Source organism: Momordica charantia (genome assembly GCF_013281855.1).
Source record: "Momordica charantia cultivar OHB3-1 chromosome 7 unlocalized genomic scaffold, Mcharantia_2.0 BLBB01000007.1, whole genome shotgun sequence".
Classification (NCBI taxonomy): Eukaryota; Viridiplantae; Streptophyta; class Magnoliopsida; order Cucurbitales; family Cucurbitaceae; genus Momordica; species Momordica charantia.
In genome coordinates this window covers 1,960,135-2,104,239 of record NW_028275165.1, presented here as the reverse complement: position 1 = coordinate 2,104,239, position 144,105 = coordinate 1,960,135, and the positions used below count along the sequence as shown (strand labels likewise).

Sequence of the window (144,105 nt, the reverse complement as noted above, 5' to 3'; positions counted from 1 at the left end):
ATGTTTCTTCAAAAAATGTTTTAAATTAATTGGGGGAGTGATCTATGAACCCCACACGGCTCAAACGGAGGAGGGGTAACTCCATTCAACCACAGGCCCCACCAACTACCGATGGTAAAATCAATTTAGTTTTTAAAAATGTATTTTATTGTTATTAAGCACTTTTAGTCTTTTAAAATAAAATTAAATAAAAGTATATACTAAACACCACACTAAATTAGTAATTCTTCCCAAAAAAAAAAGCAATACTTTTATTTAAAAATTACCTTTTAAAAGCACCCTCGAATTTTTTATTTTTTTTAGTACAAAAGCACACTCGAACTAAAGTATATATTTAGGAAAAAATTATAATTTACTATACATCATATTCTATTAGTTGATAATGGGGCTACAAAACCTCTATACTCTTATACTACAAATGGTAAACTAAATACACATTAATTAATTACTGTAAATTCATTTAATCAATGGATTTTCAAGTAATGTATATCCTTTTTTTTTTTAACTTGTTATTTCATCAAAACAAAAATCAATAGTATGTAGATAGGTGAGTGAAAATATTTCCGAATATTCAAACTTTTGCGAGAACACAAAGTGGTTGTGCAAAATCGCTCTTGTTTGTAACGAAATATTAAAAAAAAACACACGGTATGACGATCTGAATCTCATGAATTGAACAAGAAAATATGAAAATACCTCTGGATGTACAAATAAACATGCATATAAATCACAAATACACAATTTTCTCCCAACAAATGAGGATTTCCAATTCAGAAAAATATGCATTACTTTGGAAATGAACAAAGCTTTCCAAGTCTAACCATCTAATTCTTGCTGAAGTCACTCCGATACTTGTCACGTACATTCCAAAAAACATCATCTGTATAGCAAACTAAAACCGATCGACAATTTAATATGAAGAATGAATAAATAGAAAGTGGAATACCAATGCGGCGTAATCGTGAAATACAAACTATTGGCTTTTAAACATGTAAGTTACAGCTAAGTTCTAGCATCCAGCAGCTTTTAAGAACTTGTCATATGGACTTGAAGGTGGTAATCTTAAAGAATAGCGCCCATATTCATGTGAACAAAGAAGAGGCTGATCCTGTCCTTTGGCTGTCTCCTTGGTACAATACTTAACATCCCCTGGAACGATTTCCATATTCTGAAACGATAATGCCGAAAAAGTGTTAGTAGCGTTTCCTGGTTTGATGATATGATATAAAGAATAGGGACTCGTGCAGTTAGATTCTAAGGCCAGCAGAGTCTATATGGGAGAGCTAATGCTCTCTTTGGAGGTCGGAAAAAATCGATATTACTTACACTGACGGGTAAGGGGGGATATAAAGTTTCAATTTCACTGGAGAGGACTATTGCACTCTCTTCCTGTTCCTGCTTGAAACTATGAAGCACTGACATTTTCTGCTGTTTGCAAGTTACGAGGGCCTCGCATTGACTTTTCATTTGGTCGTAAGGAACGGGTGCAGAAGAGACCGGGAAGCTTGCAACTTGTCGGGCTGTTTCAAGCACCTGTAAATAGTACAGACATATGTTTGGATCCTGATTTGAAGAAAACTAACTCTAAAATTATATTGCAGTATCAAATAGATAAAATGAGCATTTCGAGAGGGTTATCTCTCCCTCACAATACACACTAGACTGATTCCTCAAAATTATGCAAATCTCCTATTATCCTAACTTCCTAGATTTATACATCGCTATGCATTTGAATTACTTCTCCTGAAAGCACTTTATGTTTATGTCTTTTATGGTGTGTTTGGAGCCAAAATCACTTTTACCATTGTCAAAATCACTTCACTTCCATTGATCATATCTGACAAATTAGAAAATTGATTTTAGGAAAACTTAAAATCACTTTAAATTAATTTTTAAGGTATCACTTGATTTTGGAAAATCAATTATACTTAATCTCTTTTTTCAAAATCACTAATTCTACCATCACTCTCAAACACACCCTTAATATTTTCATACTTTTCAAAAGTACTTTTGATAATCTAGCGAAAAGACTACAAAAATTTTAGAAGTGCTTTTAATGGGTTAATAGAAAGCACCTTTTAACCTTCAAAAAGTCATACTTATCCATCCCTCTCTTGTAAATTTTGTTCATCTACACATTTCTTTCTTACCCCAAAAAATGGTGCACTAAGCAAGAGATTTGTGTCTTTTAAATACTTCATATTGAAACTATTTATTTTCAAATTATTAGCACCCAAAGGCCTCTGGTATTGGCATTTCAAAATTTACCATCAACCAAATGAAATATGTCACTTCACAATATCTTTTTTTTTTAAGCACACTCTATAAGAAAGATGGAGATTTAAGCTGAGCGTGAAAGAGAGCTTGCTCAAGGTATTAAAATTATTTGGGCCAAATATTTACAGAAGTTTAAAGAGTTGTTTCCAGATGATAAAGATGTCATCGACAATGTTATTGTTGTTCAAGGTTCCTGAAGCTTCTTTTTGCAGTTCATTTCTTTTGGGAGGCTCTATTCGAAAATTTTTATTTTGGTTATGTCATTTTATCAGGCATCAATTTTGCCTCATGTCTTTTTTCTTTTTTCGCTTCAAGACTCAGCAATCCCTACAATTTTCCAACCTTAATGCCCTGTTTGTTTTGTTTTTGTTTTTTTCTTTTTTATAAGAAACCGAACTTTTCATTGAGACAAATGAAAACATAAAACATATACAAGGACATACAAAAACAAAAGCCTAGAAGGAGGAGCCCTTTCTTTAGGTAGGGCTTTTGATCCAAAATAATAGAACCTAATTGATAATTACAAAACAACTTAGAAACAGAACCCCATAAAGAGACCAATCTAATGAGATCCCAAACGGACTCCCTATCTCTCTCCACTCCCTTAAAGATTCTGTTGTTTCTCTCCAACAAAATCCCCACAAAATCATAAAGAAACAAGCCTGGAGGAAACAAAATCACTTCCTCCACCATAGCCCCCCAATCTCTGTGACAAACCCAATAAATCTCGAAGATCTCAAAGAACCGGCCCAAAATATCCTGGAAAAACTGACAATGCCATAGGTGTGATCGAGATCCTCTGAATCCTACTTGCAAAGAAGACAACATTGCGGCCCCAAACAGGAAGAAGAACGCCTCAGAATTCGATCCAGGGTGTTGACTTTCCCAAGTAAGACCTGCCAAACGAAAAACTTAATCTTCTTTGGAACTTTCACTTTCGAAGGCGTGGCAAACCTTGAGGCAGCGGGGGGAGAATCCGAGCACAAAATCTAAAAAAATGAACTACAAGAGAAACCCCTAGAGAGACTAGGGACCAAACACGAAAATCCTTCCTATCACGAAAGAAATGAGCATCAGAGAGCAGATAGAGCAACTCAGCCGCCTCTCGAGATTCTTTGTCAGGCAATGACCGATTGAGGCCTAAGGAAATAGACAACCGATAAGAATGGCCCTTAGGGTAAAATTAGGGATATTATTAAGTTATTAAAGGTATATTAGTAATTAGGATGGGGGCTTGGTTATAAATACAGTAAGGATGAGGGTAGGCAGTTAGTGAGTATGGTTTAGGCTTGAGTAAGAATACTCAATAGGAGGGAGGGTCAAAGTACCTCGAATTACTTGGTAGTTATTGTAGTTCTTATACCTTTTTATATTTCAATATATTTCTACCCTAGAACCCAGCACCGAGGCGACCGAATGCAACCACCCATCCGATAAGAGAAAAAGACGAGGAAATAAAGAACAAAGACGCTTTTCTCCCACCCAAAGGTCCTCCCAGAAATAAGTGTCATGACCATCCCCAACCACACAAGACAAAAATTGGGAGAAGAAAGGAAAATCTAAGGGAATAGCCTTCTAAGGGTTATTAGTGCCAACCTTAAGCCCTCAATCTGAGACCCAATCAAAGGGATGTGGCCTGTACTTACTCACGATAATCCTCTCCTATACCACAAAGCACTAGGTTCTTGGAAGAACCGCCACAACCATTTAGCCAAAAACGCATCATTTATGTGTCTCAAGTTCCCAATCCCAGACCTCCTGCCTCTAATGGCTTGGAAACAATCTTCCAACTAAGTGAGCTCCACCCCCCTAATCCACCACCTCCCACACCTCCCACAGGAAATCTCTCATTATTTTATCCAAACCCTTACAAATAGCCATAGGGGCTCTAAAAAAGAGAAGTAATAAGTTAGAATCCCACTTAAAGCCATAAAAATAGCCGCGGGGCTTTAAAAAGAGAAGTAATACATTAGAATCCCACTTAGGTAGCTAAAACATTGTTGTGTTGCATCATCTTGGAGTTCCCTGGCTAAAAGTTCTGGTAACTACTACTTTCTATCCGATACCGACACTTGCTTGTTGTATTCTTATTTTCAGATCAGAATATTATAGGAACAATGAATTATGTACTATTGTCACTAAATCTTCAACAAAAGACAAAATAATTGGGGTTAAGAGTAATAATAATACGTCCTACATCTCAGCAAATAAATAAATTACGATAAAATGCATGTTGGCAGTAAGTAGATGTATACTAATTCTCAATCCTGAGAACATTGCAGAACTAGGAAGTAGGCATAATTGGAAATAATAAAGCGTTAACTATGGTCCCAATGCTGTGAAAAATTCCATAATTGCAAATTAGAAAAGTTCAGGCAGTTAGAACTACAACGAAAGAATTAGAAGACTGGAGCACCATGAAATGTCTGTCTTACCGATTCCAAAAGCTGATTAACGCTTAAAATGTCGAGGTTACTGATGGAAAGTGACGTTTTACGATCAGACTGGCTTCCACTAGGCTCAAGGAAGGCTTCATCATCTGTCAAAGCAGTTGGAGGCATATCCTGAAAGAAACACATACCATGGTTCTACTGTTAATTCTTTTAAGGGGTAATGGCAACTAAGAGACAACCTAAACAGGTCTCACCTCATCAAAATCTGGAAATGCCAGCTTAGCAAGCGGAGAACATGGATGTGGCGTGTCCATAAATAATGGAGCTCCTAATGGATATGCCTCATCAGGCAAAAACCCATGTAAGAGCTGCTCATTGATACTTGATAGCTCATCCTAAAGGAAAATAAAGATCGTTAACACAATATTTGAAAAAGTTTAGATTAAAAACCAACATTTTAAAAAAAATAAGAGTGTTGGAGTTTTCCTTGCAAAATCTAGATTTTGATCCTCCAAATGTTGTGACCACCCATATTTAAAGGATCAAGGCAAAAGGGGGAAGCAAGAAATTTTCACATGGAGGGGTAAGATTTACAATCTAACTTTTTGTACACACAATCTTTCGATACTAAAAATTAAAGGAAAACTAGAAAGGGAGATTTTGGGAGACTATTCCGTTGCTTCCTCGTGGAGTGTCTTTCTAAATTTTTTTGGTAAGATCTCTCCAATTTGTCGTCTTAAATCAAAATATATCCGTTCTGGCTTCGATTTTGTGTAACTAAATTCAATTATTAATTTGGATTTGAAAATTTTTCATTTGAGTTCCCTTAAATTCAATTATTAATTTGAATTTGAATTTTTTTTCATTTGAGTTCCCTTAGTTCGGCTGAGATTCCTATCTCCCCTCATATTTTATGTAACTTATATTTATTTAAGGTGCTACCTTGTTTCTTATCTTAAAAAGAATGTACGCTCCTGCTGCTTTCCTAAATCGATTGAGACATGGATGCTTGAGGTATTAAATGGTTGGTCGTCAAAAGGCATAGCGAAGACATTATGGAAGTGTGCTCCAAGAGCCTTCCTTTGGAACATTTAGAAGGGAAGAAACAATAGAGTTTTTGAAGGAGTTTCTTCTACTTTTTGTTCTTTTAGAATTGGTGTACAACTTACTACTTATTTGTGGTGCTTGAAAGACAAGAAATTCTTTTGTAATTACAACTTATCTTGCTCCTTAAAGATTGGAAGGTCTAAACGTTCTGATTTTCCGGGAGGGGTCTTCTTATCCCTGCCCTGTTCTTTTCTTCTTGTGTTGATACATCAATTTCTTATCCCAAAAAAAATATATATATATACTCCTCGACCAAGCACCATCATTACAAGTCTAAAAACTCTGATCAATATTCTGTAGGCTCCATTCATTTTCATAATTATAACTCATAAGATCTTCAACTTAAATCGAAAGAGGCATTTCAGGGTCTCACTTTAGGCTTTGACTCCCACCTCTTTCCGTGATGCCTCTCTTTCTGAATTATTGCTCATGGAGTTCTTTAGTTATTTCGTGAAGTTTTTTGGCCACTCTCCAGTGGCCCCTGTAGAGCTTTGATATTCTTAAGAAAGTTCTGTTTCTCATGGAGAAAAAGAAAGAAAATAAAAATGCATTTGGAAAAGGTAAAATAAGCTCAAGTGCATGAGAATCAGACCTCTGAGAGTTTGGAATATTTAATCATGAAGTGTGAGACCACAGTTCCCTTCAACTGCTGTTCATCTAGTTCAAGTATTGCTAGAAACTTCACAGCAGCAACTTCATCTTCTTCTGACCCGAATGGCACGCTATCCTTTTCGAACTTTACTCGAACAGCCTGCAGCCTGGTATCGTCAACCAACTGAAGGTAAGGATCAACCTGTCAGAATCAGAAGTCCAACGTGATAATTTTAGCACGTATGCTGCAGAAAATAGTATAATCAAAGCACAAGAGAAAGTGGCCTGAATGTATTTGACCGGTTCAAAAGCTAACCATTTTATCAGCTAATGATGTCTTAATGATGGGAATTAATTCTGGCAGATCCCCGGCCCGGGCTGAAAATAGAAGCATAAATGATGCCAGAGAGAAGATTGACCTTCTGCGAGAGGGCAGTAAACCTCCTTCAATTGGCAAACAGAAAGATCTGTTAATACTCTTTTAGCAAGAGGAAACTGCCAGTCTTTCAAATCAACAAATAACTCTGTAAAGATAAAATACTTCCTTCCAATCAGACAAGTCTGTATTACCGATTTAACAATTATATGTGGAAATAGTGGAAAATATGACAAAGCACTTAAAATGTAAAAAGAATTCTTTTCATCAGAAACACTGTGAATTGAATATAATATAGAAATTTTATGGTCTCAAGATTCAAGAGAAAAAGCAGACTATAAACAGTTATCATATTATATTATCAGTGACATAAGTGACGAATTCCTAATGTTCAAATTTAAGAACCTCGCTTAGCTTCAAATTGATTAATATAATCACGTACTGTAGCACACAAATGGAACTGCGAAATTCACAAACATAGGCAGGCACATTAATCTAAAGGCTGCCTTTTTCCCACATAATGCAGAGTTTTCTAATTACAAAATGATCTCAGTTTACCTTCTTGATCCATGGCAATGCTACGAAGGGAGAATGCCAGCTGAAAACACCGTACCAGAGCCATGTGACTTGAAGTCTGTTAATATCACTACAGCTTAGCAATTCTTTTTTTAGATCAGCATTTAAGAGTAAACTCGTAATACTCCAGACAAACTGAATTATCAAATAAATTTACGAAATAATTCACCTTAGACCGGGTAAAGAGCAAAGCAATGCTAAAAGTGTGGGCCATAGCCTCAAAATTTGCAGGAGTATTATCCAAAGATGTAGCTTGAACCCAGATTGATGAGAGCAGGAGACTCACTTGGTGACTGCTTAAACGGAGGGAAGTCAACTCCTGGAAATTTTAAAACAAATGACTTCAGTTTTCAGACCAATTAATACTTTATGAGAAATTGATCGGTAGTGTAATATCGTAGGATACACGTTTAGAACTTCATACTGTTTCTCCCTCGGTGAAACTATGGTTGAAGCTGGAGGATTCCCGTCTAGATGGATGACTCGCAGGTTTTTTGGTAATTAAGTCTGCTGCTTGACTTTCTTCCTCCCTCGGACCATTTATGTGTTCTGATGCATGTTTGTCTTCGTCTTGAAAGGAGAAACCTCCACCATTCAATTTCTGTGTTGCACTGCCAAATGGTAACCATGCAACAGTTTCTGAGGATTCCATCCTAGGAGGACACTTAATGGATGGCATAAGCACTATAGAGAAAATATCATGCGCCCCAACTCGAGTCTCTTGGTCAGGGTGAGCCATGGCTAAAAGCAGCTGGTGAAATAGAGCATCAGGAAAAGCCTGTAAAAGAAAATAATGATATACCTAAGATTTAGGTTTCACAAGATATTGATATCCTAATACAGGATCAAATGCACGTCTCCTCTCCCATCTCAAAAAACGATTAAAAAAATTCATCAGTATGGTTCCATCCAAATGAATGTTCTTGCCTTCTTGTGATATGTAACATTAGGAATTGAAGCCACAGTCATGGCAGTCTGATAAATAGCCGAGATTGTTGCTCGAGCTGAGATATTATTAATCGAAATATTCTCCAGCACCACAGCTAACATATCGAGTATGGGTCCTGCATCTCCTACCTGTTGGTTTCAAATAGATTTAGTGTGCAACAATGCAGCAACAACCATATTCCCTCAAGCATGAAATAAGGAGGAGGACAAGCTATTTCCTACAGTATTTTAGTAACGTTCGAAATTTCTATTGGCAGATTTTACAAATACAAGGAAAGAGGAAAATATTAACAAATAAATACTCAAGTGCGCAACCAGAGCAAATCCAAGAATTGAAAGTAAAACAAAGAAAATAATTTGGTTACCAGACACCATTCAAATTTAGAAAATGGAAGTCATACAGAGAACCAACATTCAAGGGATAACTTATGCCAGATTGTCTCAGGTCTGTAGCCATAAAGCAACTTTCATAAGATTTTGAATTAGATATAAAAACATTGTACTAGGATAGCATATGGCCTGCCAGAAGTTCTGAGACAAAAGGGTAGTTAAGCAATGACCATATGGCGATAAAAATTTGAATAGCAGCTGCTGCCAAAATCAGAATGCAAAAGGGATGTGAAAAATATCCATTATTACGTGAGTGCATAGCAAGAGGGAAAATAATCGTGGTGTTTGATATGCATACAAGTCTTAAATTCCATTGTTATTTTTATATATTCTTATGAAATATCTTACGAATTCATGGTCTAAGATATCTAAAAACATGTTAATTTTAACATACATGTACAGTATATAAGTCAGACAAGAAATGAAAAACCACATATTCATTAGATGGCTGAAGAGACTTGAATGAAAGACCTAACATATAGCTAGACATTTCAGCAGGATCTGCAGGTATTATGCCATAAGTTGACAAATTTTGTGGTTTACTTCATCATTGCCTGCCAAACTTAATCACATCCAATCATCAGAATAAATGCCACAAAGAAAGAAAAATAAACCTTCTGTGCGAGCCGAGAAATGCAGTTTTCCAATGCCAACTGAAGATCAGCATTCAATTTATCGGTGTCTTCAGATGAACATAGAAGGCACTTCCGTAAGTGTTTTATCAAATCAGTGATAGCCCCAATTATAGTAACTGAGGCTTGCAGTTTAGCATTTTGAGCGAGTTGTGTGGTTACGTTGATGATATCTATTTGAATTTGAGGTTTTTTTACGATACTTTTATGATCCAAGTGCTTGACAAGAATCGAAAACAAGAGATGCGAGTTGTCTCCTGGTATCAAGGAAAAAGTTCCACCAAAAAGGAAGAAGAAAAATCAAATAATGTGGAACAATAAAATAATTGCTAGAAGAAACATATATCAGCAATAGAAATCCAAATATAACCTGATTCATCCAAAAGCAATTGCATAAATGTCAATGCAGAGCAGGCAAGTCCTTTTTCTAAGGACCATTGATCTTGAGTATCGAAATGATGAAACAGAGGTTCAAACACACGCCTGACAGTTGTAGCTTCCTTTGCTAATTTAGCCATATTATACAAGCAAACTCTAGACCAATAAGAAGGGCTCCTGGAAACATCCCTGGGAAAATGGTGGTTGATGTAAAAAAGGGGACCAGAGACCATTTCCGAACAAATAATAAATGAACCTATTAAATTAATAAAATTATGAAGAACTTACGTTGAAGCTTGCAAATTGCTAAATTGGTTAAATGAAGAAACCCTTTTCTCAACATCAAACATGGAAGAGCTATGGTTTTCTACTTTATGTTCTCCTTGACCGCACTGCGTCTCTGAACTAGAATATTGTCCATCTGTTGCATAGTTCTCCAAAACCACTGATATAATCTATTTCGAGATAAGTGAGAGAAAATTATATAAGCAATGAATCCAGCTATAGCTTACCAAAAGGAAACCACCTTTGAATTTTACAACAAAAAAAGAGCCAAATACTGTAGGTGCCCTTAGTATTTTCAGGAAGGGAAAAAAAGCAACAAGATTAAGAGACAGCTCACTTCGTCAAAGTCCATTGAGATGTGAGATTGCTCGCCCATGAACAATATCTAGAAAAATTATTTTAAAAAAAGATCATCAGAAAATTATCCAAGTAAATAAATGTATGTAGTAAATTGACAGGGAAGAGAAAAAGAAGGAAAAAAGAATCAAACAGTAAAAAGAAAACAAATTGATACACCAGCGATCTCAATCATCATGTCTCATAAGATAATCAGAATCCAAGAAGATAATAGTTCTAATAAGGTGAACATGTAAGACAAATTGATATATAGACAAGCAATCTATTATCACATCTTCTAAGAGAAACCGAATACGAAGGGAATATTTCTAGAAAGGTGAATGCAAGACAGATTGATATACCAACAATCTCAACCATCACATTTCATAAGACAAGCAGAATCCAAGAAGGGTATATTTCTAAAAAGGTGAAGAACACACCCACACTCTCGTAACAATAAAAGAACAAGGTGATCTGGAGACATTTAGTCTTCTCACCACATTTGACATGAGATGTAGGAAATAAAAATAGTTAAGACAAACTGAAGGGGTAGTACTTTTTCCTTACCAAGTTTACATAACAAGCAACTCCAAATGATGATGTTTTTCATGAGGTCCTTTTCAGCAATAAACTCTTCTATCAATTGGAAGGCGTTTTTGTAACTAGCCTACATGGCCTTTTGTATATTTCATATCATCAATGAAATATAAGTTTCTTACTCAAAAAACTCTTTTATTAATTAATATAGGTATGGATGGTCTTGATAAAGAGGATAAAACACCTCAAAAGGATCTTATTAAAAACAACACCTCAAAAGGAGGAAAGAGCTGACAATTGTAAATAAGAAAAAAAAAGGAGGGGGAAAAAGGACAAAAAATAATCTGAAGACCATACATTCAAAAGCAATAGCCTATCTTAATTTCATAGCCCACATAGCCTCAATGTCTTCAATTTTATTCTAAAAGATTATTTTACTCTTTTTCATACACGAGGCCCGAGACCCAGGGAGTGGGGATTACTCTTGTTCAGAGCCTTGCCACAAAAGATTATACAAAATGCTTTAGAAACTTCACATAGGTTATTGGAATTCCTTATGCAAGTTGGCCATTATAGATCTATACTCAAAAAAGTTGAATTTAATAAACTGCACTCTGTGTAGTTTAAAAATATAATTTCTTTATAAAAGATATTTGCTACCCAAAAACTAGTCCATTATAATTATTTGCATTACGAATTTGATAATCTCAATTTTAATGTTATAATTATAAAATATGTTATCAAATTTTAAAAACATTAAATCATTGAACATTATATTTCTAACAAACAGGGAAGGTGTTTTTTCGGGAGGCAAGGGAGGACAAGGAAAGAGGGAAAAAGATGAGAACGGAGAGGTGAATAAATAACGTTATGAAAACTGAAGGGAGGTGACTTTTCCCAGTTACATCCCGGCAGATCATTGAAATGACAAAGTTTTCAAAAATGTCAAAGGAGGACAGAATTAGCTGAATTTATAGAACAAAAGATCCGGTTAAAACTGACTAAATAATGCGGTGCTTTTTTTTAATATTATTTTCACCCAAAAATATTTTTCTGGTAAAAGTGACTTCTTTGCATGTTTGCAACCCAATTTTTGCTTAATGTTATTAGATAGAAGGGATTTTGAGCAAAAAAAAAAACAAATACAAGATACATGAATTCCTAGAACAATTAAGTATAGGATATCCAACGACAATACACTAAGACGAAACATAAAATAATGTATAAATAGATATTAAAAGAAAACGTATTTGCTAAATGATTGCAAAAGGTTTTTGCAGTGTAACTAGTCAATAATACAGAAGAGGATATCGGCAGTAATATATTGTGACCATTGCAAAGTGTATAACCATGGATGAAGATGGGAAAACAGAAAGATGAAAAGAAAGTAGTACATAAATGCATTTACAATTATCTACAATATTAGCATCAGACCAGGAGAGAGAGAGAGTGAGAATGAGAGTAATACCATAGAAGCTAGAGTTTGGAGCCCAGCTGACCGCAAATGAGGTGCCTCATCATCACTCCCACCTTCTAGAGCCAATTGGCAAAGTTTTGGAATAATGCCCTCTAAGTTGAACATATATGTACTATCTGTCTACTTTATTTGGAAACGTTAGTGTCATATAATCATTAAATGATGGGGCAGAAAATTAAAAGAGACTGTCTTATCTAAAAAGATTTAGAACAGACTTTTTGGATGCAAAAGCCAATCAACATCAGTAAGTTACAAGTAAATACCCTGTTTGCAGAATTTTTTCATACACAGGATGCAAAAAGATCACCCAAATGCATTATTTATTACTTATTAGCAGGCAGAGCATATAATAACAATTTTTATGTAAAATATAATATCAAGATGACCCAAACATTGAAACTTTTAATCTTTATTCTCCATGTACCTGGCTATTTATGAACTCAACAAGAACATTGCAACCAAGAATCTGCATATCATCATGTCGTGTTTGTTCTAAAAGAGTTCTAGAAATCCCAATTAAGCTACTAGCAAATAGTGGCCTGCAAGAGTTGAAGTGTTTAGGTAAATGACATGCATAAAACCTGGTTCCTTGAAAGATCAAAGAACAACATGTTGAATTCAAGCCATGATATGCAACATATCTAATGGTAAATTTTCTTTTGGATCACGGGGAGTCGGAGCTTTGCTCCCCTGTACCCAGGGGCACTCACGCCCGGCCCAAAGACTGAGCTCATAAGACATCAAGGGTTTTTGATATTAAACTCACCGGAAGGTTTCAACTTGAGACCTCTAAGTCAGTATGACCAAGAAACCTCAAGTCCTAACAAACCGGCAATCCCTTGGAGGCAACATATGTAATGGTAAATTGGAAAAGAAAATTATCTGATGCTAACATTTGTTATGGTAAATTGGAAATAAAGTGGAACCCCAAACTGAAAGATTCCAGTTAAATCCCAACAGGATTTAGTAAATCAAACTTACATCTGATCTTTGCACATTACTAGAAGTTTTCTGTATATACACATTACAACTTTCACCGATCCAAAATTCTCATTCCGTAAATATTTGTAACATCGTTGCTCCAGGAGTTCGGTAATCTGCACAGACAAAAAAAAAACAGAGGATCTCAACAAGAGGAGCTAATCCACGTCCTCCAAATAAGAATTGAAAATATAAAGGCTGCATTGGGACAGAACTTATCTGGAACATATAATTAACAAGTTTATGTGTCTGTTGAGTCAGGAGAAAATAAAATTTCCATCACAAAAAGTCCATTAATAAAAATTAAAACACAGGCCAAAAGGCAGGCAACAGAACTTTCTAAAGGAAATAACAAGAATGAACTCCAGCTGTTACGAGTTGGAAACAAAAGACCACCACTAAGAATTTTAGACACGGAAGCTCAAAGGGACATGAAAGTATGCCAAATTCTAAAGTTCCTTTAAAAATGTTGCTATACCCATAAAAATCCTTCTATTCTTTTCTAACCAAACATTCTATAAGACAGCCGAGATATGCACTTGTTATAGAAACCTCTAATTGTTGGGGGAAGAAGAGTAACTTCTACCAGCATAGTGTGCCAAGACTCTAGTAGCATATATCATAACTTAAGGGGCAATCAAATCAATCAAATTGACAGATGATATAATAATTATTCAGTCTTAGTCCAAAACACCAAGATTTTAGCACTAGAGCTGAACTTATAACAATATTACTCGCATCATCAAGTAAAGCAGACTAGAACAGTTTTCCGTATGCGGCTAGCCTATTGCTACAACTGCATGCATGTTTTGTTAGCATACAAGTATTTCATTACCGGAAAACTCATTCAAAGACTCAGAAATTGAAATTGTGATCAACTTATCTAGAAGTTATAATAGCCTTTGCTAGAAGACAGAAGATGTCAAGTATGATAAGAGGTGAAAAAAGAGAAAAAAAATTACTCACCTTGGGAATACGCAATGGGTTCTTTGAAGCATAGTCACAGAGCTTAGAAATTTTTCTATCATTTGGTTCAGCACCCTAGCAGACGTAGTTACTAAATAAATAAGTAGGCGTATAAAAAGTTCAAATGTAGACTATAGCAAAAAAGAAATAAGAAAATCACATGTCTATCTTTTCATAATAACACGTATGTATTTCAAGAAAACACTTGTTATAGCCAAAGTCAATGTCACTGACTCGTTGTTAGCGATAGAGTAAGAGAGCGACGAATAGAATTTACCAGAGTTCCATAAAGCATGGTTATTAACTCATAATTCCAGAACTCCTACCTTAATCCAAATTGTTCTAAAACCGGAAAAACTAACACAAACACTTCAACTTTACACATGGAGACACACTCCAATCGAGCCACATTACAGAAACTCACCTGATTACGAGGAAAGATATCAGCAAGGATCTTCTTGTATCGTTTCACAGGCTGTCTTGACCTTGCCCGCATAGAAGGGCAGAAGAAACAGAGGCTACCACAGGCAGGAACAACCCGCCTGGACATAACCCCCATGTTTGCCCAACGAATTCAAACCTGCTCTGAAAGTCAACACAGACAATTACATAAATCAAACCCAATATATAAAAGCAACACAGTAAAACACAAATAAAGCTATCCAATAACCACGAACAGGTTTGGTTCAAGGCAGCCAAATAAGAAAAAAGTTCAAAAGTCACAGCATACTGTCAGTAGAATTTAGCTCATATCCAAGGCATCATCATGAACTTGCAAACATCCTCAATCTTCTAAATCGAATTCGTCCATAATTCAGAACCCAACAATGAAATGAACAGAATCTAAGGACCAGAGAGAGAGATCTTACCAAACTGAAGCAGAACTCCAACAAGTGAAGGGGTAATCTTCAACAGGAAATCAAACTCTTCTGTTGGGAATTGCGATCAAGCTGCCGCGGCCCTGATCTATAGCAGCCTGAAGAAAAATCTAATAATATTAGAAAAAATTCAAAACCCAGAATTGGTAAATTCACAAAATGGACAACGAGCTCATAGAAATTGAAGAAAAATTAGAAAAAAATTGAATTGCGAATGGAAAAATTACCTGAAAAATAAGCAATGGGGAGGAAGAGAAAGAAATCCAAAATCTTCCCCCCAACCCGGGCGTGTAGTACTATAATCTATCAATTTTCCCTCTTGCCAAACAACAATAATGGCGAGAGAAAAAATTACAAAAAAAAAAGGAAAAATTGAATTAAAATTCGAAGAAAATTAATATGAAAATGACAAAGTCCCAACGGTTCCGGAAATTAAGGGATCGTACTCTCTCTCTACTTCTTTTTACAGAGGATGATTTCTAAACACACCCACGTAAATCTCTCTTCTCACTCACCTACATGCCTTTCTTTTCTTTTATTTTCTTCCTTTTTCTTTTTCCTTTTCTTTTTCCTTCTTTTTTAAACTTTTAAAAAAGAAAAAAGATTTTAAATTCTAGAACTTTGCTACATTTTGTTTTCATTTGCAAACTTTTATTAAATACTTATTTTTAGTAAACATGAATGGTAAAATATTGGTGTCTTCTACCCACAGGAACAACTCAGTGGTATTAGCACCTATTAATAATAATAATAAATAAATATTAGTGTCTTCTTTATAGGTAAGAGGTTCAAATATTTTTTTCTCTAAACGGTAATTGACATATATCTCCAACCAAGAGATCGTGAGTTCGAATCTCCACTCCACATTTCTAACTTAGACAAATCTTTTTTATCGATAACCTCATATCTCAAGATCTCAAACATTGATTAATATGTAATTGATCGAATACTACTTGAAAGTGAAAAAGAAAAGGAAAACTCACTAATCAAAAAATATTGCATTTTTTTAGTGATCTTATTAATTTCAAAATTTAATAGGTGATCGTTGTGAATGTCAAACATTAACTGTAATATTAAATGGTTATGTATATTGCAAACAAAAAAAATAGATCTCTGAGATTAACGTACAAAAGGAACAAATAAACTAGACAATAATATTGATACGAAAACCAATAAAAAAGATAGCAACATAATTAAAGCAGACAAACAACATAAAAAACACAACATACGTCAACGGAAAAATAACAACCAATTTATGTAAACTAGTGCATTACAACTAGCATTTCACGTGCATTAAAATATGATTTTATTTATTATAAAAATAATTTATTTAACTAAATTAGTATGGACTTTAAATTTATAGAAATATTATAGTTACGTTAAATATATTTTATTATTTATAATGAGTGTAAATGAATGGAAGACGCGAAATTACGGTGGTGGGAGGAAACTAAAAAAATTATAAACCTTTTAACATTCCTATTGTACAATTAAATATTGTCATATATAAATATTTAATTATACAATTAATTTATGTAAATAAATACAAAGAATTTAGAACGCTAAGATACAAAGAATTTATGTAAATATTTAATTATACATTCCAAAATCTTGGTATTGTACATTGCATTATCTCATTACAACATTTGTAATGACATTGTTTTTGATATAACAATTAAAAATATATAAATATTTTTATTTTTTAATTTTTGAAAAATAAAATTTACGTAATTTAAGCCTTTTTTTATATATGTTTTCAACCTCACTAAAAGCAGATTTATTTTACTAATTATATTTATAATTATACTAATTATTTGAAAAGTCCATGAGTTCCTAGGAATGAAATAGAAAAAAAAAATTTATTCTAATTTTTTTAGATTGCTTACCTAATGAATTGATTAATTAATTAATTTACTATTTGTAATTAATTAAAAGTTTTGTAAGGTATTGACTTACATGATTGTTTTTTTTTTTCAAAAAAATGAACATAAACTTGTAATTACGATCAATAAGTTCACCAAACATTTAAAATAAAAGAATACACAAATTATAAAAGGAAAAAAAACAATAGCAACAATTAGACTAAGACCTTAGCTATAGACTCATATTACAAAGTAGAATTGTAATGTCACTAACCTAAGATTTGAAATATAGATCCAACATGTAATCTTTCAACTTGAATATACCACCAATATGTTGAGACGTATTTGAAAATCGAAGAGTTCTCCGAGAGCAAGTCTAGGATTCGAGATATAGATCCAACATCTGTTTCCCTTCCAACTTGAGTATATCACCAACATCTTGAGACATATTTGAAAATTGAAGAGCTTTTTGACAACAATGAATTTAGAACGCTAAAAAGAAGAATAAATGGATCTCTAAGTGTTTGTGAACAAAATGGTAGAAGAAAACTCATATTTATAAAGTAATAGATGGTCAAAAGTTACGAAACATTAGAAATTCCATTATAAATTTGAATTAAATGAATTTTTTAAAGTTGTATAAAAGACGTTTTGCATTCCAAACCTTTTATATTCCATATATTTAATATTATTGATATTAATTATTAACTAATTTAATTTTGTAGAAAGGCGTTTTGCATTCCAACTTTTTATATTCCATATAGTAATTATTAACTAATTAATTTACTATATTTAAAAAAGAATAAAATAATTAATTTATTTTTAAAATTAATTAGTAGTGGCATGTCTAATAATTTAAAAATTGAGTGAGGGTCATATTAGTCCGAAAATGTTTTTCAAGGATTGTCCATTTTTAATATAGTATAGATAATTCTCAAACATAGTCTATAAGATCTAGAACAAATGTGTTATCCAACCAAGTAGTAACATGATTGTAAACATCACCTTGAGTAAAATGTAAAATAACCAAAGTTGGACAAGAGACATCTCCACAGATCCTGAAATTACATTTTCTCCAAATATGAGATATAGAAGCGGCCCAAGCAAGTCTCATACTCTACATTTTAACAAACAACCTCTACTAATACAACATATTCATGCTAGTTAGGTATCCCATAAGCAAATACAATTTGAGGAACCTATCGATGCAATCATTCCACCCTAAACAAATTTGATAAACATACAACCTCAAGGAAGATCTGGTTTTGAGTTTAAATCTCATAAGAACAAAGGACATAGGAAATTGGAGTTGAAGAACATCAATAACATATACGTTCGCGAGTTGATAGACGAATTAAATATCCAACCAACTCAAAAAAAGTATGTTTAGGCCAAATCACGTGATGTCAAGACACTTGAGAGCTTAGATCGATGACAAAGGGAACCTGGCACTTGAGGTAGAGAAAGAACAACACCGAGGTCGTAGGAAGTCCAGATACACTATCCTCCATCCCCAGACGATAGGTTACAACTATCCCAAAAACTTGCATCATCTAAAAGATTAATGGAGATATAGGGACACTACCACATACTATCAAGACCTAAGAAATCAAAGACTCGCAACATCATAAAAATAATCATCTCCTCATATCTTTACAATAAGGGATCCAATAGAAGCCAATAACCCAATATGCTGAATAAAACGTCGACATATCTCTCATATGTTCACACTTCAAAAAAACTTCGGCAATGTATTGTCCTAGCAACCCCCAGAGCACGTACAAGAGTATACAAATGAGATTGTAGCAAGTAATAAAAGATTGTCTCCACAGAGATTGACTTAACAAAATCAGGGAAAGTAACCACAAAGATATTTGTTTGCTTTTAACTTAACCTAATATTAATATAAACATATAAATCGAATTAAAGGACAATAATGATAGAAAAGTATCGGAGGAACAAAAGCAAACACAATTCACACTAAAATATTAGGTAATTACAAAGCATGGGAGGTCAACTTCTTTTGCACTACTACTATCCAATGCTTGAGCATGAAAATGTATACATTGCAGCCAAACAGGCTTGGTTTTCTTTCTAAACACCAAAATTTTCTTTCTTACAACTTTCGTTGCTCCAAGAAACAATAAAAGCATACTCAAACGAAAAAAAAGAAACAATAAAAGCAATTTTTAAGTCAGCTCTAAGTAAATCTTATTCCTAAGTATTTATGCTTTAGGATCTAAATCAAAGCAAAGTTAGACATGTATTTCTACATTTTTTCAAAAAATAAAAATTCCAACGACAATAGAGGTTTCAATACTCAACAAATATGTTCACAGCGAATCAACCTCCTAGAAATGGGTTAACTCAAATACATCATAAAATGGTTCAAATAAAAAAAAAGTTATAACCCACAGAGAAAAGATGAGAAATGGAAGAAAACATAATGGGTCCTCGTTTTGAGCCAATGTGTATGACTCCATGCTGCTGCAACATTTTTCCTCCTTCGTCACCACCTCTTTTTGGGTATATTCCCCCTTGTCTTTTCTTTCCCTTAGGGATTGCTGATATGGACCTCATATTTAAGTATTTATACTGCTTCTTAAAATTATGGCAACAAAACGTATGTTGTACAAATATTAGTAAAAATAGTGTAAAATAAGTTACTTTCATGATTCTTCACAGGACATCGAACTTGAGCAATCTATACTGGCTTCGAAAGTTCTTAATGTTCCAGCAATGCTTAAACATTGCTCAAAATGCTTAAAATGAGTGAATTTTGGATACTTCTAAAAATAATAATAATACTAATAGATGGCTCATTTCTCATGATCACAAAAATTAAGCATTGCAGGCATGTGCAAAACTGAGGTAGAGTCCTAAAAAACACAAACAAAATCTTCTAAAATAATATTAAAGTAACTCTAACATGGAGAGTTATCACAAAGACAACATATGGCGACGTTTCTCAAAGTGTCGCCATAGAATGTTTATCCTGACACTTCTATCGATATAAGTCATCTATGCTGACGCTATAGACCTTGATTCGCCAATTTCTACCCACGATATATTGTTTGTATGCTTGTGTAGTGAGTTTTTGCACATCATATCGGTTACTATTTATACAAACAACACGTTTGCCCTTTTTTATGGCTTAATCATATGAACAACAAAATTGAAGGATAATAAGGAGTAGGAGCTGGACCGGATTCATATCGTGTAAAATGTGTCTGGTAACGAATTTTAATAATATGAATACTTCGTATAGTTTATCTCCATCCAAGGACCCAATTAAAACTTTTAAACTCTTAAAAACTAAATTAAAACTAAAAATATATATACATAATGATAAATAAAAAAAAAGTAGTTATTAAACAATAAAAATTTAAAAGCAGGAAGAAAAATAAATGATATCATCCAACTCAACGGTTAATATACCTATTCATTCCTCTTGATGTCGGAAGTTCAAATCTCCACTCCACATTGTACCAAAAAAGACTCCAAAGTAATTCTAATCTAAAGTGTAAAATTGAATTTTACCTTCTAATTTTACAGTTTTGAATGGGGTGATTATGTTTTCAAGTTTACCAAGATGAGGAAGTACCTTTAAATGAAGGGTAGTTTCCATACTTACCCTTCACAACATTGTTAGGTAGAGGGTTATTAATGAACCACCATCCCTTTTGATCGGCTAATTATTGCTTTTTTCCCTATCTTTATTAAACCAACTAAAAATAAATTCTTTAAAAAATGCAATACAAAAAAAATAAATAAATAAAATCATATATGATTAATGGAGTTTCAGGCTAAAATTTGATGACGTTGTATAATTCAATTCGAGTAAAATGTTTATTTAATAGGACCGCATTGGGCTAGGACCAGATTGGGATGCCTTCCCCGTCACAAATTTTAATGGAAATTTCAATAAAAGTAAATAAGTTTGAGTTAAATTTAGAGAAATTTAAAACTCTAAATTATTTGTAATATTTAAACCATTTGATTTCATAAAATTTTAAATATTTCAAATATTGGCACATTGGCATAATAATTTTATTTCAAAATTAATTTAGAAAAATGCATAATCAACGACTAAATCACAATTAAAAACAACCTTAACTTAATTCAACTACATACATCTCCAAACAATAAGTCGTGAGTTTAAATCCTCACTCCCACGTACTTGTACTCGAGAAAAAAAAAGATTAAAAAAGTAGTGTCGTGACTAAATGAAACAATTTTGCAGAATTTAGGGATAACTCATAACTTTTGAAAAATTGTAGACTAAAGTGTGATTTATCCTACTAATTTTAGCATAAAATCGACTTAGACTTTGACAATTTTTGAAGCTATGCTATGTTCTATTTGTAACATTCATCAAATTTAACACTAGATTTACTAATTTCTTATCAACATTAAACTTTCTTTCGAAACTAATCTATTTCCTGAACACTATTAACAAAATGAGTTATTTCCATAAATAATAGAAATTTTTTTTTGAAACATTACAAAAATAGCATAATCAAAATCAAATTCAAATGCAACATATAAAATACATTAAAAAAAAAGTTGGACATATGATATATTTGAAAAAATAAATAAATAATACATATTAAAGTTATACTAGAGAGTGAAATTTCTCCAAAAAAAAATTTAATTTAGGTATGAAAATTAACCTTAGTAAAGTACTAGAATGAAAATTATAATTCAGTAGACTGAAAATGAAATGTACTCGGGAACATATATGAGGGGAAAGTGTGAAGATTAAAATGAAACGTAGAACTGATATATATATATTTTTTAAATACAATAACATGTGAGGGTATGAATGCGAACTCACGATTTTTTGGTTAGAGATAAATGACTTAACCAACTGAGATAAGCTCATGTTTGCGTATAACTAATATGATTGATAGTAAATATATGTACGCCAATTATAATTTAGCATGTCAAAATTTACGATATGGAATAAAATTTCTCGATAAAAAATTAACCGAAGTACGAAGACTAAAATGAAAGGACCGAATGCTTCCAAACGAGATTTTTGTATATGCCATAAATGCAAGGAAGATGTGTGTGGAGGTGAGAGTGAGACATAGGGGTTCCCTCAATTGATGGCTACACACATAGCTGTGTTCCATTTTGGCACCTTCTTCCCCACGCAAGTCTCCAGCCTCTGCCCTTCATTACAAGCCACACTCTTTTATTTTTGTGAATCACTCGAAAAAGAACATGAGTGCAATTATTATTACGGGTGTTAAAAAACTTCGATGACTTCAAAAATTCGATCAACTTAACCTAATTTACATGATTTAAGTTAGATTATAAACTTGTTTGGATTGAGTTTGGTTCAAATAAATGAAAACTCTATTGGATTGGATTTGTTACAGGGGAGCCGAGATGCAGCTGTCACGTGTCGCACCATTAGAACAACGCATCAAAGGGTGATCTAAGGAGGCATTAGTGTAGGGAGGTCGGAAAGTCGAACTCAACTATGCCCAGGAAACCGATCTCTAGTCCACCACTACACGTCTTAATCTGTTCGGCCTGACAACCCCAAGTAGGAAGGTAGTAGACGCTAATGCAATCCCCACGAAATCCTGTGATCTGGGGAGAAATTGACGAGGGGTTGCTGAGTTTCTGATTACGTGGCCGCCTAGAAAGGTAAAGAATACAACCTACTAAGGTATGTGTGAATCTCAACTACAAACCTATACTTCAAAATTCCGACTTGTACTTACTTGATCATCAGAGTGTTTACCCTCTGTCTTGCAGGTTTTGTTGGTTCACAGGGAGATTCATTCAATCGTTTAAAGAGATATTCTATACTCAAACAAGGTTGTTGCAAGAGTTTACCTAACATAAATTTGAGTTGAATTGAACTAACCCTACGTATGAAATATGGATATATTTATTTTAATTTTACATCATTCCATTGTTCTCTATAAATTATTTATTTATTCTCTAACAATTTTTAAATTTTTGGACTGTAGTTTTTTACTGTATAAATTAACATTTACTTTTTTTTGTTATACAATATTTGAATAAGCGACTCAAATAATTAACTTAGACCAACTTAATCAAAATATTTCATGATTGGGTTGGGTTCATTATTTAATAAGAATTTGTTTGAGTTGAATAAATTTACGACCCGAATAAAACATTGCAAAAATAACTTATAAGGTGGATTTGCTCAAAAAGTAGTTCAAGACAGGCGTGTTTTGTTGTTTTTTTTTTCTATCGTGAAAAAATAAAAACATAATTGTTGTTATATAGTTTTATTAACTGATTTTATTATAGTATAGTCATATTTTTAAATAAAAAGCCAATGTGAATCATACACATTGGTGCATATATCATCAAATTCTTTTTTCCATTAATATATGAATTTGACTAACAATTTTCAGCTGATAGAAATATGATTTATTTATATATGCATACGTAGTTTTTAAATTATTTTATTTTTATTTTTATTTTAAAACATTCAACAAGTATTATAATTTTTTAGAATTAATTTAATAATTAATTCATAAATAGATTACGAATAAAAAATATTTGAATTATTTAATGAACATATTGAAGGGTCTTAATTATCGGTACATGTCTTCTCATATAGTGGTGCTGAGTAAAAAGCAGGCGACCGGATCATATTTTTGGACCGGATCACTAAAATAACTTTATTTCCAAAATACCACAAAAAGGCACCTAGATATGTATTCCTTCCCAAATTTTTGTCTCTTCAAACTCTCATCTTTTCATTAAAATGACAAAAAAAAAGTAAGTAAATAAATAAATTAAATAATCCTTGAGAATACTTAATTTGAACAAAATATAAAAATAACCGTTCAAGTAAGGATTGAAAAAAATAGTTAAAATCGCTAATGAAAACTCTTTGATTTAAAAAAAAAAGGAAAAGTATATATATAATTAAAATACTATTTCGGTGATCCTACTTTTAACTTTGGTTCATTTTGATTCTGTACTTTCAAAATGTTCATTTTGGTCTAAAATGATCACTTTTTAAAAGTACAAAGACTAAGATGAACGTTTTGAAAGTACGATGATAAGAATGAACCAAAGTTGGAAGTATAGAGACTAAACGAACTAAAGCTGAAAGTACATGGAAAAAAATGAGACGAAATGAACCAAAGCTGAAAGTATATAGACTAAAATGAACCAAAGGGAGACAGAGTGGCAGGTCATGGTACGATTGCCACGACCCAGGGATGTCCCCTAACCGCCCATCAGAATCTCGCATGACGACAGACCCTGCCCTGCCACGAAGAGAATGTCATCTTTGATCATCCACGAGCACCTATAAAAAGGAAGAACCACCACGACTATAGGGTAAGTGAAAATCTGTCACTAAATTTCTAAGGTGCTCTCTACTACATTTTCCTTCGATTACTAATTTAATTGTCGGAGACCATTAGATGAGACACAACACCGGTGTCAAGGATTGTTAGGCTCATTTATCTTATGATCACTTATCCCGAAGGATACGTGGACCTCTCCAAAACTTGACATCAACCATTGAAATTTGAGGAGAAAAAAAAGATATCTCGTTCTTTAACCTACACATTTGTTTCCATTAAGAAGGCCTTCGTATACTTTTCTGTCAAAATAATCCAAACCATGATTCTATATATAAACTTTTCTGTCAAAATAATCCAAACCATGATTCTATATATAAACTTTTCTGTCAAAATAATCCAAACCAAAATTCTATATATATAAACTTTTCTGTCAAAATAATGGCTCTATATATATCTATATATGTATATGTTTTCTTCTCAGGCAAATAATAAATTTATGATAATGTCTTCCAAAAAAAAATTATGATAATGGAATCTAGACTATTTTTGCAATTATTTTAAATTTTTGACTTTTTATTTCGGTGTAAATATTGTCTAAACAAAACTTCAAATATCGGTGTCAATTAATTCTACGTAAATATATATCGATAACTATTAATATATAGATATTTATGAAAAAATTATAAAAATAAAAAATTCATAATAAATATTAAAACAACAAATAAATACTGATTTTTTGTTAATATTTTTATATTTTGTCTTTTTTTTCGTGATACTATGGAAATGTCTATTCACACCTCATGTCGATATTAAATCCATAGACATATAGAAATATTAATATAAATGAAAATGAAAATTTAGTACCTAAAGTTAGATAGAATTATGAGATATCCTGAGTAATGGTCAAATCAACGGCACGCTAATGAAAAATGACCACAAATTTTATAATTTTTAAAAATGCCCAATGCATATTTTGTGGAAATTATGCAATGGGTAATTTTCCATTTTTACCCTAGCAATATATGCTTTCACGAGGTTCACAGAACTGCCACTCCATCATTTGACAATTTTACCCTACCATATTTCATGAGTCAGTTTGAAACTTAAAATAAATCCTTAAAATCTCTACCCTATATAAATGAGAAATAAAATTCAAACTAATTTAGATTATGGTTCAAAATTAAATCAATTCCTCCCAAGCCCATTACGATTTATTTGTGTCTGTTAAGGATATCAAAAGAAAAAATAATAATAATAATTTGGTGACGGTTGACATAACAGTGGCATTTGGGCCACTTTTACTAGGCCCATTAAAACCAAAGTCAATTTTGACTTAGTAAATCAGTTGGGATTTCATTTGGATTTTGTAAACACTTTTCCTCCTTATGGCCGATCAATTCGTGAACAGTTTTAATGTTAGTGGTGAGTATTTTACCTTTTATTATTTTTGAATAATAATGTGAGAAAAAATGGTTTCCATCCAATATACCCTCCTCTTTTTATTTATTGGACACCATTCTCGATAACATTCTTCTCTCATTTTAATTATCTCTCAATTCCCTTTCCATTTTCTGTTTTCAAGTTTTTCTGAGCTGATTCCAATCTTTTTTTCGGCGAGTGCATGCCTGAATTCGGGTGTTGTGTTAACCTTAGGAAGCAACTGGCAATTAACGATTTAGCATCGTGGTTGTCCTGAATTTTGCTTTCAAGGTAGTGGGTTCCACGACACAACAACATCTTCTTCCTCATATTGCTCTGACAATTTGAAAGCAAATTTTATGGCTTCAGTAAGATCCGGCAAGGTACTTCCCGACCGGTCCAAACTCGAATCATTGGATGGATCAAATTATCATCGCTGGTCTCAAAAGCTGTTTATCTTCTTCGAGCAATTGGAGGTAGACTACGTCCTGACCACCGCAGCCGCCGACGTTGCCGCTGTCGCTGAAGCTGTCGCCGGAAATGTCGCCGGAGCTGTCGCTGGAACTGTAGCCGGAGCCGCCAGAGCTGTTGCCGGAGCTGTCACCGGAGCCACTACCACCACTGCCGTTGCTGCCGCCGATAAATTCAAGAAGGATAATAAGACTATCCACGAGCATCTCCTCAACCATATGAATAACTCGTTATTTGATTTTTTCGTTACTAAAAAATCTGCAAAGATTATGTGGGACACTCTAGAGTCAAGATATGGTGGAGATGATGCTGGGAGAAAGAAGTATGTAGTTGGCAAATGGCTGCAGTTTCAAATGGCGGATGACAAATCAATTATGGATCAAGTTCACGAGTACAAGAATTTGGTAGCTAATGTTTTATCCGAGGGCATGAAAATGTGTGAAATCCTCCAGACAAATTTGCTGCTCGAAAAATTTCCGCCTTTCTGGAGTGATTATCGCAATCATCTGAAACACAAGAAGAAAGATCTGACCTTACAAGAAATGATTAGTCATATGCGCATAGAAAAAGCCAATAAGCAAAATGATAAGCTCTCTTCTCAACTTGTCAATTCAGTTAAAGCTAACCTAATTGAATCTTCTGGTGTAAATAAAGACAGGTTCAAAGGTAAAGGAAAACAGGTTGCCCAGGAACGAGTCCAAAAGAATAAGGGGTTTCAATTCAAGAGTCCCGATGGAAGAATTGAAAAAATCAAAGATAGTATGTTTCGTGTGCGAGAAACCTGGACACAAGTCCTACCAGAGGAAAAGAAAGCCAAAACAAAAGCATGCTCCACAAGCCAACATTGCTGAGACGGACGACATCATTGATGCTGTAGTTGTGGAAGCAAACTTAGTAGAAAACAAGTCTGACTGGGTTTTAGACACTAGAGCTTACCGACACTTCTGCTCAAACCGAAACCCCTTTCACGAGTTTCATGATTCTACTGACGGCGAATTTGTCTTCATGGGTAACTCAGCTACGGTTGAAGTCCTTGGAAAAGGGAAGATTCTTCTAAAACTTACATTTGACAAAACTTTATCTTTAAGTGATGTTTTGTATGTTCCTTCTCTACGTAGGAATTTGATATCTGGAAGTTACTGAATAAGGCGGGACTTAGGATTGTTTTTTAGGCCGACAAGGTTATCATCACAAAGAATGGTGATTTTGTTGGTAAGGGGTATCTGGCTGATGGTTTATTTGTCCTTAACACTATGATTGCTTCTAGTACAATGAATGAAAGTAATTCTCGTTCTGCTTATATCGTTGAATCCATTGATCTGTGACATGGTAGACTAGGTCATGTGAATGTTGCATTGATTAAAAGACTTAAAAGTTTAAATTTAATCAATGCTTCTGAACTGCATGAAACTGGAAAATGTCCTATATGTGTAGAGGCAAAATTTGCTAAAAAATCGTTTAAACCCGTCACTACTAGGAGTACTGAACTGTTAGAATTAATTCATTCAGATCTAGTTGACTTCAAGAGCACCACTACATTTCATTTGTTGATTATTTCTCTAGATACACTCAAATGTATCTTCTAAAATCTAAAGATGAAACAAGCAGCATGTTTTTTAAATTCAAAGTTGAGGTAGAAAACCAAATGGATAGAAAGATAAAAAGGTTAAGATTTGATAGGAGTGGTGAATATAGTGACAACTCTCTTAAAGATTTTTGTGAATTGCATGGTATTGTACATGAAGTTACTGCTCCTTATTCACCTCAACAGAATGGAATAGTTGTACGCAGGAATAGGACTCTAAAAGAAATTATGAATGTTATGCTTTTGAGCTCTGGTTTATCTAATAATATGTGTGGGGAAGCTGGCCTCTCTGCTTGTTTCATTCTTAACAGAGTTCCTCATAAAAGGTTGGATAAGACACCATACGAGCTTTGGAAAGGATATTCACCTAACCTAAGCTACTTAAGAGTATGAGGGTGTCTGGCAAAAGTAGCATATCCATAGTTCAAAAAACCCACGGTAGGATTTAGAACCTTTGATTGTGTAGTTATTAGCTATGCTAAAAATAATTCTGCTTACAGATTCATGAACTTAAATGACTATTCAATTTGTCAATATAGAGATGTTGTATTCTTTGAAAATATATTTCCTGATAAAATCTGTTAGTGAATCTAGTGGAGACTTAGAACTAGTGCCTATGTCTATTCCTTATATCTGTGATTCTATGATAGAACCTATGACTAATGTTGAGAATCCTGAACCTAGGAAAAGTAAAAGGCAGAGAACTAGCAAAAGTTTTGGACCTAACTTTTTAACTATCTTTTTGATTGAAAATTGTGATAAGATAGATGATCATTTTGCTTACATGTTGCTAATAAATGAAGATCCTAAAACCTACCAAGAAGCAATCAATTTAATAGATTCTAGCTTATGTAAGTATGCAATTAATAGTGAGTTAGATTCCATAGCTCTGAATCAAACTTGGGACTTGGTAGATCTACCTATAGGAAATAAACCTATTAGGAGCAAATGGATCTTCCAAAAGAAAATGAGACCAGATGGTTCAATAGACAAATACAAGGCTAGATTAGTGGTTGTAGGTTACACACAAAAATTTGGTATTGATTATTTTGATTCATATTCTCCTGTAACCAAAATAGCCACTATTAGATCTCTAATTGCTTTTGCTGCTATTCATGACCTGTTAATACATCAGATGGATGTAAAAACAGTATTTCTTAATGAAGATTTAGAAGAACAGATCTATATGACTCAATTTGAAGGTCTTATAATAGTTGGTCAAGAAAATAAAGTATGCATGCTTAAAAAATCACTCTATGGTCTAAAACAAGCTCCCAAACAGTGGTATCAAAAGTTTAATAGTACTTTAGTAAACAATGGCTATAAAGTAAATTGTTGTGATACATGTGTTTATTCAAAGAGTTTTGGACCTGAATGTGTGATTATTTGCTTATATGTTGATGACATGCTTATTTTTTGTACAAACTTAGATGTCATTAATAATACCAAGTTATTGTTGTCTTCACATTTTGAAATGAAAGACTTAGGAGAGGCCGATGTAATAATTGGTGTGAAAATAAAGAAAAATGATAAAGGTTTCTATTATGTCAAGCACATTATATTGAGAAAATGCTGAAGAAATTTGACAGCTTTGATAAACCACTTGTTAGAACACCATATGATGCGAGCATAAGTCTTAAGAAAAATAAGGGTGAATTGTATCTCAATCTGAATACGCAAAGATCATAGGTAGTGTTATGTTTTTAATAAACTACACTAGACCTGATATTGCATATGTGGTTAGTAGATTGAGTAGATATACACATGATCCTAATAAAGAACATTGAAATACTCTTCATCGTTTATTAAGGTATTTAAAAGAGACAATGGATTATAGCTTACATTTTAACAAATTTTCTGCTGTGTTAGAAAGATATTGTGATGCAAACTGGGTTACAGACAACGATGAGGTAAGCTCCACTAGTGGATATGTGTTTATTTTAGGTAGAGGAGCTATATCGTGGAAGTCAGTAAAACAGACGTGCATAGCACGTTCCACCATGGAGTCTGAGTTCATAGCGCTCGAACTAGTAGGGCAAGAGGCTGAATGGCTCAGAAGTCTTCTTGGAGACGTGTCATTGTAGGGGGCATCTAGGCCAATGTCCCTACACTATGACTCCCAAGCTGCCATAGGGATTTCCAAAAACAGTGTGTACAATGGCAAGAGGAGGCAGATACGCCTAAGACATGCAGCTGTGAAACTGTTGCTAAAAGACGAAGTAATATCCTTGGAGTATGTAAGGTTCGAAAGGAACTCGGCAAATCGTCTCACAAAAGGCCTAACAAGGAGAGTAATCCTTGAGTCCTCGGCATGTATAGGACTAAAACCCTTGATACATCAATTGTGAGTCCATAGCCCTTGTTAGGTGGTCTATGTGTAGACTTGATGGATTATTGATGAGTAATGTAAACCCATAGCCTAGTCTTTAGGTATTCTATTCATAGATGGATTAGTTACAAAGTCTTCATAGCTCAGTTTTAAATGGTTTATCTTTGATAAACTTTATGAAGCACTAACATGATTGTGAGGGTGAGGTCGCCTTCTATGAAGGAGTTTAAGATCTCTTTCTAGAGCTTTCATGTGACCCAAGGTTCTATGTGCATGGCCATTAAAAGCACTTGTTGTATATCGCGGAATCGAAATGAAGGATTAAAATGTATTATGGGGGTCTCAACCATAATTATTGAAAGTTCAAGAGGTAACTCACTTTCACTACTTAGGTTGTTGTCTCACTTCACTATGCATTAATTCAAATCGTAAGATATTAATGCTTCAGTTTTATTCCTATATTTGCTCATAATTTTATTTTATTTTTCTATTTTCTTCTTTTGTCATCTATGGGGAATTGTTAGGAATATCAAAAGGAAAAAAAATAATAATAGTTTGGTGATTGTTGGCATAGTAGTGGTGTTGGGGCATTCTCTACCTTCAAGAAGTTTAGAGACTTGTGCAAGCGCACACGGTCAAAAGTAATACTCGGAAGTAATCCAATGTTGAATCTTCAGGGACTTCTTCCTTTTCAAAACAACTTGTAAAGAGTGAACGGTTCAAATATACAATTGCGGTTTATGAAGAAAATAGTGATAAAATGTTGTTGTTTGGGGTTTTAACTATTAAGTAATTTAATAAAACTCAACCTCTTTGTTTCCTACCTTAGTTTTGATGCAAAACATGGAAAAGACACTTTGTTGAGAAAGTGCACCAGGGACAATTCTGGCTTTTCTTGTGAAACTGAGTTCTACTCTTTCACTACCGTTTTTGGTTGCTGTAGAAGCTAGGGTAACCTACAATCATATGTCTATGTGTGATTACAATCCTAGAGAATGATTATCAAATCCTAGAGAATAATTATCAACTCATTTGCTTTATGGGTCAGATGGCCTATGTCTAGGACTATATTTTATGCGCTTATGTCTAAGTCGCATCCCATATTAGTTTCCTAATATTTTACATAACTCATCCTTCTCAGGGTTGGGCTTTAGTGTATAAATCAAGTTCCCACTGGCCAAATGGAAAAAAGACGTAAAGAGAAGTTTTTAGGAATCAACCCAAAAAAGTGTCAAGCGCAATTTGGACAAAATCCCGAGCGTGTTGAAAATCAAATCATTTTTACTAAGGCATTTCACAAAGAGGTTGATAACTAATTTAGAACATTTTTAAAGGAAAGAAAATGCACGAAAACTAAAGGAAGTATTTTTTATTGAATTAAAACGAATAAACGAGTCATACAATAAGTTCTAGCTTGACCCTCTTTTCTCTTGAGTATGAGGGGAGTGTAAACTCGCTAAAGAACTTAAGAAGAACAAAATAAATGAAGAACGAAAGATAGAACTTGAATTAAAAGCAATACGGTAAGCAAAAATATGAGAAAATAAGGAAATAACAACTAAAACTTGAATCTAAAGCCTAAGAATGAGTTCTACAACGAAGGAGAAAGTAAATGAAGCTGAAAACGAGCTTGGAATGGATGATTTGCAAGTGGAGGGATGACTTTCTTATATAGGCCCTTGGAGTTGTTGAACTTCCAACCTTTTTAAGTGGAAATGAGTTGAGATACACCTAACCACTCCCATTTGACTTAAACTCGCGGTTATACTTTGATTCAAACACACGGAAAATATCCTCCTTGCCCCTCATTAATCAAAACGCACGTTTTGACAAAATTGTTCTTCAAAACAGTTATTTTCTTCCAACGTTGACCGCATTTTCCTCATATTTTTCCTAAAGTACCATAGTTTGACTTTTATGCAGAAATGTTCTATGCATGTTCTACTTTAAGAATATGTAATTATTTTTTTTTTGCAAATAATGATGGGAAATGAGTCAAAATCGTGGTCAAACAGGACTACTGACACATGTTTCCGCAGAAAAATTCAACCCTAACAAGTGGCATTTGGGCCACTTTGTCTAGGCCCATTAAAACCAAAGTCAAATTTGACTTAGTAAATCAGTTGGGATTTCATTTGGATTTTGTAAACACTTTTCCTCCTTTGGCCGGTCAATTCGTGAACGGTTTTAGTGTTAGTGGTGAGTATTTTACATTTTATTCTTTTTAAATAATAATGTGAGGAAAAATGGTTTCCATCCAAGTCTATATATACCCTCCCTCTTTTCATTTACAAGACACACTATTCTCGATAACATTCTTCTCTCTTTTTAATTATCTCTCAATTCCCTTTCCATTTTCTGTTTTCAAGTTTGTTATGAGCTGATTCCAATCTGTTCGGCGAGTGCACGCCTGAATTCGGGTGTTGTGTTAACCTTGGGAAGCAACTGACAATTCACGATTTAGCATCGTGGTCGTGCCGAATTTTGCTTTCAAGGCAATGGGTTCCACGATACAACAACGTCTCTTCCTCATATTGCTCTGACAATGGCATCCTCATTTATGCAAGAACTCATTATCAAAATTTCCATGGAAAACAATATTGATGCGTAGGTATCCATGGTGTTAAAGGGACCCCCCATAATTCGAGCTTCTGTGCCTGAGGTACCATGCAATAGAAGATTAGCAAGATAGCGCTGGTGATGAAGGTAGTGACGTTAAAAGTGAATATGATGGCAGTGAGTGAGAATGATCGGAGGGAGGATAACATCGGACGTGGATCAATCCTTCCGACCACGATATAACGCCAATGAATAACAGTGTTTGCACCATGTAGAAGACAAAGAGTATGCAAACGCAACTCTACTTTGCATCTTCTTCCTACTGTTGTGGATGTTTTTGGTCGTGAAAATTTAAATTTCATAGGACATTTTAGTAGTGTGGGTCCTATCACTTTTGTCGAATTACATGGTTAGCGACTTTGTGTATACAAACCCTGTAGATAGTTCAGCATATAGAGGAACTAATTAGTTTTAGAGACTAATTAGATATTAAATTACTCGTATTAAATATTTGGTTAAATATATGTTTTAGTTCTTAATCTTCAAAAGTTTTTCAATTTAGTCTCTCACCATTGGTGAATGTTTAAATTAATTGACGATAAACTTACCTGACATAAAACTTAGTGAATTTGTTAACGTTTAGAGATGAAAACAAGATATCAACAGAAGAAATTTTGAATTTTCTACTAATTTTTTAAACTTTTAGAGGATAAATTATAAAATTTTATTTCTGAGATGATATTTCTCGTCATCTAAATTTTTCCAGTTCACTAAATATCATGTTATATAAATTTATCATCGGTTAATTTTAACATTAACCATTAGTGAGGGACTAAATTGAAAAATGTTCAAACATTAGAGGTTAAATTGAAACTTTTTATATAATAGGGACTATATTGAAAAGAAAAAAAAAACTCATATGCTGTGGATTAAAACATATATAGCAAAAATATTTTTTAAATTATACTTCTTGTATATTTAAATAATTTTTGTTTTATATAAAATAATTGAGTTTCTCAAACAAATAAGAGAATAATTTTATAAGGAATTTTGTTGGACAGGAGAACTTCCAAACTCGTTCAAAAATTGAATAATGAAATGACAACTTCAATAAAACTTCTCCCATATTAGACTATATCATGATATATAAGGGATAAAATAGAATTTGCGTTAAATAGGTGTGTGATTTATTTTTTAAGTTGTCATATTTGTAAAATCATAGTCCTACCACGTGGTACACGGATGAGGAGTCTGACTTGAAACCCAATGGACCTGAAATCAGAATACTCGACGTCAGTGCGGTGTCCCGCCTAAAACACTCTGATGATCAAGTTAATAATCGGAATAGAAATAGGAATAAGACACCAGAGGTATTAGTGACAGGTTTTTCACTTATTCGGTGAAGATGAAGGTCCCTCCTTTTATAGCCTCTGGGGCCGACTGGAAAGGACGACGGTTAGAGGTGGCAGGGACACCGCGTGTCACGATCCTAAATTTTTCAACCGTGCGGCTTCATAATCTAACCTTGACCATGGCCAGCCTTACAGGAAACTCTAGCCCCAATCTACTTTCGCGCCCTTTGTGGCTTCGTCGGATCTTAGACGAGGTTCTTTCTTCCTCGACTCAGCTTCATTTCACTTTTTCAACCATCATGGTTCTCGGCCACTCGGTCGTCCCGCTCCAACGATGAGCCAGGACCTTACCGGGATGAGTTCTTACCTATAACGAGATCAGAACGAGCTTAAAACGCCAACCGGGTACAACCGAGAGATTCTTACCGCTTAATTATGTCAAAACTAGCTTATCGGACCCATCGGACGCCTCTAAGACCGTTCCTGCCAAGAAACTAGTCAATAACGGGCTAAACGGTCTTACCGGGTACTGTCAGGATAACTCCTGTCGAGATCCGGACAAGGAATGACTAAACTTGGCAACCGGGATGAGTCTTGCCGCTTATCGGGCCAATACTAGCTTTTTCTCACTTATCGGGTGCCCACCGGTACTGAAGGATGCCACCCCAAGCATCAGGATGTCATTGGACTTCACTGCTCACTTGGACACGCATACCGAGAACCGACCCATGGGCTTGTATTTATGATCGGGTTATTCCGGACTTCCAGCCATCCAAACATTATCGGGGCACGACGACTCTTGCGCCCGTGCCATGCCATTCAAGCATATCGTACCGCATAACGGCCCCTATGTGCAACCTCCAGCCAAGGGTCGAGGCGTAATGCCGGCACACCCGTGCTGTCCGACACTGTCCATGAGATTCTCATTCTCGAAGGAAGACACCCAAGACCTTGATCTTGTAACGCTCTCCCACACCATGACACACGCATGCTCCATGGGGTAGCTCACTCAGGCCACAGGGCCCAGGGGTGGTGGAGGGCTGACACAATGCCTCCCCTTAAGGTACATTCTAAGGCATTCTTGGTCTGGCAGACATATACGTGCAAAGTGACGAGGAGTCACTTGCCAACGTAGAGCACACGTTTGAACTCCGTTCGACACGAAACTTAGCGTATTTACATATATCACTAATATGCATCTAACTCTAAAGCCGCTCGTCCAAACTATCGACGGAACCCTGACTTCTAGGGTCATGGCCCGGAGCCCCACTGACATCGCCTTCGCCTTACATTCTGCATATGCCTTCTCTAGGCATTCTTGAGTACATCCATGGAGTGTGATAGATGATGCACCATCCTCCTTGGTCGCATCACGACACTTCTCTCTCGACCCTCATCATGGTCCGACTGGCAACATATGCATGTGGCCACCATTTGTCCACTACGTAGGTGTCACAACCTACTCTATACTAGTATGGTTGTGACGCTGCGCGCTGTACATTTGGTCAGAGGGGAACGCACTTCCAGCAGGTGTAGGGTGGCACCTGCCACCTACGGCTCTGGGCACGTCGTCCGCGACTGCGGAATGTGTCTGTCGTACCGACAGCATGCATACCCCAGCTACAACTACATAGGGGCGTAACCACCTGTGGTCCCCCATTCCTTCTAGCGCAGACATATGTCCTGCTCGGCAATGCCCGCCTTAGGAAGGTGACGGTCAATGGTCCCTAGCCCGTAGAGGAGCGGACGCGTGTCCTGCTTGGGTTTCATCCATAACAGTCCTAATATGAATTTCCACCCTTGAAATTTTTGGAAAAATCAATGTATAAGATCTCAAACTTCTCTAATGACCTATAAATTTTCATATCATCTCTCTACTTATAATACCTTGATGCTAGTGAGAATGAAAAACACATAACAATCATTTTATACGAGAAACTAAAGTCAATTACCTTTTTAGTTTTCAGTTTACGTCTATCCCACACAGGTACTCAAATTGGATAAATGATTGATTTATAGGTTTTGCCTTAAACCTAATTATTTACTTTTAATTAAGACAATAGTTCAAACCGTACTTAAAAGGTAGAACATTTTCCTAAACACATTTAAAATCCTTATTGACTTTTCGATTTTTCGTGGCAATGGGACCCACTTGTCTAAAGTTGCCCTTTAAAATAAGCTAAAAATTACAACATTATCATAATCTTATAGTCTAATTTGATATAATCGAGAGTGATCAAGAATAAAAATCGAATTGTTTTTTCCCCCTTAAAATGTTATAATATAAATATATAAATAAATTTTCAAAAGCACAATTTGGATTTACGGCTTGTTTGTTGGAAAGTCGAACTTTTTCATATTTAAATCAAATGTATCTAGTGAATACACGTTTTCTAGGGTTTTTGGAAGATTCATTTTTTAAAATTATTTTCGAATTCTATGATCCAAATAGTATAAATTTTGAAAATGTTTTTTATGTTTTCAATATTTTTAGATTTAGAATTTTTAATTTCTAACCTACCAAATACATAAAACTTAGATACATATATTACTTGATAAGCGCTAAGGTTGCTCAAATTTACAAAGCTAGAGATCCTTGCAAACTCTCACAAAAACAACTAACTTACCGAATGATTCCAATCAAGAGTAAGGTTAGAAGATGAATCACTGTAAGATCGGGCTTAGAATCTACGATGGTCACTCCTAGATCCTAAAACGACTCACTCCAGAATTAGCTTGATCGAGACTAATCCAATGAATCGGTTTAACATCAAACCTAAAGCAAAATTTGAAAGAAGCAACACTAAATGTATTAAGGAACAAAAGTTCTTGAATTTCAATATGTTAAATCTGCCAAAACAAACAAGCCTTTACATAGGCCAAAAGGTCATTCAACATAAGAACACCAAAAGTCTTTCAAAATACTACTTAATGCAAATTGAAGAAAATAAGACATGCAAATTAAAACTTGATTGCACATCATTCTAGACACTTAAATGCGGATCAGAATTCGTAGTCACGCTTCAAATGGTCTTATCTATGTGTTATAGGAGGCGCTTCACATTTGGATATGATTTGACAATTTGACTTCACAAACTCCCAAGAGGTGCAATCTGCAAAGACACCTGTTCACGAATCTGCACACTTTTTTTGTCCTCCGTGCCATCTCTCAAAATGGACAACTTTTCCAATGTCATCTTTGGTCAATTCTCTTCTTGACTCATTGAAGTAACATTGTAAATAAATTTGAGATCAAAACTATTCGTTGGTTCTTGTGTATTAATCATCATTTGAAGATGAAGTGTGCAAGCCTCTTGAATCTTCTTTGTCTTTCTTGTAATAATTGTTCATTTCATACATGTAATTGGTCACAAATGAACTTTTTAATATTTAAATCAAATGTATCTACTGAATACACGTTGTCTAGAGTTTTTGGAAGATTCATTTTTTAAAATTATTTTCGAATTCTATGATCCAAATAGTATAAATTTTGAAAATGACTTTTTTATGTTTTCAATATTTTTATAGATTTAGAATTTTAAATTTTTAACCTACCAAATACATAAAACTTACATAAATATATTACTTCATATTATAAATTTATTTTATATTTGTTAAAATTAAAATAGGTAAAATATAATGTAATTCTAAATTATATAATATGGTAAAATAATAATTATACGAAATTCATAAAATAAATATCAATAAATTAGTTAATATTACTTTAGATTAAACTAAATATTTTGTTTTATTTTACGAAAATATTATCATAGCATGCTGTGATTTCGAATCCTGCTAAAAAAATCTCCTGCAAATTGGATATTTAAAAACATTGAAAACAAATTTTCGTTCACATTTCTGTTTTCGTATTAGTAACATATTTATTGAAACAAAGTTGAAACTTGAGAACTGAAGCGACTTGGAAGCCCTAATTTCTTCTTCCGCTCCGCAAATTTCCATGTCGAGAAGCCGGAGGCACCTCCTCCAAGTGGTTGTTTCCTGCCGGAAAATCAGCGCTCAGGTCACAAATCCGGCGAGCTCCTCCATCGTCGCCATGGCCTCATCCTCGGAGCAGGAATTCGTGGCCTACAACCGATCGAAACTCAACCGCTTCCCCCGATCCAACAACTTCTGGGACTCCATGATCGCCTCCCGCGTCGGCGAAAAGCTAGGGCTCCGCCTGACCGAGATCGGCGTCTCCGATGTTCAGATCGACCTCCGGGAAGAGCTCTCGCGCCCTGCTTACTACAGGAAGATGGTGCTGCCGCTGTTCGATTCCGTGCGCCGCTCCGGCGTCGCCATTGACGGAGCTGAGAACCTTGGAACAGGTGCGATCTAACCTAACCTCGATTTTGGATTTGTTTTTTTACTGAATGTCCCAAAACCAGGCACAAATGAAATCTGTCCATGTGAAATTTTGCGAATTCCTTGGTTCTCATGCTCAAATTCTATGGGTTTATCGGGTTCATAAGTGGTTAGGTTTCAGGCGATTTCTTCTCACCTTTCTTACTTTCTTCTTTAATCTCTCCCCCAACAAAAACTTCAACAATTAGATAGAAATCCAATTTTTCTAAAATCACTTTTTTAACCCATTTTTCTCAAACTACATGGTTATATGAATTTCCTTTTCAGATTTTTTTTAGATAAATATTTATAACTTCACCCGCCTAAAATTTATTGAGAAATTGATAGATTCTGACATTTTTTTTTTTTTTGAAACTGATAAAATTCTAGTTTGTAACCAACCTCAGTCGAAAGCCAAAGAATAAAAGTTTTTGAAGTTTTGTTGGGTGAGAGAAGTTAAGAATGGACGAAGAAAGGTGAGAAGGAATGGGGGTAGGAAAGTAATATAAAGTGTACTGTGTCAGGAAAGGCCGGAGGAAAAGGACTCAGAATTCTAAATTGAAAAACTAGAAGGTACAAAAATGTCAATTTCCCAAGTGATTCATTTTGGCTGGGTTTTGGAGCCAAACCGAAGTTGAACATGTTAACATACCATTATTACTGGGTAATCGAATCGAATACCAATCCAAAATCGAGTCGAGCCAAATCGACAAACTATTGGTTTATCGGTTCGGTCTAATGATTTAATCGATTAGAATAGGTCTTTGGGGTTTATGGTAGTCGATGCAAGTCTTCACCACATCGTCGTGCTGTGCTTGGACTGAAAGAGACGAGAAGGAGTGGGAGGGAGAGGGGAAGAGAACGGACGTGGGGACAGCAATGATGAGGGAGGGAGGCGCCATCGACCCACTCATGCCTGCTTGAATTCAAGAAAAGGATGAAGAGTAAGAGGGAAGATAGAGAATAGAAGAGTGGTTGTAGAGAGGGCAATTGCTCCCTGAATAAGGGAGATCTAGAAGAAGATGGTGAAGGGAAAAGAAGGGAAAGAGAACTTGTGAAAATGTGATTCATGGTTGAGTGAGAAGACAGAGAAGAAAAAGGTGAAGGGCAAGACCTTGAAAATTGGAAATTGGGATAAGGGAGGAAGAGATTGAAAAAGGAAAAAAAAAAAAAAAAAAGGAAAATGTCTAAAATCTGTTTTTACTTTTTTTTTTTTTTTTTTTTTTGCTTTTGGGAATCATATGCCTTAGGATCATAAAATTGACAAGGTGAAAGAACTATTATGCCCCTTATTTTAAACTAGCCGTTGGAGATTTTAAATTCACCAAAGTGACGCAAAATGTTTTTGGATTTAGAAAATGGACCTAAAGTTTGAATTTTATTTTTTTTGAACTTAAAAAAACTTTATCTGAAGGTGAATGTTCGATGTTACTCCTATTTTTGATGTAAAATCTGTGCAGAAATAAGGTGATAAAACTCGGGCAAGTATAAAGAAACTTCGCCTGAGTTTAAGCATACTCGCCCTAAACTATTGGTTCATGGGTGATTTTAAGAACTTAAGGTATTACAAACTTGAGCGAGTTAAAAGCAAACCTTGCTTGGGTTTATGTGAACTCGCCCTAAACCTTTTTTTTCAATGGACGAGTTTAATGGTATGTAACCCACAAAACTTGGGGGAGTAATCCATAAACTCACTCAGGTTTTAATAAATTCTACCAACCAATTACTCACCAACTTTTACTTATCAAGTATTAAATTTTTACCAGCCAATATGTGCTTATCAATTATTTTAGAGAAAAAACAAATCCCAAAATTTTGACGTTATCCTCTCAAAATCTCACACCTTCCACGTCATTTTCACCTTTCAAAGCAATCCACGTTTACTTAGAACGTTCATACTTTCAAGGTTGAATAAACTTCGTCACTTTCAACAGTTTGTTTTACACATGAGTTTTGTTTTCGAACTGTGATTTTCTTTCTTTATTTGTGTTATGGACTAAATGAACTCGGGTTAAACTCATAATAAACTCACCCAAGTTTATTTGTTTTAAACAGTTTCATCATTTTTGGTTAAAACTCTAGCGAGTTTCTTATGAGTTTTTTTAGAATTCTTCAAATTATAAGAATCTCGGGTGAGTCTGGTGTAGTTCGTGCCTGAGTTTGACACGTAATATTGCTTCGTTTTCTAAATTATTTTTATCAGGCTTCGTCTATTCTCCATACTAAATGCCTCGCATATTTATGAATTATGGTGGTTAGTGGAATGAGACACAAACCATATACAAATGTGGAGTTTTGGGAGGTAGCATAACATATGACGACTTTTTAAATGATGTATTAGCTTACTTGAATTGATTTCGACCTATTCAACCTTGTGATACAATGTATATATAAATTCAACTTTTAGTACTATGTCCTTTAACTAATTTTTTATGATACAAGTTTAAGATTTTGCAAGTTCCTTGACGTGAACCTTGTGAACTACATAATAGGAAAGACTGGTCTTTAAAGTTAGATGATTCTCTGTGGGCATATAGGACAACATATAAGACTCCTTTTGGCATGTCTCCTTATAGACTGATCTTCATAAAAACTTGTCATTTGCCATTTGAATTAGAGTATAAAGCTTTTTGGACAACAAAGAAACTAAATTTTGACCTTTCTTCTGCAAGTGAGTTAAGGAAGCTCCAACTGATGGAATTTATGGAGCATAGAAATTCTCTTATGAAAATGCGAAAATTTTTCAGGAAGCTAATCGTTTGAAATTATTTTTGGGAAACTAAAGTTCAAGTGGTCTTGGACCTTTTAAAATTTAAAAATTTTCCCTTACTGTGTCATTGAACTTGCGGATTTAAAAGAAAATATTTTTAAAATTAATGGCGAGTTTGTAAAAAAATATTTTGGAGAAAAATTAGATAGGGGAAGCCTCTATTTAGCTTTTAGAAAACTAAGATATTGAGAAAAAATATATTTTTCCCTTGTTTAATTGATATTTTTAAAAGGATTTTGGGTAAATGAGTTAGGATTAGTTTTCTTTTGTTTTCATTTTCAAAATTTTACTTGTAGTTAGATTGTTTAGGCTAAGATAGTATTTTTAGAATGTTAGATGGGTCAAATGAGTTAGGATTGTTTAGAATGTCAGATAAGAAGAACTAGCCTCCATTCTTCTTCCTCCGTGTTTCTTTGATCATCTATGGCTTCTTCTATCCAAAACACTTATTTTCCATCATCATCCTCCATAATGTCAATTCAAATTTACAGCCTCACAATATCCGAAATTTACAGCCTCACAATATCCAAAATTTTCACCCAACAGCAATAGATAGGAGTTTTCGACATTTTTTGCTAATTTGATGTTGCAACAAGCCCTAATGAGTAGGGATGTTCATGGGGAGGGGCGGGGATGGGGACGGGGATGGGGACGGGGAAGGCTTCCTCATCCCCATCCCCACTTCCCATTTAATTTCCCATCCCCGTGAAATTCCCCGCGACGTAATTTCGTGGGGATCGGGATGGGGATTCCCTACGAGGAGTTCATAGGGATCGGGTTCCCCGCGGGGAAATTTTCCCTATTTCTTTTTTTATGTTTTAAATTATTTGATAATAAATATTTTTTTCCTTAAAGAAAATTTATTTAGTTGTTTAATTAATAAAGTCTAATTCTCTCAAATACATGTGTTAGGTAGGTGGGTAGAGAACCGTAAATGTTTTTTTTTACATATATATTTAAAGAGAATAATATAATTATTTGTGTGTATATGTGTATATATAAATATTAAAAAAAATGATGTGGGGTCGAGAATGGGGAATGGGGATGGGGAACGTATTCCTCGTCCCCGTCCTCGTCCCCATTTAGGTGGTGGGGAAAACTTTTCCCCATCCTCGCCCCGTGGGGAATTTAAACAGGGATTCCTCACTCCCATTTAGGCGGGTCCCCACGGGGATGGGACCCATGGAGAAAATTAACATCCCTACCAATGAGTAGTCAATATAGTAGTCATTGGTCCAGCCTCAAAATCCACCTATTTGGGGTACTTTTCAGCGGCATTTGAACCACTTTTCAACCCCTACAGCGGGGTTACTCCAACAAGTATATATCATTCGTATTTTTATCTTATTCGCTTATAGTTCGTACCCTTCAATTACCCGACCTTTCCATTAAGATTCCAACATATTTACACTCAAAATCAGACATTGCCCCTCCAAAATCCTTATGTCCAATCGTAACTTCCAACCCCAAAATCCTTATGTCCAATCGTAACTTCCAACTAATTTGGAGCAAAACTTGTCCATCATTTAGCTATTCTCAAATTCCCTGTCTAAAGGTAGAACTTCTCCCCCATCATCTCAATTTATTTCTAGGAGAGATGGCAACAAATGAACATCATTCAAAGACCAGGTATGCTCAAATTTGTGGTCTTCGAGGGCAATTGAGACCTCTTGTGTCTCCTCAATTGCCCATTACTTCGTCTCCCTCCCCATTGTACGTTTGTGGATTACTCCCTCAATAAGCCTTCTAAAATTAATTAGGAACCACTTCATCATGTCATAAACTAGTAGCACTCGATCACAAATGATGTGCTGATCATGCTCAGTTGGTATGATTTGATTATTTACCACATACAACCAAATAGCCGTTGTTGTAGAAATATCCTCAGGTCTAAGCTTATGGGAGCCAATCATTGAGATGCCCATGTGGAAAATGGCGTCCCGACTATATCCACCACCTTATCAAGTTGCACCTCAGATGGGTCTACTAATATCCAGTTTCCCAAAGGCATTCGATAGTCAATTATAAAATTGATTGATTTGAGCAACATCAAAACAAACGTTCTTTCCTCGTATTGTCACTACGTTCGCATGAGGGTGAACTGTGTTTAAAATTCCTTCACCAAATCGATGGCTACAAAACTCACAGACCCTAACAGCGATAGCCATTCTTTTATTTGGGCCACATCTTTCCACATATTCAAATTACTGCTAGCTCTAAGTCCAATCCTAATTCAATCAATGACTTTCTTGACTTATTCCACAATCGTCGCTTTTTAAGGTTAGTTGGGTTCCATTTAGTTTCAAACTTCCCACTGCCATCATATGGGCGCGGGTTAACAGGCGCAAGAGAAGATGTTAGAACCCGCCTAATCATACCATAGCAGCATTCGCCTTGGCTGCTCGGGCTCTCAGTTCAAATATTATGGGTCCTTGTACCTTCTGCTTCTGCACCCTTTTTCTCAGTGTGGAATTTGGCTTTCTCTGTGCTCCAAAGAGATCTTTGATAGGCGTTCCCACTGTTGTCTCTTGTGTTGGTAGCTCAAATCATCGAAATATACATTGTCGACTTGGTTTGAGAGCTCTTCTCCTTTACTTTTAGCATTAAAATTGATTTTGTTTTGAACTAATGTCTCTAGGAGAGGAAAATGTTTATTTAGGAGCACTAAGGGACATTGGGGAGGGGGAGGGAGACGAAGTAATGGACAATTGAGGAGGCTAAGAGGTCTCAATGGCCCTCCAAGGCGCAAATTTGAGCATACCTTGATCCCGAATGATACTTGTTGGAATCCCTCCTAAAAATATAAATTGAGATGATAGGGTAGAGGTTCTAATTATAGGCGGGAGAATTTGGGGATAGCTAAATGATGACAAACTTTATCCCAAAATAGTTGGAGGTTGCAGTTGGACATAAGGATTTTGGAAGGAAATGACGGCTTTTGAGTGTAAATATTTTGGAATCTTAATGGGAAGGTCGGATAATTGAATGTGTACGAACTATAAGCAGGTAAGGATGGAAAATATGAAGGTATGTACCTGTTGGAGTAACATGGAATTGCTACTGTAAAAGGGTTGAAAAGTGGTTCGAATGCTGCTGGAAAATGCCCCAAATAGGTGAGTTTTAAGACTGGACTAATCACCCATTGTATTGACTACTCATTGAGGCTTATTGCAACGTCAAATTAGTGAAAAATGACCAAAAACCCCCATTTACTACCGTTGAGCGAAAATTCTGGGCATTGTGAGGTAAATTTGAATTTTTGGTATTTGGAAGATTAAAATTTACGGGCATTATGGAGGATGATAACGAGAAAGAAATATTTCGAGCAGAAGAAGTTGTAGATATCGAAGAAATACGAAAGAAAAGAATGGAGGCTCGTTCTTCTCCTTACCAATTTCTTCATCTTTTAATTTTGAAAATAAAGCCCAAAATATTTTTTAAGCTCCAAATATGATTTAAAAACGAAAAGTTATCGCACTTCCTTAGTTTTAAATCTAAACTAACTCCTAGAATTAAAACCACGATTTATTGATTGGGCCAAGGCGCCTCCGACGAAATTTTTTTGAATTTTCCAAAAATATGGCCTTCTAAAAATGTTATTTTAGTTAAAACAACCTACGAGTAAAATTTCGAAAATGAAAACAAAAGAAAAATAATTCCAACGAATTTAACATAAAATCCTTAAAAAAATTTCAATTAGACAAGAAAGGGAAAAAATTTTCATTTCTCAATCTCTTATTTCTTGAAAGTTGCATAAAAGTCTTCCCTCTATCTAATTTTCTCCAAAATATTTTTTTTACGTTGCCATTATGTTTAAAAATATTTCCTTTTAAATCCTCAATGGCACTGTAAGAAAAAAATTTTGAAAATTTAAAAGGTCCAGACCACTTGAATTTTAGTTTTTCCATTTGCATACGTAATCGATAACTAACAAAATATAATTCTTACCATACAAAGGAGGGAACGGGCGCATGAAATCAATATCCCATACATAAAATATTTCTTCTTCCAAAATGGGGTTTAGAGGCATCTCGTTAAGTTTAGAAATGTTAATTGTCCTTTGTCACTTATCACAAACTTGGGTGAAGTTATGTGCGTCACGGAATAGAGTGGGTCAGAAGAACTTATTATTGTGTAATACCTTCGTTGCGGTCTTTTGGCCTGTTTCGAAAAACCTCTATATGGAGATGTATGACAAGCCTCAATGATTGCTTTTTGCTCTTCCTTTGCCACACACATGCGGAAGATTCTATCAGAACTAAGTTGGTTTAAAAATGACTCACCGACCTATAATATTTAACGTCATGAAGAAACTTTTTCACCTGCTGTCGGTTGAATCCATGGAGAATAATACGATTTACCAGATAATTTGCAATGTTGGCATGCCTAGGGACATCTTTGATACGAAGTGATTGCTCATCTACGAATTGTTTTCGAATCTTCGCTTGACCTTCTTGAAGTGGGGAGTCGAGCCTAGACAAATGGTCGGCCACTTGGTTTTCTATTCCCTTTCGATCCTCTACTTCTATGCCAAATTCTTGAAGTAGCAAGATTCAGCATATCAAACGTGGTTTTGTATCCTTATTTGCAAACAAATACTTAAAAGCAAGTGGTTAAATTACTTTTTCCCTATCAAATAAGACCTAAATTTATCGGAAGCAAACAGAACTGTTAGTAATTCTTTTTCAGTACTGGTGTAATTTAGTTGTGCTCTAGTTAAAGTCTTACTTGCATAATATACTGGATGTAAAACTTTATTCCTTCTCTAATCTAAAATTACCCATAAAGCATAATCACTAGCATTGAACAGAGTTCAAAGGGTAAGTCCTAGTTAGTTCTATTATGATTGGAATCGAGCTAAAAGTAGATTTCAAAGTTTCAAATGCTATTATGCAAGCATCATCAAACACAAATGGTCTATCATTTTCTCGAAGTAGGCAAATGGGTTTTGAAATCTTTGCAAAATCTTTTATAAAACTTCTATAAAAACCCTCGTGGCCTAAAGAACTTCTAATCCCTTTAACATTCGTGGGAGGTGGTAGTTTTGAAATCACATCTATTTTAGCACGATTCACCTCAATCCCATTTTTTGAAATCTTATGGAATAGGACTATCTCGTACCATAAAATTGCAATTCTCCCCGTTTAAAACAAGATTGGTTTGTTCGCATCTTTGTAAAATCTTTTCTAAATTCAATAAGCATTCATCAAAAGAACTTTAAAAAAATCGAAAAGTTGTCTTTAAAAACCTCAGGAATGTTTTCTATCATATCTGGAAAGATGGTTGTCACACACCTTTGAAACGTCATTGATGCAGATCGTAGGGCATATGCCTAAAGGCAAATGTCTCATATGGACACGTGAACGTCGTCTTCTCTTGATCTTTTAGAGCAATGGTAATTTGGTTGTATCCCGAATACCCATCCAGGAAGTAGTAAAACTCATTACCTACAAGATGGTCTAACATTTAGTTAACAAACGTAAGCGGAAAATGATCTTTTTTTGTTACCTTGTTTAGATTGCGGTAGTCTATGCAAACTCTTCATTTCATATGAAAGTAACGAGGGTGAAAGTATTAATAGCAAGACTTGTGGACGGCAACAGTTGCATTTTTAAACAATTCAAACTCTCGGGATTCTAAATTCAAGACTTGATTGTCGAGGTGGTTTCGTAGCAAGATATTTAAGAGGCTAAGGTGGACACGATGTTATCAGATTGAACGAAGATATTATAATATGACCACTAAGTGTAGAGTGTATGAATGTTATTTTAAAAGTAGTTAGTGAGTTGTTGGTATCCCGACTACTTGATCATATACTACGGGGTTTACTTAAATGATGGTTCCATGAGTGGTGTAATTGTTGGTCCACTAGCACTATGTTGCACTCAGACTACATTAAGAAAGCAAATCACATCTTGAGTTTGAGAAACCAAGACGATACCGAGTCAAAACTATTGATTATTGTAGGTTCAATGTGAGGGATTGAAATATTAATTGGCCTAGTCTTGTTAATCCATTGTATAGAGTCTAGTCTTGTATTGTCGCATATGTTGAGCTTATTTCACCGCGTGGACTTGTGTTCAAGTGGAAGAAACCATCGAGTTTTTAGGCGAAGAATCTCCAACCACCAAGTTGTAAGGTGAGACAGAAATTATACTCTACACACCAAAAATACGTGTGATAGAGCGAATATGTATTTATTGAAGAAATGTGTGCGAACGCATGAAAACAACAGGCAAATTGCTTGGAGAAAGAGAAGTATGAACTCTTGAACTCTTGACAATGGTCGCCGTGTTGGAGGCTCGTTTGTCAAGGACATAGGTGAAGAAAACCTTACATGTTTTTTTCTTCAATCTACTATTTATCTTTATTTCACTTGAACTATAATTTATGTAATATTAGCTTGCATGTAACGTGACCTTTTGAACTCCAAAGGTTTTGTGGATGCTACTCCTACTCTCGCTAATTCGTTAACATTTATCTTGAATAATTTGCCTTAGATTCTCATTCTCTCTAACCCATTTACATTACATCTACCAACAAACAAAAACCAAATCGAATACAAGAATTGAAGAGATATTGGGAGCACCAGATCGTTGGTTCGATGAGAAATAAGAAGGAATTTGCAAAATTTGAGACGATATGAAAACGAAAAAAGAGAGGATTGGATTTTACTGTACGAGAAAGTTTAAAACAAATAAGAGGCAAAAGGCAAAGGGCGTAATTTCAAATGAAAGGTGACATCAACCAAAACATAGAAAACCTTGATTTTAATAATTGTTTAAAAAATCAAAATTTTCTTTTTTTTTTCTCGTTTTCAAATTAAATTATTATTTTATCATTTTTTATTTATAACATGTACAATTTTTATTTATAACATGTACGATAAATATTAAAAGATAAATATAACTATGAGATAAAAAATATATGTATATATATATATATGAATATTTAATTTTCGTATAAAATGTTCACTTTTTTAACTTAAAATTTGAGAAATTGAGAAACATCTCTTTTCAGTTTAAAAAAAAAAAAAACTATTATTAAACTTTCTATTTATTAGAAAACTAGAAAATAAGTTAAACTAAATATACAGATGTTGCTCTTTCTATATATGGTGGAGGTTAAATTCTCCATTCCCACGTTTATTGTACTAAATATAGTTAGACTTAGGTTAGTGACACTAATAGAATGATTAGTGAGTTAGGTATTTATTAATTTTTTTAAATTAGTTGGTATTTTTTCTCATTTTCCTCTTTTCTTTCTCTTTTTATCTTATTTTTCCGGTGACCTTTTGAAAAATATTTTCTAAAGGTTAGGATAAAGTGTCAGTTTTTTAAATTTGTGCCAAATAGGAATCTATTTTAAATCTTATGGATTAAAGGTATATTTTTTCCTTAAATTAATGATGTAATTACCAATAAATTTCCTTATTCAAAATATATTCAACACTACTTCATTTGATAATCTTATTAGTCAATGAAACTGCAAGACTCTATGCTTCGTCAAAAAAATGCATGGGAATTATTATTATCATTATTTTTTTTTTGTGTACTCGATTGATTTATTTGAGGCATTTACCATTAAGTAATTCATATGAATCCTTACTACTTCTTTTATGCGTTTCTCCGTTATTCATATATTATGTATTTTAAAAAAATATATATAAAAAACCATTTAAGTGAATGCAATCACAACGCCAAGTACTATTTTTATTCTAGATGCTTGGTGTCTAGGGAGAGGGTAGAGAAAGACAAGAGAATAAATCAGCCCTTGAACAATAAGTTGGAGTGAGGATTCTTCGACGTATATGTCTTAACCAATTATTATTTTGATATAAAAAAAATGTAAATAGTTTAGGATACTAATTGCATTATTTATTCAATTATAGAGTTTAAATGGTAATCAAATTTAGGATTTAAATGAATGAAGTTAAAAAAAATGAGTTGCCCACTTAAATCCAAAAATAAAAGTTAAAACTTTTTTCCTTAAAATATTTTTTAAGTTCAAGGAAAGTTCAAAAATAATAAAATAGTAATAAAAGTTGGGTATAGGATGCCAAAATCATATTTAAATTATACAATTATTGACAAATTCCATTTTGTTATTCCAGCACTACTACTGCCCTGTGCTTAGAGAGAGAAGATGAAGACACAGAATAAATCAATCAAATTCATCACAGAGTGAAAACGACCCAAAATTGTCATTTTGCCACCCATCATAATATATTTTAAATTATATTACACGTTTAATTTATGAAAATTTTCAGGCATGCTTAATATGTCTTTAAATTAAAAATATTTAATAGGTCTCTAAAACTTTCGACTTTCAATATCATAGTTTACCCATCTAACGCAAAATTAAAAATTCTAACTACTCATTGGACACTGCAAATTGAAAGTTTAGGTTCGATAACTATTTTATTTTTTCTCATTTCCTGTTTTTTAAAATTAAGCTTACCACAATTGTTCTCACTCGTGTATTTCTTTACCTTGTTATCAACTTCTTAGAAAAGATTTCGAAATTTAAGCAAAAATTTTGAAAAAAAAAATAGTTTTCAAAAACTTGTGTTTGTTTTTAAGATTTAGCAAATAATTCAAATATATTACGAAGAAATGTAAAAAACGTAATAAAGAAATTAAGAGAAACCAAAGTTTTAACGTATATTAGAAACTAAAATTTTCTATTTATCCATCCTTATTTTATCTAACCAGTTCATTCTCCGGACTTAAACAAGATAAAGAAACGAACATAAAATTCTTTAGCCATCTTTTATCTAACTAATATGTCATGCCAATATTCGTACAGCAGTGTTAATAACAAGTTCTACTAGTATCAAAATCGAAAATTTAAAAAGAACAAAAAACATAATGGAATTTTTTTTTTTTAATGTTTTAAAAAATTATATAAAGATAACCACAAAAGTTGAAGATTAAATATTTAGATGGGTGGGAATGAGATACCAAAATCACAATCAAAATTAGCAACAAATTTCATTTTATTATTTTTAAAAATATACTTGCCACCACTAGCATTACTGCCCTGTGTTCTAGAGAGAGAAAGAGGAACAAAAACCAGAGCGCTGAAGAACAAAATGAAACCGAATTCACCACAAATCGAAACAACCCAATTGCCAATTCGATGCGTATTCCAATGGGTATTCTTCAAAATCCCCAAATTCAGAAGCTGTAATCCCGTTTGAAAATCCTCTCGCTCATCGATTTCAAGCCCTTGTTCTTGAATCCGCCATTGTCGTCCCCTGCAATTTCTTCTTCTTCGAGGTTTTGTTCCCCTCCAATGGCGTCCTCGAACGCGGGATGGCTGAGAATGTTGCTCATCAGCTGCGTCCCTCGCAGGGCGTTCGTCAATGGCAGATGCCCCTCCGGCGTCTCCTCCGTCAGCTCCCAAATGAACTCCGTCGGAAACGACCTGTAATTGTACTGCTCGATTTCGGTGTCGAGCTTCTTCATCCATCCAATTTTCATGAACAGTTTCGTGAAATCTTTGTTCAATTTCTCGAAAATCCGCTTCTGGACGCTGTACCCAAATTTCCCGTCGCTGTATTTCTGCCACAGCTCGTCGATGGCTTTCAGATCGTCGCCGGAGATGAACTGGACCTCCGAGAAGTAGACGTAGCCACGCTTCTGGGCGGCGTCTCCGGCGAGCGCGATCAGAAGCCGGCGGGTCTCCTCGTCGGCCTGCCGGAAGTTTTTGGCGGCGAGGTGGTGCTGGAGCTCGTCGAAGGAGACGGTGGAGGAGGAGGAGGTGGCGGTGGCGGAGAGGGAGAAGGGACCGGCGGCGACGGAGGAGGAGGAGGGGGAGGAAGCAATGGCGGCGGCGGCGGTGACGGCGGTGGGTTTTAGGAAGAGAGAGGAGGAGAGGGGAGCGGGAGAGAGGTCGTAGAGGTGGGGGCGGAGGAGAGAGTGGCGGAGAGATGGGAGAGAGGCAGAGCGGGAAGCCATGGGAGAGAGAATGGAGGGTGAGAGAGCATGAGGGAAGGGATTGGTTTTTGGAAGTAATTTGGGGATTTTGAGAGATAAGAAATGGATGGAAAGGGAAATAGAGCTTCTCTATCATAAAAGCATTCAATTCAGCCTTTTGATTGGCTACTTTAGGGTGAGGTTGGATCTCTTTCTTTCTCTTTCTCTCTCCTCTTCCTCTCTCTACACTACATTTTCTTAAGTTTTGTATTTTTAATTTCGTCCAATACCAAATCTTATTGTAACACCCGAGGCCACGACTCGGAATCCAAATCCTAGGCCTGGGCGTTATACTTATCTATAATGATGGAGTTCCAGCAAAATCCTTTTTAAGGATGAGAACAGTAGTTTGGGAGTTCGCTCGAAAGAACGTACCAAAGGGATCTTTCGATCACTCTGTTAGATGCAACACATGTCTTTCATCAAGCTCTCGAACAAATAAGATATGCAACAAAAAACAAAGAGATGTTTTTTTTTATTTCTCTCTCTTAGTTGTGTAACATTTAATGGTAGTGAAGACAAGATTGATCATCATCGAGAAAGAGTCAAGTATTTTCCTAGTTAATTCACCAATGTGAATGAGAATATTCCTTTTTTTATTGTGGTGTGAAATATTCTTTTGTTCATTTTATTTAGGAATGCTACTGGAGTGAGGGTCGCAGATGCACTCTTTATTCTTAATCTCGCAAAGAAAAAAATAATAATAATCTTTTAATAAAAGTATATATATTTTGTTGGAGGAAGAGAAGCTTCTCTTTTATAGAGAGGCCTTGATCAAGTTGGAAGTCTCGTCTTGTCACATGTTGCTAGTCTCCTTGATGCTTATGATGTTAATGTTGAAGAATGGTCTTTGATTCTTACTTTCTATTACTCATTGATGATTGCGAAGAGAGGTGACAAGATTTATGGTCTCGTCAAAGGAGATGTAGTATCCTTCGAAAGGTCGAGCGATTGAAGAGGTACCCTGGTTGAGGTAGAACTTGCCCTCAAATTGAGTTTGAGGATGATTGATGGTCGAGATCATAAAAACTCATTTTAAATCATACAGTTACATATTTTATTTTAAAATATTTACTATTTTTGTCAATTCAATACAGCAGATAAGTCACTTATTAATTACCATTTCAATAGTTCATGGTTCGACCTCCATTTCGTTAACTCGAAGTTCCAAATTATGATTTTATAAGAACTTGGAATTTAAAAAAGTAAAATAAAACACTTCAAAATATAAATACTAAAATAGAAACTTTTTTGAGACTAAAGATGATAAAGGGAAAAATAACATTGAATTTATTGGCCGAACCTCTTATATATGTGGTTCATTATATAATTTACTCTTACTTTATTTCATTAATTTTCAAGTATTCAAACAACACTTCAATATCCTAACAAAATTCCAAAGAGATAATTAATCCCTTATGCTTTTAACATTTTTCAAATATACCCTTCCCATGGATGAATGTTAAAATTTACTTCGGGAATTGATATAAATTTAAAAAAAAAAAAGTCACTTAAGAGAGATAAAATTTTTAACTCTTCCAAATTTCTGAATTGGGAGACGTTGACAACCTAAATATAGTTCAAATGATTAATACATATTTTTCGACCAATTTTAATGTTAGACATTTCTATAAGTAGCATAAAATGTTGGTACAAAATTTATGGTCAACCAATTTTAATAGGAGACATTCCTATAAGAAGTAGCATAAAATAAATGTGTTTTTAAATATAGCAAAAATTTGAAATTTTATAAAAACAACACAATCTAGATAGATTAAGCTCAAATTCAAATGTAATATAAAACGCAATAAATCACACCTGCACTTATGCTATATTTTGTAATATAATAATAATAATAATAATAATAATAATAAAATCTAGTTACATTTTTTATTTTTAGGATATACAGCTTGCACTGTCTAGTTAAATTACTCTTTAAACATTCACTAAAAAGGGTATAATCAGGGTGCTCATTGATTGAGTTAGTTTGAGGTAATTTTTAAATCCAACTCAATAATTTATTTACATATTTTCCAACCTGGAGTCAAGATATTGAAGTTTATGTTTATTTATATTTGAAATATCACTCTCCAAAAGCTTCAAAAGTTATTTTAAATATATCGTTTTGAAATTAATAATAAATTAGAATGGTTCAATTCAAACCAAATTTATTTTAAGTAAACCCTTAAACCAAATAAACCCATAAAAGGTTTCATTTATTTGAAACCAATTCAACCCAAACAATTTTATAACCCAACCAAACTGTATGGGTTGGGTTGATCGGGTTTTTTTACCACTCTAAAATATAGTTGAAAAATACTAAAACATAACCTACTAAATTAGAATTTTTTAAACAATAGGGACTAAATTGGAGGAAAAAAAACCATTGGGAGTAAAAAACAAAGTCATTAGAACTAAACAAGTATTTAAAATTTCAATAAAAAAGCCCTTGATGGAAAAATACAATGTTAAATGGAAAAGGGGAATCCAAAAAAGTGTTGATTGGGAGCATACTTCTTAATTCTTACTATCCATCTCCCTCTAAATCTCAAAAGAGGGCTGTAGCAGTCACAGCGATGATATTTGTACAAAAATTTACAAGTTCAGAGAAGTTAGGAGTGAGAAAAAGTTTTCAATTAATCATCAAAAACTCTCATATCATAACATTTTGCTAACCTGCGAGCAGTTCCATCAGTCATCACACTTTCTACAATCTCATGTTTCTTGTAGTTTCCTTTCAGTACTTCTTGTTGCTGCTTTGCCAGCTTCTCCTCTTCTAGCAACTGTTGCTGCAAGATAAATGGGACAAACCTCTGTTAACAATTACCCGACAACATTATGCTTATGTAGTCTCTCGATCTCTGAACTTTCAAGCTCGTGCTCATCTAGTCTTTCAAGCTCATGTACTTTAAAAGTTTCTAATAGGTTGAACTTTCAACTTTATGTCTAATAGGTCTCTGTCGTTGACGGATCTTCGTCAGTTTAACACCTACGTGGCACGCTAGCCATATTATTTGAAGGTTATATGGTGGGCTATTTACAAGGAAATTCAAGCGTTTGGTGGCATAAGTGTTAAACTAATGATGTCAATGACAGAGACCTAGACACAAAATTGATCGTTCGGAGACATATTAGAATCTTTTTAGGTATAAGGACTAAATAGATACCACCTCAAAACTTCGGAAGCCTATCATAAACCTTTTAAAATACAGGAAGGAATTAATAGATACAACTCTAAAAGCTGGAGGACCAAATTTATAATTTAATCAAATTACAAATTTAGTTATGAACTTTGATGATTGTGTTTATTTAGCCTTTAAACTATAAAAAGTTTTAGTTACATTCCTGCCCTTTAAATTATGATTCAATATACCCGCTAAGATTTGACATGCTTATTAGATAAACAAACATTCATTGATTTGGCACGATGTGGCAAACAAATGGCAGAAGATGGTGGATAACTAAACAAAATAGAGTGACAATGGACCATAATGAAAGATGCACATGCCACATTATTTTGTTTAGCTATACTTCTTTTTCTGCCAGCCATATGCCACAAGGGCTAAATTAATTGATGTTTGTTAAATAAACATCTCATAACATCATTTAGTTAACGGTGATGAATATATAGAATCACAATTCAAAGTTCAAGGATGTAATTTAGACTTTTTAAAATGTAAGAAACTAAATAAATACAATCATATAGTCCCCAAACTAAATTTATAATCTAAAAATCCAACAAATAAAAATAGCATTGGAAATAAATTTCTTGTTTAAGTTGGTGATGGGATTTCAAAACTCATGCCTTGAGCAAGAATGCAGTTTCCGCGGCGTGTTTCCTTGTAAAAAGCTTCATTTTCTTTGCAACTTGAAAATCAGGATCATTCTGATCCAGCCAGGAAAAGCTAATCTTGCTACCAGGCTTTATCGGGCGATCATCAAACATTTCCACTTCTGCAGGGCGTGCCCTCACCGGTCTTGGCATTCCAGAAATCATGAACGGGAACTCGGCTATCACTGAAATCACGGATTTGGCCTCCTTCAAGTCCTTCATCTCTACTAAAGCACATTGAGAGCTATTCAATGGCTCCATGTAGTTTGGAATAAATTGGACCCTGACAACAGTTCCAAACTGATCTAAAGCAGTTCTCATGACAGGCTCAGTCACTTGAGGAGAGAGGTTATCAACATAGACAGTCCGTTTTACCTTCTCCTCAAAGGCAGCAAATTGCTCCTCCGTAGCTGATCCCATGTGGATTGATAAATAAGAATCTAAGATAATCATTAAAGTAGTTAGCCTAATTGTTCATACTTTAAACTAAAATAGTTTTGTCATAAAAAACAACGTGACAGCAAAAGAGAAAGAAATTCACCACGACGAGTAAACAACCTTTGAGTCAAGTGTGACTCTAAAGTAATTTATTTCTGTTAACTCCGTACTAGACACAGATCAATCTCGAGGTGGCAACAAGCCTCCCAGACCTACATTTTAGAGTTGAAAAACTCCATCAGATAAGTCCATCAGAAACAAGCTTCTGCCATGAAAAAATGGCCCAATGATCTAAGGTTAGAACCATTTTCTAGACTAACTAAATACTATAAGGCTATAACAAACTTTCAGAGATAGAAAAGCAACATATATTTTTTTAACGAGAAACAATTTTTCATTGACATATGAAAAGGAAAAATGTACAATGTACAACCCTACCTAGAGTGAAATAGAAAAGCAACATATATTATTATCCTGTACTTCAAAAGATATAAAAACAAATTGTCCCTAATTTCATCTCAGAAGATCAAGACTTCAGAGCTTTGAAGACCAAGGAGTAGGCTGAGACTAAGCGAAAACACATTGTTAATCTCTTTCTTGTAAGTGAACGGCATCTAAATTACATCCACAGATTTTTTTAAAACTTCTGACATTAGTGCTCTTGCCTAAACTTTTACTTCCCCTCTGTTTATTTCCGGAAGAAATCACAACCCATCGATATCCTTAATTTGTTCTATCAATTTCGTGCATAGGAATTTTTTACAATCCATAAGCATTTCGTAAACAACAGGAGGACCAGATTCGAGAATTCAACTTTACTATTCAAATCAGAACACATATCCTTGTGAATATTTCGAATCTTCGCATTGTTCTTGTTTACACAGAAATAACAAGGAGATGGGTATCAATGAAGAACACATCAAAGAAATCGGTAATGAAACAACGAAAACCAAATATTAAAACGTGAATCTTACCAGTCGGGAGACGAGAAACGAATTGATCAACGGTGAGCGAGGGGCATGCACCTGTAGAAGCGAGAACCGAGAGGGAGAGAGAGTGGCGCGTTGAGAAATGGAAGACGACTTGATAAAAACGTGAGAGTTGATGGTCTTCAATTGCTGGAACTTGAAAAGCTTGAACTCTGACAGGGAAACAGAGGGGAATGATAATGCTGGTACACACACATCATAAATTAGGGCAAGTTTTTTTTCTCTTTCTTTCTTTTGACGAAAATTAGGGCTAAGATTTTTTTTTTCTCTCTCTTTCTTTTGACGAAAATTAGGGCAAGTTTTTTCCTTTTTTTTTTTAACAATAATTAGGACTAAATTTGTTTTAGTACAACGGGTGGGTATCGAACTCACAACTCATAGTTTAAAAATAATTATTTGTTCGCTAAGGAGATCTATCTTTTTTTTAATACAATTTTCTAACCTTTTGTTCAGTCACCCACCTACGAGAAATTACATTCATTGTCTCTCGTTTCTTTTTTCCTATGAATTTGTCCATCATATCACAAACACAAATCTTGATTTGAATGTTGTTTGATTTCTTTTAGAAAACCAAATCGATTAGCAATGAAGGTCAAGCTTGTTGTGTCATTGGAGTTGTTGGTTACCTTGATGTACTCCGCATTAAACCTGTCCACAAAATCTCTGAGGTGTTTGATTGTGGGAAAGTGCGTAGCTAGCTGTTTGTTTTTATGATGGGCTGAAAACTGCTTATAAATGTCTTATTCAACTATTTGAAGCTTGTGATGGAACTAGGTTTCACCTATACCGCATTCGAGCTGCTCCTAGTACCAAAAAGGCTTAGCAGTTAATAAGGTTTATCACTACATGGAGTTCCTTTAATGCCTCATAGGTCTCCACGTGCTAACTGAATCAATTAATCATCGCAATTCTTTGTGGTCAACATCTTGGACTTGATTTGAATGTATGCTCCATCACTTCTTTAGTGAAATAGGGATCCTCATGCTCTCGACACCATCGATCCCATAAGTGTTACCTTAGTAGTCATACTTCAGATCATTGCGCTCTTATCGGACTTTGCCCTTGAACTTGCTTATAAGCTTGTTGATCTTCAATCTCCAAACGACATTACCTAACTGCAATCTTTAAACGTTTAGGACGTGGAAGATCTTGTCCTTTTAAGTCGGTAAGTGGTTGTAAGTCCCACGGGTGAAACCAAAATTTTAGCTGAAATTTGATAGCTTCTTGAACTCGTATGAGCTTGGCAAAACCCATAAAAGGACATGCACATATAAAGAAAAACATTATGGCGTGAAAGTCATAATAGTTTTAGCTATTCGTTCTCAAGACAAACAATCATAATTGCATCCTATGTACATAGTGAGTTTGTGTATTTATATGCGTATATTAGTGGGTCCCACGCTATTTGGTCAATCCCATGATCTCGAGATTATTAGCGCATAATACGTGTTTACGAATAACGTGCAATTACGAATGGTTTAAGGAGTATACCTTAATTTCTACTGGTGGACTAGTCGTCGTCATTGGGGGATAAAGAGTCATACATTGAACCTCGACGACTTTTTATTCCAGCTATGTGGAAGGTTGTTTCCTGCACTACCCGATAATTCTCCTTTTTAGGAGTTAGTCTTCTAAAACCGATCATAATAGTTTTTAAAATGATTATAAGATGGTCTAAATACATCACTATTTGAATGACAACAAATATTATATATATATATGTATTTCTTGCAATTTCGATAAAGGGAGTTTTCTTAATTTTCATTATCTTATATGTACGATTTCTTATATTGTTAAGTTTACCAAGTCTTGCAGTTGAAAAGTTGTGTAGAAGGATCATGATCGCCAAGTAAACAACTATGAATCAATTTCATTGCCCCTTAATTTCCTTTTAAGTAGTTCATCTTTTTCTAATACAAATTGCGGAGGTAAGAATTCGAACTCGCGACGTTTTGATCGAACATACCTTACCCCATTCAACTATGCTTCCATCGACTCCAAATAATTTGTTTTCTTATACACTTGAACTAAAAAGAAAGTTATTACATATGAAATTACATCTGACAAAGTAAATATCAAGTTCAGTTGCTTAAGAAAAATAGGTAAAAAATAATCTTATTCCAAAAGAAAAAGGTTGAAAATAAAATTTCAGAGAACTAACCCATCACACATCACTTTATTTGCAAGAATGAACCAATTTCATCAAAATTTCGAAAAGGGTATCCGAATTTCTTTATTTATTGTTTTTTGGCGCCGCCGCTGGAGGAAGGCCGTATAAGGCGGATGATTCGTAGGAGCCCACCACTGTTCATGAACGCAACAGACCAAAATCTTCCACTTCCAGAATCGAATTCAGAGTTGAAATCGTATCGGAGAATCAAAATCAGCTGCTCCGACATCTCAGATTTCTCCGGAAAATCTTCGTTGATTCCATTGTTCTGGATATCCATCACTCCGAAACATCTCAAGAACTTTATTTCTTTCATTTCAAGGTTCGTTCATTTCCCCGCCTCAGCTGGAAGCGTTCATTCAGATTGTCGTTAATGTGTATTATCTGGATTTTCATCGTATTTATTTTCATTGAATTGCGCGTTAGAATATCTGAATTTTGGATTATACCGACGCGAGAGCGAATGCGATTGTTGTGAAGTGGAACATGTATTCAGTGTGGTTATGAGTATTTGGCGACGAGGCGTGCATATGCTCGTGGGTTGTGAGGTTGGCGGATTGATATTTTTCTACATTTGGTTTTGGAAATGGGGAAGAAGAAGCGGCATGGTGGGGGAGGGAGTGGGAAGAGGAGCAAGGGAAGGACGCCACTGAAAGATTACTCGTTGAGTGGTGAAGAGAGTGAGCTTCTATCAGAAGAGATGACTGCGATGTAAGTATTTGTTTGCATCAATTGATTTTGTTATGTTAATGGTGTTTTCTCCATGCTTCTGATCTACCAGCAAAGTCGTTCATTGAATATGAGAACTTTCGAGTTCAAAAAACGTGGGGTGGGGATCGAACTTTACTTGTAACTGATTCATTGTTCATTGTTTTTTACCTTATTAGATTCGGTTCATTTGAAACCAATCATATATCATAAGATTCAACCGGTTAGTTCCAATTTAAATCGTATCATACTTGATTTTTAATTGGTTGCCATTGGATTACCTCCCGTCTTTTATCAAATTAACTATAGTCAATAATTTATTGCACCGTCGAGTCTACTAATAATGCACCTTTCTGTTAGGCATAAAATAATTTTTATTAAAAAGGTGAAATTCCCTTCCGTCCGTTGTTCCCAATTGGATGAGTTCCTTGTAATATCTTTGGGTTTTGGGCTCTTTCCGTTGTCTTTCATGTTATCAATAGAGTTTGTTTCTTGTCCTTTTGTTGTTTTTGTTGTTATTATAATAAATAGAAGTCTTTAATGGTTATACTTTATAGCTACTTTGTCATCCCCTTCATTATTTAGCACTTGCATAATGGAAGTCTCTTTGGTTTCTGATGAAACAAAAAAGTCGAGAGGTGAAGCCCCCACATAAAGCAGACAAAATTTACCAAAGAAAAAAAAAAACGATAAATGAAAATCTACAATGTTTTGCTTTTAGTTGTGCGATTTTTCAAGAAGACTGCAAAGTTGTTACTGGCCCACCTCCTCAAGTTACCATCAAACTTAGGTATGTGCAATTTTCTATGATAACTGTTATATCAACTAATTAAAATATTTTAGTCATTGAGCTTTTTTTTGACTACCAGGCCATATTCAAATGCCATGGGGTTTGAGGATCTAGATGTATCTGCTCTTCTTTCAGTGAAGTATGGTCGTCTCCAATTTTTTCCCATTTATTTCAGTCGAGTTTCAAAGTTAAATACGTATTTTGTTCCTGTTCTTAGTTAGGTACTTGCCCGGATATCCATACAAATGTCCAAAATTGCTTATAACTCCAGAGAAAGGTTTGTCAAAAGGCGACACTGATAAGTTGCTTTCTCTTCTTCATGATCAGGTACAAGCTAGTTGTTGCTTGATGACAAATGTACTTGTTTATTTTCTAATTTTAGAAGTACTTCTGTAGATGTAGCATTTCTTTGTGTAATCATACTAATTCAAATTGTTTTAAATGCTCCCCTATTTTTAAAGGGAAATTGCCGTGGGTAGCAAAATATCTTTTATGTATTTCTAAATATGTCCTGTTTTTTAAATTTTCAAATATAACAAAATTTTTCATTTAAATCAGTAGTATATCAGACACTTATATCAATAGTATATCGGACACTCAAATTAGTAGTATATCATAGGTATGTCACATACATATTGCACAAACACTCATATTAGTAGCATATCAGATGTATATCACATACATATTGCAAGTATATCAGACACTCATATCAGTAGTATATCATATAAATATATCAGCAGTCAGATATATTACAGATGTATATCATTTGAGTAAAGTTGTCATTTTTCAATTAAACCTCTGTTTTTTTAAAAAGTGCTATATTTGAAAAAATTAAATGTGGTTGCTATTTTGATAATTTTATTAAATATTTTTGACATATTTGCAATTGTTCCTTTTTTAAAAGCCACAAACTGTTAATTACCTCTAGAAGAGTCTCTCAAAGAAAAATCTTAGGATAACAAAAATGGTTAGAGAACTGGTGGATCTATATTGTTGTTCCTATTGTCATGGAAAGAACCAGGGAAAATACGACTTGGAGGATAGTGGATATAAATGAAGAAAAGGAACTGAAGCTCATCATTTTTTTTTGATAAGAAACTAAACTTTAATTATCAAAAGAGGAATACAAAAAAGGGAGATGAGCTGTCCCCACACGCCAGGGATTACAAAAGAGCTTCCCAGTTGGCGAAAATTAGCAAAATACCATAATTACAGAAAATTTTGTTACTAGAGACCCACGAGGAGACGCATATTCTAATGTTCTGTCAAAAAATCTTCCTATTGGTTTCAAGGCCCAAAAAACACCTTCTGTTGCGTTCGAACCATAATCTCCAAACCAACCCGGCAATCCCACAAGACCAAAGGAGATTCGCTTTTTTTTTTTTTTTTTTTGTAAGAGTTATTCCTTTGGAAAGTTGAAGCAAAGCACTGGCTGCATTGTTAGGAAAACACCCGCTCACATTGAACGTTAGAAAGAGATCTGACCAGCATGCTAGGGCAAAAGGGCAGTTAAACAACAAATGCCATTGATCTTCTTCATTGTTCTTGCATAACACACACCAACTATGAGAAAGGCATTTCGTAGGCTGCATCTTTTGAAGTCTACAGCAGGGTTTTAGCTTCTCATGCATCATCAACCACTAGGGATCTTGAGCTGACATATAAAACTTCCTTCAAAACAGTCTGCCCTTGAAGACTCTTCTGTGAGGCAAGCCATGTATGATTTCACAAAAAAGATCCCATTATTTTCAAGAGGCCACATTTTCCTGTCACAGAAAGTCGAGGGAACCCAACCCGGGAACGGACTGGAGGGAATCGCAGCATGGGGAAAGATTCCTTCTGAAAGATAAGTCTCAGCCTCTATTATCTCCTGACTAACATTGCTCTACAGAGAACTCCTTTGAGTTCGCCACTCTGTTCAACCTTGGAAAAGCTCTATACAATGGGCCATTTATCAACCACAAATCCTTCCAGAACAGAGTTTTATCCCCCTTGCCCACCTTCAACAAGTATCTTGCATCCCCTTCCTTGCAATAGGGGATGGTATTAATCCACGGACCCTTGTACTGTACTTAATCCCTCCTTTCAGCGCTGGCCACCATTCTTTATCGTGAAGACTGTATTTACTCGCTATCACCCGTCTCCAAAGAGCCTTCATTTCTATCATGAACCTCCAGCCCCACTTGGCGAGTACGACCTTGTTTTTAACGATCAAATTTCCGATACCCACGCCTCCCTTCGATTCAGAGTCAAGTACCAGCTCCCACCGAATTGGATTAGGTCCAGCGTCCTCCCTCCCAAAGAAATTTCGAATCAACTGCTCAAGATGCATAATCACTTGCTCGGGCATTTAAAGATCGAGAAATAGTAAAGCGGTATGTTTGTGAGAACTGATGTCACCAAAGTAAGTCTGCCCCTGTAGATAGGCACAAAGAGTTCCATTTAGCCCGCCTTCTTTCCACTTTCTCTTCAATCGGCTGTCAGAAAAGCTTCTTTTTGTAGTTTCCTCCCAAAGGCATGCCCAAGTAGGAAATGGGCCACGTTCCTACTTCACATCCCTAGCTGCTAGCTATAAAAGGCAGCTTATCATCTGAAATATTCACACCAGCCACTAGAGACTTAGCCATGTTGATTTTAAGACCTGAGATATCTTTAAACCAACTGACCATGTCCTTCACATTTGAAAGGAGGAGATTGTCATCTTTAGAGAAGACTAGCGTGTCATCTGCAAACTATAGATGAGACACCTGCGTGCCATCCACACCCACGGTGAAGCCTTCAATACAGCCTTCCATCACACCTTTATCGAGCATTCTACTCAAAACATCAGCTACAAGAACAGAAAGAAAGGTAGCCAACGGATCACCTTGACGCAAGCCTCCTGAAGCCTTAAACCGCCCATGCAGTTTCCCATTGATTAGAATAGAGAAAGAGGTGCTTGATATGCAACCTTTTATCCACGATATCCACCTTGCCTCGAAGCCTTTTTTGTAAAGCACCTCCAGCAGAAAATTCCAGTCCACCATGTCATAAGCTTTCTCAAAATATAACTTTAACACCCAACCTCATTTTTTTTTGACTTTATAGTCATCAACAAGTTCGTTTGCAATCAGGATTGGGTCCAAGATCTATCTTCCAGCTATGAAAGCAGATTGATTAGCATTCACGGTCCAATCCAAGACTCCACAGATTCTTTTAGCAAGGACCTTCGCCATTATTTTGTAAAGGCTAGTGACTAAATTGTTTGAGCGATATTCGGACACCTTCGTGGCCCTTGCTTTCTTAGGTATAAGGTAGATATAAGTCTCATTGACACAAGAGTTGACGATGCCAAAGGATTTTGTTTCAAGATTGTGGAATTCGTGCAGCCCAAAAAGGGTGAATGTTCTATCATGGATTCTCCTTAATGGGAAAGTAAATACTATCGAAACTCTCCAAAAGAAGCTGCCTAACATGCTCCTCCATCCTTCTATACGTGTTTTGTGTGCTGCCAATTGCGAAGACCAAGTGCATTTGTTTCTCTTTTGTCCTTATGCATGAGTTTGCTGGGATCTCTTCATTCATATGTTCAATTTAGCTTGGGTAAAGACAAGTCAGTATTTTCATCAACTTTTCAGCTGCTATTTGGTCCTTTCTTTTCGCCTAAAGCAAGTCTTCTTTGGGTAAAAAGTTGTAAAGAGCTTATTTCCGAGTTATGATTTGAGCATAATCAAAGGACTTTCGAAGGGAAAAGCCGCTCAACTTTCGAATGCTTCAATATAGGTAAGTTCAAAGCCTCACAGTGGTGTGCTCTCTCCAATCTCTTTGCAAATTATTCTCCTAAAATGATTTGTTCTAATTGGGAGGTTTTTTTTTTGGGTGTAATGTATAAGCTTCCTTTCACTCTGTATTAAGTTTGGTTTGTTTGTATCTTTATCTTTATTTTTTTCTTCTTCTTCATCCCCCTTCATTTCACCCCTTTAGGGTTTTGTATCTTTGAACAATTTTTGTTCCTTTCATTTATCAATGAAAAGTTCGTTTTTTGTTTAAAAAAAAGAGTTGACGATGCCACTTTCGAAAAAGGCATGGAACACCCTAAGCTAGTCTTATTTAATGATGTTCGGTAAGCCCATCGGGACCGGGCGCTTTGTCATCTCCCAAATCTTCTATTGTTGCTCTAATTTCTGCTTCCGTGAAGGGGCTTTCCATTTACTCACGAAGCTCAGGGGATAGCGGTTTCCATTTGATGTTACTGGGGCAAAGACAAAAGCCATCTTTCCTTGGGTATAACCTCTTATAAAATGATAGAAATTGGTCCACCACCTTTTCCTCTTCCAGCAAGCTTTCTCCATTCTCATTTTTAATTTATGTAATCAGATTCTTCGTTGTTCTGGCATTTATAAATCTGTGAAAGAGTTGAATTTTCGTCCCCCTCCTTTAGCCACACTGCTTTACACTTTTGCCTCCATCTCCTCTGATCCTTCACGACTGCCTCTTCTAAGTCGGCTTTTAAGAGGGCTCTTTGATTGAACTCCTCCTCTGTTCTAGACAATCAAGCTTGCAGATTTCACGAGTCATTTCATCCTTCTTGGAGCTGATATCTCCGAACATTATTTTATTCCACTCTTTCAGCTTGTGCTTAATCAGCTTCAGCTTCTGAATAAAGCAGAAACCTGGTACTCTTCTGTAATTCTTCGTTTCATCAATGAAACATTGTTTCCTTTAAAAAATCTAAAAGAAGATTTCATTAAGGGGCATTTGGTGTTAGAAATTGATATGGAAATCCTGCCAAACAGATTTTTAGAAATGGGATGCTTGGAGTGTTAGGAATGAGTTTCAAACGTCTGGAAATAAAATAAAGGATGTGGTGTTTGATACTCAAGAATGAGAAAGCATTTAGTATAATATACTCTCTTCGCTCCTAAAACATTCTAACGAGTCGCCAACCTGAGCGTAGTCCAATTGGTTAAAGTATTATGCATCTGTCTTATAGATTACATATCCAAGTCCTTGCGCCACGTTGTTGAACTAAAAAGACATACTACCAAGTGAAACATTTCTATAGTTGATGGGAGACAAAGACCTCTAGGAACTCGTGGTTTTTTGCTGTCTTTTATATGTTATTGGGAGGCTATGAACTGCATGGATATAGAAATGGGACATGGACATGATATAGACATGGAAAACTGTTAATTGATAAAAAGAAAATTGTTACTTAAGTGTTGATACAAGGGTGTAAATAATAAAGAAGAAAAAGAAAACGAAATCCTTGCCTATGTGGATAATGAAACACTTATCTATTGTTGAACCCCTAACCTTGTCTCCAACAAAAAAAAAAAACCAAAAAAACAAGGAAACCCTAACCTATTAAAACCTAAATACAACATGAAATTAAAAGACAACAAATATAATTAACAAAAACTTCTGTTGAAATATACACCTTTTAATTACGGATATTTTCAAACAGTTCAATAATTTCCACATTAAAAATATAATTTAGTGTATGATAGTCACATTTGAAGGACCATGTGAAAGAAGTAATGCATTATGCAATGCGTTAAGGAGTTAAAGAAATTGGTTACATATTTGAAATATAGCAATGCATTATAACAAAAGATTTAAAAAAAAAAAAAGCTAAAACCACCTAAAATCTCACTGAAAAGAATCATAAAATAAGTTATGCTTGTGAAATTTGCTTAAAAAACAAGACTTTCATGTTTTTCACTCTCGAAATTTATTAAATCTATAACCAACTAGAATTCTCACAAAAAGAATTATAAAATCAGTTATGTTTATACACTTATTTGCATAAAGAACAAGTTTCATATTTTCCACTTTTTCAAAATTCATTATTCTTCTCACATAGTTTTTTATCGATTTCCTAGCATTTAGCATGTATTCTGACATTTTCCAAATAAGAAAAAGATTATTAAAGATACGTTACTGTAAATTGATAGTTTTGTGTAGGCTCTATATCTAAATTAGGGTTGACATGCTTCATACTTTACAGATTTTAAAGGTTTTCTCTTCTACAGGTCATTGTAAATATGTACCCTTGAAATTCATGGTTTTCCATGTCTTTTAATCTTAAAAATGGGATAACAATTGTTCTTATTTTTCAGGCAAATTATAACGCTCGAGATGGAAGGATAATGGTTTTCAATTTGGTAGAGGCTGCTCAGGAGTTTTTGTCAGAATTAGTAACGGTAAGCCAATCAAATAAATTAGTTAGATATGTTCAAATTAAAATCTTCTTTAAAATTATATTCAATATAATCTTTTTCCTGGCAATTGGAGTTTTATAAATGATGATGATAAGTTTGAAGCTGCTGAAGCAATCTGAAAATGGAATGGTCTAAAGAAAGTTAGATTATTTACTTGGACTTTGTGTTTTGGGGGTATCGATATGGCAGATAAATTCAACCAAGATGCATGGATATCTGTGTGTTGTGTGAAGAGACTGGGAAGTTCAGGTTCATTTGCTTTCTAATTTTCGTTTAAGTAGAAAATGTTGGTCAGTAATATTGCAAGAGGTGAATTGTTGCTGTAACCACACTCTAAAAGCATAAAGACCAAGGCTTTAGTGATTAACGATGTGCTTTTGGGACTGAAAATAATTCTTTCTTGGTGGCTCCTTTTACAAGCGAGGAAATTTGGAATGCGTAAACAGTAGTGGGAAGAATAAAACGGCAGGTCTGCATGGTTTCACCATAGAATTCTTTGTCAAATTATGGCCTTTAATTTTTTTTTTGAACAAGATACTAACTCTTCATTGAAATAATGAAAAGGAACAAAATTGTTGAGAGATACAAACTTTCGAAAGAGTGAAAGTACGAATAACATTGCAAATAAAGCTAAAGATTCATGAAGATGTAATAAAAGCACCCTAATTTACATTAATCAAACTGGGGGAGTAAGGTTTAAATAGAGAAGATAAAGAACTCCAAAGAGAGGCCTTGAATTTAACGAGATCGAAGCGTGCTGAATGGGGCTGCTTCTTTTCTTAAAAAATCCTCAAATTTCTTTCATACCACAACTCATACACCAATGCCTTTACACCATTCAGACAAAGGAGAGAAGCTTTAGGATTCAAAACAGGCCCATCAGAAGCTGAATCAAATTATCTGCCGTTTTCTTGTCGAAAACCCAAGCCAGATTGAATTCTTCTAGCAATAAACTCCAGCACTGTCTTGCATAAGGGCAAAAGAAAAGTAGATGTACCATACTTTCTTCATTGGACATACAAAATACACAAACCGAGGGGGAAAGACTGAAGCTTGGAAGCTTCTTTTGTAGAACATCGGATGTGTTGATCTTCCCATAAATAAGAATCCAAGAAAGAAGCATGCTTTCTTTGGACATTTAGTTTTCCAAAGAGCCTTAAATAAGACTTTTGGCGTAGAGTTACCAGAGGATGTTTTGCAGACTGATTCGACCATGAACAAACCGGAACGGTCTAGAGACCAGTTCCTGCTATCAGTAGGAGAATAATGGTGCAACAATGATAGTAATGAATAAAATTCCTCCATCTCATCATCTTTTAATAGCCTTCTTGTGATAATTTTCCATGACAAAGTGTAAGAATCCCAGAAATCCCTGAAGGAAGGAGTAAAAGCCTGAAGATCTGGGAATTTATTCCCAAGGGGCTGATCTCCCGTCCATCTGTGTATCCAAAACAGAACAGACACACCAGAGCCAAGTTTAAAATTCGAAAATTGGTTTCAAAGCAGCCATTGACGAGATATATTAATCCAAGGTCTTCTAAGGCAACCATTCAACATAATACCCGAAGACCAACCCAATTCAGACTCACCATATAAACTTGCTATCACTTTGCGCCAAAGAACATTTGGTTCACCACCAAACCGCCACCCCCATTTGGCCAACAGAGCATTATTTTTCTTAGAGAGACCACCAATTCCCAAACTACCCTCTTCCACAAGTTGAGAAGTGATATTCCAATTGACCAAATGATTTAAGGATCCCGAAGAACCACTATTCCATAGAAAAGATCTCATTTTCTTTTCAATTTGTTTACAAACCGTTGAAGGAATTTGAAACAAAGAAAAGTAATAAAGATGGAGGTTAGATAATATCGAGTTGCAGAGAGTTAGGCGGCCTCCTCTCGATAATTGAAACCTTCTCCATTTGTCCAGCTTCTTTTCAATTTTCTCCAAAATGGGACTCCAAAAAGCTGCTGATCTTGGATTCCCTCCCAAAGGGAGCCCTAAATACAAGAAAGGAAGAGGAGCCATCTGGCAATTTAGAGATTCTGCTACCTGAAGAACTTTTTCAGATGGAATACTAATGCCACAAATTGCTGATTTCTCCCGGTTAATCGAAAAGCCCGACATACACTCATAAGTTTTGATAGCCTTGATGAGATTATTCAGCATACCATCATTATTCTTACAAAAAATAAGGATGTCATCAGCGAACTGTAAATGGGAAATATGGATCTTATCCCTTCCAACCAAGAAGCCTTCATAGAAACCTCCCAAATTAATAATTTCCAAGATGCTACTAAGAACATCCCCGACAAGGAGAAAGAGAAAAGGCGAGAGAGGATCACCTTGTCTCAATCCTCTTGATGCCAAAATACGTCCTTTAGGTTTCCCATTGATGAAAATAGAGAATTTGGTTCCTCTAACACAACCGTTAATCCATTTGCACCCTTTCTTCCCAAACTGTTTATGTACTAGAACATCTTCAAGGAATGCCCAATCGACCTTATCAAAAGCCTTTTCTAGGTCTAGCTTAAGTAACCAACCACCCTTCTTTCGGGCTTTATACTCCTCTATGGCTTCGTTAGCGATCAATATTGGATCAAGAATATTTCTCCCTACAATAAAGGCACTTTGAGTAGAAGAGATTGTAGATGGCAAAACTTTCTTTATACGCTCCGCTAAAACCTTGGGCAATAATTTATAGATAGAGGAACAAAGGCTTATAGGCCTGAAATCACGGACTTTTGAAGTTGTTGTCTTTTTGGAATGAGACAAATAAAATTCTCCTTTAGGCAAGCGTTGATCTGACCATTGCCATAAAATTCCTTGAAGAGACGAATAAAATCTTCCTTCATGGCTGCCAAAAACGAATAAAAAATTATGTGGTAAAACCATCGGCCCCGATGCTTTGTTTTTGCCAAGATCATTCAAAGCGGATCTTCTTTATGATTCCTAAAAACAATGTTGAAGCCATAAACGATCTGAAGAGGAGATAAGGCGCCAATTAATCCCTCTGGGAGAAAATCTAGGGCCAAACTCTACTTGATAGAGTCGTTAAAAAAAAAAAACAAAAATTTCTTCCTCAATATCCTCCTGGTTAACCAGCGCATACCCATTCTCATTGTACAGCTCTGAAATGATAGACTTTCTCTTTCGGGCTGCAAGATATTTATGAAAAAAAGTGAAATTTTCGTCTCTCTCCTTTAGCCACTGAATCTTACTTTTTTGGAATAAGTTTATTTCATTCTCCACGTAAAGATTAAGCAGATTCACCAGCATAACACTTCTTTCTTTTAACTTCTTCACTTGACAGACCGCATTCTTCCTCCTCAGCATCCAAGAAAGAAATCTGAAGAAGGATACTTGCTTCCGCCTCTTTCTTTCTCTTCTCATTCTGCACATGCCAGGATCGAAGAGATGATTTCAAATTCCTCAATTTGGAATTAAAGGCATATCCCGCCCATCCGTAGGAATGATCGTTGGCAAGCTTAGATTCTATGATACCGATGCAGTCCTTGTCTTGCAGCCACGAGTTGAAAAATCTAAAAGGACCAAGGCCCCATTTAAAATCTTCCGCCTCCAAAATAATAGGAAAATGGTCTGAGGTGGTTCTTCAGCACGAGAAGCTTTAGAATTTGAGAAGACACTCTCCCAACTAGAAGAAACCAGGAATCTATCAAGAGAGTGACCAGATTCAATACTTGGTTTAGACCATGTATATTTTCCATTGGCCAACGGAATCTCCACCAAATCCAGCTCCTTAATAAGGTTGTTAAACCTCTTCATGGCTTTTGTTGAACGAACAGAGGAGGACCATTCGGAAGGCCACCGCATAATATTGAAGTCGCCACCTATGCTCCAACATCTTTCAGAAAGTTTTGAAATATCTCGAAGTTCTTGGAAAAAGAATTTCCTTTCCTTGTAATATGTTGGACCATAAACAGTGGTAAGCCAAACATTATCAAACAAGATTAGAATTGATAAGGAATACCCCCTTTGATCACTTCTTTCACACTGATTTGCCCTTCATCCCACATTAAAAGAATGCCTCCCGATTTTCCAATTGCATCAATGGTCGACCAGCCAATATCTTTAGAACTCCACAAGGATTTGATTAGGGAGGAATCAAATTGTTGCATCTTTGTTTCTTGTATGCACACTATATCTGGACATTAATTTTGGAGAAGCTTCTTAATCTTCAATCTTTTTTCATCTTTATACAGCCCTCTAACGTTCTACGAAATCACTTTCATTGTAAGCCGGAGATTGGAACCAGATTGATGTCTGCTTCTTTAAAGAATGGAGGGATTAAGTCTGACTTTTCAACTTCTGCTGACTCTCTGAACAATTTCTGCAAATCTGTCTCCACCGATTGTTCACATAACATTTCGTTTGGAGTTTCAAAAGAGTTAGCAATCGGAGATTTTGGACTACTAACACTGTACTCTGAATCAAAGTCTTATCCATTAGAAATCTTAGAAAACGAAGGCGAAGAGACTCAGTCCTTAGTAGAGTTGATAACACCTTGTGATAGAGAGGGAGGCAAATGGTCAATAGGATTTGATGGTGGAACCGATACTCTTTCTTCAATTAATGCCTCGATTGAATCTGACTTTAATCCTTCAACCATGGCTAATTTCTCATATGGTGTAGTGTTTGGGAAAGTGTTCTCTCTTTCCGCATTGAATGCTGCCAATAAATTTAATTTCATTCCCTCAGCGGTGTCTAAATCCTTAGTAACTTTATTAGCTGCCATTTTCCCCTTTTTTCTTGAATAGAAAAACGGAAGAGAAGCCACTCGACTGTTTGCCTTCATTTCTTCAATAGGGAAAGAAGAACACTTAATTTTTGGGGATCCATTAATGCTAGGACCCCTTGAATCCCTGCCAATAAATTCCGGCTTTTGCTCTTTTCCTTTTGAAATTTCAACATTAATGCCCGCCTTCCAAAAAGGGAGTAAATGCTGACCGTTTAATTTGGGCAAATCAACCGATTCCATTATCTCTTGGTTCTGAAAAAACTGTTTCATATTGGAATAGATATTGAAGCCATCCGGAAGAGACCATTCAATACTCATCACCATTTGGAATCTGGCTAAATCCAAAGGATTAGTTGAATTCTGAAGATCTGACAGTTTTCCCATTGCCTTTGAATGGTTAATTTGATTGCAATCCAAGATACGAACTGTAAATGGGCCAAGCTTCTTGTGGCTTATCTTTACAACTGTCGGTAAAAACCCACATCTATTTGTTGCAACTTGGATAAAAGCTTCAAATGCATCCAATAAATTCAACGTCTTTGTCGAAATTCCTACTAACCCACCACAATATTTTCCAATTGCTTCGAAGCATCCTCGATCCCAGAGAGGCAAGGGAAGATCAACAGTCTTAATCCAACCACCGTAACTACTTAATACGAAACTCACCCACAGGAACCCAATTGTTGTATAACTCTTCTAAATTTAATAATCTGGATTTACTAAACTTAAGAAAAGCTTTATCCGCCATAAACAGATTGAGCACACGGGGCTGGGAATACTTCTCCTTCAAAGATAAAGCTATTTTAGCCCAATCATCATGAGCACAACTCTTGAAAACAACAATTAACTTGTTCCAATCCGCGTGAATTACTTCTGTTTCCTTTTGAATCCATTGATCAGGCCTCCTTTTCTTGATATCATTCATCTCTTGATCGTTCCGATGGGAGAAATGCAACTCAAATGGTTTATTCACACAGGGGTGGATTTAGAACTCCCTTCAAAAATAGGTTGAATGGTCGCACAATTGGATAGTGGAGCTTCTTTACGATTACTACGTCTGCAAAAGAAGGAAGAATGTGAGCATTCTTTGACCGAGCATCTTTTTTAACCAGAGCAATGAATTCTTCAACCTTTGATTTTCTAAGAATCTCCATTTCCAACATCTGTTTCTCAGCATTTCTTACCGAGAAATTCCTAAGCATAGTCCAAAAGTCCCTCCAACCAAGCTTTTCAGAACTAGCCGGAATCAGAATGAGTCGATGACCTCCGGTAAACGGCAATATGCAGAACGCTCCTTGAAAGAGAAAAATGCTGATACTGATTTTTGTACTAACACTGCCATATGACTTTCGAACAAAGGAACTGAGAAGGGTGAAGTGGTAAAGCTTCCTTCCTAGTAACATCCTCAATCCAGATACAATAATTCTCTGCCCACGAACAAAAATACTTTCCTTCGATGTGGCAGTTACTTACTTCCATTGACCCGTTCTGGAGACCAAACTCAAACACTGGCGGGTGGGGGGAGAAGGGGAGGAAGAATGGAAGAATAAGTAAGAAGGAAGGACGATTGAGGAAGGGTGATCAGTGGTCGGAGAAGGAAGGTAGGGAGGGGGGAGGAGAGAGGGGAGAGCAACTTACCTGGACCCGACAAGCGACAAATTTCTGGCCTTTAATGAAATATGACTTCCTATGGTTGTTCAAATAATTCCACATGAATGGCCATCTCAACTCATTTTTAAAGAAATTATATCCTCACTTAAGGATTTTGGACCTCTAGTTTCTTCATACTCGAAAATCCAAATTTTGGTCTTTAATGAAATCTAACTTCTTTATTTGGTCTCTAACCCGTACAAGCATAAATACTGCGGAGAAGTTGCAGGGGTGGGTTCTGTCCCCTTTCGTATGTTGTTTATGTGTTAAGATTTAAGAATGAAGAGACGTTGGATCACTTATGCCTAATCCTCCCTTTTGTCGGTTTTTTGATTTGGCATTTTGTGGTTTAGTTCTTGCAAGGTGTTTTATAGACTCTTTCATGAGTCCCTAGCCCTTGCTCGGTTCATTTTGGAGTTTGGTTTTTGTTTTTGGTTCTAAAGAAGGTTTTATCCCTCAATCGTTTGTGCTTCAGAAGTTCTTTTAGTTCTCCAAGTTTTGTTGCAAGCAGTTTTCTAAATTCTGGTTTAGAATGCTCTTTATCTTCTTGAGTTTGAACTGCTCTTGTTGAGCTAATTCTATGTTGTTTTTCTGTTCTTCTCTTTCTTCCTCATTTTTCCACGCCTTTGGGGGTTTGTATCTCTCAACTAGAAGGAAATTTCATCATAGACCCTTTTAAACTAGGCAAGGCTCTCCTCAAATTCAACTCCAAGGACATGGCCAGACTATTAACGATGAATAAGGGTGGGTCACGTTTCAAAATGGAAAGATGGGATGCTAAAAAACACAGCCGCATCATTGTGGTTCCCTCTTATGGCGGGTGGGTAAAGGTTAGGAACATTCCTTTACATTTATGGAGCCTTGCCATGTTTAAAGCTATTGGAAACTGCTTGGGTGGTTGAATACCCAAAATTCAATGCGGTGCTCTTGGACTGCGTGGAAGTTGCAAGTAAGATTAAAGGTAACTACTACGGTTTTATCCTTGCTGAAATTAGACTGAACGATAGAAAGCATGTTTTTTTGTTGCCCAAGTGTGCTCTTTTCAGGATCAGAATTTGCTGATCGGAAACGTGGCCGGAATCCATGGCTTCTTGCTGTTTTTGTCAGATGGTGGAGTTTTAGCGTTTTACAGTGGAAATAGGGGATCCGGGACTAGTCCAGTGGATATTTGGAGAGTCACGATGGTCTTTTTTACCCATCAGTCAATCTTTTGTACCTCGAAAACCAGCAAGGACAAAACACTTTTTCGGCTAAGGTTAGTACTCACATGACTAGCCATCAGTTGGACAGATCTGGTTTGTCTTCTCAGGGGACAGAGGGACAATCTGGCAGTCAGCAGGAAAAAGGCCGACCTTGGGCGAAGAAATGGAAATTACTACTAAAAAAAGAGGTGAGAGGAAAGGGAAAGGCGTGTCCTTTAACAAAGCAAATGAGATTAGAATTTTGTCTAGAAAAGGTATTATCCACACCACCTAACAGCATAATGAGGCTTTGATTAGAGAGGGTTCTATTGGCAAAAAAGGGAAAGAAGTCGAGGCTTTCTCAGTTGTGCTCCAATCCAGAAAATTCCCTTTTATGGAGAAGAAGAGAAAGAGGTGGAAGTGTGGGGGTGCCTCTCTAGACATTATGCTCCTGGAAGAGTATCATACTTTCTTCCTTGAAAATGGTTGGGCAGAAGACCCAGAGGAAGAGATGAAAGACTTGGTGCAATCGTATGATGAGAAAAGGAAGGAGAATAGAGATTTAGTCATTGATAGTAGCACTTTAGCAGTGTCCCAACAAGTCTCCACATAAGAGCAATATTGGGGAAGACAGGTAATAGTCAAAGGAAAGAAGTTAAGGTCGTAGATAGTGAAGGGGATGAGGTCTAGCACTTTCCTATCTCCAAAAAGATGGTGCAGACGATGAAAAAGTTCAATATGTGTATCAGACCCATTCCCTCGAAAGGAAGTTCTGTAGTAAAAGGGAATTCTCAAAGCAAAAAAATTTCGAGGAATTGACAAACCTTAGAACATGGGAAAATGAAATAGAGGCAGAAGTAGTTAGTAGCACCTAGGAAGATGAAGTTAATTTTGTGAAGCTCTTCTTCTGGAATGTTCGTGGGCTCGGTGCAATTTCTAAACGGGCCATTGTGAAAGACGTACTAGAAAAAGTAGATCCTAATGTGGTTATTATGTCGAAGTCTAAGTTAGATTGTGTAAACAGTTGGCTGGTTATTTTGGATGCAATGGGCTCGACTGGAGGCATCCTGCTTATGTGGAAAGAAGATTCAGTTGTAGTGGAAGACTCTCTTAGGCGAGTTCTTGGCCTCAGTAGCTTTCAGTTTTAATAACCTATTTAAAGGTTGGATTTCAGGTGTTTATGGCCTGTCTACTCCTCTCATTAGAAATCTTTTATGGCAGGAAGTGGCTGATCTTTTGGGAATTTGCTCGGGTTTCTGGTGCATAGGAGGGGATTTTAACGTGGTTCAGTGGGTTCTGAAAAATTGAAAGGAGGTCGGGTGATGAAAAGTATCAGGGAGTTCAACGGCCTAATTTTAGACCTAAACTTGATAGACATCTCCATGAAAAATGACTTGTATACTTGGTCAAGCGGTAGAGAAAACCCCTCTGCCACAAAAATAGACAGATTTCTGATTTCACAATGGCACCTGGTGTCAAAGATACTGTCCTTTCTCGGTTGTCTCGTCCAACCTCTAACCATTTCCCTTTGCTCCTTCACTTTGGTTCTCATAAGTGGGGCTCTACTCCATTTCGGTTCGAAAATATGTGGATGGATCGTCCGAATTTCTTAGGCAATATCAAAGTTTGGTGGGAAAATCCTGTTTGAGGTGGCTGGCCAGTCTTCATGTTTATGGAACGTTTGAAAGCCCTCAAATAGAAATTGATCATTTGGAAAAAAGAGGTATTTGGCAGGGTGGGTTGTGAGAAGAAAACTTGTCAAGACAAAGTGGACAAGATTGATAGTTTAGAAGAAAAAGGTCTCCTAACCTGGTCCTGAATGCTCAAAGAAAGTCTTTGAGATGGCAGGTGTTAGATTTGGCTTTCAATAAATTCCAGCTTTAGTCTCAAAAAATGCAAGCAACAATGGGCTATGTCAGGGGGACGAGAACACCAACTTCATCCATAGTTGGGCTTTGGCTGGAAGGAATAGAAACATTATTACCTTGCTTCAGAATAGTGATGGCAGACTGCTCTCTACGAAGGCTGATATTGAGTGTGAAATAATGAACTTTTACCGGCTCCTTTATGATGTGCCACAGGGTTCAAGATTCACACTTGAAGGCTTGGAGTGGGCTCCCCTTAATATGGGGTGGAGTTCTTGGCCTTGAGGCTGAAATCTACAAACCAATTTAGAGTCTAGGCTCTTTGCAGTCTCCTGGGCCGGGTGGGATGACAAATGAGTTGTTAAAAAAAACTTGGAACATTTTGGAGTCTAACTTAGTAGAGATGTTCCAAGATTTTTTTCAAAAATAGCATCATCGATAAGAGACAAACGAGACATACATTTGCCTCATTCCAAAGAAGTTTAGGGCCAACAGAGTTAACGAGTACAAACATATCAGCCTGATCACTTCGCTATACAAAATCATTTCAAAGGTACTGGTCGAAAGGCTAAAAAAAGTCCTTCCTATCAACATTGACGGTTCTCAGGCAACTTTAGTAGGCTTGGAAGTGGTGGGTGATTGGAAAGCAAAAAAAAAGGAAGGCTTCTTGATTAAATTGGATCTCAAAAAGGCTTATGACAAATTAGATTAGGATGATTTGGATGCTGTTATGGAGTTAAAAGGCTTTGGCAAAAGATGGAGAATGTGGATGCGAGGGTGCCTCTCGATGGTCAACTTCTCTATCATCATTAATGGGAGACCAAGAGGGAAAATTCATGCTAAGAAGGGGCTTAGACAAGGAGATCCCATCTTCCCTTCCTTTTAGTTTTCACTCTTGTAGCAGATTCCCTCAATCGTTTCATTCACTTTTGTTGTGAAGAAAGATTCTTGAATGGCGCTATGGTTGGCAATATGGGAGCTGCGATTACTCACCTACAGTATGCCGACGACACTTTGATTTTTGTTGGGACAAGGATGAGAATTTGGAAAGATGGTGGGCTTTCATAAATCTTTTTATGATGGGAACTGGCCTATCCTTAAATCTTGGGAAGACTTCTCTGATTGGGATTAACATTGGGAAAAATAGGGTGCAGTACCAAGCTTCTCTCTTTGGTTGCAAGGTGTTACAATCGCACTTTTCAAAGGACTCGCAAAGCGATTGTGTGGCACTTGCTTTTGCCTACGAGCAAGTCAGCCCACGAGAATCGGATAGCCGGCGGCACTACGGCTATATATCGCAACCTCCACCCCCGTTCTCGAGAAAACGGTTTTGGAAAACGGGGTTAGAGAAAAAAGGTTTGGAAAATGTTTGAGGACATTTTGGAAAGCTTATTGTATGCTTGAATGCAAGAGAATAGATTAGCGACAAGACAAGAATACAACTCGATGTAGAGAGGAGACTAGGTGTACCCTCCTAAGGTATATTATAAAGCATTTTGCCTTTGGCAGACGTGAACATGCAAAGTGGCGAGGAGTCACGTGCCACCAAAAGTACAATGAAAAGTAAATAACATGCAAAAGTAAATACATGGCATAAAAGTAGGAGGGAAGAGACTATCATGGGCATGCGGCCATGGGCGACATGCACTGTGTCACAATCACACCTTTCAAAGAATTCGCATAGCGATTGTACGACACTTGCTCTTGCCTACGAGCAAGTCAGCCAACGAGAATCGGATAGCCGGCGGCACTACGGCTATATATCGCAACCTCCACTCCTGTTCTCGAGAAAACAGTTTTGGAAAACGGGGTTAGAGAAAAAAGGTTTGGAAAACGTTTGAAGACATTTTGGGAAGCTTGTTGTATGCTTGAATGCAAGAGAATAGATTAGCGGCAAGACAAGAATACAACTCGATGTAGGGAGGAGACTAGATGTACCCCCCTAAGGTATATTATAAAGCATTTTGCCTTTGGCAGGCGTGAACATGCAAAGTGGCGAGGAGTTCACTTGCCACCAAAAGTACAATGAAAAGTAAATACATGGCATAAAAGTAAGGGGGAAGAGGCTATCATGGGCATGCGGCCATGGGCAACATGCACTGAACGAGCATGACGTCCCTATTTAAACCATGACATCCTCCCCTACTTAAACGGTTGACGTCCCTATCAACCGACGTTGCTCGAATTCTGCGATCTGGGTTGATGCTGATTTCATATCTTCTGCGCGCTCCCAACTGATTTCATCATCTGGAAGTCCCATCCATTTGACTAAGAATTCCTATATGTCCCTTCTCGGTCGTCCGACTCGACGAGTTCTTTCAGCTAAGATTTCTTCAACTTCTTTTGCCATCTTGTTGTTCCAGGTGACCTCTGGTCGGATTACTTCGTTAAGTGCAAGATCAATGGTGTCCGGGTGATAAGATTTCAAGTTGCTCACATGAATCACTGGGTGGATTTTCATCCACGAGGGTAATTGGACCCTGTATGACGTCTTCCCGACCTTCTGAATAACGTTGACTGGACCTTCGTATTTCCGCACAAGGCGTTGATCTTTGTTACCCCGGAATCGGAATTGTTCCGGGCGTAATTTAATGAGCACTTGATTTCCTGCTTGAAATTCCAACGGTCTGCGCTTCTTGTCGGCCCACTTCTTCATGTGCTAAGACGCCTTCTCAAGGTATGCTCGGGCAACATCCGTGGATTGTCGCCATTCTTTGGTGAAGTTGTAAGCTTGGGGGCTCTTCCCTGCGTAAGGATGGTCGATGATGTGTGGTAACATAGGTAAGTGCCCGCATACTATTTCAAAAGGAGCCTTCCCTGTAGTAGTGCTCTTCTGGGAGTTGAAACAGAACTGGGCTACATCAAGCATCTGTATCCAATTTTCTGTCGAGCATCAATAAAATGGCGGAGGTATTCCTCCAACATGCTATTGAAGCATTCTGTCTGACCGTCGGTTTGTGGGTGGTAGCTTGAGATGTTCAAGTTGGAGCCAAGTAGCCGGAAGAGTTTCGTCCAGAAGATTCCAGTGAATCTTCCATCTCTATCACTCACGATGCTATCAGGAACGCCCCATAGTTTCACTATGTTTTTTAAGAATAGCTGAGCTGTCATCTCTGCGGAACACATATTCGAAGTTGGGACAAAGGTTGCGTATTTGGAGAATCTGTCGACAATAACAAGGATAGCTTCAGATTCTCCAACCTTGGACAGGTGGGTGATGAAGTCCTCCAGGGATACGCTCTCCCAAGGTCTTGATGGCACTGGAAGGGGCTCCAGTAAGCCCGCAATTTTGGTTCTCCCGACTTTGTCTTGTTGGCAGATGAGACACGTCTTGGTGTATTGCATAATGTCGTCTCGCAAGTTTGGTCAGTAGTACCCTTTCTTTAGTAGGGCATAAGCTCTCTGTCTCCCAGCGTGGCCAGCCCACATGGTGTCATGGCATTCTCCCATCAGGAGTTTCCTCATGTTTCCTGCTCGCGGAACATAGAGACGATTGCCTTTGGTAAAAAGGAGGTCGTCTTCGACCCAAAACTGGCGGTTCTTCCCATCTTTTTCTAGCTGAATGATTGTCTGTGCTGCTGGATCGTCTTTCAGGTGTGCTTTGATGGCTTCACGAACAGATCCTGTCAACTTGCTTGCTTTCAGATGAGCTAACATGCACAGAGCCGCATGTTCCCTCTTTCGACTAAGGGTGTCCGCTGCTTGGTTTGACCGTCCAGGCCGGTGTTCGAATTGGAAGTCGAATTTGGTGAGGTACTCTTGCCATCGGGCTTGTTTCGAGGACAACTTTGGTGGATCGAAGAAATGACATATCAAACTGTTGTCGGTTTTGACAATGAACTTAGAGCCTAAGAGATATTGTCTCCAGGACTTTAGGCGGTGGACTACTGCCAACATCTCTTTTTCAGAGGTATGTGTCGTTCAACTTTCGGCTTTCGTACGCCACTGGGTGTCCATCTTGTAGGAGAACACCGCCTAGGGCGAAGTCTGAGGCATCAGTTTCTATCTCGAACGACTTGGTGACATCCGCGATACCAAGCACTGGTCCTTCCATCATGGCTTTCTTTAGTTTATCGAAAGGTAAGAAAGCCGCTTGACACTCTGGAGTCCAACTCCAAGTATTATTCTTCTTCAGGAGTTCAGTTAATGGTCTCGCCTTCTTCGAAAATCCTTCGACAAATCTTCGATAATAGTTTGCTAGCTCGAGAAAAGATCGCAGTTCTGTGATGGAACTCGGAACTTTCCAAGTTGATGCGTTTTTGTGCAAAAGCACATTTCTCTCTCTTCACATATGATTCATTTTGTCTCAGCTTCTCAAAGACCAGTTGCAAGTGGGTCTAGTGTTCCGCCATGGAAGAACTGTAGACTACTATGTCGTCGAGGTAGACTACCACAAATTTGTCGAGATACTCATGAAACACCTGATTCATCAAGGTGCAAAACGTCGCTGGGGCGTAAGGCCAAAGGGCATAACAAGGAATTCGAAGGCCCCATATCTCGTGACACAGGTCGTCTTGGGCTCGTCTCCCGCTGCAATGCGCACTTGGTAGTATCCAGACCTCAAGTATAGCTTGGAAAAGTACTTGGCCCCATGGAGGCGATCGAATAGATCGGTGATGATGGACAATGAGTACTTATTGCGTACCGTGAGCTTGTTCAAGGCGCGGTAGTCGATACACAGGTGGAGACTGCCATCCTTCTTTTGAAAAAGGAATGGGGCTCCATAGGGAGCCTTTGCTGGACGGATGAATCCTGCGTTCAACAATTCATCCAGCTGCTTCTTGAGTTCGGCTAATTCAGGAGGGGCCATGCGGTAAGCATTCTTAGAGGGCGGTTTCGCCCCTGGGAACAGCTCGCTTTCATGGCCGATTCCCCTACGCGACGGTAGGGACTTTGGCAGACTGTCGGGCATAACGTCTGCATAGTCAGCTATGACTTGTTGGATCTCACTGGGAATTACTTCTTTACTGCTCTCTTCTTCGATCACTGGCCATAAATGTTGGTTCGTCACGAGCAAGGCCCATTTTCAGCTGCAGAGCTGATATCATCTTAACCCCACTGGGTTGTTTTATACACGTCGGAACAACGGTGGGATCAGATCCAGTAACAACTAGACACTTCACCAGGGGCATGGGGATGACTTTGTGCTCTAGAAGGAATTCCATTCCGAGCACAACGTCGAAGTCATCCATTCTAACAATTAGAAAGTCCACTTTGCCGCTCCATGTCCCGATCTTCAGTTTGACCCTTTTTGCTATCCCTACGATGGGGAGGGCCGCGGAGTTAACTGCTTTCATTTTCCCTGGATCTTTATCCCATTGTAGATTCAGACGGCGAGCCTCGGTTTTAGTCATGAAATTGTGCGTTCCACCATAGTACTCTTGGCAACCTTATCGTGAACCAACACGTCTACATACATGAGCCCTCTCTTTAATGGTTCTTTTGCTTCCCCTAATTTCTCCTGGAGAGCAGACATGAATTTCAGTGCCCCCATGCAGGGGTTAACAGTAGGTTCTTCGCTCGATATATCTATCTCGGCGGTTTCTGTCTCGACCTCCGGGCCATTGGCTATTGCAGCTTGGAGTGCCTTTAGGGTAGCTCGATGTGGGCAGTCGCTTATGCGATGAGCCCCTTTACACAGAAAGCAAACGAGGGGCTCTCAATTGAAGTTGTTCTGTTGGTTTGGCCCGCGCCAGTTGGTTCAACCCCTCTAATAGGGTCTACGATCTGCTCCTCCATTCCTGTCTCCTCCCCCACTTTTGGGTGAGCTTGTCTGGTGGTTTTGTTCCCACTACTCGAGGCGGGTTGGTTCCTTCTGTAATCCTGAGACGGCTCGTTACCAAGATCAAACAGGTGTTCAGCCGCAGCATAAGCAGAGCTGAGGTCTTGAACCCCTTGATCGTACAACTTGGACTTGGCCCATGGTTTTAAGCCTTCCACGAAGTAGAAGACTTTGTCTATCTCTGACATGTCTCGTATGTCCAACATTAGTCCCGCAAACTGTTTCACGTAGTCTCTGATGTACCCAGTGTGTCGCAGCTCTCGCAGTTTACGTCTCGCTAGAATCTCAACATTCTCCTGAAAAAACTGCGCCTTGAGAGCTTTCTTCAACTCATCCCATGTGTTTATAGTGCATCGTCTTTCTTGGATGTCCATATACTTGGACCTCGACCAAAGCTTTGCATCTTCAGCTAGATGCATGGTTGCCAAAGTGATCTTGGCTTCTTCTGTCGTTGTACTCGTAGCTCGAAAATACTGTTTGACGTCAAAGATGAAGTTCTCGAGGGCCTTGGCATCACGAGCCCCATCGAAAGGCTTAGGCTCCGGAATCTTCACCTTGTTAAACTGGATATTTCCCCCTGCTAGGCCTTGGTTTCCCACCGCTCTCATGGTGAGGTTCACCTTCATGTTTATCTCGGCGACTTCTGCCCGCACGACTTCTATAGTAGCTCGAAAGTCGTCGGAAAGATCGCTGACCATCTGCATGATCGTCTTTTGGGAGCTGTCTAACTCTTCGACACACTCCTCTACATGAGCAACAGAGCTCGTCGAGCTGTCCACTCACTCGAAACCTTTTCGTTTTCCCGGCTCTACTTTCTAGGGTTTTAACCCTAACCAACAAGTCTTTCACTGACAATGCGTCAATTCGAGCATTTGTTGCGTCAATTCCATCGGCTTTACTAGCCAACTCTTCTAGCCGATTTTCTAGGAACCGAACAATCAGGGACTTCCCTCAGGAACAACAGCTGTTTCTCAATTTCCACGAGTCGTTCGACATGTGTTTTGTTCAACTGTTTCAGTGCCGAGATGATTATTGATCTCGATTCGAGGAGCCAACTAGGCTCTGATACCAACTCTCACAATCGCACTTTTCAAAGGACTCGCAAAGCGACTGTGCGGCACTTGCTCTTGCCCACGAGCAAGTCGGCCAGCGAGAATCGGATAGCCGACGGCTATATATCGCAACCTCCACCCCCGTTCTCGGGAAAAAGGTTTTGGAAAATGGGGTTAGAGAAAAAAGGTTTGGAAAACGTTTGAAGACATTTTTGAAAGTTTGTTGTATGCTTGAATGCAAGAAAATAGATTAGCGGCAAGATAAGAATACAACTCGATGTAGGGAGGAGACTAGGTGTACCCCCTAAGGTATATTATAAAGCATTTTGCCTTTGGTAGGCGTGAACATGTAAAGTGGCGAGGAGTCACTCGCCACCAAAAGTACAATGAAAAGTAAATAACATGCAAAAGTAAATACATGGCATAAAAGTAGGAGGGGAGACGCTATCCTAGGCATGCGGCCATGGGCGACATGCATTGGACGAGCACGACCATGACACAAGGTAGATTCCCTTCCCATCACTTATTTGGGTGTTCGCTGGGAAAATACAAAAGAGCTTCTTCTTGGTACCCCATGGTGGATAAGTTTAGGGCCAAGCTCGAAAATTGGAGGAACCTTATGCTGTCTAAGAGGGGAGGTTTACCCTTGCGGTGTTGGTGCTGAATTGCATTCTGTTATATACCTTTTCTATTTTTAAAGCTCCTTCTAAGGTCATTGCTGATATGTAGAGAATAGTCAGAAATTTTTTTGGAGCGGTATCGGCTGCCATCCTCAACGTCATCTAGTAAACTGGGAACAAATGTCCCTACCAAAGATCTATGGAGGCCTTGGGATTGCGGCTTTCAAACAGAGGAATGATGCCTTATTGCAGAAATGGTTGTGGAGATTTACCCAAGTCAAGGAAGACTACTGGAAGCCCATGGGTTAACATAGCTATGCAGAGCAACTGTTTGTTGAAGTTTACTTCTTTTGAAGTAAACAATGGGAGAAAGATCAAATTCTTGAAAGACAGTTGGTTAGGGAACTGTCCTCTTGCAACACAATTCCCTGAATTGTTTAGTAGTTTCGACCACAAAGACATAACAGTGGCAGACTGTTGGTCTGAAGAGCATGCTGACTGGAACTTGGTCCTCAAAAGAGGCTTAAGAGATCATGAGATGACAAGCTGGATTCGGATGGTGGAGTTGCTGGCCTCTTTTTGGTTTGGGAGTGGGGAGGACAAGATTGAGTGGGCCCTTGAGGGGGGAAGCGGTTCACCACTAGTTCTGCTTTTCACAAGCTTACGAAGGTTCCCCAAGCTCCTTTCACCACTAGTTAAATTAATTTGGAAATTCTCGTCCTAAGAAAGTCAAAGTCCTTTTGTGGAGTCTTGCCTATAGAAGCCTTAATACTCGTAACAAGATGCAGAAAAAGCTTCCTAACTGGGTGCTGTCCCCCTCGGTTTGCCCTCTTTGTCTAAGGCATGCAGAAGATATTGATCACCTTCTCCTTCATTGTTCGTTCGCCTCTAGGGGTTGGTCTGTGCTTATGAAAAAGTGTGGTATCTCCGGGTGCCTTCCCCGATTAATCGATGATTGGCTTTTAGAGGTGGTTCAAGGGGGACCTTAAAAGGAAAAGCCAAATTTTTGTGGAGTTGTGCGGCTAGAGCTTTGCTTTGGGATCTTTGGAAGGAAAGGAATCAAAGAGTCTTCAACAACTCTGCGACGCCTTTTGATATTTTTTGTGATCACGTACAGATTACTATGGCCTCTTGGTGCCTTACTCATGGAAAATTCTTTTGTAATTATATTATTGTATTATTTCAACAAGATTGGAAAGCTGTAATGCGGTAGTTTGTGGGAGGGCCTCCTTGGCCCTCGCCTCTAGTCTATTTTCCCCATTTTGTTCTTAATATATCATCGTGTCTTATAATTTTTTTGCTTTTTTTCATTTTCATATATCAATGAAAATTTGTTTCTTGTTTAAAAAATTAACGGTAGACCCTTACTTCCATAGCTCTATAGCCCCTTTTAGTAGTGCCCCCACAGTTGCTATTTGACCCTACCATTCTATTTTTAAGAAATTGTTGGTACATGATGTGGTCGACCTGCGATTCTACAAATCTCCCTCACTTCATCATTATTAGGCAGGGTTAAAAATTATTTTTGAATCTCTTTTGATGCATAGTTATAAAATGCAAGCGATGTGTGCTGCCAGACTAAATAGTTTGTCCCCATATTTTGCTAATAATTCTTTAAGAATGGACTACCCCTCAACATGTGCTCTGTGAAGCACAGATCTTTGAAACCTACACCGAACTAAAATAATCCCTCGACTTGAACTGCATTACTCTACCCAAAGAACCTCAGTAACCCAATAAACAGGAGCAAGAGCCGATGCTGCACCTTCTAGTTGATGGGATTATAATAATTACTTTCTGTGAATTCAAGTAGTTATCATGCTTATATGTCTACTAATGGTCATTTTCTACTTTATTGTGCAAGGTTGGCTGTTCTCATTCAGATAAAAATTCTCAATTGCTTCTAGATACAGTAACTTCAAGTGCAAAGAAAGGTCCTTATGTTCATGGCTATATAGACCTCTTCAGTGGTTCTGGGGAGTTGTGGAGCTGGAGCTTTGACATGGAAGAGAACCTCAACTCACAAGCACAACCTCTTACAGAAGATAGCTTGAAACTGGGAGAAGTCCAAGAAAAGAAGCTTAATAAATTTCAGAACTTATTCACAGGAAAAACTTCAAAGCGAGGCGAATTACCGTCTCCTTCCTCTAACTTAGGTACACTTGAGGAAGAAAGTGAAGATGACAGTCAGAGCATAACTTCTTCTCATTCAAGAAGATCGCTAATGGTGCAGAGGGCGGGAGATGGTATTAAAGCTGAGAAGCAGGTACGGACCTGGTTTACTATACTTGATGTTGGTTGTATGGCTTGGTAAAATTGCATACTTCACTGGTGCCTTCAACAAACCTTGTTTTGATTAACACCAACTTGCTCATGGCATTCTTTTCCTGGATTTAACTATAACTTCAACAATATTGAGATCATGTTCATTTCTTTTTTGACTTTTCATAGTCTCTTTTTGTTGAGCACGACATTATGTTTTTGCTGCTTACATGGAAAAAGTATGAAAGTTATATTTATGTGGATCAGCTGCCTAAGATTTTGAAAAAAAGTAACTTGTGACTTTAGTACGTTGGCTGCCTAGTCTTTGAAGAATGCTATATTGTTCCCTTGAAAGAAATTTTTGTTCCTGCAGCATGACGTCTTTATGCCTGCACAAGATTCTATTCTTACAGACCATGTTGCCGAAGATGATGACCATGGATCTGAAAGTGAGCCTTCAGAGTGGTCTTTTGCTTCCTTGAGTAATGATCAAGAGTCCCAAACTACCAATAGGGATATAATGATGGTAGTTATTTTGTCAATTTCTATTATTTTGAATCTACAATTTTTAACTTTAATCCTACGTTTTAATGGATTTGAATTTTTTTATTGTTAGGTTCATTTGCTCCATCTTGCATGTGCCCCTAAAGGACCATTGGCTGATGCTCTGCCAAAATTGGCATCTGAACTTTATAATTTGGGGGTATTTTCAATAATTATTCCTTATCCTCGTGTTTCCCCAATCCTTATCTCTATCTATTTAATTGGCAGGTCCTCTCTGAAGTGGCTCTGGATTTGACTTCGAAACCATCATCCATGTTTCATAAAAAATTTGAGACTGCTTTCCAAGAACAAATGGTTCGTTGTAATTCTTCATATTTTAATCACTTTCTTGTTTCTACCTCTCTGTTATTTCTTGGAATTGGACTCTTACCCCCCCTTTTTTTCTCTTTTCTTTTTGCTTATTTTACTTCACCTAGAATGCTACTAGTTTCTCCCAGTTTTGGAACCCTTCTGATTTTGGCGGCCCAACATCTTCTCAACTGAGTTCTCGGTATCTGAATGATTTTGAGGAGCTAAAGCCCCTTGGTAATGTGTTTTGGCCTTTTGCACATGTGCTTGCACTGTTGATGTTCAATCTACAAGGGTGTCGATGGTTTCTCTTTAATGTGATGTTGGTACCTTTGATTTTATTTAGGATGTGACATGTTGAAGTTTTTAAATTTCTATTTATCCTTCAAAATTTTCCTTAAAGGCAACTTAATAAAGAGAATGTAAGATATTTAGGGTCGAGCAGGGGAGTGGTTCTCATTTAGTTAATTGGGAAGTGGTGGCTAAGTCGTTGGAGCTGGGGTCTAGGAGTAGGTCAATTTAAGGTGCGTAATGAGCAAGGTTCGAAATGTCATGTCGATAGAAATGTCGAGTTCTTGTTGGCTTAGTGGTTTTGACACTAACGCCCTGTGGCATAAGATTATTGTGAGCAAATATGAACCACATCCTCTTGAGTGGATCTCAGGTGGGTATTATAAGGGCACAACACCAAAAATCTGCAGACACTATTTATAATGGGCTCCCATTTTTCTCGCCATTTGTTTCGTGTTCAATGGGATGGGGTGGATACTTATCTTTGGGAGGATTAGTAGTTGGAGGATAGACCTATATCTTCTTTATTTCCTTGTTTATACCATATGTATTCTACGGAAAAGAGCTTCTGTCCTTACCACTTCGGGGGGCTCATCCTCTATTACTCTTGGGTTTTGTCGTCCTTTGTTTGACGGAGAAATGATGGATATTGTGCTTAGAAGTTAGAAGGGATTCTCGTATTTGGGAACTTAGCCCTTTTGAAGGGTTCTCGGCAGCTCATCCGGAGAATTGTCCTGCTTCCTCGTCTTTTCCTTATTGTGGAAGGTTAAAATTCTCAAGAAAGTCAAAGTGTGGCAGGTCCTTCATGATAGAGTTAATACCTTGTAGTGGGGTTTGAGGAAGCCGTCTAGCTTGGTTGGGCTGCAGTGTTGTATTCTCTGCGGGGGCAGCTGAGGATCTTGATCATCTCCCGTGGAGTTGCGAGTTCGCTAGGTTGGTTTGAAGCTATTTATTTGAGTCTTTTGGCCCTGGTTTGGTCCAGCCTAAAGGTGCATGTCTATGGTGGAGTTTCTTCTTCACCCATCCTTTTGTGATAAGGCATTACCAAACCAAGGCTTTTGGGATTCCCTGACCTAAACTTTATTTTTGAGTAAAAGAAAGCAAAATGTTTAATAAAATTCCTTCTAGGTAAAGTGAATTGATGCGCCTTTTCATGCTCAGAAGGGATGGGAGAACCAATACTTGAATTAATATTGGAAGAGTCTGTGCTCCATTTTTTTTGTAACTAGAATTTCTATTTGTATCTCTAAGAATTTGGGGTACCTGACGGGTCAATGCACGACTCTCTCCCTCCCAACCCTAACCCTTGCCGCCACCGCCCAGACCTAACTCTAGCCGCTGCTCGCCAACCCTAACCTTAGCCGCCACTCTATCCCTAACCCTAGCCCTTGCCGTCTTCTTCCATTCGCCGTCGACTCTCTAATCCTAACCCTAACCCTAGTCGCTGCTCTAACCCTAACCCTAATCTTAGCCGCCGGCCTCTCCTTTGCTATCCGCCATTGCCGCTGCCCACCTTCATCTTCGCCATCGCCACTGTCCTCGTCGCGCCGCTAGGGTTTTTTCGTGGTCGTTTTCTTCTTCATTGCCGGTCTTCTTTCAATCATCGCTGCTGCTCGCTATCCCTAACCCTAGCCGCCGCTCTACCCTTCGGCGCCGTCGTTCCCCTAACCCTAAACTGCTGCCAAAGCCCTCCTAACCAGCTCACATCCGTTTTGGCTGCTTTCAAATGGATTGGAGAAGTTACAGCATTCAAGACAATTACTATTGGGTTGGGTGTGATAATGACTGTTTTCTCATAAAAACTCTAGGAAGAAGGTTCAGATTTCTCTTCAACTTTTCCAGCTTCAGTGGTTAGAAAAGGCTTTGGTGGAGCTTCTGCATTTTCCTTTGTATTCAAGATTCTCCATGCAAGTTAGGGATGAGAACGGAACTTGTCGACTTCGGAAAAAGAGACTCTTGAAAGGCTAGTTTTTGGGATGTGTTGTTTGGCCCTTTTCGGGTGGAAGAAAATTTATAATTGTACCTGCAGGGATTTGAAAGATTGGTTGGGTAACTTTTTGGGACATGCTAAAAGACTCATTGGTGAATTTCAAAGGAAAGGTATTGCAGGGCGCCTCAAACTTTTCATTTGCAGAGAGGGCTAAGAACAAAGATAGTACGATGGCATTCCCTACCGCAGAGGATGAGATTTTCAAGAAAAGAAAAGGGTGCAATTAAAGGGTGCAACTCTTATTGGGTTCAAAAGGAACATGAAGTTGTGGAAACAGATTGAGATAATGCCATGGTTATCTCAAGGTTTTGTGCTCAGGATAGTTGGAAGGCGATCGCTGCCTCCCTCAAAAGTTTCTTCTCGGAAAATTGCCAAGCTAACCTTTTCTTAGCAGATAAGGCTGAAAGTGGAAGACCCTTGAACTCTGATTGGCTCAATGGTAAATGACGTAAGTTAGATGGATTTCACGTGAAGATGGAGAAGTGGGATCTTGAAAAGAATGGCAGGAATGAAATGATAGTTTTTTTTGGTTGCTAGGTGAAAATCTGCGACCTACCTTTAGAGCTTTGGAACACAAATTGCTTCAAGGTCATTGGAACCCATTTTGGAGGTTTGAAGAAAATCTCTTCAGCAACACTAAATCTGTTAGATTGTTCAGCTGCTTTCATTCAAGTAGAGAACAATGACTGCGGCTTTATTTCGACTTCGATCGAGATAACTACGAAACGTGGAGTGTTTTTGGTAAACGTGGTTGCCTTAAATGAAGCTATCAAACCGTCTTTTCCCTCCGTTCAGCTTTCAAAGACTTCATTGATTGCAGATTCTTCAAATCCTTTGGATATCCAAAGATTGCAAGAAGTCTTGACAGACGAAGAGTTTCAATTTGGCAACATTTCTTATAAGGTTAGCTTGGAAAAGCAGATTGCAACTGTCCCCTCATCTACTCAAAATGCACCAGTTGGCCCAAACATTATGCCGAGTCAGTTGAGCACCCCTATGGTTAGAAAAGAAGTGGGCATTGGTCAAGAAGTGGGCATTATTGGCCCTACTATTTTTCAAAAGCTAAATGCAGAAGCTATTTTGAACCAAAAGTCTAAGGGCAACCCGTTTCCACTAGGTATGAAGAATACTGAACGATTAATTCAACCCCTTCCTTTTTACTACTCTCGTGGGAAACCTAATACTAATTTTTGAAACGAGCTTGCTAAGCCCTCAGTAGCTGAAGGGGTTCAAGTTAACCTTAATAAGGCTTTCTTTGAGGAATGAGAAGTAGTTAGTAAAGATTGTTTGGATAAAGTAAATGTTTTATCCATTGGCACTATCCACTCCACTAACAAAGGTTTGCCTTTTAGATCATCTTCCTTAGAATTCTCGGATAATGATTTTGAAGATGAGGATGACGCAATCTGTATTAGTAGTTTAAACTCTTCTCCAAAGTCAGACATCCCAATTGAGGACTTTTCTGAGCATTCCTTTCCGGACGATTTTCAATCCTTATTTAACGAGCAAAATGAAGATGAGAAACCCATTCTCCCATAGAAAACAACCATTCCTTCCTTTTTTTTTTTGAAGAAATGGGGATTACCTTTGTCCCAATTGAATCTGTTCTCTGAGTTTTAAGTTGTTCGGAATGTTGGAATGTTCTCAATTATGTCTTTGGCAGATTTTAAAGCTTTTCAGTTTTAGTTCGGTTGGTTGGTTGATGAGGTTTTCAAAGTCTTTCTCCAGCGTGTGGTTTGACATTTAGTGGTTTATTTGTGGAGGCTTTTTGAAGACAACATTGAGGCTTAGTATTTTGTGTTTTCTCCTTTTTAGCATTTCTGCCGCGGTCTGTTCTTGTGCCCTAACTTCTACTTAGTTCTTTTTGGAGTTTGGTCTTCGCTCTCGGTGCTAAGGAAGGTTTTTCCCTCATGCAGTTGTTGACCTTGGATTTGGTTTGATTTCCCAAGATCGATATCAAACAGTTTTTCTGAGTACTGTTTTAGAATGCTTTTATCTCTTTTGAGCTTGTATTGCTCTTGTTGCAATATTTATTCTTTATTTTTCTATTTTTCTCTCTTTTTTTTCACCCCCTTGGGGTTTTGTATCTTTAACATTTTTACTTTTCATATATTAATGAAAAATTGTTTCTTGTTAAAAAAATATTGGAAGAGTCAACAACATTAATTGCACCAGCCTGTAACTCAATCACAAAATGAGGCTTTTTGTAAAACTCCTTACTGGAAGTATTGGGAGATGCTGACTTTTCTTTATGAGTAGAGCCCTTAAAACCGTCAGATTTCATCATGAACTGCCTTGTCAAATTCTGGGAAGAAAAATCAAAATCTTGTAACTGCCAGCGATCATCATTAACTCCAGCCTTATCAATAGAATCTCTATTCTCATTTAAGACCGATTGAACATTAAAGCTGATTGGCTGCATGGAGACCTCTGCAGCTGCTCCAATATCATTTAATTCTCGAGAAAGTGGCGTGATTTCGTGCTTATAAGACTGTTGGTTCCATACTTTTCATCTTCCATAATTTGAAAAGCCTTTCACATTCCAAAGGGTTCGAAAAAAGTCCTCTGATCTGCAGAAGACCAATCATGCCTTGCCCAGTTCTTTCAATCAAATCCATTATCATCCGAAGTACTGATCTTGAAGGGGCCAAACTTTGGATTCTTAAATTCAACTGAAGCTGGTAAAAACCCACATTTGTTCCCTTCAACCTGAATGCAAGCCTCAGTGCAATCAATCAGATTAAGAGTTTCTGAGGATATGCTGACCAACCCTCCACAATGGCTTCCAATACCTTCAAAAAATCTGTTTCCAAAATTCAAGAGGTAATCCACGATAACTAAGAATATTAAGGATGAATAAACGACAATTCAACCCAAAAGCTTAAGCTAATGTGTTGGGTAAATTTAGTTCATATATTGGATATCTAATACTCCCCCTCACTAGTAGGCTTGGAAAATAACATCAAGACCCAACAAGTGGAAATTAATAATAAATGGGGAGGAAATGACTACTCAGGGGCTCGAGCACAGGACCTCCCGCTCTGATACCATATTAAGGATGAATAAATAACCATTCAACCCAAAAGCTTAAGCTAATGGGTTGGGTAAATTTAGTTCATATACTGGATATCTAATAAACAAGCTCTTTTCTATCATGCTTTTCGAAACTCAATTTTTCCAACTTTAGATAAAAATTTCCAACTTCATTTTCTTGATTGTTCTTTCTTGCATAGTACCCTTCCATCAACAATTTCCATTAAGGCTTTATCTACCATGAAAGGGTTGATCATGCAATTCTGAGAGTATTTTTACCTTAGAGCCTTTGAAATATCCCTCCAATCATCATGAGCACAACATCTGGATACGACCATCATGTTTTCTCAATCAAGTTTCAACGCTGCTATAGCTTTTTTAACCTAATGGACTAGGCTGACTTCAAATCCCGGAGGCTTTTTCACTACCGAACCTCGAATTCTGTTATGATCCCCTTTCGTTACCTAAGCGTCTTTGTAAACCCCAAATGATCTGCTGTACCATATCGAAGTTGGTCCATATCTTTTGCTCCAGGTCCCTTCCTGTCATCCGTCAGAGGTTTTTTGCCTTTAGCATCCATAGAAGATAAGTTCATCATATTCTTTTCTGAGATGTTTTTTTTTGAACAAGAAACGAACTTTTCATTGATTAATGAAAAGGAACATAAAATGTTCAAAGATACAAACTCTCAAAGGAGTGAAAAAAGATAGCAAAAAATTAAAAGGTGCAACCCATGAAATCAGGAAAATAAGATCTAGTCAACATCCTTTACAAAACTATATAGGAAAGATGAAAGCCCCCAATTAGTATAAATCATATTAGGAGAATAGAGAGCAAAAAACTTACATAGAGCACACCATTGAGAAGCTTTAAACTTAGCCTAATTGAAGCACTCCACCGAAGGTCTTCTTTTTTCCTCAAAAATCCTTTGGTTCCTTTCAAACCAAAGTTCCGAAATGATGGCTTTGACCCCGTTTACCCAAAGAAGACTCGCTTTAGGAGATAAGAATGGGCTGAACAACAGTTGAGTAACATAGAAGATAAGTTCATTTTCTTTTCTTAGACGTTTTGTTCTTCCATGTTTTATTTTTGGCGCTTATCTACTTGGAGATCTTATATATTTGGTGGTTTGGTTTTTTCAAGGAGTTGTATCCTCAAATATTTTTCTATCTTTTCATGTATTGATGAATAGTTTGTCTCTGGTAAAAAACAAAATTGGCAAACTTAAAGAATTGCAGAAACTTGAACAACTTCCTTTATACACTTCTTTATATATACATTTCCCCCTGTTTTATTGAGCTAGGATTTTTCTTGATGGCACAATTTCTTTTTGCAGGTCATGGTGGTTTTGGACACGTAGTATTATGTAAAAATAAATTAGATGGACGACAATATGCAGTGAAAAAAATTCGCCTCAAGGACAAAATACTGCCTGTCAATGACCGCATCTTAAGGTATAATTATTTCAAACCAATAAAGTAAAAGTCTCCAAAAATTACAAAAGCCAACATACAACATTGATGAACAAGGCACCAGAGGAGAAGAAAACAGAAAAATTATCCCATAAGCAAAACCACAAAGCCAAGAAGATTCCAGCAAGAGAGGTTGCTGCAACTCCCTGTAAAGTGGCTAAACACCATGAGGAACATTGAAATCAAACCTTTACTCCGACAATGGATTTGATGCGAGCTTGAAAAGGTTTTCAACGATATCTGAGAATCTATTTGGGGCTTCCTTCATGATGTGCTTAGCACTAATGATAGAGGTATTTTCTCTCGGAGAAGGAAGAAAAGGCTCAATTTCCAGGTCGTCTTGATTCCATTCCAAATCTAAATTGGTGCTATTGAGACTAACATTTGAATCATCACTAGAATTAGAAAATTATTCTTCTAAAACACCTTTAGTAACATCACCATTAAGGTTTTTCATATATTAACTATCACTAGATCCACTTTCTTGTACTTAAGAGTTGGAAGTTCATCAATGTTGTACTTATGATTTGGCAGTCTTTAGGTTAGCTGCGACTTAGTTATCCTTGCCTTTATCATCCTGTCGGCCAAACTTCTTCAGCTCTTAAAGCTGATGTATCGGGAGGAGGGTGGTGGCACTAAGTTTAAGGATAGTCTAGGTGGTCATCATGCACACACTTTTGAAGACAGATGTTCTAGTAGATCTCTTTATGAAATTGTTAAATGCTAGTTCTCATATAACTGCGAGAGAGGTAACATACTCTGCGTGACAAATTGGTAATTTTCTATTATGTCGGCTAGACTGGTCTTCACTTGCTATGTTAAATCTATATCCTGTCTTAGTGCGGAACTGTGTGAAGGAAGAACCTTGCACAACATTAAAAATTGTCCAGAATTTGGTTGTACAATACAAATGCTGTGTTGTACTTGGTTAGGTGGGATATTGCCTCTCGTTGCAAGGAAGAAGGTGGTTTGGGTCTTGGGAGATTGTTGCAACCGCTAGTATATAAACTTCAGCTCTTTGGAGGCAAGTTGTGGCAAACATTTATGGTATTGACCGTTTTAACTAGAAACATTGTGGCAAGCATTTATGGTATTGACCATTTTAACTGGAATGTTTCTGGGAAAAAAATTGGTAGTCGTCGTAGTCCATGGTTTTGCATTAAAAAACAGTGGTTGGTGGTGACAAACTTCACCTTTTTCAGTGTTAAGAATGGCAAACGAGTTCTATTTTGGCACCATTTATGGTTGGGGGATTCTATCTTAAAGGATAGGTTTAGATCCTGATTTTGGATCTCTTCTTCTCCTTCTACGTCAGTCCATGATGCTTGGGACTCACATTCTTCTCCTTGGAGAATTGAAGTTAGGAGAATGCTAAATGATGAAGAATTGGAAGAATATTTATCTTTGCTATCATGTTTAAATCCGGTTCAGCTTTGTGATGATGAGGATTAGTTGAAATGGAGTTTAAACTCTTCAGAATCCTTTTCGGTTAGCTTCCTTTGTAATCCTAGAGTTGGTTCTTCATCTCTGCCGAAGGATTTTGTTTCAAGATTGTGGAATTCGTGTTGCCCAAAAAGGGTGAATGTTCTATCATGGATTCTCCTTAATGGAAAAGTATATACTTCCGAAACTCTCCAAAAGAAGCTGCCTAACATCTCCTCCAACCTTCTATATGTGTTAAAGGATATACTTCCAAAACTCTCCAAAAAAAGCTGTCTAACATCTCCTCCAAGCTTGTATATGTGTTTTGTGTGTTGCCACTTGTGAAGACCAAGCACATTTGTCTCTTTTGTCCTTATGCATCAGTTTGCTGGTATCTCTTCTTTCATATGTTCAATTTAGCTTGGGTAAAGGGCAAGTCAATATCTTCAACTTTCAGTTGCTATTTGGTCCTTTCTTTTCGCCTAGCAAGTCTTCATTGGGTAAACGGTCTTAAAGCGCTTATACCTGAGTTATGGTTTGAGCGGAATCAAAGGACTTTCGAAGGAAAAAGCCGCTGCTTCAATATAGCTAAGTTCAAAGCCTCACAATGGTGTGCTCTCTCCAACCTCTTTGCAAATTATTCTCCTAGCATGATTTGTTCTAATTGGGAGGCTTTTTTGTGTAATGTTTAAGATTCCTTTATTAAGTTTGGTTTGTTTGTATCTTTATTTTTACTTTTTCCTTCTTTGTCCCCTTCTTTTCGCCCCTTTGGGGGTTTGTATCTTTGAACAAATTTTGTTCCTTTTCATTTATGAATGAAAAGTTTGTTTATTGTTCAAAAAAAAGTATCTTCCTTACAAAATAGTATTCGCCAAAGCGAGCATAGCTCTGATTGTCATATACTTCCAACCATGAGGTTGTGAGTTCGATTCCCCACCCCCACATGTTGTATAAAAAAAAAAAATAGTATTCACAATCCTCAATGCTTGCAAAAGTGTCCAACTGTCAAAAGAGAGTTCGAAGCTTTCCTCCCAAGGCTACCCCTACCAAAATACAAATGATAACTTTTCCGACACAAAAGCATACAAGTACTTCTTACACAAAAGGCTTTCCCCCTAACTACGGGGAGGGGAACTGACCTCCTTATCCTTCCTAGCATACATATTTACTATAGGATTCACATGCTGCTTCTATTTTTTTTTTCAAATTTTATGCACAACTTCGTTTTCAAGTTTGATACTTACATAATGCATGTTTTTGAATTTATTTTGTTGAGGTGTTAGGGAGGTGGCCACTCTTTCCCGTTTGCAACACCAACATGTTGTTCGGTATTATCAGGTAATTGACTTTTTGAAAAGTTTATTTTCATATTACGAGGCGGTGCCTCAAGTCAATATTTAGTATTTTTGATGCACGAAGAAATTCATGTTACTTGCATGAATCACACCACTAGGGTGAGTGTTTGATGTGTCTAAAAAATGTTTTGCATAGAATTTATCTTTAGATGGCATGCCGTGTGCTAGAGTATGTAAGGTTTCCATTACTATTTTGTTATTCAAATAGAAACAAAGGCTGTCAGGCCATACAAGTGCCATAGTCTTTTTGAGAGGATTGGGAAGCTCTCCTACCTAGCCTTGCAACAAGCACAAAATAAAACCTACCTCTCTAACCTCCTACCAAGACAATATAATCCCCTCAACCCCAACCAACCATACAAAGATTTCCCTAGTAGTCTATAGAATAATTCCCTTTCCTCTTTCCTAGTGTAGGTAATTACTGTTGAAGCCTTACGTCACCCCAGGGTCGAAGACACCTTGTCTTCAAGGTGAAAGTTTTGAAATTGGCGCTTGAAGGTTGAAATTGATTCCCACGTTGCTTCACTCTTAGCCATATTCTTCCAGTAGAATCCCCTGCCGCTTTCTTCAGTTGGTATACATGAAAGACAGGGTGAATAGTTGAGTCTTGAGGCAGTTTTAGCTTGTAGGCAGCTCTTCCAAATCGTTCGAGTAAGGGTGTTCAAATAACCAGACAACCCGAAGAACTGGGTTGGGTTGGGTTAGATAAAGGCTCGGTTTGGGTTGGGTTGTGATTTTTCTGAATCGAGCAGTTTGGGTCGGGTCACGGGTTCACTGTTAAAAAATTCAAGTCAACCCGACCCAACCTGAAATTATAAATGTGTATATATATTTGTAAATTTGAGTGAATAAAAATATTCTGCTATATTCAAACATGTAACTTGGGTCTTCTTATATAGGAGAATGACTTACTAAAAACAAGGAAAGCAATAACTACCATAAAGACTAAATATCAACAATAAAGACTAAATTTTAACAACTAATATTGACAACTAATATTTACACAAATATTGATAAATCCAACACTCCCCCTCAAGCTGGTTTGAAGATGTCGTCCATAGCCAGCTTGCTGATTAAATTGTCGAATTGTTTCTTTGGATGTCCCTTAGTTAAAACATCGGCAATTTGCTCTGTTGTCGGAAGATTAGGGATACATATTGCACCTGCATCAATCTTCTCTTTAATAAAATGTTTGTCAAACTCGATATGTTTGGTTCGGTCATGTAGCACAGAGTTATGAGCTATGGATATGGCAGACTTATTGTCACGATAAATCCGTATAGGTGTCGAGATCTTCAATTCTTCAAGCATCCTTATGATCCATATACCTTCACAAATTCCATGAGGCAATGCTCTAAACTCTGCTTCAGCACTACTCTTGGCCACTACATTTTGTTTTTTTGCTTCTACATGTAACTAGATTTCCTACAAGAAAGGAACAGTAACGAGAAGTAGATATTCTATCAATAGTACTTCCAGCCCAATCTGCATCAGTATAAATTTCTACTTGGGAGTGGTTATTCTTTTCAAATAAAATACCTTTTCCAGGAGTTCCCTTCAAATATCTCAAGATTCTATATACAGCTTCAAAATGAGTTGGTCTAGGTGCATGCATGAATTGACTTACCATAGTTACAATAAATGCAATATCTGGTCGCGTATGTGACAAATAAATTAATCTTCCCACAAGTATCTGGTATTGTTCCCTATCCTTTATTTCTTCTGCGTTTGTTGCTTGTAATTTCAAGTTAGGTTCAATAGGAGTTTCTGCGATCCTGCAACCAAGCAATCCTGTTTCTCCAAGTAAGTCAAGAACATATTTTCTTTGATTAACGAATATACCTTTCTTCGATCTTGCGAATTCCATCCCTAGAAAATATTTTAATGTTCCTAAGTCCTTGATTTGAAATTCACTTGCTAGATTTTTCTTAAGATCAGCTAGTCCAGCTTCATCATCACCAGTGAAAATAATATCATCTACATAGACAATCAGAATTGAGATTTTATTATTGTCAGAGTGTTTATAAAATATAGTATGGTCAGCTTGACTTTGAAGAAATCCATAACTCGATATGACTTTTCCGAATCGTTCGAACCAAGCTCTAGGAGACTGTTTGAGGCCACAGAGAGATTTCTTTAATCTGCAGATTTTATTCCATCCGAGTTCCTTTCAAAACCTGGAGCTAAATTCATAAAAACTTCTTCCTCGAGATTGCCATTAAGAAAAACATTTTTCACATCAAGCTGATGGAGATGCCAACCTGAATTAATTGCAAGAGACAAAAGAACTCTAATAGAGTTAATTTTTGCAACAGGAACAAACGTTTCTTGATAATCTATCCTGTAGGTTTGAGTGAAGCCTTTAGCTACCAATCTAGCCTTATATCTCTTGATGCTACCATTTGCGTTACATTTTACGGTAAACACCTATTTACATCCCACTTGTTTCTTATCTTTTGGCAACTCTACTATCTCCCAAGTACTGTTTTGCTTTAGAGCATTCATCTCCTTCATGACAGCTAGTTTCCAATTTGGATCTTCTAAAGCTTCATGTATATTCCTTGGAACAAATAAATTAGTTATCCTAGATGTGAAGACCTTATGACTATTTAATAGCTTCATATGAATTGTAGTTCGAAATAGGATATTTGGTACAATTTCGAATGCTTTTTCTAATGGCTATGGGAACATCAAGGTCAGAGATATCAAGTGAATTATTTTGAAAATTTGAAGAAGAGGGATTAACAGACAAAGTTGAAGAGGGAGGATTATCAAATAGTTCAGTTTCATTTCTCGGAGTCTCAGATTGGCTTTGTGAAGGAGTAACTATTTGATCTTGGTTCTTCTAATTGAATTTCATTCTAGTATAGAACTTTAACTCAAAACTAGGATTCGCAGAATCATTTTGTAGTATTTCTCCCCCTGATTGGACCGTTTCTATACTTGGCATTGAAGGACTAGTAAAATTCGAACAGATTGGACTAGGAAGATGAACAACAATATCCCAGAAATTATCTTACAAATTTATTTCCAAATTTATTCTCTCTCCCAAAGAGAATTTTGGGTAAAAATATGGTTGATTTTCTAAAAAAGACACATCCATACTCACAAAAAGTTTTTTTTGTCTAAGGATCAAAACATTTATAATCCTTTTGACCTGAAGCATAGCCTAAGAAAATGCATTTAAAAGCGCAAGGGTCAAGTTTTGATCTGAAATGACTAGGTGTGTGAACGTAAGTAGTACACCCAAAAACTAAAGGTACCTTCATCAAAGTCGTAGAGACCATCAAACATCCTACTGTGACCAATTATCCTCTCCAAGTTCTGATTCTGAAAAATACAATGGGATTCAAAGAAAGTAATACGACAGTTAGAATCTTTAGAAAGTTGGTTGACAGATAAAAGATTACAGGCTAATTGTGGAACATGGAGGACAGACTGTAACGAAATGATCTCAGTCAATTTAATGGTTCCTTTTCCTGCAACAGAAGAAAAACTACCATGAAAAACTACCATCTGCAATTCTAACTTTTTCATTGGAATATGAAGGAATGTATGATTCAAGGAGATTAGAAGAACTTGTCATATGATCAGAAGCTTTAGAATCTATAATCCATGGAGATGAGTTACTACACGAGAAAGCCTTAGAATAAATACCTGTTTGTGTCAAGGATACACATGAGTTATTAGAAGGTAAATTGGAGGATAGCAATTCTAGAATTTGATGAATTTGCTCTATACTTGAGTCACCACGACTATCACTAAACATTTCTCTATCACTGTCAATTGAGATTTGGACAATTTTAAATAAACAAATTGCCGTGAACAAAAACTGACAACAAAACCATACCACCAAATAGTAATTAACCAAATCAAATCAGGCTACAAATTGATATTAGAAAGGAGATAACCATAACCAGGAGAGTCAAACCAACTCAGAAAAAGTTATGCCAGATGAACCAACTCGAACCGATTTGAACCAAAGCACTGAACAGTGGCAATACTTAGAAAATCTTCGGCGGGCAGGATTGACGGCGACTGCAGAGTTGGCGGTGAGATTTGCGGCGGCTGGACTGACAGATCTGCGAAGGATGTTGCCGGACTAATAGATCTACGAAGGAACGACGATGCGGCGACACGAATCTACGAACGGAGGTTAGACATAGCGTTGGTGATGTTTGTTGTGAGGTGGCTGTGAACAGATCTGCGAGCAGAAGAGGTCGACTGTGAGCAGAAGATGGCGACCGGCGAGAGTGTTGGCAGATCGAAGATGGCGAGGATGTCCGCCAGGCAGAGATGGACGGTTGCGGATACCGGATGAAGAGACGTGGAGGCCGACAAATGAGGGGTCGTGTCGCGATGGATCTGTGCGGATGACGGAGACCGGCAGACGATGGGTTGCTTCGCGGATGGAAGTCGCGATGGATTTATGCGGATGACACCGGTGCGGATCGACGGTGAGGACAGCGGATCGACAACAACAGTTGCGTTGTCGTGTGGAGTTGGCCGAAGGTAGACTTACTAGAAGGAGGAATGGATGACGACTAGGGTTTTGATTGACGGGTAGGGTTTTAAAATTAGGGTTTTGTATTTTTGATGATGGCTAGGGTTTTGAGAGTTACGGTTTACTTCGTAAGCTCTAATACCATGTAAATTTGAGTGAATAAAAATATTCTGCTATATTCAAACATGTAACTTAGGTCTTCTTATATAGGAGAATGACCTACTACAAACAAGGAAAGCAATAACTACCTTACATAACTACCATACAGACTAAATATCAACAATAAAGAATAAATATTAACAACTAATATTGACAACTAATATTTACACAAATATTGATAAATCCAACAATATTTTAATTTTAAATATATAATTATATTAATATATCTACTTTCAATCTCAACCATTCATTTACTTTTAATCTTAGCCTTTCATTTTTAGGGTTTTATTTAAGTTTCATCTTCTCACCCTCTTTTCAAAACCCCTAAATCTCACGCCTCTTCTTTCTCTTCCCTCTTAATCTTGTTTCAATTTCCTTTCTCTCACCATCTCGTTTTATCCTCCCTTCTCTCGTCATCTTTGACTCTCTCTTCAGGAGCAGTTCGTCGTTGTTTTCGTTGCCCATAGCAGCAGGTCCACCGCTCGTCGCTGCTGTAGTAGGTTGCCCATAGCAGTGAATCACGTCACGTCGTTGTTCTTCCCACTGCTCTGACATTTGGTGCGATGTCTTTTCTAATGATGAAATTTTCTGAAGTTCATCTCGAGCGTTACCCAACTCCTCCAAACTCTCACAAGGTTCCTCGAGTTTTTTCGGAGCCATCTTCCTAGGATGAACTTGCTCCCAATTTGTAAGGTTTCCCTTGCTATTCCGATATTCAATTAGAATAAATGCTTTCAGGCCATACAAATGCCACAGTCTTTTTGAGAGGACTGAGAAGCTTTCCTACCTAACCTTGCAACAAGCACAAAATAAAACCTACCTCTATAACTTCCTACATAGACAATATAATCCCCCCAGCCCCAACCAACCATACCAAGCTTTCGTAAGGGTTGGCCTCCTATTGGTGTACTCTTGTTGACTCATTCTCACATTATTCTCCAGCATTATCAATGCTAATTGGGGAGTGTTTCTTAACTTGTGTCTTATGTTTTTTTGTTTATTGTAGCTTTTCATTCTTTCGAGAGTTTGCTTCCTTGAACAATTGTATTATCTTTTTATTAATTCAATGAGAAGTTATTCTTATTAAAAAAGAAAAAGCTTTCCTAATGGTCAGTAGGTGAATTCCCTTTCCTACCCTTCCAAGTGTAGGTAATTACTACTGGGGCCTCACAGAGGACCGAGTTAGATACTAAATTATTAATTCAAGAAGAATATTTGGTTTTTTATTCTTCGTTTAGAGGGTAGATAAGGTTTTCCTTGATAAACCATGTATTTTTACATCTAATCAGTTGAAAAGGCTTCCTCCCTAATGTGATTTCTGAAGTAGGAAGAACTGTCTGGTCATTAGATGATTATATAAAACTTGCATTAAAACCTTTCAGGCATGGTATGAAACTGGGTTTTCTGATTCTTATGGAGAAACGGCTTGGGGATCAACAACTCCGCTGAGCTCTACTTTCAGCTATAAAGGTGTGAGTGCAGCAGATACACTGGAACATGAGAGTAAGCTGGAATCAACATATCTGTATATCCAAATGGAATATTGTCCTAGGTAGAATTTTTTCTTGATCTTTGCATTCTCTTCTTGTTTTGTATTTACTATACAATGGACCAGGACGAGTGGTTTTTCTTAAGAGCTTTCAATTTAATTCATAATAAGATCAATATGATAGAGGTCCAAAAGGTTGAAATAAATGTGAATTTTGACCCAGTTTACTTTATAAGTTTTGTTATTTACCTATATAAGTCTATTGCTTGCTTCACTTTTCTTTTGTTGCAGCTGTATTCACTGTATAGCAAGTCAAAAACTATTTGTTGGATTATTTAAAATGGCTTTACTGGCATTAATTGCGTATCCACACTATTGTCTTGCTCCTTTTTATCGTTTGAAGGACTCTTCGCCAGGATTTTGAATCATATACTCATTTTGATAAAGACTTGGCATGGCATTTATTCCATCAAATTGTGGAAGGTTTGGCACATATACATGGACAAGGGATCATTCATCGGGATTTAACTCCAAATAACATTTTCTTTGATGCCCGCAATGATATCAAAATTGGGGATTTTGGTCTTGGTATGATTTATGTACTTCAATTTAATGTCAACTTTATCGCTTTTATTTTTCTGATTATTAGCTTACTTTTTCCTTGTGAGACTCTTCTGGTAGAAAACTGAGATAGTTCATGATGTAGTAGTTTGTTATGTGCTTAAATGTTAGGGTTTTCTTTGTATTTTAGCTCAAGTATTTTGTTTTTTAGAATTAGTTAGGTTATTAGTTAGCTACTGTGGTTAACTTTAGTTAGTTAACCATTATTGTAATTAAAGCCCATTGGTCCATAAGCTAAGCCTATATATAAAGGTTAGGCTTCCCCTTCTTGTACACTTTTTTTATGATCAATAAAATAACGAGCCTAAGGCCTTTTCTACTCCACCAAGAATTGGTATCAGAGCTTGGTAAAATTCTGTCCAAGAAAGATGACTAACACCAAGAATTCAGAAGTGGGTAAGGGAGAAACCTGTTCCGGCGAGCTTCATACGGCTGTGCTCGATATTCAACACCGTATCCTTCCCTTGGAAGGCTTAACCAATCGAATGACAAGGATTGATGAAGCTGTTGAAGAGATACAAAGGGGCTTGAGAGGATTATTGAGGGAGAGAATACAAAGCTTAGTGCAAAATTAGATAAAGGAAACGAGAAAGTTGAGGAAAAACAGCAACCCAATGAAAACAAGATTGAAGAACCTACTGATTTTTTCACTAAGAAATATGAGAGGAAGAAGAATGGTTCAAACCACAAAGAGGAAGGAATTGCACATTCATCGAGCCAAAAGGTCCAAGAATCACAAAAAGTCCAAGAAAAACAAGAAAAGGGTCCAAGAATCAGATTCAACCTCCACAGATGATACTTCGGATTCCTCAAGGGATGATGACAACTGTGCAAGAAAAAGGAGAAGACGAAAATATAAAGTAAAGCACACGGGGTACAAGCTTAAAATTGACTTACCATACTTTGACTCGAGGTTAGACATGGAAAAATTCTTAGATTGGATCAAACAAGTAGAGGATTTCTTGGAATGCATGGATATCCCGGGAAAACGACAAGTGAAGTTGGTAAAATACAAATTGAAAGGAGGGGCAGCAGCATGGTGGGTTCAACTAACCTCAAATAGAAGAAAAATGGGCAAGAAAGCAGTGAAAAAATGGGAAAAAATGAAGAAGATGTTAAGGGCATGGAGAGAGCTATCCTTTTGCTACAAAAGAAGGCCCTTCTTTTGGAAATTATGGCTGAAATCAAATGATAGAAGCTTCAATGACTCTTTTCTCCCTTTTTAATTCCTTTTTCGATAGAGTTATTGTACTGGCGGTAGGTTGGTGTAAATGTTTCTACTCTCCTTGTAATACTTACACTCTAAACGACCTTATCCCTAACTAGAAGGTGTTTTTGTAACTTGCCCTCGTGGAATATTGTATATTTCATACCATCAATGAAATATTTGTTTCTTATTACCGAGCTTAGCTCAACGGTAATTGACACATGTCTTTGACCAAAAAGTCATGAGTTCAAATACCACCACTCCCATTTGTTGTTCAAAAAAAAAAAAGAAATTTTTGTTTCTCAAAAAAAAAAAAATGCAAAAAGAAACGGTTTCTTACGAAGAAAATCATGTTAATAATAAGAAAAGAAAATAATTCTTCCTTAATTACTCCAAATGATTGATACAAGGCTATATAAATAGCAATCACAAAGAAGAAACTAAAAAGAAATTCTTGCCTATTAGGATAAGGAAATACTTACCTATTAGGACAATAAAACCCTAGCCTAAATAAAATAGGAAACATTTAAAATAAAATAAACTATAATTTAACACTCCCCCTCAAGCTGGTGAATGAATATTTTCCATTCCCAGCTTGTTAACCAAATGCTCAAAGTTGTTGTTGTTCAATCCTTTTGTAAGAATATCTGCTATTTGATTGTTTGTCGGTACAAATGGAGTACATATGAGGCCGCTATCTAACTTCTCTTTTATGAAGTGTCTATCAACTTCAACATGCTTGGTTCTGTCATGTTGAACTGGATTATGTGCAATACTAATGGCAGACTTGTTATCACAATAAAGTTTCATAGGCCCTTCCCATGGAATCTTCAAATCTTCTAAAATAATTTTTATCCACAGTAATTCGCAGATGCCCAATGCCATTGCTCTAAATTCCGCTTCTGAACTTGATCTTGCAACTACATTTTGTTTTTTACTTCTCCATGTCACTAGGTTCCCACCAAAGAAAGTACAATAGCCAGAAGTGGATTTTCTATCGTCTATTGATCCTGCATAATCTGCATCTGTATAAACTTCTAGATTGAGTTTCTCGCCTTTCTTAAACAACAATCCTCTCCCAATGGTGTTCTTAAATAGTGGAGTATTCGGTACACAGCTTGAAGATGAATTTCTTTTGGACTATGCATAAATTGGCTTACCACTCCTACGGCATACGCAATATCTGGTCTCGTATGAGAAAGATATATTAATTTTCCAACTAACCTCTAGTAAGTTTCCTTATTTACTGGAGGACTCTGTTCAGATGCACATAATCTATGGTTTTGATCAATTGGTGTTCCTATTGGTCTGCTGCCAAGCTTTCTTGTTTCAGAAAGTAAGTCAATCACATATTTCTGTTGTGATAAGAATATGCCTTGTTTAGAATAGGCTACTTCTATCCTAAGAAAATATTTCAGTCTTCCCAATTCTTTAACTTCAAGCTCTTGGATTAAACAATTTCTCAGTTTTTCTTGCTCATTATTATCATTACCAGTGACGATAATATCGTCCACATAAACAATCAATGCTGTTACTCCCCTGTAGCAGAATGTTTTATAAACAATGTATGATCTCCTTGACTTTGTTTATAGTCCATCTTCCTCATGACTTGAGAAAATCTACCAAACCATGCCCTAGGAGATTGCTTTAATCCATACAACGCCTTTTTTAATTTACAAACTTTATTTTCTGCTTGCTGATATCCAGGTGGAATCTCCATATAAATTTCTTCTTCAAGATCACCATGTAGAAAAGCATTTTTTACATCATATTGTAACATGTCCCATCCATGATTTACAGCGAGAGATAAAAGTATTCGTACTGTGTTCATCTTGGCAACAGGCACAAATGTTTCAAGGTAATCAACTCCATATGTTTGAGTATATCCCTTAGCAACCAACCGTGCTTTGTACCTCTCGAGTGTTCCATCTGCTTTATACTTTACAGTATATATCCATCGACATCCTACAGCTTTCTTATCTTTAGGCGTAGTAACCAACTCCCATGTTTTATTTTTTTCTAAAGCTTGCATTTCAAGATTCATTGCTTGCCTCCATTCTTCATGTTGTATTGCCTCCATATATGTTTTTGGAATATTTATCTGAGTAAGGTTAACCATAAAACTTCTGTACTGACTTGAGAGTTTGTCATATGATACAAAGTGAGACAATGGATATTGAGTACAAGTCCGTTTTCCCTTTATTAAAGCAATCGGCAAATCCAGGTCTGACTCATCATTAGCAGATATTGTAATGTCTGACTCATCATTAGTAGATACTATAATGTCTGATTCATCATTGATTATTTTCTCGTCAATTTCAGTTACAGGGATATGTTCAGACTCTTGGACGTGCTTATCTTTTTCAGTGTTCCTTCTTGAATGAACCTGTAATGGTGTAGTAGTACAAGGGTTAGATGGTCCTGGTAAGGTGTCTAAGGGTGGTAAAGGATTTGATATAGGAAATGTGAGGTTGGGAATGGGCAAATCCTTATCTTCCAATAATAGTTCCTCCCTATGAAGATAAGGTGAGGTAAAGAAGCTGGTGTCTTCATAAAAGGTAACATCAGCAGAGATGAAGAACCTTTTTGAAGGAGGATGATAGCATTGATATCCCTTTTGAGTGTTCGAGTATCCGACAAAAATACACTTGAGTGCTCGTGGATCAAGTTTACCTCGCTGATGACTGTGAACATGAACAAAGGCTACACAACCAAATACTCGAGGAGTCAAGTTATTTGTTGTTCGAAAATCAGGATAATATTTTGATAGAATATTCATAGGAGTTCTATGGTCTAGAGTAGCAGATGGTAACCGATTGATTAAATAAGTGGATGTTAACACAGCTTCCCCCCATAAGGATTTAGGAACATTTCTTTGAAAAAGAATGGCATGTGTCACAAAAAGGATGTGACCAATTTTTCTTTCGGCCACTCCATTCTGTTGAGGAGTGTCCGATGACTCATGGATGACTCCATGTTTTTGAAAGAAGGATGTTAAGTTTTGATTGAAGTAATCTCGAGCATTGTCAGAACGGAATCGTTTGGGTTTGATTCCGAATTGGTTTTCTATCATATGAAAGAATGTTTGAATGGTAGAACCAACATTAGATTTTTGTTTTAAAAGATAAACCCATGAGACTCGAGTACAGTCATCAATGAATACAATAAACCAACGAAATTTGGAAACATTTGGAACATTGGAGGGACCCCACACATCAGTATGAATAAGAGAGAAGGGAACTGATATTCGTTTATTATTACTAGAGAAGGGTACACGCTTGTGTTTAGCGAATTCACAAACTTCACAGTGAAGTGACTCAGGATTAAGATTTTGGAATAAATCGGGAAACAATATTTTAAGAGTTCGAAATGAAGGATGTCCTAGTCTATAATGATTCAACAAAAGCTTACTTGAGGGATGATGAGTTTGTGAGGTGAAGGAGACTGGAACACTAGTCTGACCGACAAGATCATTAAGATAATAAAGTCCATCTTTTTCATTAGCAAGTCCAATAATCTTCCCATTGCCCTGGTCCTGTAAAATACAAAAAGAATCAGAAAAAGTTACTCTGCAACCTAAATCTTTGATCAAATTCTTTACCAATATCAAATTAACAGTTAAACGTGGTATATGAAGCACATTCTTTAAAGTAATGTTTGAATTTATCTTGATGTCTCCTTGACCAGCTACTGTTACCAAGGTACCATATGCTGTAGAAATTTTCTTATTGCTCGGACAAATACTGTAAGAGATAAAATGACAGCTACTATTCGTCATATGGTCTGTTGCACCAGAATCAATAATCCAGGTACAAAGTTTAGGCTGGGAAGTTGTACTCGTCAAAGTTACCGAACCTGTACCTTGACTAGGAGCATTATCCAAAGTTTTTAAGAAGCTCCTTAATTGTTTGATCTCATTTATGTCCAAGTTTTTTGTAATTTTGGACGACTGTGACATTGATACTAAGACTAAACTGCAACTCAAAAATGGAGATCCAAAACTGAAAAAACAGTACTGTACCGAATCGAAAAAGGGCTGAACCGAATCAAAAATAGTTGAATTGAACCAAATCTGATTGAAACGAACTGAAACCTGTCGAAACGATCGACAATGAACTGAACTGGACTGAAAAACACTGAACCAAACTGGACGAGCCGGGTTGACTGGACCGGACGTAACAGGAAAGGACGACGGCGGCAACGGTGGTGGCGACGAATAAAACTGGTGACGGTGACTGTTGTCGGTGACGAAAGACGGCGAGACGAAACCCACGAACAGCACTCGAAAAACAGCAGCTCTGGCGAATCAGCAAACGGTGGCCGGAGGTGGCCGGCGGCGGTCGGCGGTTGTCGGTGGTGGCCGGCGGTGGTTAGCAGCGGTCGGCGGTGGCTGTGAGTTGAGCGGCGGCAGTAATAAACAAAATCGACAAAAAAAACCTAATGGGCACAAAACCCTAATGAGTATAAAAACTAAGTTAAAAAATTTTTTTTGAAGAAACCTAGAGGTCTCTGATACCATGTTAATAATAAGAAAAGAAAATAATTCTTCCTTAATTACTCTAAATGATTGATACAAGGCTATTTAAATAGCAGTCACAAAGAAGAAACTAAAAAGAAATTCTTGCCTATTAGGACAAGGAAATACTTACCTATTAGGACAATAAAACCCTAACCTAAATAAAATAGGAAACATTTAAAATAAAATAAACTCTAATTTAACGGATCACGATAGAAGAAAGCTGGAGTTGCAAATTTCAATTGAGTACAAGGAGTGAGTAGATGTTTATGCTAAAATTTTTGCCAAGTATAGAGGCTTCGGTCACGAAGATGAGCGGGAAGTTAAAAATATTGAAGATGATCTCTTGAAGGTTAGAGAATTTTGCTGAAAAGATGGAGTTTCGGGCCCTCCTAAGATGGTTTTCTGGTGGTGAAATTTCTGTCATTATTCTAGCTTTATGGGAATGGTTAAGAATCCTTCGCCGCATTTGTCAAAGGTTTTGGTCATCAAAGTTGTATGCTCTAGTATCTTCTGACTTTGTACGCATCCTTTGGTTGTTTTTTCATTTTTTTTGGCTTTACATTGCTTTCTTTCACACCTTGTGAATTTGTGAAAAAAAATACTTCCTCAAAATGAAATTTTAATATTGCCCACTGACTAACCACTAAACAAAACTAAACCAGGAAAACACTCAAAAAAATCAAGCCACAGAGTAAGCCATAGAATAAGCAGGTTAAAAGGTACCCAAATTTAGCAACAAAAAAGTCCAAATCCAACTAAAAGCAACACAATTAAAAAAACTAGAACCCACAAACAAGTTTTATCCAGTCACATATATTTTTTTTTTAAGAACATAAAATTTAACTAATTGAGGTTCCAATCGAATTATTTATTCAAATTTAGGGTTAAATTTGACAAAATTGATAGTTTAAGATTAAAATTGACTCATTGAGCCATGATTTTGTCCAATGTTGAAAATTTAGTTGAGAACAAACTTAGAAATATTTTTATCCTTCCAAGAGTATGTTAAACAATCTAGGTCTCATTCCCAGAACTCATGATCTGAAATCATCTTTTATCTTTTTCTTATGTTTGGCATTTTATTGGAAGTTCTTTGAACATCGACTAAAACTGTAGGTGCCATTATTTGATGTGCTCAAGTTGCAATGAGAAAACCCATTCTTGTTTTTGGGCACCTTCAAAGCTATTGGGATGGCTAATTTATTGCAGATGCATATGAGTTCTCTCTGTTTGAGCTCAATCACTATCTTGTCTATTTTTTTTTTAATTTTATTTATTTATTTTTTTTTGCAGCTAAGTTCTTGAAGCTGGAGCAATTAGATCAGGATCTAGGCGTTCCTCCAGATACAATTGGAGTTTCAATTGATGGTACTGGTCAAGTTGGGACCTACTTTTACACAGCACCTGAAATTGAACAAGGATGGCCAAAGATTGATGAAATGGTAAGTTTCTACTTAGGTTCACGCTCACCTTGTGACAGTGTCTGGATTGAATCTGTTGGCAATATGTTTTCCTGTAGCTGTTCTGGTTGGTTGATGTTGGGTCTCTGTGCATTACAGGCTGATATGTACAGTTTAGGTATTGTGTTTTTTGAACTCTGGCACCCTTTTGGAACTGCGATGGAAAGGCACCTTGTTCTATCTGATCTGAAGCAGAAAGGAGAGATTCCAAATGCTTGGATTGCTGAATTTCCTGAACAAGCGTCCTTGTTACGACGTTTAATGTCTCAAAGTCCATCCGAACGTCCTTCGGCCTTGGAACTTCTCCAGCATGCTTTTCCTCCAAAAATGGAGTATCAATTATTAGACAGTAAGTTGTTTATTATTAGTTTGAAATCTTTGGTGAAGTAACTCAAGTATGACCTCCATGTTACTTGTAAGACTTTTTTTTTTGTTTGTTTGTTGAACAAGAAACAATTTTTTATTGATAAAATGAAAAAAAAAGCTTAGGATACAAGCTCTCGAAGGAGCAAGAGAAAAAGAAAAAAGCAAAACAAGAAAAGGACAAACTCAACAAGGAGTGATAACATTAAAGATTACTTTTTCTTTTGTTGGCTAAGGAATAAGTTTCTTTAATTTTTTTTTATTAGAGAAACAAGCCTTAATTACTAGATTTTTTGATACCAGCAAGCATAGAACTATTAGAAAAAAACATCATTCAATCTCTCTTTCTGGACTTGGACTGTATTAATTGAAGCTAAATGCAAAAGTAGTCATCAGAACTAACCAGTAACTACAGCCTCTACCAACCAGTCCAGCCTCCAAATATTTTTGTAACTACTCTCGTATTAAACAATTGGAGATCCTTTTTTAACCCCTTTGGTCCTTTCTATATTTCATCTATGTCAATGAAATAGTTTTTATCAAAGAGAAAAAGGAGAAAAAAGAAAGGCTACTATTAGTTAAATACTAGCATTGGTAATACCACAAAGTAGGGTATATACAAAGATCATGTAAACCTACATCAATTATGGATGATAATGCCAAATCACTTGGAAATATATGCTCTATCTGCTCTTGCAAGATTAGTAGGCAGCGAATGGATTTTATTATTAAAAACTAGTGCAAACATTTCTTAGAAGTTGTTAGTAGTGCCCACACTTTTAGGAGTTATGTTGAGTTCCCAATAAAACCTAGTGCAAACATTTCTTAGTTGTTGGCAGTCCGGGGAGAGGGTCCGTCAATTTATTTGGGGCTTACTCGTTCCTTAACGGGGAATCGTTAGAGGTTTCTATGTTACTTGATCTATTGTCCGGAGCTTCCTTCCTTTATAGGAGGGAGGATGTGAGGGTGTGGTCCCCCAACCCTTCGAAAGCTTTTTCTTGTGGCTCCTTCTTCCATATCCTGAACTACCCGTCTTCTTCTTCTTCTCCTTCTTCCTCTTCCCCGTTGACCCCTTGGTTTACCTTTCTTTGGAAGATTAAAATTCCAAAGAAGATTAAGTTCTTTGGGTGGCAAGTCTTCCTTCGAAAAGTCAATACCATGGATCGTATTCAGAGGATGTCTTCCTTTTGTATGGGCCTACAGTGGTGTGTTCTTTGTAGGAGGGCTTCGGAAGATCTCGAGCATTTGTTGTGGACCTGTCAGTTTGCAGGATTTATGACTTCGGTTCTTTAGATGTTTTGGGATTATCTGGATTCGTTCCAGAGATTGTAGGGCAATAATGTAGGAAGTGCTGTTATTCCCCTCTTTTCGTGACAAGGGTCGTTTTCTTTGGCAGGCGTGTTTTCTGGCTACTTTATGGGGTATCTGGCTGGAGAGAAACTGTTTAGAGGGTGGAGAAAAATGTGGACTATGTTTGGGATCTCATTAGGTTTAATATCTCTTTATGGGGATCGTTCACTAAGGCTTTTTGTAATTATCAGTCAGGCCTCGTTCTTTTGTATTGGAGCCCTTTTCTTTTGGGGGTTCCCTCTTGTAGGGCAGTTTTTTTTATGCCCTACTTGTTTTTGTATCTTTTTTCATTTCTTTCAATGAAAGCGCAATTTCTTATAACAAAAAAAACAAAAAAAGAAAACTTTTGGAGTTTATGTTGAGTTCCCTAATTTGAGATCCCTGGAAGAAGATTAAGTTGGCTCTTGTGAACAACTTGATACACCATCTCTTATCCCTTTGAGCATAGTGGGTCAAAACAAAGGAAAATCTATGGACGGAGCCTATTGTCTTCACCCTAAAGGAACTACGAGGTCGCCTAAGGATGACTTCGTTATCCAGGGGTCCTAGTGCTTGGAGTTATTCTTGTATTGTGTGAGTGTAAATTGAGAGTTTTCATGATCAGCGGAGTAGTGCCTTTGGTTGGAGAGATTATTAGGGAGAGTGGTCTAAGGCAGTGGTTTGTGGGTTAGTTATTTATTTCTCTATAAATACCTGTAACATTTTCATTTCATTAAATAGAAGTCTTATCTTTTGTACAATTTTTCTCTTGATTTCATTCTGTTCCTTTTTGTTTGTTACCCTTAATTTGATAAGGGAAAACTAAAGTCTCACTTGATTACTACAAATGATTGATACAAGGCTATATAAATAGCAGTCACAAAGAAGAAACTAAAAGGAAATTCTTGTCTGTTAGGATAAGGGAAACACTTACCTATTAGAACAAGAAAACCCTAACCTAAATAAAATAGGAAACCTTTCAAATAAAATAAACTATAATTTAACACTCCCCCTCAAGTTGGTGAATGAATATTTTCTGTTCCCAATTTGTTAATCAAATGCTCAAAGTTGTTGTTCAATCATGTTGTAAGAATATTTGCTATTTGATTGTTTTTTGGTACAAATGGAGTACATATGAGGCGGCTATCTAACTTCTCTTTCATGAAGTGTCTATCAACTTCAACATGCTTGGTTCTATCATGTTGAACTAGATTATGTGCAATACTGATGACAGACTTGTTATCACAATAAAGTTTCATAGGCCCTTCCCATGGAATCTTCAAATCTTCTAAATCTTTATCCAGAGTAATTCACAGATACCTAATGCGATTGCTCTAAATTCTGCTTCTGAACTTGATCTTGCAACTACATTCTGCTTTTTGCTTCTCCATGTCACTAAGTTTCCACCCAAGAAAGTACAATAGGCAGAAGTTGATTTCCTATCATTTATCCATCCTCAATAATCTGCATCTGTATAAACTTCTAGATTGAGTTTCTCGCTTTTCTTAAATAGTCATCCTCTTTCAATAGATTTCTTCAAATAGTGAAGTATTCAGTATACTGCTTGAAGGTGGACTTCTTTTGGACTATGCATAAATTGATTCACCACTCCTACAGCATACATAATATCTGGTCTTGTATGAGAAAGATATATTAATTTTCCAACTAACCTCTGGTAAGTTTCCTTATTTACTGGGGGACTCTTTTTAGCTGCACACAATCTATGGTTTTGATTAATTGATGTTCCCGTTGGTCTGCTACCAAGCTTTCCTGTTTCAGAAAGTAAGTCAATCACATATTTCTGTTGTAATAAGAATATGCCTTGTTTAGAATAGGCTACTTCTGTCCCAAGAAAATATTTCAGTCTTTCCAGTTTTTTAACCTCAAATTCTTGGATTAAACAATTTTTCAGTTTATCTTGCTCATTATTATCATTGCCAATGACGATAATATCGTCCACATAAACAAGGAATGTTGTTACTCCCCCATAGTAGAATGTTTTATAAACAATGAATGATCTCCTGGACTTTGTTTATAGCCCATCTTTCTCATAGCCTGAGAAAATCTACCAAACCATGCCTTGGGAGATTGTTTTAATCCATAAAATGCTTTTTTCAATTTACAAACTTTATTTCCTTCTTGCTCATGTCCCAGTGGAATTTCCATATAAATTTCCTCTTCTAGATTGCCATGCAGAAAAGCATTTTTAACGTCATATTGTAACATGTCCCATCCATGATTGACAGCGAGGGATAGAAGTATTCGTACTGTGTTCATCTTGGCAACAAGTGCAAATGTTTCAAGATAATCAACTCTATATGTTTGAGTATATCATTTTACAACTAACCATGCTTTATACCTCTCAAGTATTCCATCAGCTTTATATTTCAGAGTATATACCCATTGACAACCTACTACTTTATTATCTTTAGGCATAGTAACCAACTCCCATGTTCTGTTTTTCTCTAAAGCCTGCATTTCAAGATTCATTGCTTGTCTCCATTCTTCATGTTGTATTGCCTCCATGTATGTTTTTGGAATATTTACTTGAGTAAGGTTTACCATAAAACTTGATGTAGCCGTTTGGGGCTTTGGGTAGTTTTAAAGACATGATCTTAGTTTATAGTTATAAGCCTCTTTTACTGTGTAGTAACTTCAAGTTACTATTAGTTGTTTGTTAGCTTGTATTCCTCTATAAATAGGGATCATCTTCATTTTAACAAAGATAGATTGAGATTTTCTTACTTTCATCAAGAGAGTCTTCATCAAATTGGTATCAGAGCTCCCAAAACATTTCTGGGCACTCGATGGCAAGAAAGAAACGAACGATGGGAGACAATTCTTCCATAACAAGGAAAGAAGCGAACCAGCTAGCCGTTCTCTCACCACGGGCAGTCACCAAACGCTTGCAGTTGGTTGACGGAGAGATCAAGAATCTACAAAGTGATGTGGGTGAGATTAAGCAAATACTGGGGATGATTCACCAGCAATTAGAGGCGCTAAATGTAAACCAGAATTCAGCAAAGAATGACCAACCTCTGCCTCCAAGAATCAGCCAAGATATTCGGAAGGATGATAGACAGGGTATTCGTATCCAAGAAAGGCTGCTAGCACCTCAAAGATTCCATCAAGAAAGGGGGCAAGATTATAGCGGGGGTCCAAGATTACATCAAGATTATCATCAGTATCATCAAGAAGTTAATCTCAACCCTCTGTTCCAAAGACGCCAAGACTTTTACCTGGATTTTTCAAGCGACGAAGAAGATGATTACTTGGAGATGGATGACAACCAACAGGGATTTCAAAGGAGGCAGGTTAGACACCACGATGCATCCGATTTTAAGATGAAGATCGACCTCCCAACCTTCAGCGGCAAGAAGGAAATTGAGGGATTCATGGAGTGGGTTCGGAACGTGGAAGGTACATCTTGTTGCTTTTAAACTCAAGGGTGGCGCATCTGCATGGTGGGATCAATTAGAGGTCAATCAACAACGATATGGTAAGTGCCCTATTAGGACTTGGGAACGTATGAAAAAACTAATGAGGGAACGATTCCTTCCCGTCAATTTTGAGCAGATTTTATATAATCAGTATCAAAATTGTCGACAAGGAACTCGTTCAATAGCTGACTATACGGAGGAGTTCCATCGACTAGGCGCAAGAGCAAATCTTTTGGAAAGCCAGCAGTATTTGGTTGCAAGGTTTGGTACTATTAGTTGTTTGTTAGCTTGTATTCCTCTATAAATAGGGATCATCTTCATTTTAACAAAGATAGATTGAGATTTTCTTACTTTCATCGGGAGAGTCTCCATCAAATCTTCTATATTGACTTGAGAGTTTGTCATAGGATACAAAGTGAGATAATGGATATTGAGTAGAAGTTCGTTTTCCCTTCCTCAAAGCAATAGGCAAATCCATATCTGATTCATCATTAGTGGATACTATAATGTCAGACTCATTACGGACATTTTCCTCGTCAATTTCAGTTCCAGAGATATGTTCAGACTCTTGGACTTGCTTATCTTTTTCAATGTTCCTTTCTGAATAAACCTGTACTGGCATAGTAGTAGGAGGGTTAGATGACTCTGATGGTGTGTCTACAGATGAAGAAGGTTGGTTGGGGTCAATTCCAGTAGGGTTTGGTATAGTTTACGGTAAAGAGGAAAAATAAGATTAGGAATAGGTAAATTCTTATCTTCCAACAATATTTCCTCCCCTTGAAGATATGGCGAAGTAAAGAAGCTAGCATCTTCATAAAGGGTAACATCGGCAGAGATGAAATACCTTTTAGAAGAAGGATGGTAGCATTTATATCCCTTTTGAGTGTTCAAGTATCCAACAAAAATACATTTGAGTGCTCGTGGATCAAGTCTACCTCGTTGATGACTATGAACGTGAACAAAAACTACGCAACCAAATACTCGAGGAATCAAGTTATTTGTTGTGCGGAAGTTAGGGTAAAATTTTGATAGGATATTCATGGGAGTTTTTTGATTTAGAGTAGAGATGGTAATAGATTGATTAAGTGGCTGTTAATATAGCTTCCCCCTAGAAGGATTTAGGAACATTTCTTTGAAAAAGAAGGGCACAGGTCACAGAAAGGATGTGACCAATTTTTCTTTCGGCCACCCCATTTTGTTGAGGAGTTTCCACACGAGACGACTCATGAATAACTCCATGTTTTTGAAAGAATGATGTTAAGGTTTGGTTGAAGTAATCTCAAGCATTGTCAGAACGAAATCGTTTGGGTTGGATTCCAAATTGATTTTTGATCATATGGAAGAATATTTGAATGGTAGAACCAACGTCAGATTTTTGTTTTAAAAGATGAACCCATGAAACCCTAGTACAGTCATCGATGAATACAATAAACCAATGAAATTTGGAAGTATTTGGTACGTTGGAGGGGCCCCAAACATCACTATGAATAAGAGAGAGAAACTGAAATTCGTTTATTATTGCTAGGAAATGGAACACGCTTGTGTTTAGCAAATTCACAAATGTCACACTGAATTGAATCAAAATTAAAATTCTGGAACAAATCTGGAAATAAAATCTTAAGAGATCTAAATGAGGGATGTCCTAACCTATAACGATACAACCAAAAATTATTTAAAGAATGATGAGTTTGTGAGGAAACTAAGACTTGAACATCTTTCCCAACACTATCTAGACCAATAGGTGTATCAAGATAATAAAGTCCGTCTTTTTCTTTAGCAAGTCCAATCGTCTTCCCATTGTCCTGGACCTGGAAAATACAAGAAGAGAAAAAGGTTTCTCGACATCCCAAATCTTTGATCAAATTTCTTATTGATATCAAATCAACAGTTAAACGGGGTATATAGAGCACATTTTTTAAGGTAATGTTTGAATTTAGTTGGATGACTCCTTGACCAGCCACTATTAATAGAGTACCATCTGCGGTAGATATTTTTTTATTGCTCGGACAAGGACTATAGGAGATAAAATGACAGCTACTCTTTGTCATAGCACCAGAGTAAATAGTCCAAGTAGAGAGTTTAGAGTGTAAAGTTGTACCTGAAAAGGCTACCGAACATGTACGTTGATTAGGATTCTTTTTTAAGGTTTCCAAAAAACTTCATAGCTTTTCAATCTCATCTGTGTTTAGTTCTCCTTTTTCAAAACTCTCTTCTGTCACAATGCCTTTCTGACTTGATGAAATGTGAGCTTGGCTATGTCCTTTATTTGCACTACCTTTATTCGACCAATTTTTGGAATTTGAATTCTGATAGTTTGCAGGTTTTCCATGTAGCTCCCAACATTTATCCTTGGTGTGCCCAAGTTTCTTGCCATAAGTGCATACTACACGGCTCTATTTCCTGATTTTCCTCCATCCCAATTGTTAGCTCCTGTATGTGTACTATTTTCTACCTCAGTCATTTTAGTACCTCCTATTTTCATGACCGATTCTTCTGTTTGTGGTTCCAACATAATACTACGACGAGATTCTTCACTTCTAATTACGGTAATAACCTCATTTAGGGATGAGGGATCTTTGCCCAAAATTTGTATTCGAACATAATCAAATTCTACATTGAGACCTGCAAGAAAAGTATAAATTCGGTCTTTTTCGACAAACTTTTTTAGAGTAGCAGCATCCTCAGTACATTTCATGTCAATTCATTGATAGTAATCCAATTCTTGCCATAAGCTTTGAAGAATTGTAGAATATTCTGTCACTGTTTAATTACTTTGTTTTGTTCCAAAGATACGAGTTTTGATATCAAATATTTGTGCATCGTCTTTTACTTTGGAATAAGTTTGTTTCATTGTTTCCCATATGTCCTTTGCGATCTTAAGAAACATACATGTATCACTAACAATCGGAGTCATGGAATTCCATAACCAAGACATGATAATTGAATCTTCTTCATCCCACACGTCGAACTTTGGATCTTCTGGTTTGGGTCTTTTCCCAGTAATGTGGTTCAATTTTCCTTTTCCTTTTAAGAACGTTTGAACAAGTTGAGACCATTTTAAATAATTTTTTCCATCCAATCTATAACTAGGGTGGATGTATTGTAGGTCTCCCGTGGAAGATTTATAATTTTCTTCCCTAATAGTTTCGTGTTAGACTTTGATTTTAGGAAAAAAACAAGTAAGGACCAAACTAAGCAAAATTGGACCAAACCAAGTAGAATCAAACCAGAAAAAGGTTGAACCAGACCAGAATTAGATCAAATCGGGCTGAAACTGAACCAATATGAACCGGATCGAGCAAAACCGAACTGAACCGAAAACTGTGAACCGAACCAAACAATATTTAGTTCTCTTTTGAAAGCCTAGCCGCAACCGCCACTCTTTGAGAGAGAAATTTAGTTCTCTTTTGAAACCCTAGCCGCCACTCTTTGAAAGAGAAATACCTAGCGTCCACGAACACAAAAAATCTGACGACCACGAATGGCACACCCAAAACCCGATGACGGCTTTTAACGATGACTCCAACGATTGAACAACTGGCGGCGAACAAGACCTCGGTGGAAAAAACGGCGATCGAACAGTTGCGGCGATGCAGACTTAGAAAGGTGGTGACAGCGGCGTATGAATAGTGACGACGACGATGGCTGAATGATGGAAGAAATCCACGAACAGGAAAGAAACGGGTCCAGAAAACAGTAACGGAAGAAACCCAGGAACAAGAAAATAGTCGAGATGAAGGCCAATCAACAAAGAAGCCTCACGGCTCTGATAACATGTTAATTTGATAAGGGAAAAATAATTCTCACTTGATTACTACAAATGATTGATACAAGGCTATATAAAAAGCAATCACAAAGAAGAAACTAAAAGGAAATTCTTGCCTATTAGGATAAGGGCAACACTTACCTATTAGAACAAGAAAACCCCAACCTAAATAAAATAGGAAACCTTTAAAATAAAATAAACTATAATTTAACAGTTACATTAGTATATGTGATCCTCAATAAATAGGCCTTCTTATCTATGAAGAGTCTTCTCTCTCTCTTTTTTTACCTTTCTTTTTTAGGAAACTTATATTTCATTGAAGGTATGAAATATTACAAAAATTAATGCGGAGAAACAACCCCCTAAATAAAGCAATCCTAATTCCTATCAAAGACATTTTTTTTTTTTGACATTTATCAAAGACAATTGAATATATAAAACTTTTTTTTTTCCCTCAAGAAGCAAAACTTTTCATTGATGTATCAAAATGAACAAAAATCGTTCAAAGATACAAACTCTCGAAAGCGTGAAGAAAGTGATAAATAGAGAAAAAAATAAAACCAGCCACAGAGGATAAATGAAAGAAAAAAGTATATTTCTTCAGTTTATTGTATTTGATGTTGATTGGCGAGCTTGATTGAGCAGTTTTCCTCCATGCCTAGACATTCTGCGGACGATGAAAACATCAGAGGACTCAAGTATATATGATAGAGTTGTTAATGCTATTTTCGATGAAGAGACATTAGTGACAAAAGGTGACCAACATGATTGTGGTACTGCCTCTATCCAGTACACAGATTTGGGCACTGAGGTTCGTGATCATGTTATTGATGTCACAAGGGAGATGTTCAGACTGCACTGTGCAAAGCATTTGGAAATTAGCCCCATGTATTTGTTGGATGGCTCTGAGCAAATTAATAGGTTCATGCTTAATTGAACTAGTATTTTCTTAAGAAAATTTTTAGTTTACTTCTTACATGTTAGAGTTGGCTAATCTTTTCATACAAATTTTGAAGGAACACGGTCAAAATTTTGACTCATGGAGGAGATATACTTGAACTCTGTCATGAGCTGCGTTTACCTTTTCTTAATTGGATTGTCTCTAGTCAGGTATTTGCTGCCTACTATGTTGGTTCTAGATGTTTTCTTTATCAATTTTTTTTCCTATAATTTTTTAATTCCTTCCAAGTTATATGATATTGAACAACTTCTGTATCTAATTTTTTAAGTCTAGTAGGTAATATCTTTTTTCCCTATCGCAATTCTTGCGCCTCTTGTTTTAATTCATAAGTTGTAACTAGTTGGCGTTGAAGAAATAAATTTGGCGCCAAGCAGCTCCCTTTATTTTCTGTAGACGGTAATTTCAGATAAACATGTGAAAAATTGAAGAATGGATGAAAAGAACTGTAGAAGAGTTCTATGATTGACGGAAATAGTGTTATGAAATTGACTCTGAAGATTGCATCATACTTCTTTATGTAACTAATCATAAGGTCTATATTTCATTTTGCTTATTACTTGTTTTAATTTCGATGTGTCTGTTATTTTCATAAAACTTCATGATGTACTTTTTGTGGAATGTGATTAAACTATTAATTTTCTGTTATAGAAATCTTCATTTAAACGATATGATATATCGTGCGTTTATAGAAGAGCAATTGGGCATTCACCTCCAAACCGATACCTTCAGGTACATTTTTCAGGTCGTGTGTGTGATTGGTTGTTAATATTTTGTTTTTGTTTCAATTATTACTTTGAGAAAACTTGTTTTTTTAGCATTGAGTTATGTTTTGGTTACAAATTAGCCACGAGGAAGTAGATTTATTGGGTGACATTAAACCTCTCGTTCATTTTATAGATGTTGGGAGGAAAATGTGCAACTCGTGTAAGTCTAGTAAACAGGAACTTTGTTATAGTGGTTGGGGTCTGGGAAGAGGGGTCAGGTAGACATTTTGGATAGATATTGTTAGTAAAATTATGGAAAGTGTGTGTGAATCAGTAGGATGTAAGGTAGGGATGTGGGATGAAGTCAGCAGGTTCCTACGAGGGCTTATCTGGGAGTTCTGCGGAGATAGGAACATGTGAACCTTGCTCGTACTCTAGTAAAGTCTCTTGTATCAGGAATGGATCCGAAACCATGGTGAACAAGGTACCTTCCATAGCTGGTTTAATTGGCAAATGGAAAGTTCTATGCTTATACCATTTGATGTGTAGTGAATGGGATGCTTGTTACATTATTCTTGAATGGTGGCTGCGGAAGCTGACCTTAAAACCTTCCAGAATGGTTTCAAGATCCTTTCTATGGAGTATATGGATTGAAAGGAATAACTAGGTCTTCAACAATACATACCTCCAATTCAATAGGTTCTTTGATTGAATTTGTTATTAGCTCTTGGTTGGTGTAAATGTTAATACTCCCCTTCTTTGTCGCTACCACTACTAGCTTTCATTGTTGGCATTGACGCCCATTCACTGCCAATGTGACACTTTTTTTGTCATCAATCACCTTCTTCACCAACTAGGTAATTTTTTTAATAGTTAGAAGTATTACTATGTGATACAAATATATCGAAAAAAATAATGTGTCTTTGACATGTTTGTGTGCTACATTTTTTCAAATTGGCATGTCTGTGCTTCTTATCTTAGCATAGATATCATGGTTGGTAGTCAACCTGAGAAGAACGGCTTGAGCAAAAGGAAATTAATTCATGAGAATTGAGATATTTTAAGTTTTATGGAGTTCCAAGATTCATTCATGAAGTTTTTTGGTCTCTTCTTTTTTTGATATTCGTGTGTCCGGACTAGGTTGAACGCACCTCGACTATTCACAGACCAACCGCCTGATCCTACTACATTTAGTTGACAAGGAAACTCGTAGGATATTAAACCCTAGGTAGGTGGCCACCATGGTTTGAACTCATTCCCTCCAAGTCCTTTGCTATTTACATTGGCCCTCATTGACCACTGGAGTCATCCCATGATGGTTAGTTTTTTGGTCACTTCTGTGGTGGTCCTTGGTTGATATCGTTCTTTATTCTTACCTTCGACTGTAATGCTCCTTGTTGAGCTTTTCTTTTGTTTGTTTCGTTTTTTCCTTTCTCTCTCTCCTTTAGGAGTTTGTACCATTGAACATTTTTCTTTTCATATATCAACAAAAACTTGTTTCTTGTTCAACACAAATAGCCCCTGAGGGTTGTGGCTATTTCTCTGGCTTCCCATCGACCGACCAAACTAAAAACTAAGGATAGAGATACCAGAGAGACATGCACGAGAAAAGAGAGAAGAAATAAATTCTCAAATTGATTGATCAAAGATGAAGAATAGAGGCACTATTTATAGGTTACAAGAGGAAACAAAATCTAGGAATAACCTCCTAACTTCCCTAACAAAAACGGAGATTTATTTGCTAAATTTAAACACAAAATCTAAACAACTTCTAACTAAGTCCACATAATCTTAACTTCTAACTAATTTAACACTCCCCCTCAAGCTGGACTATACAGATTGAACAGTTTCAGCTTAATCAACAACCTTTCAAACACGGGTCTCAAGAGTCCTTTTGTTAGGATATCTGCAACTTGATCTGATGATGGAACATACATCAAATTTATAATTTTCTCTTCAATCTTCTCCTTGATAAAATGCCTGTCAACCTCAACATATTTAGTACGATCATGATGCACTGGATTGTGTGCAATAGCAATTGCAGCCTTGTTGTCACAATAGACTTCCATTGAACTATCAAACCTGATCTTGAGTTCTTGGAGAAGGAGTTTCAGCCACATTATCTCACAAATATCATGAGATAATGCCCTGAATTCAGCCTCAACACTACTTCTTGCAACAACCGATTGTTTCTTACTCCTCCATGTAACAAGATTACCCCAGACGAAGGTACAATATCCTGTCGTAGATCTCCTATCTTGAATAGAACCTGCCCAATCAGCATCTGTAAACACCTTAATCTTTCTGTCATCATCCTTTCCGAAAAATAATCCAAGCCCTGGAGTTCCTTTAAGATATCTAAGAATATGATACACGGCTTCCATGTGTTCTTCAGTAGGAGCATGCATGTATTGACTTACAACACTCACTGCAAATGCAATATTCGGCCCAGTGTGGGATAAATAGATTAATCTTACAACAAGACGTTGATATCTCCCTTTATCAATGGGTACCCCATCTAGGCTCTCTCCCAACTTATGATTGGGACTTATTGGAGTATTAGATGGTTTACATCCAAGCATTCCGGTTTCCTTCAAGAGGTCTAGTACATATTTTCTTTGACATACAGATATACCAGTTCTGCTCCTTGCAACTTCCATCCCTAGAAAATACCGAAGTGTTCCCAGGTCCTTTATTTCGAACTCCTTTCCAAGTGCCTGTTTTAGTCTCTCTATTTCTTCATGATGGTCACCTGTGACGATAATATCATCGACATAAACAATGAGGATGGTGATCTTACCTTAAGAGTGCCTATAGAACATTGTATGGTCAGTTTGAGCTTGGGTATATCCTTGTTTACAAACAGCCTTTGAAAATCGCCCGAACCATGCACGTGGGGATTGTTTTAAACCATAGAGAGATTTCTTCAGCTTACACACCTTTCCATCATACTTATCAATGTCAAATACAGGAGGAAGGTCCATGTACACCTCTTCTTCCAAATCTCCATTGAGGAATGCATTCTTGACATCCAGTTGTAGTTTCCAATCCAGATTTTCAGCAAGGGACAAGAGGACACGAATTGTGTTTAATTTTGCAACGGGTGCAAATGTCTCCTGATAGTCTACCCCAAAAGTCTGAGAGTATCCTTTGGCCACCAATCTTGCTTTATACCTTTCAATGGACCCATCAGCCTTATATTTGACAGTAAAGATCCATCGGCATCCTACCGTTGGTTTATCTTGAGGACGATCAACTACTGTCCACGTATCATTAAGCTTCAAAGCCTTCATTTCATCATCTACCACATTTTTCCACTGTGGATTGCTCATAGCCTCTTGAATGGATTTTGGTACCTCATTGGCTTCCAGATTGAGAGCCAAGGTCTGAACTGCTGAAGATAAATGACTATAACCAATACATCGAGCAATTGGATGTTGAGTACACGATCTCACACCCTTCCTAAGTGCAATAGGAAGATCAAGATCATTAGTATTGTCTTGAGGCACAAGGGTAGATTGTTCAGTACCTAAGGACGAGATGGATTCATGACTTTGCTGTTGAGGTTGTGGTGGCTCCACTCCTCTTTGAACCGTTTGTGGCCGAGAATAAACAAGAGTCTCAGGTTGCTTGTCACTTCGATTTGGGTTGACTTGATCATCTTCATTATTACAGGAAATAATAGGAACTGACTCTTCTATCTGAGTAATTGAGACGATCGGGATAGGTATTTTTGGCTGAGGTGACTCGGTATTTAAACCATCAATCTCAGATATTTTTGACTGAGGGGACTCAATTCTGGTATTTAGATCGTCAATCTCCCAAAAATTTCCATCAAGACTACTTGTAATAGGCTCAGTCTCCCCTGAGGGGAATTTAGGGAGAAAACAGATTGAGACTCAAAAAATGTGACATCCATGGTAGTGTAAAATTTATTGGTGAATGGACAATAGCATTTATAGCCTTTTTGAGTAGGAGAATAACCAAGGAAGACACACTTTCTGGCTTTTGGCTCCAATTTGTGACGTTCATGATCATAAACATGAGTGAATGCAGTACATCCAAATATTTTGAGGGGAATTGTGAGGACAGATCGAATTTGTTGATAGATAGTGAGTAAGATTTCTAGTGGAGTGTTACATTTCAGAACACGAGAGGGCATCCGATTAATGAGATAACAAGCAGTAGGGACAACATCACCCCAAAAACGGTTAGGAACAGAATTGGTGAACATGAGAGCACGAGCAGTTTCTAAAAGAGGCCTATTTTTCCTTTCAGCTATACCATTTTGTTGGGGGTAATGACACAGGAACTTTGGTGAATGATTCCATTTTGAGACAGGAAAGTTTCCAATGTTTGATTAAAAATATTCTGTCCCCTTATCTGTGCGAAGAATTTTGATTCTCGTATTAAATTGATTATGAATGAGAGAATGAAACTGTTGAAAGATTGATGCAGTTTCTGATTTTTCTTTTAAGTAAATAGACCCAACAAACCCTAGTGTGGTCATCAGTAAAGGAAAGGAACCAACGTTTACCGGACATAGTTTTGATGCGAGACGGCCCCCATAAATCATTATGAATCATTGTGAATGGACTGGATGGTATATACTCAACAGAAGGATAAGATGTACGAGAGTGTTTTGCAAGTTGACACACTTCGCAAGTAAAAAGGTCATCTTTATGAAAAAGTGAAGGGTACAAATGTTTAAGATACTGGAAACTCGGGTGCCCTAAACGGCGATGTAAAAGTAGAATTTGTTGTTCCCTAGAATTCGACTCACTACCAACCTGGAGAACTTGTTTATTTCTTAGACTTGGTCCTCTGAAGTAGTAGAGCCCTTCAAAGCCATCGGCATTGCCAATCGTCGTTCCCGTTATCAAGTCCTGAAACAAACACTTAGAGTCAGTGAACAGGGCTTGACACTTTAAATCATGAGTCAACTTCTGAACAGAAATTAGATTGCAACATAATTTAGGCACATGGAGCACTGAGTGCAATGTAATGTTTGGGCTAGGAATAACAGAACCAAAGCCCTTAATAATGGCCGATGACCCATCTACAAGCTTGACATGTGTCTGAATCGGGTTGGGTGAGTACATGGTAAACATATCATGAAAAGCGGTCATATGATCAGTTGCACCCGAATCTAAGATCCACTGATCGGAATGCTGCTGACTTGTTAAAGCTGCACTAAAAATACCTCGTTGTGACACAAAACTTGACGAAGGAGTAGACTCAACAGGCGGTGTTAAGAGGCGATAGAGCTGTTCAAGTTGTGCCTTCGAAAATGGAGGGAGAGAGGTGGCCAAATCTTGGGAGTTTGACACACTAGGGCCCACTCGATAGCCGGAGGAGCTGGTTCGAGAAGGTGGAGTATTTGTAGGTGGAGGTGGCCGATAATCCCCTGATAAATTATTCCATTGAGGACGACCATGGAGTTCCCAACACCGATCTTTTGTATGGTTTGTGCGCTTACAATGATCACACCATAGGTTGTTCCGACGAGTAGATCGGAATGAAGGTGGTGGTGGACCTCGTGCCACCAGAGCTGATGATTCCAGTGAGAGGGACAGAGGTTTTGTGGGTGTATCACCCATCATCACACGTTTACGGCTCGACTCCCAGCGAACTTCTGCGAAGATTTCGTCAATGGCTGGGATTGGCTTTGTGGCAAGTAAGCGGCAACGCACATCATCTAATTCCGGACGAAGACCTGCAAGAAAATCATTAATTCGTTCCTTCTCGACGTGTTTGCGGAAGCGTTCAGCATCCTTCGAGTTCTCCCATTCGAGATTGAGACATAAATCAAGTTCAGCTCACAACCTACGTAATGAGCTGTAGTATTGGGTGACATCGGATTCACCTTGTCGTAAGGAACGTGCCTTATTGCGTAATTCAAACAATTGAGCCGAGTTATCAAAATCAGAAAAAGCCATAGTGAGCGCATTCCAAAGATCCTTTGCTGTTCAGTAGAAGATGAAGGATTCTTTAATGTCCTCCTCCATCGAGTTAATGAGCCATGCCATGACCATTGAGTTTTGTGCATCCCACATGGAAAAAGAAGGGTCAGCTTCATCTGGTTCTGCTATCGTGCCATTGATGTACCCGAGTCGACTGCGGCCACGAATAACTAGGAGGGTCGATCGAGACCATTGCAGAAAATTTTTTCCGTTGAGTTTTGGAGAGGTAATTTGGAGCGAAGTGTTTTCAGAGATAGAGATGTGAGGTGTCGTGGATGTGCTTTTAGGGAGAGAAATTGAGGTCATATTCGATCCGTCGGAACTCTCATCCAGTCATCATGGCTGTTTTAAGCATTCTGGTGTCAATCTAAACCTAGCTCTGATACCATAAAAACTAAGGATAGAGACACCAGAGAGACATACACGAGAAAAGAGAGAAGAAATAAATTCTCAAATTGATTGATCAAAGATGAGGAATAGAGGCACTATTTATAGGTTACAAGAGGAAACAAAATCTAGGAATAACCTTGGATCACCTATGTCACGGTTGTACCTCTTTCAACCATGCTGCGCCATGATCTTACCCCGATCATGGCCAAACTTTAGGGGAATTCTAGCCCACATATTCTTTTCGCAAGTCTTTTTAACTCTGTTAGACCATAAGCGAGATTCCTTATCTCTTCCTCAATTGAGCATCTCTACCACCTTGAACATTCACCCAAGCTACCCACACACATGAGCACCCCATCACCCATCGTTGGCTTAGACTTGAGTGAGTGTTCACAACTCGACTTTCTCTCGACAATGCACATCATTTGGTCGTGCATCTCAACTCATCTCGAACATATACCTGAGAACAGGACCATGAGCCTTTACTTCATGTTGAGGCCATCCTAAACATTTATCCATTCAGGCACTATCATGGTACGATCTGTCTTGTGCTCGTGCCAATTCACTTGGAGCGTACCGTGTTGGAGAACGACCTTATGTTGAAACCTCTTACCCATAGGAAAAGGCGCAATGCCAGCACACCCGTGCCACCTGACCCGACACTGTCTCTTGGGATTCCTATTCTCCAAGGAAGACGTCCAAGACCTTAGTCTTGTAATGCTCGTCCACACCATGACACATTGGGGGTAGCTCCCTTAGGCTGTAGGGCCACACTATGTCTCCCTCTATAGTAGATTCTAAGACATATTTGGTCTGACACCCATGATCTTCATAAGTGGCAAGGAGCTACTCACCAATAGGGTGCTCACCTCTGATCTTCAAAATTTGGCATACTTGCATATTTCACTAATGACTTGGTGCTCACCTCTGATCTTCAAAATTTGGCATACTTGCATATTTCACTAATGACTGCAAACTCTTGACCTAAAGCTACTCGTCCAAACTCTTGACCGCAACCCCGACTTCTAGGATTATGGCCCTGGCCCTGACCCCTATTGGCCCCCAATGAGCTTGCCACAGACATTGTCATTGCTTTTAATCTTCCTAAGACTTTCTCATGGATGTCCTCTTAGTGTGTTGGGTGATGCACCATCCTCGGTCGCATCACGACACTTCTCTCTCGACCCTTCACTAGTCTAATGGATGCACATGCATGTTATCACCACTTGCCTACTTTGTGGGAGTCACAACATACTCTCTTCTAGTATTTGCGACATCATGCAACTTGGACCTGCTACATTGACTTCAACTGCTTTTGAGAGTGAAATTTGCCCTTACAAACCAACATGAGTACTTTCGACATGTTTGTTCTTGCTCAAATGCTTCTTAGGAAAATTTATAGGTGGTTACCTTGGGACGATGTCGGGGAGAGAAGGGACTGCTTGACTTTGGAATTATTGTGAATGGACCATCAAAATGAAATGTGCACCTTTTTGGTATAAGTAGTAATTATTAATTCTTTTAAATCATTCTTAACGATGCTTGTATAGCCTCAGGATCCCTCTCATTCGAATGCAGCGTCAATTCATTTATGTACCCATGTGCATAATTTCTCTAGTCTTTCACATATCCTATAGAAATTTAACCTTGATATACTTTCTCAAAAACACAATGACAGTTGACTTTAATGTTTTTAGTTTTTTAATGGAATACTAGATTAGATGTGATAAGGACTAGGAAGCACGGACACGTGTCCAACATGGCATTTAATGTGTCCAATTATTTTTTATTTTTATTTTTAATAATTTGGATACATTTGGGCACGTTTGGGGACACACTGAGTTGGCTTTAAATAAAAGAAGAGTTGGCTTTAAATAAAAGAAGACCCAGCGCAGCCCACTTTCAAAGCCCATTATTTAATTAAAAAAAACATAAAAAAGAAACACTAAAGAACTTAAAACAGAAGCCCTAAAATCCATTAGCCTCCCACGAAAAAGAACAGAAACAGAAGCCATTTCCTTTGCATGCTCGCCTTTGCTGCCGCCACCACCACTGCCCGCCTTCGCTGCCACCACCACTGGTAGCTTTCATCGTTGACGTCGATGCCCATTCGCCGCCGACATGACACTTTTTTCGCCATCAATCACCTTCGTCACCAACTAGGTGATTTTTTTCAATAGTTAGAAGTATTACTATGTGATACATATATATAAAAAAAAATGAAAAAGAAAAACATATCCCCGACGTGTCGTGTCATAAATTTTTTAGAATTGGCATGTCGCTATGTCTGTGTCTGTACTTCTTAGGATAAGGAGGGCTGCTTGGTTCTCACACTATAGTTTAGTCGAAGCTGTGATATGAAATCCCATTTGAGCAAGGAGTTGGTATACCTACCTTACTTCAGACACAAATTGTGCATCATTTTATATTCTAATTCAATACTTACGTGTGGCACCACATTTTATTTATTACTTTTTCATTGAACTAAATTACCTCATCAAACAAACAATACCCTGCAGTTGATCTTTTGCCTTTTTAGATCCTGCCCAATAACACATAATCTATTTCATTGTGGTCCATCAGTTAGTGGTAGGTAAAGATATAAAGTGGCCCACAATACTCATTGGATAAGCTATATCTTGCACGGTGGTAGGTAAAGATATAAAGTGGCCCACAATACTCATTGGATAAGCTATATCTTGCACGTCACTATAAGATAGTTTAACTTTCCAGCTAGCTTCCTATATCTTTTAGGATCTTTAAACAATTCTCCCACTTTAATGATTTATAAATTAGACATTATCGAGGTACTGCATGCTTAACCCCTTACTTCCCTGTGTCAAATAACAAGTCAAACATATATTTCGAATGACATCCCCAGATGATAATATTGTTCAAAGGAGATGTTACTCTAAGCATGCAATGACTTTAGCTACTGGTGAATTACAATTAAGATCACAAATGAACTTACTAACAAAAATTAGATTAAAAAAACGGTAATCTTATAACAAAGGTCTCTTATAAAGAAAAAGAGATTGCAGGTCGATGAAAGTGATGTGGTAAGACGAACTGTGTCCATTGTAGAATAGAAGAGGTTGATCTATCAACTAAAGTTAGCACTAGTGAAAGATGTAGGTGTTGTGTCGAGTAAGTGCACAATGAACTGGGATTACATGAGTTGGATTTTAGGTTCTTTGTCATAAATCCTTTGAATCTTATCATCAATTAATGAAAGGTTCGTATGTTGGTTTAAAAAAAAACGTCTTTATTTTGCTCCTATCCTATCTTTTAGAAAGTTAGGTAGCTTCATGGTCATGTTTTATTGTGTTTTATTTCCATGTTCATGTCTATGCTTTTCTTGGTTAAAATGTTCTAATTCCCTAATGTGGCCATATGTACTTTCTTTTTTTTATCATCCTCAATAGGGTGATTTTGATATCATTGGAGGTACATCGGCTTTGACTGAGGCAGAGGTTATCAAGGTACATTTTCATTAGTTTAATTAATTAACTCATTTGTTACTTTTTATGAATCTCAATAGGCTGCTTTCTCGCTTCCTTCTTTCCTTTCTTTCTTAGTTATGGTGTCTTTCCTTTCCAAATAAGATTAGCAGTCCAGGGCTCATCCTTGAGATGCACATTCTTGTTATTTGTAGGATGCACGCTTTACTATTTACATTAAAAGTAAGAAAAGTAACTTTCATTTAATATATGAAAGAACAAAAAGTTACTCAAAAAGAGAAGGAATGTACTACTTATTTTCTTGTCCTCCCATATCATTCTCTAGGTTTTATAGATATCTTATTGCATTACAAATTTGTGTTTGGTTGATTCTTATGAATTTTGGATAGCGAAGATTTATATGAATTATCTAGTGAATTGAATTGAAGATCAAGATCCTGGACCACTTATTTGATTTGATACAACCTTAAGGTGGGGCTAGATGTGGATTGCTTTAGATTAACGATTAAGAGACAAGAAACAAGTTCCGTGGATCAAGATTTAAAACAATCAACATGTGAGTCGATCAATCTTGACTTGAATGTTCTTGGTTTACAACCCTAATCTAGAATTGCAAAAGGTTCAAGGGCCAAATAACTCTACTAAATACATTAAACTAAATGTGAAATAGTAAAATGACTTGAGCATGATGATCGTTTCTCCAAAGGTCCTCCATGATGCAATCACGCGGTGATGAGTGAGGAAATAATCTCGTCCTCTTATTCTTAGAAATGAATGCAAAGTTTGATTTTGTGTAGCTCTCATTCTCCATGGTTGAGATCCATAATTTCCTCCAAATATCCTCATTTCTAGTTTTCTCTTGATCCTTTTAGAAGCCAAGAGAGGTAGAGAGGATGATTGAATAGAATTTTCTGATTTCATATATTACATACCCATAATACAATCATATTCTTCTATTATTTAAAGGAAAAGTACAACTATATACAAGTAAACAACGTCAACTCAACACTCACCAAAATTGCACCAAAAGGAGAATATAGAAGGAAATAAATATTGGCAAGTAACCCAGGGATTGGAAAGGAAAAGGGAGAAACTGAAGGATTATGGACCGGGCCTAATAGGAACTTTTCTTCAACAGTGACCTTTATACCTTTTCTATTTTGTTACCCTGTTTCTATCGTCTTTGCTCTTACCTTTACCCTGTTTTGCAAACTTTGTCAGTTACAAAGGAATTCCTATTTCATGCATTCGTCTGTAGGTTGTAAAATGTGAATTGCCTAGCACTTAACATTATTTCACGAATCACACATGCTTAGATCCTACTACCGAAAGAGTGAAAGGGTTCTATATCTTAGCCTTGATAACTTAACCATTGTCATAAGCAAACAGAACTACTAAACAACGAGATCTTAAGAGAATGGCCTAATTTCTAGATTGACAAGGAGAGTGGCCTGACAAATTCTAACCATTTTTCAGAATTCTTACTGTTCTGTATTTTTTTATTATTAAAGAAAATCATGTGTTCTCTTGATTTTCCGTAGTCGGTGAAGATTTGTAGATGTAGTTATAGTTCTCTCTTTGGTATTAATCGTTCCACAACTTTGATCAGACCGTCCATGACCTTGGGATCTTGCATAATTCTCTCTTTGTTGTCATAGAAAAGAGAGGGATTCAAATAATATCCGACTGCATGTAAAGGCCGATGAAGTTGGCAATCCCACCTTTTATCACTAATCTCCCAAATTGGTCTATATTTCACCTCATTTTCATTGAAACCATTCTTAATCGGCTCTCTTGCCCTATCCATAGCTTCGTAAATATAACCCATAGCCGGTTTATCACCATCAACGAGCCTCAACACACGAACTAAAGGACTCGATGCCTTCAAAGTATACACAACCGAATTCCAAAAGGACGGCATCATAACAGTCTCAGCTGCTCTCTTCCCTTTTGGGTCCTTCGTCCATTTAGGGGTGGTCCACTTTTCAGAAATAAACATCTTCCTCAAATTAGCTTTATTTTTGTGAATACTGGTTAGGGTTAAAAATGAAGTTGCAAAGCGAGTCACTGTTGGTCTTACCAATTCATGTTGATTAGTAAATTCTCTCATCATGTTTAGCACATACAAGTGTTGTAAATAAAGCCACTAAGTGCCACAGCCTTTCTAAGACACCTTTTAACCTGATCAATCTTTTCAATATCCTCCAAAATTAAATCTAAACAATGCGTTGTGCGTCGTGTCCAATATAGATGAGGTCGTTTGGCTTCTAAAAGTTTGCCAGCTAAGACGTAGTTTGAGGCATTATCCGTCACAACTTGGACAACATTTTCTTCTCCAATCTTCTCTACCATGCTATCTAAGAGTTGAAAAATCTTTTCTCCAGTTTTTATGCATGACGATGTATCGATGGATTCAAAAAATATCGTTCCAAGAGATGAATGAACTAAAAAGTTGATTAGTGTCCTATCCCTTCAGTCCACTCATCTGACATCAACGAACAACCATTTCTCTTCCATTCTACCTTATGATCGCCCATTAGATTTTTTGTCTTCTTTTTTCAAGTACGTTACTCGAGCTTCATGATAAGAAAGAGGTATCAAACCAGGACCAAATTGCCCCACAACTTCTAGCATTACTTCAGAACTTCTCAAGCGAATAGTATTTAGAGGAATACCTGCTTGATATATCCAACGCATGATGAATTGCACTGTACCATCCCTCCTCTCTTTATCATTTTTTTCAGTAATAGTTGATTGCTTCAACCTCTTCAATCGATTTCTATCATCAACTTATTCAAGATGTTGTTGATAAGCAAATTTATCCATGGGCCCCTTTGGTCGCGGTGGTTTTAACTGTGATTGACTACAAGAGTTACTACAACTTCCTCCTCCACTTCCTCTTCCTCTTCCTCTCTCTCTCCCACCCATTCTACTCACATTATCACTTGTACTTGTTCGCTTGTTCGTTGGGTTTGATGTTGATCCACTACCACTACCACCAAGTACTTCCATCTCATCTTCCTCATCTTCTTCAATCAAGGTTAAATCCGCATACGTTGGGATGACATTACTATCTTCCCTTCTTAATTTTGATCTTGTTTGATACTCCTTCAATTCTTCTCTCACATTAGTTGGGCATTTCAAACATACCTTTACATTTCGAATGTTGTGTTGTGTTGTGTTGGGCATTTCAAACATACCTTTAAATCCACAACCAAATGTTGTGTTGCTCGGCAGATTCCACCTTTATAAAATTTTACACAAAACATGCACTTGGACGTGTTTGTATCTTGCGGATCATCCAATATGACGTAATTCCAACCAGGATGCTTACGTTTGTTTTCACCTTCTTCCATCCTATTATAATTAAAATTTGGAAGATAAAAAAATAAACAAATAAAAGAAAGGTAAAGGAAAGAGCCATCGTGAAGAAACCATAGTGAAGATTTAGAAAGAATGGGCGTGAAATGAAAGAGAGGAAAAGAAAAGGAATAAATGAAGAACCTACGAAAGTCGAATCCACGACAGCAACAGATGGAGTAGGCGTCGGCTGCAATAGGAGACGGTGGCGGCGGTTAGCGACAGCGGCTACGGCGATGGTTGGAGACGGGAGCAGGCGACGGTCAGAGATTGAGGGTGGTGAAGTGAAGGTGAATGTTTAGAGGCAAAGAGTGGGTTAGGGCTTGTGGGTTTTTCGCGAGGGAGAAGGGTGTTTTAAAAAAAAAAAAACACTTTAAAAATATATAAAAAAAATAATAATAGGGCAGATCGCCTCGCTTCAACAAAGCGATCGCCTTGCCTCAGGCGCGTCGAGGCGAGCGCCCGATTGAAGGCGCTTGCCTGGGCACCTTGCAAGGTGCACCTGGGCGGAATCGCCTCGCCTGAGGCGAGCACCCGGGTGCGCCTCGAAAACACCGGCAGTAACATATGCAGACGATGCGACGACGTCAGGTGAAGTGGAGTGGCAGCAACGGAATCTTAAATGGCATCGGATGTAGATGAGGCAGCAGCGTCTGTCGAAGCGAAGTGGCAGCAACGAGATCTAGACGTGCGGCAACCTCCGGACTTAAACAGTGGCAGATCTTGTGGAATAGGTCTGATTTGAACAGCACGCACACAAAGGGACCTTTCTGAAGTAGGGTGCGCCATTTGAAGGCGGCGGCAGCTTAGCTCCTAGTGGCTAGGGTTTTTTAAACCTAGCTTTGATAACAAGTTGAATTAGGTGGAATAAAAATAATTGTATTCCAATATATGATTAAGTAAGAAATACGGAGCCTTCTTATATAGAAGAGAGGCTCAAAACATAAAAGGAAATAAGGATAAATAACCATTAATATTTACAACTAATTTATAGCAAATATTCACAAATATTAAACCAACAGTAACTAGTTACTGCTAGAGTTACTACAGAATCATCTATATATCATTAATAAGAGGTAGATTGAATCACTTCTTAAAATCCTTGTGAGGAGCTACATTATTTGTTTTCTTTTTTCTCTTTTTTGGATAAGTAACAAAATAAAAGGAAGGAGATGAGATATCCCCAACGAGCGAGAATTACAATAAAGTTTTTCAATGGGCATAAATCTGAGAAAAATAGTAATTAACAAAGACTTTTGACGAGAACACCAATTAGAAGCAAAGATTTTGACCAAATCCCAAAAATCCTATTGCTTAGTTTCGTCCCCAAGAATATTTGAGTCTGTTTATTGGACTTTTAAATATTTAAAAGGCTGCTTTGACATTGTTGATGGATGAAACTAAAATTTGAGGTTAGGCTGTCTGTATTCGTTTGTTTATTGGAAATTTAGTCTGAAAGAAATAAAAGAATCTTCGAAGATAAGTTCCTTCATGGTTATTCTCTAAATGATATTTGTAGTAATTAGGGGGCTCTTTTTAGGGTCTTATTATAGCTCTCCCTATTTATGCTTTGCTTCTTACTTTCATGCTTCTCCTTCTTTCTTAAGTCTACTCTTTGTAGACTTTGAATTCTTGTACTCTTTTTCAATCTTTCAAACATTAATGAAAAGAAAAGTCTCGTTTTTTGTTCCAAAAAAAACATTAAGCTGTTTGTATTCTTCAAAGAGGATAATCTTCTGTGAGTTTGATATGATTACTTTATTCAAGTCATAATAGAATATTTCTCAGAAAAAGAAAAAAAAAATGAAAGTTATAAACCCAAGAGAAAGAATGAAACTCCGGTGTCCTGACTTGGATGAGTTATAACCGAATATTTCGCAGAGAAAGTATCTTGACTTGGTCACTAAACAATAAATTATCCCAGCGTAAAAGGATGAAATTCTTACGGTAGTTGCTAATATTTCAGGTGACTGTGGACGTTATTTCTTATTTTTTCTATTCAGATTCTTGTGATATACACTTAAATCATGGAGATCTGTTGAATGCTATTTGGTCTTGGGCTGGTGTTAAGGCAGAACATAGGCATAAAGTGGCAGAGGTAAATTAATTATTTTAGTCGCAGATATATATATATATATATATATATTATTTTTCCTGCAAAAGGCGCAGAATTTTTTTCATGCCTTCTGAAGCTCTCTTATAATTGCAGCTTCTTTCTATGATGGTATCCTTACGTCCTCAATCTTCTGAGAGGAAATCGAAGTGGGTTGTGATAAGGCGCCAACTATTACAGGTTTGAGCTCACTTAAGAACCCCACAATAAACCTCAATATTTATTTATTATTATCTTTTTTTAAAAAGAAACTGGATTTCTTTAAAATAACGAAATGTACAGAAAAGGAAGGAAAGCCTTCCAAAAGCCGAGGGAGTTCAAAAAAGGCCTTTCAGTTGCCACATATTCAACTAGAGTAATTATAAAAGAGATTGTTTAACTTTCACCAAGAAGTAGCAATATAAATGAAAAGATAAAATATAGTCTCCTTTCCACCAGTCTGTCTTTTTTCTAACCAAGGATTCCAAAGGAAGCTCTGGTTGAGCAAAATCACTTTAACCTTTCTTCTGAAAGGATGGATAGCATATGGGAGAAAATGTTGGATGAAGTAGTGCTGTTGAGATGCAGGGATCAACTAAAGGCATCCAAGATGAGACTCCGAAACCTAGAGACAAATGGTAGTGTGTAAAAAGATGATCTTGCAATTCTGAATCTGATTTGCAGGCGGGACACCTGTGAGGGAAGAGGCAGCTCTTGGATTTTTCTTCTGAATTTTGTCTTGGGTGTTGATGCTATCCAAGATTATTTCCCAAATAAAAGTTCTGACCTTTTTTGGGTATTTATCTTTATGTATCATCTTACATATGTCAGTTTGAAGGATGAGTCTCCCTTGGGTAAGGTTATGCATAAGAGAGTTGCAAGAGAAGGTACCAGATGAGTTTATAGACCAGGAATTTGAGCGGTCTGAGGGAAGCAAGCCAGTAGTGTTCATAAGGGAGAGCCATTCTTCAAGCTCATCACCATTAAGGTTTCTTCAGTAGGATAATTTCCAAAGATATTGTTATTGGAACTTAATAGTAACATGATAGGCCTCCTTATGTTAACCCATGGGGTCAATTATTAAACTTCTTCTGTCACTAAAATATCTTCCATTAGGTCTTTTTTTTAATTAATTTCTATGCCCGCTACCTATCTTTGAGTTTTGCATAACATTATATCAAGAATGTCTTACTTCACGGCAATCTTTAAGAAGAGGTTTATATGGAGTAACCATCTAGGTTCATTGCTTTTGGGGGAATGAGAAGTTTTACACCTTCGCAAAATCTTTATACAGAATAAAAAATGGTTCATGACCGTAGTTTAAAAGACTTAGTCATGCATTTTCTTAAATGGTATAAGAGTGGTATTATCTGATAAGTATACTTTCTACAAGGGGTATTTTATCTCTCAAAATGTTCTTCCTCAATTAGATGAATGATGAATGGTACTATTTCTTTGTATTTAGATGATTCCTGTCTGAACATATTAATAGGATACCAATTTTTTCTCGAGTTCTTGCATTCATACTCTCAACCGAATGGATTTTCATAATGAAAAAAAGAGAGAGGATATTAATGATGGAACTTGTTGCAGTACGTGGGATATAAACAATCCTTCAAGCAAGTGTAAAGATTTGCAGTCTTGATTCAATGCCAGGAGTTCAAGGCAATGAGGGAATCTGTAAACAGATGGATGGCCAATATGCAGCACATGTTTGTGCGTGTACATGTGTATTCATTTGTTATTTGTTTTTAGCTACATACTATTGTTGATGGGCAGCCAATGTGATGATAAATGGGAGCTTTTGCATCTACGAAGAAAGACTTCTTACTCCGACATTGTGAATCTTGTTTGTTTCTTTTGATAAGAAAGGAAGACAATAGATTCGAAGAAACTCTAAAAAAGAATGGGAGACAACCTAAAGGTGGTGGATAGAGATCACCCTCCCTGTGCAATCACAGCTTTCCAATCTCTCACAATGGACTAGATAATGGAACCTTGTTGTAGTTTGTAATGCTATGGACTAAACATTATTTTTCCTTTTTCTTTTTCTTCAAGAGCTTTTCATCATGTTCGTAAACATTTAGAATGAACATGTGTCTCTATAATATTTGAGAGAAATTATTCTACTACAGGAACTCAAATTAGCAGAAGCTGTTGTAAATAGATTGCAGACTGTAGTTTTGAGGTTCTGTGGTGCAGTGGATCAGGCACTTCCTAGATTGAGAGGTGCCCTTCCAACAGGTATTGTCGAAACTAGTTGTTTATGTTCTTACAGTTTCAGATACGAAAATGAATTCCCTTTAACCTTGCTAGTTGCTATGAATAAAATGCAGATAAATCTATGCGTAAAGCACTTGATGAGTTGTTAGACCTTTTTAACTACTTGAGAGTATGGAAGATTGAAACAAATGTTTACATAGATGCCTTAATGTCACCAACGGAGGATTATCATCGGGACATATTTTTTCAGGTATCACATTTGTCTTCCCTCCCACGTATGGGAAGTGTGACGGTATACTATTTTAGTTTTCTCCAAAAGCTTATAAATGTGTGGTTGTATGTCTATATACATCTGTGATGTGTGTGTATCTATAGGTATATACTGGTCTCAAGTGTTGCTGCTGTTGAGACGATCATAAAAACTACCTAGGTTGCTGCTGCTGAAATTTTTTGTGCAAAAAGCCAATAACTGAACTTGTTACCCGATGAGATTTTTTTCTTTGTTTTTTTTTTTTGAAAAATTTCCACCTGATTAGCTGAAGCGCTCTTGTCAACCACTCACTCTTAGGCACTGAAGTTTTAGTAGCCACTTGCATGTTTCCCTTTTTAGTTGACGGGATTCATGTTAATCAGGCATGATTCTGAAGAAGATTGAAGAGATTTATATTTTATTTCTCCCAAGTCCCAAGTGTATCTAGTAATACCTCAAGCACAAGCAGTATTTTGCTCCATTTCAGTGTCAGTGACTGCGTCGCAATTACATGTCCAGGTATACTTAACAAAGGAAAATAATCCTGGCTCACATCCTGAAGGTGCATTGCTTGCTATTGGTGGCCGCTATGACTATTTGCTGCAACGGATGTGGAGCCGTGCATATGTGGGTTATCCTCATTTATTTTTCTTTTTATATTGATATGATGCCTACACAATGCAGCAAAGTCTAATATTAGCATGGAAGAATGGTTGAATATCTTTATGAATATGATGTAGGATATTTAGAAGACATACAGAGCAGGAAAGATAATTAGTTAAAACATAGCTAACTGAATTTTAAAGTTTAGTGTTAACTTGTAGCAGTGATATCAATTCCATGCAACCCAGCAGTTTATGAGCATAAAAATCTAACCCCGAGTATTTTTCCTTAACCCAAGCTAAGAAGATTTGCAGTCTTGATTCAATGATTTGACCTTCCATAATTTTATTCCAAAGATTTGAGATATGTTGCCTTTCTTGTGCAGCAATGCCTTTTCATTTCATTTACATGTGATCTTTAATGTACTAATTTAAGATATGTTTAACCTTTTTATGTACCAGAAAACTACTCCTCCCGGTGGTGTCGGGACCAGCATAGCGCTAGAGACTATAATTCAGCAATCTGCTGTAGATTTGAAACCCATCCGGTGCACTTTATAATCTTCCCATTTATTTATGTTACTCTGTTAAGCCACTGAATCTTTTCTGTAACTTTTTTGGCTCATTTTGTTCTGCTGTGCACTTCGCAGAAATGAGGGGAGCACCAGTGTCCTGATTTGTTCGCGAGGCGGAGGGGGACTATTGTTAGAACGCATGGAACTTGCTGGGGAGCTGTGGGAGGAGAAGATTAAGGTTAGTGATAAACATATCAGGATAATCTACGGTTTATTTAGAGGTTAATGTTGAAAAGTGCTTTTTATTTCATCAGGCTCAGCTCGTCCCTACACCTGATCCAAGTCTCACAGAGCAATATGAATATGCTAGTGAGAATGACATAAAATGTCTTGTCATCATAACAGACTCTGGTGTATCTAACACAGGTTCAGTAAAGGTAAAACTTCTATTCCAAACTTCAACATTTTGAAGCAGTATTTAGATGTTGAAGCTACAAAGATTTGAATGCTGAAAAAGAAACAACTTATTAGACAAATTTGGGTCTGTTTGGTAACGTTCATGTTTCTTATTTATTGTTTTTTATTTTCTGTTTTCTTTTTTCTCATTATCTCATTTTCAATGAAAAAATAGAACTACTTGTTTCTTTTTTTTTTTTAATTAACAATAAAAACTAAACGTGTTAGGGAATCATTTCTTGTTTCTCGTTCTCTAAAATTTAAAATTAAAAAAAGTAAAAGTTTTATATGAAACTAGAAGTAGTTACAAAATTAACATTTTTTATAAATTTTGTATAATTATTATTTTACGATATTATATAATTTACAATCATTATATTTTACATGTTTTAATTTTAACAAACATAAAATGAGTTTATAATATGAAGTAATATATTTATCAAAAACTTTATCCTTTTTAATTTCTGCATTTTAAAAATTTCAAATTCTGAATTTGAAAACGCTTAAAACATAAAAATGTCGTTTCCAGAATTTCTACTGTTTGGATTACAGAATCTGAAAACAGTTTTCAAAAACGAATTTCCCAAATCCTGACAAACGCATATTCACTGAATCCGTTTGATTCAGTAAATCTGAAAACAAAAAGCATAATCCGAGTTTCCAACCAAAAAGACTCCTATGTTTCTAGAAAATTAGAAATGAGAAACAAAAAACAAGAAATAGAAACGTTACTAAATGGGACCTTAGTTTTTCTTTTCCCAAGTGGTTATAATGTAAAGATATATTAAATCATTGCTTTCCCCCTTAGAAAGGATTTGGTGTCATCTTAAAGAATGGCTGAATCTGTATAACCTGGATTTATAATGGATTTGATGTCATTTTAAATTCTCTCTCTACTTGGTTCTATATTAAAGAAAGACTTAAAGCTGTATAACATGGATTTACTACTTAGCAGAGGGTCTATTATGATTGCTAGTATTAAGAGACCAACTGATACAAGGCCAACAATTTGCTCTGTTTTATTGAACTTGCAACTGTAATCAGTGTCTACTGTAGGGTGGGGCAGCATCACAAAAGAGAAATGGTGTGGTCAATCTTTGGGCTTTTTGCATCAATTGTGTTATTCAAATTTAATGTTGTTATTCTTTAATTGGGTTATTTAGTTGAGTACCTAGTTTTTAAAATAAAGTTATCCTGGAAGGCAATATGACTCTGGAAATGAATGATTTGAAAAAATTGTATCTCTTTTGGAGATTATTTAGAAAATTTATGACATAAGACTATTGGCACTAGTGTTATTATTGTTCAGACTGATTTAAGTCCATAGACAATGAAATACAGTATTTACGAGGATCGTGAATAGTCATTTTTTGGCCAACCTAACCATACCTAAATGACTAATGAATCTCTTTTGAAAGAGTCGTAGGTTTGAATCTCCACCCCATGTTTGTGATACAATATTCTAACAGAAAAAGATTAGTTTTTTTTTTTACCAAAAGGTTAGTCGTGGGAGTTGAATAGGAGAGAATTATGCACCATGTAGCAAGACTTGCTGAATTATTTATATGGTTGCATATTCTTTTGTTACACAAAATCTTCTCATATATCACATTGTTAATTCAGGTTCGACATCTAGAACTCAAAAGGGAGAAGGAAGTCGAACGCTCCTACATCATCAAGTTTCTACAGGAGGCAATGGCGAACCAGTTTAAAAATCCCCTCATATGGAATTAGGACTGTCCGCCACTGCATTACTTAGCCTTGTACTCGGTCATCATACTTGACGATGTTATTTAAATCGCAACATCAGAGATGTTCTACCAAGAGTTTTCCAACCATGTGACATTACCATCTTAAGAATCAGATTCCACAGCCACCCCCTGAAACAGAGAGAAAAGAACATTGTCCAGGTCTTCTCTACCATGCTCAATTCAGATTAGTGTCAATGGAATCAAGCAGCAACCGAGGTGATGAGTCGATTTTAAGCCATCCATCCCACAGAGAACACTGTACAGTTCTGGGGCTAAACAACATAGTATAGATTGATGTAAATAAGATAAATATGTTCAGTTATATATTGTGAATGCTATTTGGAACTCAGTTTATAGATTTTGTTTTCCTTTCTGTTCACAAGTCTTTGGAAGAACTTGATATAATATTGCATGTAGATGTCCAGCTTTTTGTGGATTTATAATTCTCTTTTGGAAATTAAGTCCATGTCTCTACAGTTTTCGTGGGCTCTTTTCTCAGCATGGTTGTTCATTCTTTTGGCTTGTTAATATGTAAGGTTGGATATTGTTTATGATCAGGGATTCGATATCGACATGAGGAAATTGATATTTCAATAGTATTTGCAAAAAATTCGACAAAATATAAAAATATCAATTTAATATCACTAATATGTTAGAAATAAGGGGGTGAAATTATATCACATTTATTGTTAATTTCATTATCAAGTAGTGGAAATTGTTTGAATTACTCGGGACGAAATTAAAAAGTGATCTATATTCGAAAAACTAAAAGAAAAAAGAAGGAACATTATTCAAACTTTGATGTAAATAATTTCCAATTTTATAGAAATAAAAAGTTATATACAATTCTAATGAAGGGAGCATTCCATCAAACAGGCACAAAGGGAATCATGGAAACAAGAAATTTTGATGCAAATCCAATGCATGGGAGATGGTTTCCTAACTTAAAGAGACTTTATTTCTTTTCCAAATCATTTTGGAATCAGATTCTTAAGTGATAATTTTGATAATGGATTATCACCTTCATTTTTGGACACCCAAAATGTTCTTGGGCATTCATTCAAAGTGCTCTATTCTTTCTAGATTGCGTTAGAAATAAGAAAGGGTGAAGATTTTGAATCTTGAATGCAGGAAGAGAAAGAAGCATTAACGTCTGTATTGTGTTAAAAGGAATAATACTTAAACGTGCTTATCGATGAGTAGTCATCTCTTACTAACTACCATTAAATTTTTTACAAATAGAGAAGAGGAATGCAAAAAATATTATATTTCTTACTGCGTCTGGTAAGCACTTAAGTATTATTCATGTTGAAGCTGGCAAAAATGCTCGACTTCAAATTTGATTCTTTTTTCACACCCTCAATTTGTTGTCTCTCTTTTTTTTTTCTTTGTTAAATGAATATGTAGAAATTTCATTTCATTTGATAAAAGTTTAGGCCTCATGACACTATTGTTTTTTGGTTTTCTATTTTTTAGAGTTACGCTTTGATTTCTCATATAATTTGTTTGGTATGTTTTTACATTCTTTTGAAAGACATTTGAATTCTTAACTCAAATTTCAAAAACAAAAATAGTTTTTAAAAACTACTTGTTTAATTTTAAAAATATTGCTTAGATCTTGAAAATGTTTTTAAAAGGTGATAACAACATAGTAATAGTAGTATTTCTAAGTTTAAGTTAAAAAAAAAAAAAAAAACAAACAAACAAAAAATGCATTGACCATTTGAATTGTGCTCATGTGGAGCATCAAGATTAAATTTGTTTTTCTGTGGTTTAGGATACTCGGTATCTAAGAATTTTTTATGTACTCAATTTATTGATTTCTTCTAAGATTCTCATGTCGAGAGGATCTTCCTTTGATATTCTTAACTCTTTATATTTTCTTTAATAGTTTTGTTTTTTTTTTCTCATTTTTAGTTTTATATTTAAAAAGTAATAACAAATAAATCAATTTGCATCGTTAATAAATACCTATATACAATTAACTTATATCTATATTTACAAAGTCCAATTAAATTGCATATTATATTAGTTTATAAGTACACTAAAATTAAATTTACTTTCATTATTATTAAAAAAATTATCATACATTTAAATTTTTTAAATATCGCATCGCATATAAGGAAATGAAAATTTGAATTCACACTCTATAACGAAGAAGTATAAATGTTTAATCACACGAACTATGGTTCTATTTTCTTCCTCATACATATTTCTTATCCACTAAACTTCCCAACCTCATTCTTTGATACTTCTAGAAAAAGTTGTAAATATATACATATATTACATATATAAATATATATATATATAAATAAGGAATCTAAAAGTGGAGCAGTTTAGATTTCATATCAGAAGCTGATATTCCCTCTGCTAAAAATAAGAAAAATTCCACAATAGAATCAGAATAAGCAATTAAAAAGTTGTCCTTTTTCATTTCATTTCCTCTCCTTTTTTTTCTTTAGCAAAAAGTATACAAATGTAAAATAATTTTAGAATATATTTCTGATAAATATAATAGCGTAATTAAAATAAGGGGGCAAGTTTGAATTTTCAACTTTAATGCCCAAAATTTTTTATTTCATTAAATGGTAAAAGTTGAATAAGTGATGAGATTAATCTATTAGTTGATTTGCAAAGATATCTCCAAGACTGGAAAGTTTGTATCGATTGGACTCGAGTGTTTCTGTAT

At 36.6% G+C, this 144,105-nt stretch overlaps 6 protein-coding genes across 16 annotated transcripts; 2 read left to right on the top strand and 4 right to left on the bottom strand.

Moving 5' to 3' along the window:
• Positions 1-703: 703 nt before the first annotated feature.
• On the bottom strand, positions 704-15,591 carry LOC111018549 (ARM repeat superfamily protein). 6 transcript variants are annotated; one of them, XM_022294671.2, is made up of 21 exons: positions 15,356-15,581; positions 15,120-15,226; positions 14,675-14,830; positions 14,251-14,325; positions 13,285-13,400; positions 12,728-12,842; positions 12,295-12,423; positions 10,291-10,338; positions 9,957-10,123; positions 9,661-9,857; positions 9,273-9,547; positions 8,248-8,397; positions 7,745-8,098; positions 7,490-7,639; positions 7,303-7,378; positions 6,685-6,812; positions 6,370-6,570; positions 4,925-5,065; positions 4,713-4,841; positions 1,327-1,533; positions 704-1,168 (listed from the first exon to the last, which is right to left on the bottom strand). In XM_022294671.2, exons 3-21 carry the CDS (start codon positions 14,807-14,809, stop codon positions 1,010-1,012), a joined length of 2,952 nt encoding a protein of 983 aa, XP_022150363.1. In that variant the 5' UTR covers positions 14,810-14,830; positions 15,120-15,226; positions 15,356-15,581; the 3' UTR covers positions 704-1,009. The 6 variants fall into 6 exon arrangements, with proteins under 6 accessions (XP_022150363.1, XP_022150362.1, XP_087982581.1 ...); XM_022294670.2 differs by having other exon boundaries at positions 14,675-14,835; positions 15,356-15,580; XM_088126455.1 differs by lacking the exon at positions 15,356-15,581 and having other exon boundaries at positions 15,120-15,238.
• A 22,277-nt stretch (positions 15,592-37,868) lies between these two features.
• On the top strand, positions 37,869-47,606 carry LOC111018600 (Ribosomal L18p/L5e family protein). 2 transcript variants are annotated; one of them, XM_088126534.1, is made up of 2 exons: positions 37,869-38,346; positions 45,523-47,606. In XM_088126534.1, exons 1-2 carry the CDS (start codon positions 37,977-37,979, stop codon positions 45,579-45,581), a joined length of 429 nt encoding a protein of 142 aa, XP_087982660.1. In that variant the 5' UTR covers positions 37,869-37,976; the 3' UTR covers positions 45,582-47,606. The 2 variants fall into 2 exon arrangements, with proteins under 2 accessions (XP_087982660.1, XP_022150463.1); XM_022294771.2 differs by lacking the exon at positions 45,523-47,606 and adding an exon at positions 40,566-40,819 and having other exon boundaries at positions 37,870-38,346.
• A 2,506-nt stretch (positions 47,607-50,112) lies between these two features.
• On the bottom strand, positions 50,113-51,178 carry GUN4 (protein GENOMES UNCOUPLED 4). Its single transcript, XM_022294725.2, has one exon. The coding sequence runs from the start codon at positions 51,092-51,094 to the stop codon at positions 50,312-50,314; it is 783 nt and encodes a 260-aa protein (XP_022150417.2). The 5' UTR covers positions 51,095-51,178; the 3' UTR covers positions 50,113-50,311.
• A 2,418-nt stretch (positions 51,179-53,596) lies between these two features.
• Positions 53,597-56,587, bottom strand: LOC111018537 (RNA-binding (RRM/RBD/RNP motifs) family protein). Of its 4 annotated transcripts, none has more exons than XM_088126800.1 (4): positions 56,357-56,587; positions 55,486-55,594; positions 54,918-55,384; positions 53,597-53,895 (listed from the first exon to the last, which is right to left on the bottom strand). In XM_088126800.1, exons 3-4 carry the CDS (start codon positions 55,362-55,364, stop codon positions 53,749-53,751), a joined length of 594 nt encoding a protein of 197 aa, XP_087982926.1. In that variant the 5' UTR covers positions 55,365-55,384; positions 55,486-55,594; positions 56,357-56,587; the 3' UTR covers positions 53,597-53,748. The 4 variants fall into 4 exon arrangements, with proteins under 4 accessions (XP_087982926.1, XP_022150341.1, XP_022150340.1 ...); XM_022294649.2 differs by having other exon boundaries at positions 53,597-53,901; positions 55,503-55,594; positions 56,357-56,583; XM_022294648.2 differs by having other exon boundaries at positions 53,597-53,901; positions 56,357-56,582.
• A 2,044-nt stretch (positions 56,588-58,631) lies between these two features.
• On the top strand, positions 58,632-141,914 carry GCN2 (protein kinase family protein). 2 transcript variants are annotated; one of them, XM_088126799.1, is made up of 30 exons: positions 58,632-58,863; positions 58,968-59,252; positions 59,971-60,039; positions 60,119-60,178; positions 60,261-60,366; positions 66,141-66,224; positions 85,019-85,420; positions 85,790-85,942; positions 86,033-86,119; positions 86,188-86,274; positions 86,397-86,505; positions 92,919-93,036; positions 95,760-95,814; positions 101,877-101,997; positions 102,431-102,571; positions 109,624-109,772; positions 109,890-110,139; positions 119,351-119,609; positions 119,705-119,798; positions 120,298-120,378; positions 130,132-130,188; positions 135,494-135,625; positions 135,737-135,820; positions 137,755-137,863; positions 137,956-138,092; positions 138,612-138,719; positions 139,157-139,242; positions 139,345-139,447; positions 139,524-139,646; positions 141,289-141,914. In XM_088126799.1, exons 2-30 carry the CDS (start codon positions 59,128-59,130, stop codon positions 141,397-141,399), a joined length of 3,600 nt encoding a protein of 1,199 aa, XP_087982925.1. In that variant the 5' UTR covers positions 58,632-58,863; positions 58,968-59,127; the 3' UTR covers positions 141,400-141,914. The 2 variants fall into 2 exon arrangements, with proteins under 2 accessions (XP_087982925.1, XP_022150409.1); XM_022294717.2 differs by having other exon boundaries at positions 101,877-102,046; positions 102,387-102,571.
• LOC148209993 (uncharacterized) lies at positions 120,399-126,292 on the bottom strand. Its single transcript, XM_088126402.1, has 4 exons — positions 126,184-126,292; positions 124,891-126,069; positions 123,214-124,218; positions 120,399-123,105 (listed from the first exon to the last, which is right to left on the bottom strand). Exons 1-4 carry the CDS (start codon positions 126,290-126,292, stop codon positions 122,174-122,176), a joined length of 3,225 nt encoding a protein of 1,074 aa, XP_087982528.1. The 3' UTR covers positions 120,399-122,173.
• Positions 141,915-144,105: the final 2,191 nt, after the last annotated feature.

Excerpts from the sequence above, each read along its gene's own strand:
- GUN4 (XM_022294725.2), bottom strand. The coding sequence starts at position 51,094 with ATGGCTTCCCGCTCTGCCTCTCTCCCATCTCTCCGCCACTCTCTCCTC.
- LOC148209993 (XM_088126402.1), bottom strand. The coding sequence starts at position 126,292 with ATGGCTTTTTCTGATTTTGATAACTCGGCTCAATTGTTTGAATTACGC. Across the intron at positions 126,070-126,183 it reads CCAATACTACAGCTCATTAC|GTCTTCGTCCGGAATTAGAT; the intron begins GTAGGTTGTGAG and ends ATTTTCTTGCAG. Across the intron at positions 124,219-124,890 it reads TCGCATCAAAACTATGTCCG|GGGAGACTGAGCCTATTACA; the intron begins GTAAACGTTGGT and ends AATTCCCCTCAG.
- GCN2 (XM_022294717.2), top strand. The coding sequence starts at position 59,128 with ATGGGGAAGAAGAAGCGGCATGGTGGGGGAGGGAGTGGGAAGAGGAGC. Across the intron at positions 60,040-60,118 it reads CAAGTTACCATCAAACTTAG|GCCATATTCAAATGCCATGG; the intron begins GTATGTGCAATT and ends TTTGACTACCAG. Across the intron at positions 109,773-109,889 it reads GGCCAAAGATTGATGAAATG|GCTGATATGTACAGTTTAGG; the intron begins GTAAGTTTCTAC and ends TGTGCATTACAG.
- LOC111018549 (XM_022294671.2), bottom strand. The coding sequence starts at position 14,809 with ATGGGGGTTATGTCCAGGCGGGTTGTTCCTGCCTGTGGTAGCCTCTGT. Across the intron at positions 8,398-9,272 it reads TTTCTCGGCTCGCACAGAAG|GTAGGAGATGCAGGACCCAT; the intron begins GTTTATTTTTCT and ends TGAAACCAACAG. Across the intron at positions 8,099-8,247 it reads ATGTTACATATCACAAGAAG|GCTTTTCCTGATGCTCTATT; the intron begins GCAAGAACATTC and ends TTTCTTTTACAG.
- LOC111018600 (XM_088126534.1), top strand. The coding sequence starts at position 37,977 with ATGTCGAGAAGCCGGAGGCACCTCCTCCAAGTGGTTGTTTCCTGCCGG. Across the intron at positions 38,347-45,522 it reads AGCTGAGAACCTTGGAACAG|GGACATCTTTGATACGAAGT; the intron begins GTGCGATCTAAC and ends TGGCATGCCTAG.
- LOC111018537 (XM_022294649.2), bottom strand. The coding sequence starts at position 55,364 with ATGGGATCAGCTACGGAGGAGCAATTTGCTGCCTTTGAGGAGAAGGTA. Across the intron at positions 53,902-54,917 it reads AAACTGCATTCTTGCTCAAG|CAACAGTTGCTAGAAGAGGA; the intron begins GCATGAGTTTTG and ends TTTATCTTGCAG.